The 138,925-nt window shown below is 39.8% G+C and overlaps 2 protein-coding genes across 6 annotated transcripts; both read left to right on the forward strand.

Annotated features, from left to right (window-relative positions):
• The first annotated feature begins 27,944 nt into the window (after positions 1-27,944).
• On the forward strand, positions 27,945-121,393 carry ATP13A3 (ATPase 13A3). Of its 5 annotated transcripts, none has more exons than XM_046001990.1 (34): positions 27,945-28,421; positions 29,189-29,232; positions 54,153-54,251; positions 55,359-55,532; positions 58,331-58,513; positions 58,807-58,877; positions 60,562-60,642; positions 61,783-61,852; positions 63,514-63,648; positions 64,315-64,387; positions 67,040-67,171; positions 68,269-68,448; positions 68,590-68,747; positions 69,467-69,655; positions 71,597-71,658; positions 75,723-75,873; positions 85,718-85,834; positions 86,646-86,663; positions 86,757-86,910; positions 87,007-87,127; positions 91,695-91,819; positions 93,807-93,982; positions 94,941-95,063; positions 95,151-95,230; positions 95,815-95,857; positions 95,946-96,055; positions 96,358-96,454; positions 97,303-97,375; positions 98,884-99,061; positions 100,506-100,693; positions 105,680-105,768; positions 109,412-109,492; positions 111,024-111,113; positions 118,388-121,393. In XM_046001990.1, exons 3-34 carry the CDS (start codon positions 54,201-54,203, stop codon positions 118,583-118,585), a joined length of 3,771 nt encoding a protein of 1,256 aa, XP_045857946.1. In that variant the 5' UTR covers positions 27,945-28,421; positions 29,189-29,232; positions 54,153-54,200; the 3' UTR covers positions 118,586-121,393. The 5 variants fall into 5 exon arrangements, with proteins under 5 accessions (XP_045857946.1, XP_045857947.1, XP_045857951.1 ...); XM_046001991.1 differs by having other exon boundaries at positions 54,156-54,251; XM_046001995.1 differs by lacking the exon at positions 111,024-111,113.
• A 2,975-nt stretch (positions 121,394-124,368) lies between these two features.
• On the forward strand, positions 124,369-128,945 carry GP5 (glycoprotein V platelet). Its single transcript, XM_046003646.1, is given in 7 exon segments — positions 124,369-124,380; positions 125,983-125,997; positions 125,999-126,052; positions 126,054-126,106; positions 126,108-126,705; positions 126,708-127,635; positions 128,878-128,945. Coding segments are annotated over 7 exon segments (1,728 nt in total).
• The last annotated feature ends 9,980 nt before the right edge of the window (positions 128,946-138,925 follow it).

Here is a 138,925-nt window from a genome sequence, read left to right on the forward strand (position 1 = left end):
TAAAAAAAGAAAAAACATTTAAAAAAAAGTTGACTGAAGATTCAAATAGACAATTCACCAAAGAAAATGTATGGCAGGGGCGCCTGGGTGGCTCAGTGGATTAAGCCGCTGCCTTCGGCTCAGGTCATGATCTCAGGGTCCTGGGATCGAGTCCCACATCGGGCTCTCTGCTCCGCAAGGAGCCTGCTTCCTCCTCTCTCTCTGCCTGCCTCTCTGCCTACTTGTGATCTCTCTGTCAAATGAATAAATAAAATCTTAAAAAAAAAAAAAAAAAAAAAAGAAAATGTATGGCAGTAAAAAGCACATGAGAAGATGCTCAACCTTATCAGTCATTAGGGAGATGCAAATTAAAGACACACTGAGATACCACTATGCACCCACCCACTTAGATGGCTGAGTTTTAAAAGATTAGCCATGACAAGTGTTGGCAAGGATATGGGGCAACTGGAACTTTTGTACTTGGCTGCTAGGAATGAGAAAGGGTACAGTCACTTTGGAAAGCAATTCAGGAGTTTAAAAATGTTAAGGGGCACCTGGGTGGCTCAGTGGTTTAAGCCGCTGCCTTCGGCTCAGGTCAGGATCTCAGGGTCCTGGGATCGAGTCCCACATTGGGCTCTCTGCTCTGCAGGGAGCCTGCTTCCCTCTCACTCTCTCTGCCTGCCTCTCTGCCTACTTGTGATCTCTCTCTGTCAAATAAATAAACAAAATCTTAAAAAAAAAATAATGTTAAATGTACATTTACCATATGATCCAGTAATTTTACTCTGAGGTTTCTATCCAAGATAAATAGAAATATATGTCCACATTTTAAAAATCTATACATAAGCTATGAATGGAAAAACAGATACATTGGACCTCCTCAAAATTAAAACAATTTGTTCTATGAAAGACGCTGTTAAGGGGATGAAAATACAAACTAACGAGTGGGAGACTATTTACAAGACTATTACAAGACTATTTACCCAGGCGCCCCAGCAGTTTCTTTTAAAACTAAACAAACACGTGGGGCAACTGGTGCTTGGTAGGTTCAGTGTCCCACTCTTGGTTTCAGCTTGGGTGATGATTCTGAAGTTTTGGGATCAAGCCCTGTATCAGGCACCATGCTCAGTGCAATGTCTGCTTCAGATTTTCTCTCCCGGGGTGCCTGGGTGGCTCAGTCGGTTAAGTGTCTGCCCTCAGCTCAGGTCATGATCCCAGTCCTGGGATTGAGCCCCGCATTGGGGTCTCTGCTCTCCCGGAAGCCTACTTCTCCCTCTCCCACTCTCCCTGCTTGTGCTCTCTTTCTCTCTCTCATTCTGTCAAATAAATAACACCTTAAAAAAAAAAAGATGTTACTTATTTGAGAGAGAAAGCACAAGTGGATGGGAGGTACAGATGGGGAGGGACAAGCAGCCCCCAGCTGAGCAGGGAGCCCGATGTAGGGCTCGATCCCAGTACCATGAGATCATGACCTGAGCCGAAGGCAGCTGTTTAACTGACTGAGCCACCCAGGTGCCCCAATAAATAAAATATTAAAAAAAAAAAAAAGATTCTCCCTCTCTCTATCTCTCCCTCCATAGTCACGCTCTCTCTCAAATAAATAAATAAATAAATAGTCTCTAAAAGAAAAACTAAACAAACATACAAAAACAAACAAAAACCTGAACACACGACTATCCTACAGCTCAGCAATTGCTCTCCTGGGCACTTATCCCAGAAAAAGGAAAGCTCATGCTCACGTAAAACCTGTACACAAAGATTCATAGCAACATTGTTTATAGTAACCCCACACTGAAAACAAGCCAGATGCCTCCCCACCGGTGAATGGCTGAACATACCCTGGTGAACACAGCTTGGTACACCCACGTCATGGAACAGTCCTCAGTAAATAAAAAGGAACAAACTATTGATATTTGCAAAGACTTGGATGGTTCTCCAGAGAATTATGCTGTGTGGAAAAAGTCAATCCCCCCACATTACATATTGTATGATTCTACTACATGACAGTATTGAAATGACAAAGTTATGGAAATGGAAAAGAAATTAGTGGTTGCGGGAGTCTGGAGAGTGGCAAAGAGTGGTAAGTGTGGCTCTAACAGGGCAACACAAGCGGCCCCTGCGGGGATGGAGATGCTCTGTATCCTGACTATACCCATGTCAGTATCCTCATGGTGATCCTCTCTCCACACCCACAAAATGGTACCACTGACAGAAATTGTATAAAAGGATCTCTCTGTACAACTTCTTACAACTGCATGTGAATCTATAATTATTTTGAAGTAAAATTTAATTAAGTGAAACTGCACATGAACATTTAGAGTGGATTTTTCATAATCAGCAAGAGCTGGAAACAACCCAAATGTCCATCCATAAATTGTGATACATCCTCACAATGGAACACTACTCAGCAATAAAAAAGAATGAACGATTGGTAGGCAACAACATGAATGAATCTCAACAGCGTTATGCTAAGTGAAAGGAGCCAGACTTGAAACAAATTCTAGAATTTCATATGAAATTCTAGAAAAGTAAAAAACCACAGTAATAAAAAGCAGATGACCAGTGGTGTCCAGGGACCAGAGGATGAGTGTGTAGAATGACTATGACATCTTTCAAAGTAAACTTCTAGGGTGATGGATGTCTTTTATCAACATTATGATTATGGTGGTGTGGTCACACGACAGTATACATTTGTTAAAAGTCATCTAAACGTGAACTCATTTAATGTTGGTGAATTTTATTGTATTACACCTCAACAAAGTTGACCACTTTAATTATGTATTATGGACTTCTAGCTTTAGGGCATACATACAGCTTTACCTTCTTTTCACAACAGCTGCATATTATTTCGTTATATGGATGCCCATAATCTCAGGAGGAATTTAATTAGTTCCCTTTTGATGAGCATTTGGGCTGTTTCCAATTTTTTATTTTACAAATAATGTTAGAATTGTCAATGGTATCGTCTATCTTCACATACTTGAGTAGGTGTTTTATTGAATGGATTCTGAAAAGTGATATTGCTTGGTCAAAGGGTATGCACACTTAAAATTTTAGTTGTAAGAATCAAATCTCCCTGCAAAATAAGGTTGTGTCAACTTGTACTCCCACCAGTGGTGAAGAAGAGTCTGTGGTTGGTCTTTTTAAGCTTATTTATTTGTTCCTTTTCCCACAGCCTTTTCATCCAGTTGATGTTTACATTTTCACAGCCCTCAGAGGATTTCTGCAGCTCTGAGTTTTGATTGTTGAGCTTCTCCAAGGCTGGTAGAATGACCTAGTTACTTGAGGACCATTCAATCAACAAGGAGTTCGTATGGTAGTGGGGAGACCCACATGAAAAGCAATACTGCATAGCATGATAAATGGCATGACCCTTGTATATAAGTAGCATATATACTGATGATAAAATGATAAAAGAGAAGATGATGTTAGTGCTAATAATTGTAATAATAACTAAAAATTATCAAGCACTTACTATATATATAGATATAGATATCGATATCTATATATAATATATTATATATAATATATACTATCTCGATAAGATGTATATATATCTAGATATATAGTATGTGTATATATACTATCTATACTATACTATCTATACTATATCTATATAGTATATATTATATACTATTATATATATAGTGTGTGCGTATATATATATATATATATATATATACACACACACACACACACACACACCAAGAAGTAGTCTTCCCACAACAATCCTCTGAGGTGGAAACTACTACTATCATTCCCACTTCATAGACTCCTAGGCTGGGCATTGAAGGATGAATAGGAGTTAACTAGGTGAAGAAAGATAGTGGCAGATTCAGTGGAATCCAGGCAGAATGAAAAGTGCGCACAGAGACACTGAAGCAAAAGAAAGACCCCCTCACAGGGGTCCTGTGAGTAATTTCAAAAGGCTGCCCCCTAAAACGTTCTAGGGGAAAAGAGGAAGGTGGAGAGAGCCCATGAATGGTTGGATGTGCGTATTTCTCATTTCCTCTTGCCAAACACACACACGCTATGCTGCATTTGGCTGCCCCCACCTTATTGACCTGTGGTTTTGCTGGAATTTAGGAAGCAATGCCTGGGTTCAGACCCAAAGGTTGGGTAAGAGTCACCCAGACACAAAAGAGGAACTGAATATTTAGGCAGAGGAAGTGGCATGAGATGTCTTGGCTGGTGTGCTTAAGGAGCTAATGGACACTGGGGGTGGCTAGCTATAAAGTATTAAGGGAAAGGAGACTTGAATGAGGCCGAAGAAGGTTAACACATATGGGGCCTGTCGGCCACATTAAGGAGTTCAGACCTCACGGTGATTACAAAATCAGTCCATAGAAAAGAAGTCATCAAGTACGCACTCCAGGGAGGCCCTGTAGGTAGGGACATAGAGAGATAAATGATGTGCGTGCACAGCTTCTGCAGAACTCACAGAGTCGCTGAGAAAGTAAAACCTGAGCGAATGTAAGGGAGCCAATCAAGGGTAAAAGGCCACATAGAGCAAGAATACATGCTTGGCACTGGAGTTTACAGGAGGGAAAGACAATTGGCTGGTGAGGCAGGGATAGTCGGAGTGGGGAAAGGAATGAGGCTTTGAAGGTTGAGTACCATCTGGGAATGAGACAGGGAGATAGCTCTCTGGATACGATAGCCCAAGTATGAATAAACGGATCTGTCAGACCCTTTGGGTCAAGACTGAGTAAGCCCTCCTAGCCAATGGGTGGGTCTGTACAGGAAATAGGAAAGAACCTCAGAAAGGATGCATAAGGTCAAATCTTGCAGGGCCCCGCGTGCAAGGCTAAGGAATTCAGATTGCTGCCTTTTGTCAGTGAGGAGCCACGGCGCTAAGGTGATCTTGTTTGGTGATTAATCTGGAATAAAAGAAAGAGCCAAATCAGGGCAACAGGGGAGTGCTTATGTCCAAGTTCTGAACAAGGCTGGTGGAAATAAAGATGAAATGAGAGGTTAGAGGGAAGAAAGTGTGGCCTGCTAGTTTCACCTTTATGCAGGAAACTTTGGTCCTCATCATACAACTGGCTCTTGCTGGATACATTTTCAAGGCAGTAAACATTTTTTGAGGGAATACAATGTGACTGACACGGAGCTAGGCACCTGGGAGAAAAAAGAAAGGTCATGAAGATTGCCTTGTTGGAAGTTTGTAGCCTTAAAGAGAGGAGGAAGGAGGAGAAACATGCATATAGTGTTTTTTTTTTTTTTTTAATCACACTCATGGAGGGGCGCCTGGGTGGCAGAGGCTTTCGGCTCGGGTCATGATCCCAGGGTTCTGGGATCGAGCCCCACGTCAGGCTCTCTGCTCGGCAAGGAGCCTGCTTCCCTTCCTCTCTCTCTGCCTACCTCTCTGCCTTCTTGTGATCTCTGTCTGTCAAATAAATGAATAGAATCTTAAAAAAAAAAAAAAATCACACTCATGGGGCACCTGGGTGGCTCAGTGGGTTAAAGCCTCTGCCTTAGGCTCGGGTCATGATCTCAGGGTCCTGGGATCGAGTCCTGCATCAGGCTCCTTGCTCAGGGGGAAGCCTGCTTCTCCTGCTGCCTGCTGCTTTCCCTGCTTGTGCTCTCTTCCTCTCGCTCTCTCTGACAAATACATAAATAAAATCTTAAAAAAAAAAAAAAAGGCTTTATGTTGTCATGTGGTACACTCAAACACACACACACACATAGCAGACACTTAATACTTGTGCAGTGAACTGGGTATTTACCCCCAAAATACAATAACACTAATAACTCAAAGGGGTACATTCACCCTTATGTTTACTGCAGCATTATTTACAATAGTCAAATTATGGAAGCAGCCCAAATGTCCACTGATAGATGAATGGATAAAGAAGATGTGGTGCATGCACGTGCACACACACACACACACACACACACACACACACTCTGGAATATTACTCAGCTATAAAGGAAGAACGAGGGGCACCTGGGTGGCTCAGTTGTCAGATGTCTACCCTCAGCTCAGGTCATGATCCCAGGGTCCTGTGATTAAGCCCCACATCAGGCTCCCTGCTCGGCGGGAAGCCTGTTTCTCCCTCTCCCACTCCCCCTGCTTGTGTTCCCTCTCTCGCTGTGTCTCTCTCTGTCAAATAAATATATAGAATCTTTAAAAAAATTTTAAAAAAGAATGAAATCTTGTCTTTACAACATGGTTGGGGCTAAAGAGTATAGTGCTAGGCCAGATAAGTCAGAGAAAGACAAATACCATATGATCTCACTTATGTGGAATTTAAGAAATAAAACAGATGGGCAAAGGGGAAAAAAAAGAGAGAGAGAGAAAGAAAGAGACAAACCAAGAAACACTCTTAGCTGCAGAGAACAAACTGATGGCCCCCACAGGAGAGGTGGTGAGGGGATAGGTGAAATAGGTAAGGGGGTTTATTTATTTTTTTTTTAAAGATTTTATTTGTTTATTTGACAGATAGAGATCACAAGTAGGGAGAGAGGCAGGCATAGAGAGAGAGAGAGAGGAGGAAGCAGGCTCCCCGCCAAGCAGAGAGCCCAATGCAGGGCTCAATCCCAGGACGCTGGGATCATGATCTGAGCGAAAGGCAGAGGCTTAACCCACTGAGCCACCCAGGCAAGGGGTGTTTAAAAGAGGGTTTAAAAGAGAATACTTATCCTGGAAGCCTTTTGTAAAGTCTCATGCCAGATAGAATTTCTGATCTTATTAGATAGGCACTTGATAAATGTTTAACAAGGAAGTCAACAGAGGATGGTGAGGAGAAGGAGGATGTGGAGGAAGTAAGTGTTTCAGAACTTCAGATCACAGTGGGGGAGGGCTGCTGAAGAAGGGCCACCAGGATGGGCATATGGGAATGGGGACAACTTCTAGCCTGGGAGCATTACACCAGCACTCAGTTCAGCAACAAGCACTGTTCATCTGCAGCAACATCCTGGTCAGAGGGGCCCATGAAGAAGTTGTGAGAAAGAGGGTCCCAAATAACTCAGTGACAGTGAACACTGATCAAGCCTCACGTTGTGCTAGGTACCCAGGTAAGTGCTTTTTGCCTGGGTGACCTTGTTCAGTCCTCCCCACAGCCCCGTGATATGGTTACTATTATGATCATCCTCAACCAATAGAGCAGGTAATTGAGACCCAGAGAAATTAATTAAGCTCCATGAAGGCTACAGAGAGCCAAAATAATCAGTGCTTTGAATGCCAGATTTGGACTCCGAATTCTCTGCAGTGGCACAGGGGAGCCGCTGAAGGTTCTTGAGCAGAGGTGTGACACGGTGCCTCAGAAGAAGGCAATAAGGCGGTAGGAATTTGGACTTTGGCACCAACCTGTTTTTTTGTTTTTTGTGTTTTGTTTTTTTAATCCCAGTATTGCCAGTTGGTAACTGTACAATCTTAGACATATTATCTGACTGCCCTGTACTTCAGTTTCCTTATCTGTAAAAGGGGGTAATAAAAGCATCCAGGTGTTAGCGTTTTATGACAGTATATGAGATAGTAAAAGTAGAGCTCTTAGAGCAGTGATAACACTTATAGGGGCGCCTGCGTGGCTCAGTGGGCTAAGCCTCTGCCTTCGGCTCAGGTCATGATCTCAGGGTCCTGGGACCAAGCCCCGCATTGGGCTCTCTGCTCAGTGGGGAGCCTGCTTCCTCCCCCCTCTCTCTGCCTGCCTGCCTGCATACTTGTGATCTCTCTCTCTGTCCAATAAATAAGTAAAATCTTTTAAAAAATGATAACACGTAGGTGTGTGACAACTGTCAGCTACTGTCAATGTGTTACCTGCCTACTGGACCAGTTAAAGATAGGTCAGAGGCAGAGAGGCCAGCAGGACACAGGACTGAAGCATTGCTGCCAAAGGTGATGGCCACTGGAAGAAAGAACAAGATATTTTAAAGTAAGATCCAGTAGGATTCATTCACTGGAAATGTGGGATGAAGTAGAATAGGTAGGGGTACCTGGGTGGCTCAGTCAGTTGGGCATCTGCCTTCAGCTCTGGTCATGACCTCAGGGTACTGGGATAGAACCCCAAATTGGGCTCCTGGCTCAGTGGGAAGTCTGCCTCTCCCTCTCCATCTGCCTCTCCCCACTGCTCATGAGTTCTCTCTCTCAAATAAGTAAATAAAATCTTAAAAAAAAAAAAAAAGAAGAATAGTTAACAGGACTCTCAGATTCCCACTGTCATTAACAGGGAGAAAAAGGACTTCTGTGAGCAATAGAAAAACTAGGAGGGGAACTATTACTTGGAGGGCAAGAAACAATTTGGAAAGCATGGGAGTGATGTAGAGGGGACCCCAGGTTCCATTACCAGCTCTGCCACCAGCTGGCTATCACCCTGGCAAAAGCCTCTTTCCTCCTCCAGACCTCAGTTTTCCTATCAGTAAAATGAAACTTTTGCACTTAAAGTCTCAAAAATCTCTCCCAACTCAGGTATTTTCCAACCTCACCTGGGAGTGCTCTAATGGGAGAGTGATACTGATGGCCTGGCTCTTAGGCTTTTTGAGGTTCGGGGTAGGTGCTGGGAGGAAGGCAGTAACATAAGAGGACCCCCCCTTTCCTTCATACCCTCTTCGATGTTGTACCTCAGGCTCTGGGACGGCCCCCTCCTCCGCGCTCTCCAAAACAGCCTGTCCCATAGATCCTTGCACCCGTCAAGAGGTTCCAGGCACTGGGATCGGAGAAAATGAAGTTCAGTGTTCATTTGATTTAGCCACACTCTCCTCCACTTGATTGGTTCCTGGCTTGAGCATTGTTTATCTACCAGATTAGAGAAGAAAGGGGAGGTTGTTTTTAAAAAGTTCACCGTCCTTAGCATTGGCCTCAGACTCACAGCCACAGGGAAACCGGACCCTTGGTGGTGTTGCCAGACCAGGAGAGCTGCTTCTATTTACAAGAGTTTGCACCTGAGGGGGCGGAGCACCACCTGTCCCATGCGTGCCTCCTGCTGGTCTCAGGCAGGTGCTGAGGAGCAACTTCCATTCAGGATGGCTACAGCAGAATGCACGACACTCTTTTGAGAAAAGCCACATTTTGAAGTAAGAGTTTCACATAAAATAGAATGACAAGGGGCGCCTGGGTGGCTCAGTGGTTTAAGCCTCTACCTTCGGCTCAGGTCATGATCTCAGGGTCCTGGGATCGAGCCCCGCATCGGGCTCTCTGCTCGGTGGGGAGCCTGTTTCTCCCTCTCTCTCTGCCTGCCTCTCTGCCTACTTGTGACCTCTCTCTGTCAAATAAATAAATAAAATATTAAAAAAAAAAAGACAAAATCAAAGCTGAGTAATGTTGAATTTGAAATGCTGAATGCATGTCAATCCACTTAGATAGAAACAAACACGGTGTGGGGGGGGGATTTTTCTTTCCCAATAAAGTACCATTTAACCCAACATCGGTGCCCCTCCCCCCCTTTTTAGCTGGCAACTGTGCCTAGATCTTTTTTCCTCAGGTTGTGACAATATTTAGGAATTAAACTTGGACTTTTTTTTTTTTAATGATTTTATTTATTTATTTATTTTTAAAGATTTTATTTATTTATTTGACAGAGAGAGATCACAAGTAGGCAGAGAGGCAGGCAGAGAGAGGGGAAGGAAGCAGGCTCCTTGCTGAGCAGAGAGCCGGATATGGGGCTCGATCCCAGGACCCTGGGATCATGACCTGAGCCGAAGGCAGAGGCTTTAGCCCACTGAGCCACCCAGGCGCCCCAGTGATTTTATTTATTTATCTGACAAAGAGACATAGCGAGAGAGGGAACACAAGCAGGGAGAGTGGAGGAGGGAGAAGCAGGCTTCTCTCCACCACTTGCCCTGGTCCTACTCTAATACTTAAATGCTTCCCTGAAACAAGCTGCAGCTTCTCTCTTGTTGATAGGCCTTAGTATATATATGCTGCGTCCTTCTATCTCCTTCATTTTCCATTCTTCACCATCCTTCTAGAGTCAGCTATGTGTCACCTCCTTCATGAAGCATTTTCTGTCACTAAATGTTTTGGGCTGAATTGAATTTACGTGATTTGAATTATGTGTGGAGGCCCTGATCCCAGGCCTCAGAACGTCACTGTGCGTGGAGATCAGGCCTTTATTCTTTATTTTATTTTTTTAAATTATGTGTTTGTTTAAGTAATCTTTACACCCAACGTGAGGCTCGAACTCATGACCCCAAGACCAAGAGTCACATGCTCTCTGGACTGAGCCAGCCAGGCACCCCCGGGGGAACTTGGGCCTTTAAAGTGATGATGTAGGGTGAGTTAAGATGAGATGGTTAAGGTGAGTCCTAATCCATTCTGGGGGTGGTGTCCTTGTAAGAAGACGGCATTTGGACGCACAGACACTAGGGATGTGAGCACAAAGAAAAGGGATTGTCCGAGGACACAGCCAGAAAGTGACCATCTGCGAGTCAGGGAAGAGATCTCAGAAGAAACAGACCTGCCGACACCTTTGTCTTCCAGACTCCAGAACTATGAGAAAATACACATCTGTTCTTTCTCGCGCACTCTCTCTCTCTCTCTTTCTCTATTTTTAAGGGAGGGAGGGGCAGAGGGATAGGGAGAATCTTACGCAGTCTCCACACTCAGCATGGAGTTGGATGTAGGACTCAATCTCCAACCCTGAGATCATGACCTGAGAGGAAATCAGGAGTCTGATGTTTAACCGACTGAGACCCCCAGGTGCCCTACACATCTGTTCTTTGATGGTCTGTGATGCTTTGTAAGCCCTTTCCTCCTTAGACTACTGAAACCCCTTGTGCCTCCTTTTGTCATCTTATACTAATTGTAGATGTTTTGCTTCCATCTTTGGAGCTCCTCGAGGCCCAGATATACTTATTTCTGTATCATCAAACCCAGTGCCTGATTCTTGGAAGGTAAGAGTTCAATAAATGCAGAATCAGTAAATATGAATGAAAACAGCGTTTAATGTAAACGATGAACAATGGTGGGCTGGATAAGGAGATGACAGCATATTGATATGGCTAAAATAATGCGCAAAACCAATTTTTACTAATGGGGGAAATGTTCATATCTTTTTTTTTTTTAAAGATTTTATTTATTTATTTGACAGACAGAGATCACCAGTAGGCAGAGAGGCAGGCAGAGAGAGAGAGAGAGGGAAGCAGGCGCCCCGCTGAGCAGAAAGCCCGATGCGGGACTCGATCCCAGGACCCTGAGATCATGACCTGAGCTGAAGGCAGCGGCTTAACCCACAGAGCCACCCAGGCGCCCCAATGTTCATATCTTTTTAAAAGGATTTTATTTGTTTATTTGAGAAAGTGGAGAGCAAGAGAGAGAGAGAGAGCACAGGAAGAGGGAGGGATAGAGGCAGAGGGAGCGGTAGGCTCCCCACTAAGCAGGGACCCCCCCCCCAACATTGAACTCGATCCCAGGACCCTGCAATCATGATCTGAGTTGGAGGCAGACGCTTAAACCCACTGAGCCACCCGGGTGCACTGAAATGTTCATATTCTTGTATTAAATGGGAAAAAGTCAGATGAAAGATTCTACCTTCAGGATAAGCACAACCATACGAAAATGAGTGAAAGTGACAGAAAGCGCACGTTGTGTACAGTGCCTCCCCCGGGTTGTGCCATTATGGATGTTTGTCTTCATTCTCGCTTCCTATTTCAGAGATTTGTACCATGCTGTTTCTTATCGAAAGTGTCCCTTACGTAACCAGGAAGTTTCCACAACCATCTGTACTTACTCCTTTGCTGCATCTCCCTTTCTGTGTTTCAATTTCCTGGTTTCTTATTTCTCTGATTTACCATCTTAGACTATCAACCCCTAGAAACAGGAGCAGTTTCGTACTGTTGTTTCTCCAGTGCTTGGCACACTCTAAAACACATGGCAGTCATTCACAAAATAATTCTTCAATGGGTGATGGCAACAACCACCACAAACAGAAGGTTTTTTTTTTTTTTTTTTAAAGAAAGTTCTCATTAAACCTATTTTCCCTACATCTCATAATCCAGAAATAAGTGAGCAGAGGTGATGGATTCCACTGTGAATGGAGGCCAATAATGATTTGGGTAATCTTGCATGAAAAAAAAAGGGATGAGGGGCTACTGGGTGACTCAGTAGGTTAAGCATCTGCCCTTGGCTCAGGTAATGATCTCAGGGTCCTGGGATTGAGCCCCATGTCGGGATCTCAGTGGAAACTCCACTTCTTCCTCCCCCTCTGCCTCTGTACTCATTCACTTGCTCTCTCTCAAACAAACAAACAAACAAATAAATAAATAAATAAATAAATGTTGAAAGAAAAGGACGAGATGAATCCATAGGGAAGAGAAGGATTTTGTGATTTGGGAAAACGGAGAGGCCCGGGTGCACAATATGCTGAGAGTGGGGAAAGAAAACCTGCCCACATTTTGTCAGAGCTTTTCGTAATCCCTTCCCAATCCATCCATTTGCTCATCTGTAACTTGAGGTCTTGGTCAGATAACACATGCATGTTTGCAATGAAAAGTTACTAGCAAAACATATGGCGTGTTTAGGTGCTATAAGCAAGCACTTTTTCCTTTGACGCTGAGCCTCAGTTTTTGGTGAAATTTCACAATGAACACCTACATCCATCTGCACTTGCTAATGAGAGGGAAGCTGTCTCCATAAATGTTAGCTCAGGGTCTCCTCCCAACGCTTGAAAAGTCCTGTGACTGTGGAACCCACCACGGAGTCCCACCATGAGAGCAGCCCTCGGGGTTCATCTGGGTTTTGCTCACTCAGAAGAAGGTGTAGCCCAGGGGGCCGAAGCAAAGGTGAGGATCTTAGAAAAACACAGCTGCAAGTCTGAGCTTGTGTGTCAATGTTTCCCTGCATCATACACTGTCGTTGTCTGATTTGCTTGGCTCTGAAAGCTAAGCTTTTGGGCTTTAAATTTAATCCCAACAGACCTGAATTGATGCCTCTTAATTATGCCTATGATGTAGTAAATCAACACCCTATTAGGAAGTCATTCAAGTATTAAATATTTAGGAACTTATTACAAGAGAATTGCAACATGTAAGCCCTCAGGCGGGAAGAAATGCTGCTAATCTCTTTCGAGTACAGAGCAGCACTAGCTGACATTGTGCAAGACATGGGGAGCTATAGCTCCAATGCCCGATTGTATATTTCATCAACCCCAAAGCCCACAGCCCATCTTTTAAACAATGAAAACATTCAGTATAACCTCTGTCCTCCATCTTTCCTGCCTTTTCTTCCCCCCTTGCCTCTTTGTGGTCCCTTTTCAGTGGAAATTAAATCCTGATTTGCAGAGAGAGAATGTTCATTCAACCAATGTTTCCAGTATTGAGTGGCTTCTCTGTTCTGCGCCCTGCTCTAAGCATTTGGGATTTTATCTGCAGATAAAATGAAGACGTCTGTTCTTGGGGAGCTTATTTTCTAACAGGGAAAACTGACCATAAACAAAAAAGCATGATAAATAAAATTGAATAGGAGTTAGGAAACCAGTTCTATGGAAAAAATAAGAGGTTGATCCCAGTATTATTGGGGGATGGTGGTGGGGGAGCTGCAGAATTAAACAGGAGATTCGCCACATGCAGCCATCTGAGCATAGGTGGGGAAGGTGAGGCTGTTAGGCAATCACATGTTTGGAGGACAGAGCTGCAAGAAGGAGCAGCCAAAGCAACGCCCAAAGACTGTGTGTGCCTCTTGCTTGGGAAGAACGCCAAGGAGACCACGTGGCAGGGAGGAGGGAGCCAGGGTAGGCTAGCAGAGAAGGAGGGTTCTAAGATCCTATGCCTTTAGGCAGCCATTTCCAATATGTGGCTTAAGCCACCAGAAAATGTCTCCAAGACCAAGAATCTCATGCATCTGCAGCCCCAGACCTAAAATCCCCAGACAAGCCTCAAGGCCTTTCTGGGTCCCCTTTGAAAAATATTAGGAGCTATAGAACATCTCCCCAGAGGAAGGTAGAGTCCCATCTGTACAAAGAATGTTGTTCACAGCTATGGGGGCTCATGGGGTCCTCGAAGCCTCCCCACGTACACTCGACCCAAAGTGACATGTGGGTTACTCCAAAAACAGTGTATCAAGGAGGGTTGTTAGTGTCCCTTTGACTTTTTTTTTTTTTTTTTTAAGATTTCATTTATTTATTTGACACAGAGAGAGAGTGAGAGAGGAATACAAGCCGGGGGAATGGTAGAGGGAGAAGCAGGCTTCCTGTGGGCCTTGATCCCGGGACCCTGGGTTCATGACCTGAGCCGAAGGCAGACACTTAACCAACGGAGCCACCCAGGTACCCTTCCCTTCCACTTTCTATTATGAAAGTATTTCATACATTCAGAGAAATGGAAAGAATAGTACAACAAACTCCTTCATAGCTTCCATTTACATTTTAAAAAATATTAATATTTTACTGTATTTACTTTATCCATCTATCATCTATCTTGTTTTGATGTCATCAAGCCATTTGAGAATTGCAGATATCATGGCATTTATCCTGAAATTCTTTCCACAGGTATCTCTTAAGAATAAGAACAACACCATTATCACATCTAAGAAAACTAAAACTGATTCCACAATCTTATATCTAGTCCAAACTCAAAATTCTCTTCATTCTGAGAATACCTTTTATATATTACCAGGATACCAATCAAGGTTCACAAATTGCATTGAATTATTATGTTTTGTTGGTCTATTTTATTCTAAAACAGTCCCTCTATGGTTTTGTTTTTTTGATTGTTTTTTTTCAAGATACTGGCTTTTTGGAAAAGTTCAGACCAGTTGTCTTATAAAATGTTCCCACTTCTGCATTTGATTGATTGTTCCCTACCAGTGTCTAACTCATTCCTCCATCCCCTGAGTTCTCCATAAATAGAAAGCTAGAACTAGTGGAAATGTGTGCGTTTTAATTAAAGTATGATGTCCTCTGGGAAGGGGTAATCTGTTTTCTCGGTTTTGACTGGGTGAAACACTGTTTTAGATGGTTGGTTCTTCGTAAGACCATCTTTAGCCTTATAGAACTCCATCTCTAATGTTTGCCCACCTAGGGCAAGATAGCTGTGATATTTGGGCAGAAAGGGAGAAAGGGCACTTTCCCCAGCAGTGAGGGAGCAGCACTGAATTTGGAGTTTGGCCCAGAAGTTGATCATTTTCACTCTTCAGTTTCCTCCTCAAAAAATTGGAATAATAATAAATTCCTTTTTAGTGGATCATAGGGCTCAAATGACATAATAGATCAGAAAATGATTTCCTTGTAATATGAGAAGATCTACATGGAAGCAGATCTGCTTTAGGAATTGGCCCCAAGTGAAGAGATGTCCTGGTTTTATCACAAGTAAGCCAGCAAAGTATGAGTCTATGTATGTATCTGTGTATGTATCTATGTATCGATCTATGTATCTGTCTATTTATCACCTATCCATCTAGAGTGATGCATTTCAGATACTTTTCAAGAGTTATTGGGAAGCATGGTGAGGTCAGTTTTTTCCAATGATGGTTTAATGGCAATGGTTCTCAGTTGACCGTAATTTTGCCCCCCAGAGGACATTTGGCAATGTATCGATACATTTTGGTTGTTAAACTGGGGAGCTGCTGCTGATATTTAGTGGGTGGAGGCCAAAGATGCTCTTGCATATCCTACAATGTACAGAGCAACCGCCCACCCAACCCCCCACTTCCCAATTATCTAGCTCAAAATGTCAAAAGTGCCAGTATAGAAAAACCTTGATTTAGGGGCGCCGGGAAGCCTGCTTCTCCCTCTCCCACTCCCTCTGCTTGTGTTCCCTCTTTCACTATGTCTCTCTCTGTCAAATAAATAAACAAAATCTTTTAAAAAAAGAAAAGAAAAGAAAGGGAAAGAAAAATCTTGATTTAACGTGAGGCATGATTAAATATTGAACTTTAGTCTAAAATCCTGGACCAATCCTCCAGGGGCACCTGGTTCGCTCAATGGATTAAAGCCTCTGCCTTTGGCTCCAGTCATGATCCCAGGGTCCTGGGATCGAGCCCCACATCGAGCCCCACATCGAGCTCCACATCGAGCTCCACATCGGGCTCACTGCTCAGGAGGGAGCCTGCTTCCCTCTCTCTCTCTCTGCCTGCCTCTCTGCCTATTTGTGATCTCTGTCTGTCAAATAAATAAATAAAATCTTAAAAAAAAATCCTGGACCAATCCTTCAAATAAATTTTGGGATTTGAGGTGACTTACACCAAAATTCCATGCAATCAAATAGCAAGTTAAGAACAGAAGAAGAAAAACAGAACGAAAAAAATGGAGATAAAAATGTTAATTATTTCAATCAATGTAATTGCTATGGTTCAACTGAGTTTCCTCCCAGGCTAAAAAGAAATTAAAATCAGTTGTATAGTTTTGATTATCAGAAAGGATAATTCCTAAGGGATATTGCTTTTCCTAAAATAAGCTATAACATCAAATTTTCATGAAATATTCTATAACAAAAGGAATAATAGTGGTGTAATGATGGGATGGGCAATGTCTTCATTATTTGTGCAAAAATGTACAGAAGTAAGCTCCATGTGGCTGTTATAAACTGTGGGTAAAATATTCAGATGAAGCTTTGTGAGTGTGATTGTGTGCACCAAATTAATATGATACCATTTGGAGCCTTCTGATGGTCTAATTCAAAGAAAGAATTGAATTGTGCTACTCAGAGAAATAGAAGCTTTACATAAAGCACTACTGAACCATGGCCTGTGGCCCTTATTATGTTATATAAAACCCTTTGTAAATATACTATTTCTTTGGCCATAACACCTTTATTAAAATATTACTCACATACCATAAAAATTACCCTTTTAAAGTATACAGACCAGTTGTTTATAGCGTATTCACAGAGTGGTAAAACCATCACCACTGTATGACCATGGAATATTTTTATGATCCCCAGAAGAAACCTTATAGGCATCAGCAGTCACTCCTTATTCACTCCTTCCCCCAGTCCTGGCAACCCACCATTGGTCTACTTTTTATCTCTATGGACTTGCCTGCTCTGGATATATCATAGACAAGAAATCAGGGGTGTCTGGATGGCTCAGTCTGTTAAGTGACTGACCTTTGGTGTTGGCTCTGGTAGTGATCTCAAGGTTGTGACCCTGGGTAGGGCTCTGAGCTCTGGGTTGTGTGCTAATTTCAGAGCCTGCTGGAGACTATTTCCCTCTCCTGCCTCCTCTGCTGCTCCCCACCCTCACCCAACCCAGAAGCACTCTCTCTTTCTTAAATAAATAAAATGTTAAAAAAAAAAGGGAGGGGGAAGGAATCATATAATATGTGACCTTTTGTGGCTGACTTCTTTTACTTAGCATAATGTTTTCAAGGTTTATCCATGTTGTAACATGTAGCCATGTTTCATTTTTATAAATTGCTAAATAGTATTTCATTGTATGGATATACTATATTTGGTTTATTCATTTATCAGTTGATGAACATTTGGAGAGGTTTTTAAATTCCATAATCCATTGACTTTAAGTAAAGGAGATTATCCTAAAGAATATGAGTGGGCCTAATTCAACCATTTGTTTGTTTGTTATTATATATATATATATATATATATATATATATATATATATATATATTTTATTTATTTATTTGTCAGAGAGCGAGTGTGCATACACAAGCAGGGGGAGCGGCAGGCAGAGGGAAAAGCAGGTTCCTCGCTGAGCAAGGAGCCCGATGCCAGGACTTGATTCCAGGACCCTGGGACCATGACCCGAGGTGCCGTCAAATGCTTAACCAACTGAGCCACCCAGGCATCCCTAATGCAACCATTTGAAATACTTAAGAGTAGAGCTGAGGCTTCCCTGTAGAAGAAATTCCATCCAAGAGTGCTAGGGACCAGTCTTGCAGATTTCAGCCTTGCCAGCCAGCCTCCACAATCATGTCAGCCAAATGCTTGCAAAAAATCTTTCATTATTTGTCAATATGCATCTTCTATTGACTCTAATTCTCTGATTCCTTACAGGGAGGACTGAATTTACTGAAAAATGTTATTGCAAATTCTAAACCTTCTCCTTCTCCTGCATTTAAGGGTATAGGCTAATTTATTCAATATTTATTGAGTGGTACTACCTGTTGATCTAGTTTTCTAGTTTCTGGGGCTATCAGAATGAACAGAATAGAAAGTTCCTATCTTCAAGAAGGTTGCATGTCAACAAGAGCAATTACTGAGCACCCTCTACTCTGGCCACATGTTGTGAGTGATAAAAAGGTGGATATGCCTCTGCCTTCTGTCTTGGAGCTTGTAAAGTAGTCTGTGAATATTTAGATATGTATATATGTATATTTAAAAATGAAATTAAGTTTATAAATTCATAAATATACCTTAAAAAATCAGACAGCTTACAAAATTGCGAAGGGAATTTTTAGTAAAGCTCCAAGAGCTTTTGCTTTGCTTGTCTTTACCAGTAATAATGAGCGACTTAAATGTATTTAAGGAGCGTAGCGCCAAAGAACAGTGTGGAAATCGTGACACGCTTCTGATGTTCTCTACCTTGAGGTCTTCCTCTCTCTTCATTTTGTGCAGCTGTGTGGAATTTGCAGCACCTCTAGCTGTTTGGACTGTGCTTCCTAGGCCGGATTAGATTACAGGTAACCTCCTGGGGGAAGCATGTTTTGGATCAACTCACTTTTGAATGTTTATGAAAGAAATTCCTTGGCAATGGGACTTTCACACAGGAGCTCAACCAGTGTCTCCTTAATTTACCCAGTCCAGTGAGGCATCTCTGCTTTGAGGGGGGGAAAAACCAATTTAACAAGAAGAGCACATGGGTTCTTTTCCCTTACGATTATAAGGAAGCAACTGTTTCCAGCAAACATAAGGTGACCAACAGCCTTCTGGTGCTCTTGAGGTACTGATCCATGGTTTACAGCGAAATGAAAATCTCCTGACCTGAGTGGGGCAATTAGGCGCCCATCTGACCTGCAGTCCTTTCACTGAACAATTCTTTTTTTGGTGCCAGGAGCCCAAAGGAAACAGTTGACCAAATGTAGCTGGGCTTGTTCCTCATTTATCCTGGTAGCCAGAACTGTCAGCCCAAAATAGGTCACAAGTCACTAGCAGTCCCTGAGAGACTCACAGGAAGTAGCTGCAAAGGCCAGGGGAAGTTTTTAATGACTGTCCCGGAGGTCGGTGTGATAGGCTTTGAGGAGTTTCTCTGCTTGGCATTTGAAACCGCCATGTGGTGGAGCTCCTTGGAGACAGAACAGGTGTGGAGATGTGAGCCTGAGACAGGGGTCGGTAAAAGAGATGCCTTTGCTTTGCTGTGCAAGAACCCCATGATGGGGCACCTGGGTGGCTCAGACAGATACGCGTCTGCCTTTGGCTTGGGTCATGATCTCAGGGTCCTGGGATCGAGCCCTGCATCGGGTTCTCCACGCAGCTGGGAGTCTGCTTCTCCCTCTCCCTCTACTGTTCCACTCCCCTGCTCTCTCGCTCTGTCAAATAAATAAATGAAATCTTAAAAAAACAAAACAAAACAAGGGGCACCTGGGTGGCTCAGTGGGTTAAAGCCTCTGCCTTCGACTCAGGTCATGATCTCAGGGTCCTGGGATCAAGTCCCGCATTAGGCTCCCTGCTCAGCGGGCAGCCTGCTTCCTTCTGTCTCTCTCTCTGCCTGCCTCTCTGCCTACTTGTAATCTGTCTGTCAAGCAAATAAATAAAATAAAAAAACAAACAAACAAACCAAAAAACCCCAAAAGCCAATGTCTATAGAGGGGAATCATCTTGCAGGACTCAAGGGATAATCACGAGGGATTTCCAGCATTAACTTTGGAAACCTGAAACAATATCTCCAAGTGAAGAGTTGGGGTTGGAATGAACAATCTGTGAAATAATTCCACCCCTGAGATGTTGGGATCTCATGAATTCAGATACATGTTTCTATTAATACACATTTCCATGGATTATTTGTTACCGAAGCTTACATTTTAATGCGACTTCACTGATACAATTGTTATAGTGAAACCTTTGGGTGCAGTTACAGTCTTGACATGATTTTCTACTTGTCTTATTGGCCCAGAACACAATTTCAGAACAAGCGTGACCCTGGGGACTATAGTCTCAAACAGGCAGGATATCATAGAGCAGGGGTCAGACAACTTCAGACAACGTTTGTGTGTGTGTGTGTGAAGGGCCAGATAATAAATATTTTGGGCTTTGCAGGTCATATGGGCTTTGTGAGGACTCTCCTGTTGTATCACAAAAGTAACCACGGATAATATGTAAGTGAATGAGTGTGGCTATGTTCCAATAAAACTGCTTATAAAAACAGGCTGGCTTTGATTTGGGATTCTAGAAGGTAAAAGCGTAGACTCTGGAGCAGATTCCAATTCCACCTCTATTACTTGCTAGCTGTGTGACCTTAGAGAACTTAATTAAATTCTCTGTATTTTGGTCTTTTCAGCTCTAAATTCATCATAGTATTTACCCCGCAGTATTATTTTTTTAAAGTTAGTTTTTGTTTTTGACAGAGAACGCAAGTAGGCAGAGAGGCAGACAGAGAGAGAGGGGGAAGCAGGCTCCCTGCCGAGCAGAGAGCCCGATGTGGGGCTTGATCCCAGGACCCTGAGATCATGACCAAAGCCGAAGGCAGAGGCTTTAAACCATTGAGCCATGCAGGTGCCTCACCCCACAGTGTTGTTATAAAGATTAAATGAGTATGTTTAAAGTACTAAACAGTGTCTAGGGGATAGTAAATGCTGTGTAAATGTTCGTTAGATAATCAACCATCCTGTGAGGTGGGTAATATCAGTCCATTAACATTGAAATTCCAAGAAATAAACACATTACTTCTAAGAAAGCTGAGACTTGAGCATAGTTTTCCCATCTCCAGTACAATTGCTCTTTTGTCATCAGAGATGAAATCTTCACATCTAAACACAGGGAAATTCCCTGTAACAGCAGATGGGGCAGGTCTTGTCCCAAAAGAGCTGTTTGTATTTTTCCTCTCTCCCCATCACATGAGAAGTTCCTCTAAGCAGCAATGTGCTAGAGCTGGTTAGTGTTGGCTCATTAAAGCAGGTTGCTAAATTTTCAGGAATTTTGTGAGCAGCTTAAACTGTTGGTAGCCTGACATTGGCTGTAGTGGGAGTATTTACACCAGGAAATTGGTAGGTGCTACAAATCCGGGCTTTTTTCCTCTTGGAGGACTGGTTTGCTAGCACATGACTGGTTATATGCCATCAGTGAGCACTCTCCAGCAAGGGCCCTATGACCCAAACAGCAAATTAGTAAATAATATTTAGTGTCATGTGACCACTAGATCCTAGTGCACCACGGCCAGAGAAGAATGTGGGGCCCCTGGCATTTGCTTTGTGGCAGAGACAAAAAAGAATATATATACTTTGATTTGCAACAGAAACAAGTCAGTAGAGGTATCTGGGTGGCTTAGTGGGTTAAGCATCTGCCTTTGGCTCAGGTCATGATCCCAGGGGCCTGGGATGGAGTCCCACCCACATTGGGCTCCCTGCTTAGCAGGGGACCTGCTTCTCTCTCTACCTGCCACTCCCCCAGATTGTGCCCCCCACCCTGACAAATAAATAAATAAAACCTTAAAAAAAAAGAAAAAGAAAAACAAGTCAGTGACAGCCCCTGGACTCTGATTTCTAGACAACGGACTCAAAGCTCTGTTCCCTGATCCTGTTCCAACACACACACATAGAGGCCTGCATGGTTCCAGCTAAATGGGGACAGAATAGCTTAGGTAGAGCTAAAGGAAAGAAAGCTTGTTAGGCAAACATCATAATCAAATAACCTTTTTTTTTTCTTTTTAAGTGGGCACCATGCCCAGCATGGAGCCCAATCCCAAGTCCTGAACGCAGGACCCTAAGATTAAGACCTGAGCTAAGATCAAGAGTTAGATGCTCAGTTGACTGGGCCACTCAGTGCCCACTGAAGAACTTTTAATTGCCACTTTCTCTAGGAAAAGGCAATGAGTGCTGTAGTATTTTTTTTTTCTTTTTCAGTTTTTCTGAGGGTAAAGTCTTCCTAATCTAAGTATGTGTCCTCTAACCTTTTAGGGAAGCATCAGAGGAGATACAAAAGAGAGCTGGAGTCAGTCAGAAAGACAATTAGAGGGCACCTGGGTGGCTCAGTGGGTTAAATCCTCTGCCTTTGGCTCATGTCATGGTCCCAGGGTTCTGGGATTAGGCCCCGCATCGGGGTCTCTGCTTGGCTGGGAGCCTGCTCTCCCGCTCCCCTCTGCCAGCCTCTCTGCCTACTCATGATCTCTGTCAAATAAATAAAATCTTAAAAAAAAAAAAAAAAAGAAAAACAATTAGACAAGTCACTTCCCCCTTGTGAAGTTGAATTTTCATATCTACCAAATGGGAATCATAACCATTCCCCTGCTAGTCTGACAGAGAGCTGTGAAAGTCAAGGATTCTTTGTGATCCATAACCCGGAATATTTGTTACTGAATGCCATCGGGTGCTGGGTCCTTGGCTAAGGGCTGAAGATCTGGAGGTGGGTTAGTTAGGTTCTTGCTTAGAAAGAAGTCAGAGTCTGGGTTCTTAATCAGATAATCAAAAGTGTTTGGATCCTAGAGGAGGAATCCCCATGGCTTCATTTGATCATATCGGTGAAGAGTTTGGCTCATATCGGGAGCCAAGTTCTCCTGGTGGAATCCTGGCTATGCTGTTGTTTCCTAGCTCTGTGAACCCAAGTGAGTTATTTCACACCTTTTCCTATTCTGTAAAATGGGATTTTAAGCTTTCCTCAATTTCACTTGTAACCATACAGATGATAATAGTACCTACTTCCTGGGATTGCTCTAAAGATTAAATGAGATAATCCACGTAAAATTTCCCCAGTTCCTTCACCTATAAAAAAATACAGATAATGGGGATGCCTGGGTGGCTCAGTGGGTTAAGTCTCTGCCTTCAGCTCAGGTCATGGTCTCAGGGTCCTGTGATTGAACCCCGCATCAGGCTCTCTGCTCAGCAGGGAGCCTGCTTCCTCCCCCCACCCCCCAACCTGCCTCTCTGCCTACTTGTGATCCCTGTCTGTCAAATGAATAGATAAAATCTTTAAAAAGAAAGAAAATACAGATAATGGTAACTATGACTTTCAGTATTGACAATGTTGTTATGATCAAATAACACAAGAAAATATTAGAAGTATAAAAACAAAAATATGAATATATAACATCAACAAATAGAAGATAGAAACACTGAACAGATACTTATTTAAGGTTGTAAATGTGATTAAAAAAAAAAAAAGATGCACAGAAGAGGAATTCTTAGCCTGGGATTCAGGGAAGGCATTTCAGAGAGATGATTTTTGAGATTATGAATTCATCTACTCATTCATTCACTCATTCATTCACCTGACTATAAAATTTGACTGTCTACTATATGCCAGGCTTTATCTACTGTGGAGTATATACTGATAAATGAAATCAACTCAGTCTCTGCCAGGAGAAGCACCAAGGGATGTCTTGGGAGGGGTATTTTATGTGCCTCTTTCCCATAATTCCCAATGTCCTCTCCCCCTTTTACAAAAATGGACAACTAACACTTTGTCGCTCTTAATTAAGTGCCAATCAAACAGTCTTGGGACAAACCCTCATTTCCTCTTCCAAAAAGACTGCCACTTTAAAGCTCCTTTTAGAAAAATTCTGGAGCTACAGCTGGTCCTCATCTTCACAGAGCTTGAAGTCTGGTGAGAGAGACAGGTGTTAAATACGTACATAAACTCACATGTAATTACATTGTGTAATTAACACAATTAGTTAACATTGCAATAATGGTTGTAAAGAAAATAAATGGAGGTCATCAAAATATAAAGAATGAGTGGCCACAGAAGGGCTTTTCCAGAATTGATGTATACTCATCTAAGCTGAGAGCTGAACTGGTAAGAAGCTAGCCAGGTGAGGGAAAAAGGGAAGAGACAGAAAGCACAGGTTTTGCAAAGGTCCTGAGGCAGGAAGGAGTTTGGTATGTTTGGGGAACTAAAAGAAGGCATATTTAGATATGGATGAGATAAGGTGGGGAAATAGATGTGGGGTAAGAAGAGGGTGATGGTGGAGGAGTGCCAGCAAAGGGGGAGTAATGGGCAGGCCCAACACTGGACCTTGTAGGTCAAGGAAATTCACATTTTATTTTCCGTGAAATGGGAAGCAATTGGAAGCCTTCATTAAGAGCTGTGCTCTGAGTCATACACAGTAATAAACTCTGGCTGCTGTGTGAGAAAGGACTGGAAAGGCGTGAAGGTTGAAAGCAAGGAAATTCTTTGGGGGCTAAGGCAGTATCCCAGGTGAGAGAAGGAGGTGGCTTGGGTATTTCTAAGAGCAGTAGCAATGGAGAAATGTGAAAGGATTTGAAATGGACTACATATTTGATTGGAAAGAATGACTCCTAGGTTTCTGGTTTCTGGTTTGAGCACTGGGTGGGTCACTATCTTTTTTTTTTTTTTTTTTAAGATTTTATTTATTTATTTGATGTTAGCTACAGCCATGATGGACAGGTCACGAGGGGAGGTTGCATGTGGCTCAGTGTTCTTTTCCTTTTTTGGGATCCCAGAGACCTTGAAGAAGCTGATGAAAGCCATACTTCTTCCTTTAAAAGTTTTTGCATTGCAGCTTCAGAAATTTATGGACCCCTTGAAGCCCATCCACAACTCCTGTGAAGTTGATAGATGACAAATTAAACAAAGAGATGATAAAACTTGTGTAGAGAGAGACATGTACTCGGACTGAGCCCTGGGGACCAGCACCATTTAGAAGTAGGCTAGAGGAAGCACCCACTCACTAAGAGGTTGAGAGGGGTAATGAAAAGGGAGGGGCGATTCCAGAAAGAAGTTATGGAAACTAAGAGAAAAGTGTTTCAAGGATAGGAGGTAAATCCTGAAGATAAGGTCTGAAAAGCATCAGCTAGAATTGGCAACAGTGTGATCTTGGGAAGGCCCAGGATCATAGCTGTGAAGGGTGAGCTTTCTTGGAAGCAGGCACTGACCCTCTGCTGACTAGCGTGAAGGACAGCCACTGGGTGCAGTTAATGTGTGGGTGTTTCTTCTTGGTGGGGTCTGAATGGCTAGGTAATGGTGAATAGGTGAGGCAAACACAATTGGGGTCTTGAGGGTGGAGGAGATGCCACTTGGTCCTTGTGAAAGGTGAAGTCAAAGCTTATGGGGGAGGACTGTTGTCTATTTGGTGCTGTGATCCTGGGCTGAGTCTTAAGAGAGAGCAGGATCAGAGGAGGGAGGGGCAGGCCCTGTGTGAGCAGCTGCAGGGCCCAGAATCATCATGGGTGTAGAGTCAGCAAGCCTCCCAGAACTTCTCAGGACTTGCTCCACTCTTTTTCTACCCTTCTTGGCTTTCTCCTCCTTTCCCTGAGCCTAGAAACAAGCTCAGGCCTTTCCTAGTGACTCAGCATCTCCTCCTGTCAGTGTCCAAATTCTCTTCTTTTGTCCCCAGGACATCTGTAGCAGAGAATTTCTTGAAATGTTCAATTGCTTTTTTTCTTCCTACAGTTTTCCCTTGGCCGGCTGGGTGTTGCCTTGCCCTGGGGATTTTGGCTGCTTCTTGAAGCCTGGGGCTCTTCTGGGGCTTTGAAAAGCCTCAATGCATTGACAGGTTCATGCTGGATGCCTTGGAGGGCATCTAGGCAGCCAGAGAAACCAGGGGGAACTTGTGCAGCATTTTCAATGAGAGTACTTTTCAGGTAGTTCACTCTGGAGGCTGAGTGGAGGGTGAGTTTGCCTGAAGGCCACTGTCAGGCGGCTGCTACCAAGGATGGTGAGAACCTCCAGTGGGAATGGAGGTAGGGATTTGAGGCTTATTAAGGAGGTGAAATAGATAGGACTGGGTTACTTGATAAGGCAAAGGGCTGAATCAAGGTTTCCAGCTTTCTCGTTCTGAGGACAGTAGGTGCTGGTGGGGACCACTGAGAGAGAGCCCACATGGAGCTAGTGGATGGGTTCAGTCTCTCCAACATGCTGAGTTTAGGGGGGCCCGTGTGATGTATCCAGATAGAGCTGCCAGGCAGGAAGGCAGGCAGGCAGTCGGAGAGTTGGGTCTAAGTTTTGTGAAAGAGGTCCAGGCTGGAGAGGGCTGACCCAGTAGTTGAAACCATGAGGATGGAGGCAATGCCAGGAGAATGGAGTGAGAGGAGCTGTGGGGCTTACAGGGAATCTGGCACATAAGGTGCAGACTCATAGCTGGTGTCACTTAAGGATGTCACTTGGATCTTGGTGCCAGAGGAGGCAGGGACCTTATTTACTGAGACATGAGAATTGGGAGTGGGCACTCCTTTGGAATCCAAGATAGTATTGAGATTCCAGAAGGTGAGAGCGATCTGGAGGTGTCAAAAGGAGCAGAGTGATCCAGAGAGATAGGCCTGAGAAGTAACTAACGGCCCACTTTGGGAAAATGAAGGTCAGAGTTACTTGTGCCCTAGCAGGGTTAGGGAAGGGGGAGTGGGTGGGGAGAAGAAGCCAGACGGCCAAGTGTTGAGAACTGAGGACATGGGGGTGGGGCAGGAGACGACAGGGCAGAAGGGAGCACACACCCACCGTTTAAGAGGCCGCCAGCCTGTGTGAGAGGGAGAAAAGCACTTGGAAGCTAACTGAGAGGGCAGTTGGAGTGGAGGGCTGGCACCAGAGTTTGGTTTTTAGACGTGAGACCTGAACTTGTTAAAAGGCTGAGGGGAAACAGCCTGGAGCCAAAAAGCCAGGAGAGGTGGGGGAGGAGGCTTTGAGAGCTCAATCTCACCAGTTAGCTTCTTAGAATTTGCCAACGCTTCCACAACCCCTATCTTCTGTCATCATTTGAACACTGTGAGGCTTCAAACAAAGGTGAGACTGTGCCCAGGGGCTGTGAAGAGAGATGCGCACCTACTAGGTGCAGTGTGCTGTCTCCGCCACGTGAGGAAATGTGCATGGAAACTGTCCAGCTCCACACAGCTTAGGGGGGGCCAGAAAGCGGCGTGTTCCTGGCTCCCTGCGCCATGGCCTCGGGGCAGTTGCTATCCCAGATGAGGTGTCAGCATATGTCACGGAGCCCGGGTAGTAACCCCAGAGAAGTGTCACCATGTGCTCCCAACCAGAGCCTGAGTGTTTCTCTGCTTCCTGCGAGGTGCCTCTTACGTGTGGTGGACCAGGGGTCGGGCAGGCGCGCTACCTTCCCTTTCTCACGTTCAAGCAGCTAAGAGTTCTGTTAGCCGCAAGGTATAATAATAATAATAATAATAATAATAATAATAATAATAATAATAACAACAACAACAACAACAACAACAGCGATGGCGGAGCTTCAGGGGAGCTGGCGCGGCAGGCTTGGGCCAGAAGACTGCCAGAGCACGAGGCTGCAGGTGGCGGGGCGCGCCCCCTGTGCGCGTCGCCGAAGGGGCGCCGCGAAAACCAAAGGCGCGATTTGTATATCCGGCCGGGGCCCTGTGCCGAGATAAAGCTCCTGCGGAGGGAAGTATTTAATTTGCCTCCCGCGCCATCGGAAGAAACTCCTTTACGCCGGAGGCAGTGGGGTGGGCGCGTGGGAGCTTTCTCCTGCGTAGGCTTCCCAGTCCTCCGCCGGAGGCCGTGTGCGCTGAGCTGGTTGTCGAAGGCGAATTACAGTTTTTTGTTTTTGGATGGGGGGTGGTGGCGCTCTTAAGGAGTGAAGGAGACCTGGATTAGAACCAGGGTCTGGTTTTCTCTCCACTGTAGCACAAGTTTCCACCTTGACCTTGACTCTGGGCAAGTCTATTCTAGGTCCCTCACTGGTCCTCAGTTTCCCTGTTCATTAAATGGGGATCTGTACTATGATCTTGTTTTTGCACGGCCAGGGTGGCAAATTCCACCTCCTCCAGGCCAAAAAAACCCGTCCTCTGCTGGTAACCTCGCCTCCCCAGGACGCAGCTCTTTTGAAAAGTCCTCTTCGCCCCTTTCTTCCCTTCGCGGGTCTAAGGGGGCTAAAGGCGAGGTGGGCAGGGCCTACCCAATGGCCCCGCCCATCTCATCTGGCCCCGCCCCACTACGTCCCCTCTGCGCCCCTCCGCGCTCGGCGCTGAGATGAGGCAACCACGTGACCTCACATCCGGGCGCGGGAGTCCCGAGCTTGCCGCGAGCTTCCCCGCCCGCCGGCTCTCCCCGCAGCGTGATCTGGGCGCCACCGCGGAGGGGAGGGGGGTTCGCTTCGTCGCTGGCGGCGGGAGGCCGTTTCGGAGTGCAGACCGCCCCCCTCCCCTGCCCGCCTACCCCCGTCACAGTCCCTTGTTCTCGCTCTGTCCGGCTGCAAGCCGCCGCCGCCGCGGGCGCCGAGGAGGAGAGCGCGGACACCCCTGTGCCCGGCTCAGCCAGGGCCTGGCCGCGGCGCCTCCCTCCCCTCACCCCAAGCTGCAGCGCGCGGCGGCGGCGGCGGCGCCTCGAATCCGAGCGACCCGCGGCCGCCGGCGCCCGCCGAGGGCGATGGGGCTGGGCTGAGGCGAGGCGGCGGCGGCGACAGCAGCGGGCCCGGGCCCCGGCCCCCCGCGGTCCCTCGGCTGCTCCGGCCCAGAGGCGTCGAGGAGACCGCGCAGCGGCGGCGGGTGAGTGGTCGGGCTTTCCCGGGACGCCGGGGGCAGGGTGAGCTGGGCGCGGAGTAGGTGGGTGGTGGTGGTGATGGCGGGGGGTTGAAGGAGAATAAGGGTGTTGTCGGATACCAGGTGAGCTTCTGCTGGGCTCCTTGGCCCAGAATCCCGCATCACTTCCCGGGGGAGATGAGTGGGATGGAGAGGGGAGCGCTGAGACCGCGGAATGTCTGCCTGGGACAGGTGAGGCGAGAAAAAGGGATACACGTTGTGGGTGTGAAGGCCTGGTTTGGACATGCTGCTTGCGTTGAGACTGGGGAGTAAGGATGGTGGTCCAGCCCTTTTAGAAAGTCTGGCAGATGGGGGGTCGAAGGGCAGGACGATTGATGTGTTCTGCGGGTGCTGCCTAAAGGCATCTTGAGTTCGTCCTTAACGTCGGAGTAGTAACAGCTTCTTGCCATCACCGCATTTTATGGATGACTAAGTGAGGCCAGAGAGGAAAAGTGACTTCTTAATTGGTTAAGGCCTCTCACTTTGACTCTATAAGTGAAGACTAGAAAAACCCTGGGGTTCACTCCATTACTTGCGTGGCCACTCTCTTTATGGCCTTTAATTCTCGCCATTGCCTTCACAGAGGTTTGGCGAATGTCTCTTTAGCGGGGTTATGGCTGGGGGAATGGATTGGAATGGTTATTGTCAATAACCGAGTTGACAATAACTCGGTTCGGGGCTTCCCAATTTGGAAAGATTTTGTGACAGGTGTTTATCATTTCCTCTTCCCATAGATCTGACAGAAACATCCTTGGATCTTGGTGTCTGGATATAGGAGGTATGAATCACACACGTAATTCACTCCTTTTAATTGTCAATGTCTTAGAGCTATATTTAGTGGTTATATTAGTGCAAAATGAATGGGTATGGAGTCGTAAACCTAGAAACAGAAACCCATGTTTCCTACTTACGATTCTGAACTGTACAAGTAGAACATTTATGTATGTAATGACTATTTTAGATTTATGAGTCAGGAAGTTAGAATTTTTTTAAAATCCAAGAAATGCAGGAACGTTAAAGATTATTGCAAAGCGAATACTGTGTTCTAAAGGCTTTGTCATTAAAGTGAAGGTGTTTTGATTTCCTTATCTTTTAAGGGGTGATTTCATAGTTAAAAGTGCTCTGCCTTTTGTTAGATCTCAGCGTCCTTACCAAGGTACATATATTTTATGGCATTCTTTTCTCCGGAGGGTTGTTGCTTTGCCAAATAGGCTACAGATGCCAAAATAAATCTGTTCAGGTATCCCATTCTGGTTTAGCAACCCTTTTTAAAATGCAGATCAGTTCCTGGAAGTTCTAAATAGTAAGCCTATTATTAATTGTGATGCAACTTTACTTTTGCTACTATCCTTTTGCATTATCCCCTACTAGATCAGGGGAGCTTGAGACTGTTCAGTGAGATTTTTGTACTTTGTTAGAACAACAAAGCTTGTCTTTGCTCAATGGGCATTGGGTAGGAAAAGTGATGACACTGGTTGTCTCAATTTATAAGCAGTATAGTTATAAACGAGAAAATGAAGTTGCAGGTTATTTTCAAAATACAGTCGACAGGCTTCAATTTGATGCAGTGTTCAAATTATGTAGTGAGAGGGCTGATTTCTTTGTCTAGGTCAACCAGAATACTTTACTTGGGGTATGCTTGGTTATTAAAATTTTAGTTTGGTTTGATTTGAGATAAATATCATAAATTCTGGGTGTCTGGGTGGCTCAGTTGTTTAAATAAAGCCTCTGCCTTCGGCTCAGGTCATGATCCTAGGGTCCTGGGATGGAGCCCCGCATCCCGCTCTCTGCTCTGCAGGGAGCTGCCTCTCCTCTCTCTGTGCCTGCCTCTCTGCCTACTTGTGATTTCTGTCTGTCAAATAAATAACTAAAATCTTAAAAAAAAAGTAAATTCCTACATTGGTAGGGAAATAGTTTTATAGTATTTAGAGCAAAGCTTTGTTAAGCCTGAATGTCTGAACATTATCTTCTGATGAGTTCTGTGTGGTTTTGCTTATTAGTTATTAGAGCTAAAATATTTCCTTTGGTTTAGTTAGCCCTTAATGGTTGTCTCCTTTAGGTACATCAGTTTTCCACCTGTGCCATATTCCAAATATGGATTCTTATGTGGATAATAGTTGTGTGTAGCTACAACACAAGTAATATAGAAAAAGCATGGACTTGGGAAATCAGACTGGAGTTTGATTTTTGACTTTTCATAACTAGCTGTTTGACTGGGCTTTGAATTAAACACTTAACGTGGATTATCTCATTTAAACTGTATTTTACAGATGAGGAAACTTGAGGTTCAGAAATGTTAAGTTACCCAGAGTCACAGACAGCTAACATGGTAAACCTAGAAATAGAAACAGCTTGTCACATACAATAACAGAGCTAGATTCGTGCTGTCTTCAGAGGCCCTTACATTGTAAGTTGCTTAACTTCCCTGATTATCATCATCTTCTAATTCTTTTTAAAAATTTTTTTTTATTTTTTATTAACATATAATGTATTATTAGCCTCAGGGGTACAGGTCTGTGAATCGCCAGGTTTCTAATTCATTTTTATTGAAAACAAATATTAATCTTACCTCAGAGAATTTTGAGCATTAGCTGAGAACATATGTTCTCCCTTTCCCCCTTTCATTCTCTATACTAAATTAAGCTCTGCTTATATAACGTGGTCTTGTAACCACTGTGAATATGAGGTTTTAAAAATGTGAGTACACTTCATTCCTAAGATTAATAGCAGTCCTAGGAGATGGGCCGTGATCAGTGATATGGGGGCATCCTCTGAAACTTTGTCTTTTTTTTTTTTTTAAAGATTTTATTTATTTATTTGACAGAGAGAGAGATCACAAGTAGGCAGAGAGGCAGGCAGAGAGAGAGGAGGAAGCAGGCTCCCTGAGGAGCAGAGAGCCCGATGCGGGGCTCGATCCCAGGACCCCGAGATCATGACCTGAGCCGAAGGAAGCGGCTTAACCCACTGAGCCACCCAGGCGCCCCTGAAACTTTGTCTTTATTCTGTATTTTTTTTCCCCCAATGGTCCAGGTAATGGTGGAAATAAGAATTTTATAGTTGAATGACAGCATAATGGTTGTAATTACTAAAAATCTGGGAAGACAGAAATAGAATTTTAAAATGATCTTGATTACTTGGTTTGTCTAACGCTGGATTCTGTCCACTGGTATATTTGGTAACCTAAATTAACTATATATGTAGTAAGTGGAAGACATTGTGAATGGAACATAAGTTGAATAGGAGTTAGCAGCTTATTACTTACTAAAGATAAGACTCTTAAACCAGTTCATAATGGTATGCTAAAAGAAGATAGTCTGGTGCTTGACATCTAACATCAGCAGAAGGTTTGTTCCAGTGATGAAATGCATTCTGAATGTGCTGTATAGCTCATCTAGTTAAATCTGCACCCCAGAGATAGCTGATGGGATTTAATCTTTGGTTTTGGGAGATAGTTTGTATGAAATGAAGCTAACTGGATTATGGAGAGAATGAATTCGTGGTCACTAAAACCATGTTCTAATTATTAACCCATCTAACTAGTCCAGGAAACATGAGAGAGGCAAGGAAATAATTGTTAGAGAGCTTTACTTGAATTTTGTTGACTTCATTTTTTGAGATAGAGAAAGAAAAGAGCATTGGATTAAAGCACATCTTTTAAGATTTATGTAAAAAAGTAAAAGTTCTGGGTTTATTTAATTGGGGAAAAGTAGGTGGTATCTGTGGGGTAGAATGTCCTAGACTTAATGGTAACTAGTGATTATATAAGCCATGAGTTAAAAACGTTTGTTGCTGGTGGGGTTATGGACATTGGGGAGGGTATGTGATATGGTGAGTGCTGTGAAGTGTGTAAACCTGGCGACTCATAGGCTGTACCCCTGGGGCTAATAATACGTTATATATTTATTTAAAAAAAAAAAAAAACATTTGTTATTAGTGGGGTGCCTGGGTGGCTCAGTTGGTTAGGTGTCCAACTCTTGATTTTAGCTCAGGTTGTGATCTCAGGGTCATGAGATTGAGCCCTGTGTTGGGCCCTCTCTCTAATTAAAAAACAAACAACCCACCAAAGATTTATATTAGTAAGATTAAAAATAGAGATGATGAAAAAAAATAGAGATGATGTGAAATGTCATGAATGAATGGTAATAAAAAATTACCACTTTTGTAATCATTAGATAAAACACACATTAGTCTGGAGGAGGAAGAATGGAATGAAGGAAGGGAAAGTTGATCAGATAGTCAAATGTCTGAGAAGGAGGAAAGTTGAGGGTGTGGATTGCTGAAGAGTTTCCGTGGGACAGTTCTCTCTAGAGTTCTCTCTGGAGAACTGTCCCAACAGAGGATCTGGTAACACCTTAGACTGAAAGGCTCATAATGGGGCCTTTGTTAGGTCTGACTAGTAAAACATTAACTCAAATAGCAAACTATAAGACTGCCAAATTTTAAAAAAGAAGTGTACCACAGGGCACCTCCCCAGTGAAAGAGGCCATAGAGATCTTTGGAAACAGAGCTCCACAGAGACCTGTTTCTTTGAGGGTATAGATGAAGGTACATGTTTTACTTCTTCTGTCACCCAAGACCACTAATACTAGTATGAATTGAGAATCCAATAAGAAGTACTCCCTATTTGTGTATGTGTATGAATTAAGTGAGTTGTAATCAGTCTCTTAATTGAAATTCCTCTCTTTGCTGACCCTCATGCTTTTAAATGATCTATTGATACTCAGGTAAGAAAATGAATTTCTGAGAAAAGTGAGTTAACTATGTAGAATTTACTGATTACATGATGTGGAACTTGTTGATGTATGTAGATTTTCTCAGAAGCTTTAAATAAAAATATTAGAGGATGCCTGTGTGGCTCAGTTGGTGGTGCATGCAACTTTTGATCTTGGGGTTGTAAGTTTGAGCTCCATGTTGGGTGTAGAGATTACTTAAAATCTTGGAAAAAAATAAAAATATTTGTATCTGTTTTGAGGTGAGTGGTATGAAAGTTCTGCCTCTGATAGCAAGCTAGATTAATTGACTACTCTATTTTATTTGGTTTTTACCTGTTTTCTTCACAAGGAATTTGTGAGTTGGATATTGAAATAATGAAGTGTGAGATTGGAAAACAATATGGTGAATCGTCGCAGATAGGTGATAGACTAGTCTCTTCTTTTTACAGAAAAGGAAACGTGTGGAGAATAAGCGATAGTATGCCAGTAAAGGACCTGGAGTTAGTGTTTGTCGGTAGGTTATTCTTTCCACTCTTGGCTTGGTTTTGTACTCTGGTAATGGCTCACCTCACTACTCCCTGTTTTTTTGTTTTTTTTTTTTCCCCTACTGAGAACCAGTGTTAAGGATTGCTTTTGATTACATGGCAGCTTTTTTTTTTTTTTTTTTTTAAGATTTTATTTATTAGAGAGCACGAACAGGGGAAGGGACAGAGGGAGAGGGAGAAGCAGCAGGGCTCCTGATTGGGAGCTCTGTGCCAGGACCCAGAAATCATGACCTGAGCCAAAGGCAGATACTTAACGGACTAAGCCACCCGGGTGCCCCACATGACAGACTTTTACTACATTTTTATTTTATTTTAAAATAAATCATGGAATAGTTCCCACATGTATCTAGTTTGCCTTCTTCTTTTTAAAAAGATTTTATTTATTAATTTGAGAGAGAGTTATTGGGACAGAGAGCATGAATGCAGGGGTGGGGAGAGGGAGAGAGAGAAGCAGAAGCAGACTCCTTGCCAAGCAGGGAGCCCGATGTGAGGCTCGATCCTCAGACTATGGAACCATGACTAGAGCCAAAGGCATATGCTTAATCGACTGAGCCACCCAGGCGCCCCAAGCATGCCTTCTAACAGTGTCCCTGTTGCTCTGCTTTTTCCCATTTGTGAAATAGGATGAATAATGCATTAGTTATTAACTTACTTTGATATATAAGACACATGTTTGAGTTCTTAATTCTTTGTAATTTAAAGAGCTGGGTAAAGTGAAATGAAATCATACCTTATATGTGGGGGCTTCGGGCCTAAATTCTCATTTAAGGTAGAAATCCTGTATAGGCAAAATTACTGCTGAAAAGGTCCTTTAGGAAGATTAGTTAGAAAACTGGTTCTTAACTGACATACTGTTTTTCAATTCCAACAGCCCGTTTTTCCTCCAGTTTTTAAAATAGGTTACTTTTTTGGTGAGGGGGATCATAATTAGCTATGCAGGATACCTTTTGACAAGTGAATGGGACTTAGACTGGCTGAGGAACAGCAAATTTATAGTCTTCATTGCATGTTTACTCTGGGACAAGGATGTAAAGGCAGGCATCCTGCCATCATTTAAAGTATTCTCGTTTTTCTTTTTTCAGTAGCACATATGATTGAATGGGAGTAGTTAAATGCATATATGATAAGAGTCCACAATGTGAATAATGGAGAAAGAAATTAGATATCCATGAAAATCTATTATCTCCCCAGGGTTATACTGGGTATTTTACACCATACAAAGAACCTAGCATGATTAAAAGGCTAGGTAATAAATTGGGGAGTATTGGAGGACCATTTGTACTTCATGTAATTCTGGACTGATACTCAGCTATATTCAGGGTTAATATCTTCCTTACTGCTAGTAAAATCTGCATTCTTTTAAAAGAAGTATGGGAGCACTTGGCTGGCTCAGTTGCTAGAGCATGAGACTTGATGTTGGGGTTGTGAGTTTGAGCCCCACCTTGGGTGCAGAGTTTACTTGAAAGTAAATGATAGAGAGATAGAACTATATAAGTTGTTGATGTTTTTTATGAAATTTAAAGTATCTGAATCTTAACATTATTTTTGGAAAAGCAATGTAAAAAACACCAGTTAAAAAAAAAATGTAGGGGCGCCTGGGTGGCTCAGTGGGTTAAGCCTCTGCCTTCAGCTCGGGTCATGATCTCAGAGTCCTGAGATCTAGCCCCACATCGGGCTCTCTGCTCAGCAAGGAGCCTGCTTCCCTCCCTCTCTCTGCTTACTTGTGATCTCTTTCTGTGTGTCAATTAAAAAAATAAAGATCTTTAAAAAATAATAAAAATTAAAATAAAAAAATGTAATGGTGGCTAAAGATGTCTGTGGAATTGGCATGGTATAGTGGTTAAATGTGGGCTTCAGAGCCATACACAAGTGACTTGAGTTCCAGCTTCATCACTAGTTCTGTAGTGGGGTTCAAGTCACTTAACCTTTTTTAGTTTCTTCATTTGACAAATGGAGAGAATAAAAGCTACCTTAGAGAATTGTGAGGATAAGAGGGTCAGTAAATGGTAATGTACTATTATTGGTTTAATAACATTTAACGTATTCAGAACAAGTATTGGGGGTGTGTGTGTGTGTGTGTGTGTGTGAGAGAGAGAGAGAGAGAGAGAGATGAGAATGTGTGGGGGTGGGATTGAGAATTGCTGCCTGTTTTATTTTAACTAAAGCAGCAGGCAGTAATGACATAGTGTTGTACTCAGGCTTTTCATGGAAAGATACCATGATTTTGCATCTTTGGGAACGGCATCCTAAAAGGCTCAAGCTGTTAACCTCATGTATCTCTAATGTACATTTTATGTGTGTTTTTGTCTTTCCTTTTCTGTCTCTGGATGTATCATTTCCCCTCATTCTCTGTGTTACTGTTACTGATTCTGTCTCTTCCTGGTCACATTATAAAATGTAAAAATATGTTAAATTATTTAATAGACTTTCATGTGCCTTATTTAAAAATAATGGTTAATAAAAATAAAAATAAAACAATAGAAAATACTGGTTAGTGGAATGTGTCTACATCTTTTCTTTAAAAGGAAGATTTGAAATTTTATTTTACTTCTCTGGCCTTTGGATTGATTGCTTTAAATGTGGGTCACTGGTTCTTCAGAGACTAAAGATGTTTCATCCAGCTTTAGATTATGCCTTAACTTTTTTTTTTTTTAAGATTTTATTTACTTGAGAGAGAGAGAGCGTGCGTGCTTATGCATGAGTGAGTGTGCATACAAAGGGAGAAGGAGAAGCAGACTCCTTGCTGAGCAGAGAGCCTGACTGGACTGATGGTGGGCTCCATCCTATAACTCTGGGATCATGACCTGGGCCTGAGGCAGAGACTTAGCTTAACTGAGCCCACGTACTCCAGTGCCTTAACTTCTTAAGCCATCAGTTTTCTAAGCTCATTTGTAATTTAGTTTTGGCTTTGATTTCCTCAGGTTTCTCTTAAATTTTTTTGCCTTACTGTTTCACCAAGCACAAGAGGTGGAATCCTTATTTAATGCCAGTTGTAATAATGTGATTCAGTTTGCTAAGTTAAATGTAAGGTACTGCAGGCAAGTAGCCTAATTTTATCTGGAGCACTTAGATATTTGAAAGAATAGGGGTACCTGGGTGGCTCAGTCAGTTAAGCATCTGCCTTCAGCTCAGGTCATGTTCCCAGGGTCCTGGGATTGAACCCTGTATCGGACTCGCTGCTCATTGAGGATTCTGCTTCTCCCTCTACCCTACCTGCACTGTCCCCTCACCCAGCTCGTGCGCACGCAAAAGTAAATAAAATCTTTTAACCCAACAAATTCTGTTAAAATGGATTTTTATTTCATGGATCTTTTAGTTATGAAAATAGGCTTTTTATAGTTACTACCACTGCTTTGGAGTTCATTGATGAATAAGTTTTAACTAACCCACAGTTGTTTTCTGTTCAGTTTTTGGTGAGAAGAACAGAACAAAGTGCTTAATTTAGTTAGGTTCAGAAGCATCTTAATGTGTTCCACCCCCACACCCTAAATCCTTTCTTACCTCCGATGCAGCCCATGGTGAATGGCCTTTCTTCATGTTCCCTTGAAACTTGTGGCAATTATCAATTATTGTGGTACATAAGAATTGTGATTTTTATAGGCAGGCAGGCAGGAAGGAAGCAAGCTTGGTTAGGGCCTCTTGGTTATGCCTTCAGGATTGCGTTGGCAAATTTAATATTCAGTATTTTTTTTAGTTCCTGTATGTGCCAAGCACAGGGCTAGATGTTGGTTATACGTTGATGAATGAGTTCTGCCATCTTGAAGGTAAACAGTCTAGCAGGTGAACGCAGTGCTGCTGCACTGTACAAGTCCCGAAGACACCATTCGTACTGTATTTGGAATATGGCCCTATGGTATGGGTTTTGGACTTTTTCAGTTGAAAAAAATTCAGAATCTCCATCACATGCAAGTTAATCCATATCTTTATCATATCAGGCAATCTGATCCTGACCCATGTTTTTAGCTCCATTTCTAGCTGTTTCCTAGAGACTACCCTGTGCTCTAGCGGGTTTAACTTGCATTCATGATGTTTTCTAGGATTTCTCACCTTAGTACTTCTTTTTTTTTTTTTTTTTAAGTTTTTATTTTAATTCCAATTAAGGAGTACTTGGGTGGCTCAGTGGGTTGAGGCTCTGCCTTAGGCTCAGGTCATGATCTCAGGGTCTTGGGATCGATCAAGCGCCGCATCAGGCTCCCTGCTCCCCTCTCTCTCTGTGTGCCTTTCTGCCTACTTGTGATCTCTCTGTCAAATGAAAAAAAATTCAGGTGTACAGTACAGGGATTCAACAGTTCCATTTATCATTTGGTGTTCCTCATGGCAGGTATACTCTTTCATGCCCATCAGCTGTTAAACCCATCCCCCCAACCCCCACCCCTCACCTCAGTACTTCTACCTGTGGTAATTCCTCTGCTTGGATTCCATGCCTCTGTTATTTCCCCTCTTTTTACTGCCCCTTTGTCTGATGAATTTCCCACCTTTCAGGTCTTAGGTCAAGGGGTATAGGTCAAGGGATATAATCTCCAGCATTTAGCATGGTATTTGGCACATGTAGATAGTTTTTTTTTTTTTTTAAAGGTTTTATTTATTTAAAGAGAGAGAGAGTGTGGGCATATGTGCACACACACAGGGGGAGGGGTAGATGGAGAGGGAGGAGCAGGCTCCCCGCTGAGCAGGGAACCCAACATGGGGCTCAGTCTCAGGACCCTGAAATCATGACCTGAGCCAAAGGCAGGTGCTTAACAGACTGAGCCACCCAGGCTCCCCAGAGAGTGACTTCCTACAACATGACTTTCTATGAAATCAGAAACAGTGATAAGCCATAATAATTTTTGCTAAATGCTAGCTTAGTATTTACAGATTTATTCTGAATTGTTAGGACACTTGGGCACCATTGGATTTTTTCAGCTAATTTGCCTTTTCCTGAATCAAGTAATGGTGTAGGGTATATTTCAGTATACTGCCTGGCTAGGATAAAGGCACTGTTTTAAGTTCATTGGAGAACATGTTAGTGAGACTTCTCTGTCCAAATAATGAGAAGTTGGTCATATATGGTCTCTCAGATGAACAGAGCTTTTCATTCCAAGAATGGGTGACCCAGAGGATGGCAGTAGCACTCGTTCTAGCTCTGTTTCTGCCTGTAGTGCCCATCGCTGCTGCTGTGCAGGAATGGCTGTAGTGGAGAGTGAGAACACTGAGGGAGGCCCAGTCAGGAATACTCTGAGACTTTTATATGGGGGGATGGTAGAACTACGATGCCCGCTCTCCACATCTCCTCTGTAGTTTTTTTGTTTTGTTATTTGGAGATTTATCTTTTGTTTCTCAGCTTTGAGAAGTTATAACTTGTTTATGTATTAATAACTGAACAGAATGACTGTTGAAGAAGTAGTTGATACAGAACATAGCGTTGTAGATGGAGATTTTGTGCCTGGTTACATGAAGTCACCAAGGGACCTAGGAAAGGGTATAGGGAGAGTTGGAAAGGGGCATTGGGATGAGTGTGGAGCCTGCCAAAGACAAAATGTACTTGTTGTGAAATTTAACCCAGAAAATTTAACCCAGAAAGCCAGGAAGGATTATATCCTTTCCTTACACCCCTTGTCTTGCTCTGTTTCTTCGTTCATTATCCATTGCTTGGTGCTGGCCTGGTTTTCAGCCTTTAAGGTTTTTAGTCTGTAAGTCCAACATTGTGAGACAGATGTTCTGATTCTTACAAGGAGAGACAAAGATGGGAGCTATCCTCTGTTGGAAGGTAGAAAGGACAGTCAAAACATGGTGGAGAACAAACTTGACCAGGGTCTGGAAGGACTTGTAAGAGCTCTGCAGCCACACTGTTAGGGAAGGGCATTCTTGGCAGAAGGAAGAATGTATGTAAAGGAATGGAGTCAGGAAACAGTAGCCCTTAGAGGAATTACAAATGTGTTGTATATAGATGGAATGTAAGGTTTGTAAGAGGCGAATGATAAACATTGGTGAAAGGCAGGTGGTGGTGAAAGCTAGGCAGGGCCACATTCTGGAGAGTATTACATGTCCATTTAGTTGTAACTTTGTCCTTGGAGCCCAGTTGGGCCTCTCTCCTACTTTACTTCTCTGTGGTAGGGAAGCACATAGTATTGTGCATTGTCAGAGTTTTCAGTGTTTTTCTTTTTCTTTTTTTTTTTTTAAGATTTTATTTATTTATTTGAGGTGGGGAGGGAGAAAGAGCATGAGCCGGGCAGAGAAGTGGAGGGAGAGGGCGAAACAGACTCCCTACTGAGCTGAAAGTCCCCACTGGAACTCAATCCTAGGACCTAGAAATCACGACCTGAGCTGAAGTCAGATGCTCAACTGACCGAGCCATGCAGGTGCCCTAGACTTTTAAGTGTCTTGCTAGTAAGAGGATTGTTCAGGTTTGCTTAATCCAGTATATTTCTTCAATTTTTATGAGCAGAGGATGCTTTTTCAAATTTTTATTTTGGAGGGACTCTTGCCAGTTTGGGAAATGCTGCTGCAGACAATGGGAAGCTATTGAAATTTCAAGGAGAGAAAGGATCATGTCTGGATTATATGTTGACATGAATGAGGGAGACTAGAAAGGGCATCAGGACCTGAGTTGAGGGCAGTGCCAGTGGAGCTAGGCATGGGTGGGGGGTGGGTGTGAGAAAGGTAGAAATGATGACCAAGTACCTCCTTGTGGGGTAGGAAGGAGTCTGGGATGACTTCCAAAATCCTGGCATGGAATTTTAGCAAATCATATTCATTTAAGGAGTAGAGGGAATGGTTTGTGGTGGGGGGGTGGGTTTGGAAGAAAGATAAAATGAATCTGTTGAATTTTAGTTGTATGTAAACATGTTTGGTTGATGTTTAAATCTGTGGGTCTGGAGCTCGGGAGATTAGTGCTGAAAACACTGATTGTCAGCTCTTGGCAGTTTTCACCATAGATGGGTCAATGGAGCCCCTCTTGGCCCTTTGTGTTGTTATAGAGAGAGAAGGCCAGAGAATATTAATAATTAAGTACTGGGCAGAGGATGTGGAAGCTTGGGGAATATTAATAATAAAGAAGTGGGCAGAGGAAGTAAAAACTTGGTTACCTGGCTGCCTGCCTTATGATCCAGGCTATTATAGTATGAAGTATAATTTAGGAGAATTGTGGGAGGTGAAAGGTCATTTGTGGGCCATCTTAGGAACCTAGTTAGTATTTCAACTACGTTTGACTATCAAATGAATTTTTGAAAAATAGACCCTTTAAAGATGGTGCTGTCTGCATGTTAATTCCTTAATTTGTTGGTGAGGCATTTTGATATAAAGTCACCTCATGCTTGACTTTGTGGGAAAGTCAAAAATGCTCATTTTGATTAAATGAAGATTATTTTTTTCCTGTTTTTAAAAGAGGATATTGATTGAAAACTGGTAAGTAAAGTAGAAAAGCCCTGTAAAAGTGTTTTGTAAACTCGGGGCACCTGGGTGGCTCAGTGGGTTAAGCTGCTGCCTTCGGCTCAGGTCATGATCTCAGGGTCCTGGGATTGAGTCCCACATCGGGCTCTCTGCTCAGCAGGGAGCCTGCTTCCCTCTCTCTCTCTCTCTGCCTGCCTCTCTATCTACTTGTGATCTCTCTCTGTCAAATAAAAAAAAAAAAAGTGTTTCGTAAACTAAAAACCCGTCTACAAATGTCAGTTACTTTTGTTATGTTTGGTATAGTACCCAAATGCATTGATTTTTTTTTTTTTTTAATCCTGGATGGTAGATTACAGAATGACCATAGGAAATGAGAAAGTTCAGATTTCTGTGATGATTGTACCGTGAGTAAGGCCATTATCCTCTTCAACAGCGATTTAAAGTGTGTTTTTGAAATATTTGTTGAATGCAAAGGTTAAGGGCTTTGCACTGCCTTTATATGCTGAGTCAGCGTGGGGAGGTTTCAACTGGGGAAAAGGAATAAAGTGGAAAAAGATAAATTCACATAATTTTAAAAAGGTGTTCGAAATGCCTGTCAATTGTAAATTACCAGGATTGTACTTTTTATATAGAATAGCTTCCTAGTGATTTCGTGCTTCCTTTGTGGTCAGGTTCAGGCCTTCATAATGTCTGGAAAAATAAAATGTGAACCACAGTGTAGTACAGATGACAAGTAAAACTAATTTTGCTTTCTTTCCAACATAATACAGTAGTCCTGAAGTGAATCTTGCTGAGTTAATGAAGAAAAAATATTTTGGGTTTTGCTGTTAATAAGAAAAATGAAAATCTCTGGATTCTGTGTGTACCTTCTTAACATACTACTTAAGACTTAGAATATAATTTTCTACAGTGTTTTCTTCCTGCCTTTTTGCCCCCCCCCCCCCCTTTTGACTCTTCCCTACCCACTCCTACCCCTTCTCCTCCAAGCCCTTCCTCTGCACCTTGCTGCTCTGATTGGGTACCTATCTGTGTACACTATTATTTTTGTTTCAGAATGCAGCTGCAGTGTAATTTTTTCGTACCTTTAATCAACAATTTCAACTCAGCACTGTACTACCAACAGTGTGCTTTGCTCAGCTGAAATGACACAGTAGTGTGAAAAGTTGAGACTAACTTGAAGCAGTGCATGCAGTGACCACTGCATAATGATGGTCATCTGCCAGTAGCAAGTATAAGATTTTGTATAAACTATATCCTGGCTTCTGTGCAAACATGTGGATAATATGAGTCTTAGAATTGATGAATGTTGAAATTTTATTTATTATTATTTTTTAAAGTGAGCTCTACCACCCAGTGTGGGGCTTGAACATAAGACTCCAAGATCAAGAGCCATATACTCTAGGCATGCTCTATCGACTGAGCCAGCCAGGTACCTTCCCCTGAATGTTTAAATTTAAATTTTACTATTATTCTTTTTTTTTTAAATTTAAATTCATTTTAGCCAATACATCATTAGTTTTGGTATAGTGTTTAGTGATTCATTGGTTGGGTATAACACCCAGTGCTCATCACATTATGTGCCCTCCTTAATGCCCATCAACCAGTTATCCCATCCCCCCCAAATTTTAATTTTAAATTGCCGATTGAAATCCCCAACAAGTTATTAGGGATTTGGATTAACAGTATTACATTTTAGGGACGCCTGGGATTACATTTTAGGGACGCCTGGGTGGCTCAGTTGGTTGGGCCTCTGCCTTTGGCTCAGGTCGTGATCCCAGAGTCCTGGGATCGAGTCCCACATCAGGCTCCTTACTCAACAGGGAGCCTGCTTCCCTCTCCACCTCTGCCTGGCTGCCACTCTGCCTGCTTGTGCTCTCTCTTGCTCGCTTGCTCTCTCTGACAAATAAATAAATAAATAAAATCTTCAAAAAAAGTAAAAAAAAAACCAGTATTACATTTAGAAGAAATAATCACTAATTGGCATTAAAATGAAAGAAACATTAACTAATACATTGCTTAACAGAAATGCTTATCTTTTTTTAATTTCTATTTTTAAAAATTTCTATTTATTTATTTTTAAAGATTTTTATTTATTTGACAGACAGAGCTCACAAGTAGGCAGAGAGGCAGGCAGAGACAGAGAGAGAGAGGAGGAAGCAGGCTCCCCGCAGAGCAGAGAGCCTGATGTGGGGCTCGATCCCAGGAACCTGGGATCATGACCTGAGCCGAAGGCAGAGGCTTAACCCACTGAGCCACCCAGGCGCCCCAAGAAATGCTTATCTTCTAAATTTAAAAGTGTAGCTTTTATTTGGGCAGTTAAGCTCACTTAACCAATTTGGGTTTTTTATACAGGCTATTATTAGAACTCTAGATTTGTCAATTCCTTACTGTATTAAATGCCAAACACTTTCTTTAGTGCTTGCTTTAAAACTTGTTTCAGTTAGGTGTTTCTGCTTGTAAGTACCCCTCTTACCCTCAAAGCACAAAACTCATGTACTCTATTTTATGAGTTTGAAGAAACAGTTAATAAATGGTAACATGTTTATATGTGTACATGTGACATGGATTTTTAATTGGGATTGTTGGATCAAAGTGTTGGAGTATTAAATTCTAATATACTGTCGGTTTTCCAAAAATGTGTACAGATTCACTTGTTTTTTTCCCTTTCCTTTTCTTATGGAGGGAGCAGTGGGGGAGAGGGAGAGAATTTTAATGAGCAGGTTCCACACCCAGCACAGAGTCTGACATAGGGTTCAGTCTCACGACTCTGAGATCATAACTTGAGCCAAAATCAAGAGTTGGACACTTAACCAACTAAACCACCCATATGCCCCCAGATTCACTCGTAACAGTGTATAAGGGTGCTCCTCCCCACCCCCAGTTTAATGGGCAAGTAGTAATTTTACCACATAATTTTATACTTCACCTCATCTTGTTCTCAGATAGGTTCAGGTGCTCTTTAATTGTTACTGTTCTCCCTCCCTTGCTTCACAACATTATAAAATCCCTAAATTCTAGTTTTAGACAACTGTGAACTTGGGAGTAATCTTTATAAAGGCAATAATAACATACCTGCCTTCTCTCCTCTCCACCACCATTATCGTTTGTTTTGTGTTTGTGTCTTATTTTTCCATTGAGACACATGAAACAGAGGCTATATTATTTAGCCAACCCCTGCTTTCCCAGATTAGTACCTCCAGTCATACTAAACAACAACAACAAAATCTTGCAACTTCTCATAATCACTTTTGATCCACAGCTTTTCTGTTAAGGCTACTGAAAACTGTCAATACATTTCCATACCAATGTCGGAACATCACCTAGTGGTGAAAGAGTGTAACAGCAAGATGCACACAGAACCAATACTTACGCAGGTCAAAACTTTCATAGTTGGAATGAATCATACAGCCTATTACAACTGCCTCATTTCAATGGAGAAGAACTTGAAACCATGACAGGTGAAGGAACTTGCAAAATAGTTCACGTTGAATTGTCTTAAAAACAAGTTAAACCTGACTCTTGAGTTGAGTGCTTTCTTTCTCTCTCTCTTTTTTTTTGTATTTTTGGGTAAAATTGTTTATCTCCTACAGTTCCTAATATAATAATGAACATGGCATATATACTTACTTAACACTTGTAGATGGATTAATTTTTTAGATGGATTAATTTGATTAAATAATTTAGGGTTTGCTGCTATTTTATGGTGTGTGAGTGGCTGCTACTTTTCCTTAGTGAAGCCAAAATTTGGAGGGGTTGTACAAAAATAAATATAATCACACTGTCATTTACTAGAAATGTACTTGTAAAGGGGGACTTCAAAATCACCACTTTATCTTGCCTGGGGTAAAGAGACCTAATTAAGAGAGACCCAAAGAATCTGGAGAATGGTTTGATAGAGCACCAAGAAGTGTTTTGCAGGTTCCTACAATTTTCACACCCAAGGTTGGCCAAGCACAGCAGAATTAGAAGTTATATATATGCTCAGCCTACTTCTTTAACTGTTTTAAAATATTAATATGTGTAGATGGTAAAAACATTCAAAAAGCACTAACGGCTCTTCCTTATTCTCACTCTGCAGTACACTGTCACCACTACTGGCCACTGTTTCCAATTTTTTTTGGTCTTTGATTATCTAGGGGGTCAGAAGCCAATTTTCTTTCTTAGGCCTTTTTGATTCTCCCTGTTTCGAATATTCAGTCTGTAGGACTGGTCTTATTACAGTGATGTTATCTACTATTTCCTAATGCCTGGTACAGCACTTTTCGTAATAGATGGTAAGATTTTGAAATCAGTTTAACAGTTATATCAGTCCTTGAATATGAAGTTTTGAAAAGTTACATACATGAGGAGGATTTAAGAGGAAATTTAGAAGTTTTAAGATCACACTAGCTTCAATAAATGAGAATCTCTCATTCATGTAGGTAGACATTTTAAAAATGCAAACAGTTATGTCGTATATAAAAGAATTTTTACACATTTCCATTTTTACAAAGCAGAAGTTAAAACATAGATATTAGTTGTTAGTCCAAAGCTACTTTTTCCCATATTTACTAATTAAATACTTTGCAGTTGACTAATACTCAAAGCCACTGTTTTACCTAAGATGACACTCTCACCACATGGAGTTTTCTGTGAATAAAAGGGTTGATTTGTTAAATAGTGTATTTAATAAAAGTGATAAAGATGTATATAAGTATGTTGTAGTGTGGGCTAAGTTGTAACTCTTAATGTTTCTCATATTGATCCTAAGGCAGATAATTACATTATTTTTCCTAGTTATAACTTATTTTGTTTTAGCTATGGCATTGTTTTGTAACATACAAAAAAGCATAATTATACAAAGACTGCACTTTACAAATGTAAATAGTCTTGGTTTGGTGTATATTTGGTACAATGGTCTTCCTTAAGCCTAAACACAGAAACAAAAGCATGTATTATAAGAGAAAGTTCAAGATGGGAAGTGATAAAATGGGTATTCACTAGAGCTTTGTTAAAATTTAGCTGGTATCCTTGTAAAATTTCCATGTATTCATTAAATTATATTATGTCATTCTTATTGTTAGGAGCTGACTTGAAGTGTTAAGTTTTGCCCTCATAAAGAGTTGTGACAATTTGATTTCTGTAGTTAGGGGATTGAGTTTTTTAAACAATTATTTTATACAAATATTTGTATAGCTTTTTAAAATTGAGGTGGTTCAGTGAGTAGATTAAGGATATTATATGCATTAGGGTACTTTTTATTTCAAAGGAAGAACTGCTTTTGAATTACAGAAGGTTATCTTAGTTGCTGTGGATGCTATGGATTTGACAGTGAAATAATATTCAGAGTGCTGGCTGAATTGTTTATACTTCAGGATCTTTAAAAGATCTTTTGCTGAATGGTCCTTAAAGATGGGTTTGTCAAATTTCTATTTAACACGGGTAGGCATGTTTAAGTCTCAGGAAAAAAAATCTAGAACTACAGAGCCAAGTAGGATGTTCATTCTGTCTTTCAACAATGCAGGGTGGCCCAAAAAGTCCTTTTTTTTTTTTTGAAGATTATTTATTTCAGAGAGAGAAGAAAGTGCACACATGTGTGAGTGAGCAGAGGAGAAGAGAGGGGCGGAGGGTAGAAGGTCTTAGCAGACTCTGTTGAGTGAACTGGACATGGGGCTCAATCCCATGACCTTGAGATCAGGACCTGAGCTGAAACCAAGAGTCAGACACTTAACTGACAGTGGCACCCGTGCACCACAAAGTGTCCCCCAAATCTTAATGTAGTTTTAATTTCTAAAACTGCAGAGTATATGTTACAAACTATAAAAAAGATTATTTAAGAATTTTTCAGAATAACTTAGTTTTGTGAATTTTGAGTAATACATTTTTAATTTTAGTTTTTTACTTCTCTCTCTCTGAACTGGGCAAATACTCAAGTAAAAAACTAATAATCTGTTATTCAAAATAACTACTTGACGTTTTACTTGAGTTATAGATCACACTCTAAATCACCTTGTGAAATTACCAGCTTCGTAATTCTGAGTATGTACATGGAATATCCTGTAAGAAAACCTTTCGCATGCAGACTACTATGAAACTGTTGTTCCAGCTAATAAGAAACTCAGGTTTGATGCAAAGATGGCTTAGAGTTTTGGAGCTTTCTGTGCCTGTTGAGGCCAACTCCTCTTGTTTTAGGAAAGGAGATATGACTAACTCTTATCCTAGAACACTACAGATGGTTCTTAGTAATTATATAATGTGAAAAAAGCAAGTAAACGTCCAAGAATTCACATTTGATTTAGTGAGATGTATTCCTGATAGCTTCACTTTGTCCTCTGCTGCTGTTTTTACTCACACAAAAAAATCATGTTCATTGTAAAAGCAAGGAAGGGTTTGGTTAAGCACAATAGCCTATGAGCTCCTTGCTATTTAGATAAGATCAAGGCTGAGGCATGCACTGTGGAATTGGGACTTCAGTGCGCTGGCTAGATGGGACTTATTCAATAGTAGCTCTACCAGTGGCACAGGGTATATCTTCTGAAAGCCCATTTAAAGTTAGTGAATTTAAAAATCCTAAATTTTAATATCTTAATCATTTTGAAAGCAGTTCACAAAGAATCAAACAATATTTAGCAGAAAATTCTCATCTGAATGGATTTTTATGCTTAGTTTTATTTTTATTATTAATAGCCAGCTTTTGAAAGTGCTGCTGATACAGCAGTTGGGAAGAATGACGATATAGTGCTTTTGGTAAGAAAAATTTCTTTGTTTCCTATGATCTAGAAATTGACTTGATTAAAAAATACACTCCTGCAAGCTATAATAGTTTCATTCTGAAAGTTAAATGGATTTCAGAAGTTTGATATTAATGCTTCAAATGTTCTAAATAGATACATGATAGAATACCTTAATATGTATTTTTTTATCTTAATAGGAAATACCATTTAAAATATATAGATTTTTATCTTTAGTCAGAAATATTAGAGGCTTTCTGTTATGTACACGTTTTTTAGAATTTAAATATATATTTATATGTTAAACATAAGCTGTTGCAATTATTGTTTTACTGGATTTTTCTTAAAAGTTTATGTGAAAGTCTTGGTGAAGTCTTGATAATTTTCTATGTGGTATAGTGTGCTTAAAGAAAATAATAACCGGTAGTTTTTAGAGCAACTTTATTTATAATGCCTCCAGTTTGGTAAAATTTGGTAAGACTTAGTTTTGCCTTAAAAAGTAAGCTAAATTTTAGAGCAGTAACACTTATAAAAAGAGTGATGAGATGAAATGGTCAAGAATTGAATTTAGAAGAGCATTACAAATAGATTGTTTAAAAAATTTTGTTAAATTTTAAATTTAAATTTAAATTTAAATTAAATTAAAAATTTAAATTTAAATTTAAATTTTGTTAAATTGTTAAAAAAATTACTGCAGTATTTTTTTGTTGTGGTCACTTTTTAACTCTGGAGGATGAGTTGATAATATAGCTGTGTTAGACTGAGGTGAGCTCTGTCGAGATGTGTTTGGCGAAAAGGTTTTAAATAGTTATAAGTACATGAAGTTAATTAACACATTGCATATTAATGGTAATTCTTTTTTTAAAATTATAAACACATGCTTATTCATCTAATACATTCTTCATTGAAAAATAAGGATTTACAAAAGTGCAGAAGTACATCTCTATTTCTAGGTAGTGGATAAAAGACAAAAGTGAAGAAGAATGAGCCAAAACTCAGCAGTAAGAGACTGTGGATCATGCCTGGTATATGATCAGTTAGGTCAGTGGATTTGAGATTTATAGAGTCAGAGTTCTTAAGATTTATGGCCTTTGGTGTCAGAAATGAATATCTTCTGAAAATGTTTTTCTGTCTAAAAGTTTCAGATGGGTGACTTTTATTTATTTAAAAACACTTTGTATTATAATTTCTGCATGTTAAAAAACAAGAAGATTAAAAAAAGATTCTAGTATAATGAACTCTCATATACATGTTACATTCAGCTTTTTTTTTTTTTTAAGATTTCATTTTTTCACTTAACGGACAGAGATCACAAGCAGGCAGAGAGGCAGGCAGAGAGAGAGGGGGAAGCAGGCTCCCTGCTGAGCAGAGAGCCCAATGCAGGGCTCGATCCCAGGACCCTGGGATCATGACCTGAGCCAAAAGCAGAGGCCTTAACCCACTGAGCCACCCAGGCGCCCCTTACATTCAGCTTTTAACTCAGCTGTAGCAATTACTAATTTGTGGCCATCCCGTGACAGATAGAGAGGTTTTTAAATTTTTAAATTTTAAATTTTAAAATTAAAAAAATTTTTTAATTGGAAGTAGGTTCAGACCTGCAGAAAAGTTGATGTATTGGTGTAAAGTGTTCATTACGTTCCTTGATTATACTTCTGACATCTGCAGAATCTGTAGTAATGTCTTCTCTTGTCTTCCTGATATTGGTAATTTGTGCTGCCTTCCTCCCCTTTTTGAGTCTTACTAGAAAAGATCACTTTTGTCGATCTCAAAAAAAATAGCCTTTGGTTTCATTGATTTTACTCCATTTTACTGTTTTTTATTTCATTGATTTCTACTGTGAATTTTATCAATTTCTCTTTGGTGCTTGCTGTGGGTGTAATTTGCTGTTCTTTTTCTACTTCCTTAGGGCCAATGCTGAGGTCAGGATTTTAGGCATTTCTTCTTTCAGATTTTGGAATTTAGTGCTATAAATAATTTCTAAATACTGTTTCAGCTGCATCCCACAAATTTTGATATGTCCTTAGTGTTACTCAGTTCCGAATACTTTGTAATTTCCCTATTGATTTCTGACACATGGATTTTTTACAAGTGTATTTTGTTTCTAGGTATTAAGGCTTTTCTACCTATCTTTTTGTTACTGGTTTCTAACTTAATTCCATTGTTTTTAGAACTTTGTATGACCTGAATCTGTTTTATGTCCTGAAATGTGGTCTTTCTTGGTAAATGTTCTGTGCATACGTAAAAAGAATGTATATTTTGCTGCAGTTGAGTAGAGTGTTCTGTAAATATCAGTTGGGACCAATTTGACTGATAATGTTGTTCAGAACTTCTGTGTCCTTTGTGTATTTCGAAGATCTGTTAAATGTATACATGTTTAGGATTATGGTTTTATGTCCATCAGTTAACCCCTTTGTCATTATGAAATGACTACATCCCTGGTAATATATTTTTTTTTAATCTCTGATAAGATTCTTTGCTTTGAACTCTCCTTTGATGTTAATATAGTTATTGAAGCTTTAATTTGAATAGTACTTACACAGTATATTTTGTTTTAACTTTTAACCTACTGTGCCTTTATTTTTGGTTGCATTTCTTATAGGCAACATATATGTGTAGCCTTGCTTTTTTTTTTTTTTAAGATTTTATTTATTTTAGAGAGAAAGCAGAGGGAGGGGCAGAGGGAGAGTGAGAGAGAGAGAGAATCTCAAGCAGACTCCCTGCTGAGCATGGAGCCCAAAGCAGGTGGATCTCATAACCCTGAGATCATGACCTGAGCTGAAATCAAGACTCAGACACTTAACCAACTGAGCCACCCAGGTGCCTCTGCAGCCTTGCTTTTGAAAAATAAAACCACAATCTCTGCCTTTTAATTACTGTTCATATTTAATGTGATTATTGATATTGTTAGGTTTAAATCAGCCATCTGGCTATTTGTTTTCTATTTGTCTCATCTCTAGTTTCCATCCCCCCCTTTTTTTTTGCCTAATAGATCAGATTAGTATTTTTTATGGTTCCATTTAATCACCTTTGTTGATTTTTTTAGTCGTGACTCTCTTTTATTTGGAATAGTTAATTTAGAGTTCACAGTGTACATCTCTAACTTACTTAAAATTTATCTCCAAGTAATACTACATTCATTCACATATACTATAAGACCTTACAAGAGTATACTTCCATTTCTTTGTGCTGTTTGTTCTATTGTTATGTATATTTATTTATGTATGTACCATGTCTGATGCTTTTCCTTCTTCCGTGGAGATCCATGTTTCCATTTCCATTTTTCTACCTGAGGACTTCCTCTAACACTTTTTTTTGATGATGTAGATTTGCTCATGATGATTTTTTTCAGGTTTTGTGTCTAAAAACATATTTCATCTTTGATTTTTGGAGGATATTTTTGCTGAGTATAGAATTCTGTTTCTCGTTGCTTCAAAGATGTTGCTCAGCTGTTCTCACCTGCATTATTTTTAGCAAGAAATCTGATGTTATTCTTAACCTATCTTCCTTTGTATATGTAACAGTCTTTTTCATCTGGCTCCTTTTAAGATATTTTTCATCATTGCTTTTGAGGAGTTGGATAATGATGTGCCTTGGTGTAATTTTTCATTGTTTATTTGCTTAGTAGGACTTTTTGGATCTGTAGGCTTATAGTTTTTCACCTAATTTGGAAAAGTTTTGGCCATTATATCATCACATATTTTTCGTCCCTCCTATCTTACACGTATATTAGGGTGCTTGAAGTTATCTGATGGTTTATTGATGTTATAGGCTTTTCTCCCCCTTTTGTTTCTGCTCGTTTTTCATTTTGGATATTTCTATTATTTTGTCTTCAGGTTCATTGATTTTTCTTCTGCCATATTTAATATGCTGTTAATTTCATCTAGTAATTTTTTTGTCTCAGATATTGTACTTTATATCTTATATTCAAGTTGGTTCTTTTTTATATCTTTCATGTCTGTAGTTAATGTGTTTAGTCTTTCTTCTTGCTTTTTGAACATATGGACTACAGTAAACAACAGCTGTTTTAATGTCCTTCTTATCAGTTCTATTATTTGTGTCAGTTCTTGGTCTTTTTCTACTAATTGATTTTTCTCATTATGGGTTTTCTTTGCATACCTGTTAAGTTTTTTGTTTTTTTTTAAAAGATTTTATTTATTTATTTGACAGACAGAGATCACAAGTAGGCAGAGAGGCAGGCAGAGAGAAAAGAGAGAGGAGGAAGCAGGCTCCCTGAGATCCTGACCTGAGTCGAGGGCAGAGGCTTTAACCCATTGAGCCACCCAGGTGCCCCATACCTGTTAAGTTTTAATTGGACATCAGATATTGTTACTTAATTGGGACTAGATATTTTGTGTTCCTATAAATTCCTTGACTCAGTGCCATCTTGGAAATGAAGTCTTAGAGATATTTGGTCCAGCATTTCCAAAATAAGCCACATTATTCTATAAAACCCTGTGAACAATTTAGTAAAAATTGCTTCTCAGTCTAGGGTGGTATTACAGCTATGAAGCATATTATTGGAGTCGTTCTACCATGGTAAGCCTGATTCACCAAATCAGTCTGGCTTGAAGAGGCAGTTGTTCTCAAGGGCCATAACCTACTGCTGTAGAGTACTGGGAGAATGAGCAAGCCCAACCTCTTCCCCGGCACGAAGATCAGCTATTGTTGACTGAATGTGAAAGGCATAGCCCAATCCTACAGGGAACCCAGAGGGAGCCCAGGAGTCTCCTTGATTTGGGGAGATAAAGCTAAGAGTCTTGGGAGACATCAGAGTAGGCAGGTTTTCAGGGCAGATTATTAGTAAAGGGATCCTTACAAAGAAAAAACACTGAAAATATCCAAAATAGTTCCCCTTAAGTCTTCAGCTGAGTACCGATCAGCGCATATGTGAGGAAACTCTTGAAGATCAGGGAAAGCACCAACCAAGGATTAAGAGAAAAACTCATCAGGGCTTACACAGAGCTGAGAAGAATGCCTGTTCCTACCAACCCACGGTGGAGAACCTCACTGGGCACAAGGATTCAGGAAGAGTGTTTCAGAAGGGTGTTGCTTCAGTAGCGGGGTCAGATTAGCCCTCAACTAAAAGCTACTCTGGTCCTACCTAACAAAACTTTTTTTTTTTTTTTTTTTTTTAGGATTTTATTTATTTATTTGATAGAGATCACAAGTAGGCAGAGAGGCAGGCAGAGAGAGAGGAGGAAGCAGGATCCCTGCTCAGCAGAGAGCCCGATGTAGGGCTCAATCCCAGGGTCCTGGGATCATGACCTGAGCTAAAGGCAGAGGCTTTAAACCACTGAGCCACCCAGGCGCTCCTAACAAAACTCTTTAAGACGAAGTAATAGGGGTGCCTGGGTGGCTCAGTTGGTTAAGCAGCTGCCTTTGGCTCAGGTCATGATCCCAGTGTCCTGGAATCTAGCCTGATGTCGGCCTCCCTGCTCCATGGGGGGGGGGGGTCTGCCTCTTCTCCTTTTGCCCTTCCCCTGAATGTGTGCTCTCTCTCAGAAATAAATCTTTTTATTTATTTTTAACATTTTATTCATTTGCCAGGGGTAGGGGAGAAGCACAGCGGGGGGAGTGGGAGGCAGAGGGAGAAGCAGACTCCCTGCTGAGCTGGGAGCCTGATGCCAGGCTCCGTCCCAGGACTCTGGGATCATGACCTGAGATGAAAGCAAAAGCTTAACCAACTGAGCCGCTTAGGCGCTCTTCCAGTATCCTTTTTTAATACAGGAAAAAAATTTGTCAGTGAGTTCAGTGAATTTTCTCCTAGACAAGCATCATGGGTAGTCAAACAATCAGAAGATTGCTTAGTGCACTTGGAATCAGAATGGGGGTGTGATCTCCAATAGCAGTACACCTGCTTTAGGAATTGACTCTTGGCCAAGCATTACCATTCATGTAAAAGGTGCTCAGTAAATATTTGTTAGATGATTAATTTAATAATCATGGAGAGGTTTGGGGGTTGCTTTCACTACTGGTGCTTTACCTTTATACTTCAAGCAATAAATTGAGTTGTGTGAAGCATTTTTAGCTCAAGATGGTTAAACTGGATTTGTTCTCTGAGTTGGGAAATGAGAAGGGAAGATTCTACAGCAGTTTCTCACAGAGCTTAAATTGTTTTGCATCAAGGCTATTGTTAGTATAAGTTAATTGATGAAATATGTCAGATTTTGTGATAGTATGTGTCAGAAGAACTAGCACACTATTGAAAATGTCATTAAAACCAGCCAGCACTTTATTGAGTACTTAAATATCAGTTAAACTTTGATACATAATTACAACAAAGTCTTAACAGTATATATAGTTATATAGTCTACTAAGATATAGCAGAATTCCCTAATACTTGTTGTTCTTTCCCATCAGTAGTCTTCAACTATTCTGAAGCACAGGACCTATCAGACCACTGTAGATATGGACAAAGAAGAAAGGAAGACTATCAACCAGGGTCAAGAAGATGAAATGGTAACTGGTTTTTATAATTTATTTGTCAAGTGTGAAGAATTATCTTTGGAATTTATTATTCCAGGAAAGTAGAAAAGTACATAAAAACAAAAAAAACACTAAATCAATGTGCTTTTCTCATCCCCACTGCCTTTTTGAATTGGGATTATGTAACATCTCTATTTGTTGATTTTAGTATAATTCCTGTTTGACTGTGAGCTCTAATACTTAAAGTATTTAAAAAAATTTTTTATGTATTTTTAATTCTATTTATTTTATTTTATATTTCTTATATTTTTATATTTTATTTATTTGATAATTTAAGAAGTTACATTAGCTAATGTTTTAAGTGTAATCCCAAATGTAAGATTTCTAATTTTGATTTATAAAAAATGTTTGAAATCAGCTTAATAAAAAAAGAGCTTTTCAGCTCTTTGTGTGTAGAAGTGTAGAGATAAGGTTGTCAGGTGTAATATAAGACACTCCATTAAATGTGAATTTCAGATAATCAAGGAATAAATTTTTTATAAGCATGTCCCAAACATAGTGTAGGGTAAACAAAATTAATTTTTAATTGAAATTTATGTTTTAACTAGGCCCTCTACATTTTCATTTGCTAAATTTGGCGACTATTGTTGGGTTATGATGGGGGTGGTAGTAAACTAAAACAATGAAATAATTTGTGTCAAGAGGTCAAATTGATCAGTCATAGTGGTATTGTGACAATTAGCTAATCGTTTGGGAGAAAAATAAAGTTAAAACTTACTTCATTTAAATGCAGTGTGATATTATGGCTTATATCCTGGAACAGAAATAAGACAGTGAAAAAACTAGTGAAATTGTAAGAGAGACTAGGTTTAGTTAATAGTAATGTACTAGTGTCAGTCTCTTCTATTAGACAAATGTACCAAGTTAACAGGGTAAAACAGAGGAAGGCATACAGGACTTCTTAATGTTTTTGTAACTTTTCTGTAAATCTAAAATCATTCCAAAAATGAAAGTTTATTAAAAAAAAAAAAAGTTAGCCTTGTATATGACAAGACTTAATACTTACCGGGAAAACAAAGAACTTTGACGGTTATCTCCTATCATTTGATATTCAATTGTGTGATCACTGTGTCCATGCAGGAGATTTATGGCTATAATTTGTGTCGCTGGAAGCTTGCCATAGTTTCTCTAGGAGTGATTTGCACTGGTGGCTTTCTTCTCCTCCTCCTCTACTGGATGCCTGAATGGCGGGTGAAGGCAACCTGTATTAGAGCTGCGGTTAGAGACTGTGAAGTGGTGCTGCTGAGGACTACTGTAAGTCTGTGTATTTACTGGGAGCTGATTATTCGAAGCATTATATAATGCTTTTGTGTGTACTTGGTTCAAAATAATATATGAGGAGAACATCACTGCTAGGATATAATTGGGAATGCTAATCCTAAAAGCATTTGTGTTCTAAGTGATAGTGATTAGAATAGAAAGGAATCTTAAGATGATTGTATCAGCGCCTTCCTTTTATAATTCTTGATGCAGTGAGAAATTAGATGCTTTTCTGTCAAGGTCACCAGCCAGTTTAAGGACTATATCAGATCTGTTACACACTAGACCAGCTGCCTTTCCACTCTGTGATGCTGCTGCTTCCCTGGTTGTTGTTGTTTTTTTTAAATCTTAATTGGAAGCATTTTATCGGAGGCTTTAATTTCTTTTTTTTTCCTTTTCTTTTAGTTAAAGAAATTGTTTTTATGGAAGTATAATTGGCATAGGACATTATATTAATTTCAGGCATACAGCATAATTATTCAGTATTTGTGTAGATTTTTAAATAATCACAATATCGGCAATTAACATCTGTTACCGTACAGAGTTACAGAAACTTTTTTTCATGTGATGAAAACTTTTAAGGTCTTCTTTTAGCAACTTTCAAATATGCCCTACAGTACTGTTAACTGTAGTCACTGTGCTGGATGTTAGATCCCCAGGAAGTTTTTACCTTTTGACAACTTTTACCCATTTCACCCCCACTCACCCCGTACCTTTGGTAACCACTTAATCTGTTATCTGTGAGTTCGTTTTGTTGTTGTTGTTGTTGTTATATGTATTTTTTAATTCAAATAGAGTTGACATACAATATTAGTTTCAGGTAGACAGTATGACTTGATGTTTATGTACATCATGAAATACCACAGTAAGTGTACTGACCATCTGTCACCATTTAAAGTTATTATATTACTGACTATATTCCCTGTGCTCTACTTTTCATTCCCCAAACCTAATTCTTTTATGCTGAAAGTTTGTACCTTTTTTTCTCTTTCATCTATTTCACCCATTCCTCCTTCCCCTTTCCTTTTGACAATGCCAGTTTGTTTTCTGTATTTTTGAGTCTGTTTCTGTTTGTTTTGTTTTTGGTATTTGTTTTGATTTTTGTTGTAGTATTTGTCTTTTTCTGTTTGATTTATATCATAATAAGCATGGCATAATACCATCTAGGTCCATCCAGTTGTCCCAATGACAAGATTTTATTCTTTTATATGAATGAGTGCTATTTCATTATAAATATATATACCACATCTTCTTCTTTTTTTTTTTTTTGTTAAGATTTTTATTTATTTATTTGACAGACAGAGATCACAAGTAGGCAGAGAGAGAGGAGGAAGCATGCTGTCCGCAGAGCAGAGAGTCCGATGATGCGGGGCTCGATCCCAGAACCCTGGGATCATGACCTGAGCTGAAGGCAGAGGCTTTAACCCACTGAGCCACCCAGGCACCCTTATACCACATCTTCTTAATCCATGTATCACTGGGCACTTAGCTTACTTCCATATCTTGGCTCTTGTAAATAATGTTGCAGTAAACATAAGGGTACATATATCTTTCTGAATTTGTGTTTTTGTTTTCTTTGGGTGAATACCTGCACATGGATTACTGGGTCTCATAGTATTTCTATTTTTAATTTTTTGAGGAGCCTCCATATCGCTTTCCTTAGTGACTGTATGACTTTGCATTCCCACCAACAATGCACCAGGGTTCTCTTTTCTCCACATCTTCACCAACACTAGTTATTTCTTTTTTTTTTTTTTTTAAAGATTTTACTTATTTATTTGACAGACAGAGATCACAAGTAGGCAGAGGCAGGCAGAGAGAGAGAGGTGGAAGCAGGCTCCCCACTGAGCAGAAAGCCCGATACGGGGCTCGATCCCAGGACCCTGGGATCATGACCTGAGCCGAAGACAGAGGCTTTAACCCACTGAGCCACCCAGGCGCCCCAACACTAGTTATTTCTTGTCTTTTTTGATACTAGCCATTCTGACTAATGTGATTATCTCACTATGGTTTTGATTTGCATTTCCCTGATGATTGATGGTATTGAGCATCTTTTGTCACTTGGTCATCTTTATGTCTTCTTTGGAAACAGGTTTATTCTATACTCTGCCCATTTTTTAATTGGGTTTTTGTTGTTCAGTTTTATGAATTCTTTATATGTTCTAGAGATTAGCCCCTTACCAGATATATCTTTTGCATGTATCTTCTCTCATTCAGTAGGTTGCCTTTTCATTTTGTTGATGGTTTCCTCAGAGGCTTTAATTTCTAGCCTCAGTATGTTGATAGTTAAGAAATTACTCATAATCTTGCATGGGATATTGTATTAGTGAAGTATGTCATAAAATGATGAACACTGGAAAGCTTTTATACATCTTCATGTATAGAATTTATATATCTTAGGTGCACCTGGGTGGCTCAGTTGGTTAAACCTCTGCCTTAGCTCAGGTCGTGATCCCAGGGTCTTGGGATTGAGCCCCGCACCAGGCTCCTTGCTCAGTGGGGAGTCTGCTTCTCCCTCTCCTTTTGCCCCTCCTCCTGCTTGTGTGTGCACGTGCATGTGTTCTCTCTCTGTCAGATAAATAGAAAAAATCTTTAAAAAAAAGGTGGAAAAACAAAAATTTTGAGCAGGATTTAAAAAAATTATACAACTTGAAATGGTGTAACATTTAGTGAGTGGGAAGTGATGCTTTCTCAAGGACAAATCAATAATATGTAAAGAATGGTAATTAAAAAATATGTAGGTAGTTATGTAATATACATGATTGACTTTTTATCCCTTTCTCTCTTGTAAGGATGAATTCAGAATGTGGTTTTGTGCAAAAATTCGCTTTCTTTCTCTGGAAACTCACCCATTTTTGAACCCCAAATCTATGACTAATAAAGTTGCAAATGGCCATGCTGTTCATCTAACTGAAAATTTGGCTGAAGGGAATAGGCGTGAGATGAATAAATATTCACAGACTCAACCACAGCAGGTATAGTGATATTAGTGTCAAAGTTTCTTTGAAAACCAGAATTGTTATATTTTATGCTATCATAACCTATAATTTTGTACCTGCATTTATTTTTGTTTGGGATAAATTCATATACATATAAAATATTTATTACTATACATGGCACAGTTTAGGTACTAGTAGAAGAAGTAGATTGCTTTTGTATGTGATCACCTTAATTTTAATAGATAATAGATTTGTATTAGTAAACTTCATCATAAACAAGTGATGGTAATGTAATGCCTTTTGATGTAACATTTATATGTGTTGTGCAGGTCCGTTATTTCACCCACCACAGTGTAAAATACTTCTGGAATGATTCCCTTCACAATTTTGATTTTTTAAAGTAAGTATTCTTCCTTTGTTTGGATTATATTATGAGTATCTTGAAAATGTTCTAGATAAAAAAAGAATTCATTTTAGTATTACATAAAATCGAAGAGGAGTTTATTGCATAACTTTTATTCACTTAATAAAAACTCCCTGGTGTTACTTGAATACTTATTAACCATTTTAGGGTAAAGGGTAAAGCCTACTTGTAACTTTTATCTTGGCAAAATTTACATAAAAGTTTGAAACAGTATGATTCTCCAAATCTACTCTGAGTTGGAGTTCTTTTCTTTTTGTGGGTTCATTTCAGAGTGAATTTTGAGTACACTCTACAGCCTGTCAGAATACCTGAATTCTCATTTCCCAACTTGCTGATAGTTCCATCTATTTATCCTTGAGGGATGGAGTCATAGACCAACAGAAGTTTAACTTTACTATGTGGATAAAGATTCAGACATTGTCAAATGTGTTAAGCCTCAAGTAGGACAAATTGGAGGAATCCCTTAAACTTTATTTATCGTGAAGTCTTCGAATTTTGCAAGTACTAGGATATTTAGGATTCTATTTTTATTTCTGTTGTTAAAGTGATTATTATAAACACTCATTAAGTATTACTACTTGAGTGCTGAAGGAATTTTTAATATTAGTAATATAAAGAGAATCACCTTATGAACATTTAATATTCATGCCTGGATTTTTTTCCTCAGACACTAAAGAATTGGAATACTCTGTAATAGCCCTGGGCATTTCCACATGCTTAGTTCTGAAGACCATTCCTAATTAAGAGCTATTGCCTTATAGAACACTGCCAGTGAGCTGCCATTTTGTTTTTTTAAAAAAAGACTTGGAGGTGATCCTTGCTGCTTTTGAGAAGTTACCAGCTGAAGTGGGAAAAAAATTTCAAAACTATTTGCCATGTGGTGTTTGCCAACTGTAGAAACTTGTAGAATTTAAACTTTTCCCAATGATAGCTGTTAATTATGGAGCTTAGTTTTTCTACCTGAAAAAAAGTAGAAAAGGATTGGAGTTAAGTGATGTACAAAACTCTCCTTAGAGTGCTGTGACCAGTATCTCAGTTAAAATAAGCATAATTAAGACATTTTGGGGGAAAAGTAGATCTGTTGGTTGAATCCAGTTAGAACTGTTAATAGATTTTAGGCAATGCCTGTGATTTATATAAATTTTGTACTTCTCTTCTAGGTTTGTATTAGAACAGGGACAGATTTGGATTGATGCTTTTATTGAAAGAAAAATCAATGAATAGGATTTTTTTAGCATGAAGCTTAAAAAATTGAAGAGGGAAAATTACATAGATAAAAAGTAAAAAAAAGATTTTACTTTGGAATTCTCAAGTTAGTTATACTTTACCTTTAGTTTTATTAGTTTAATTATTAGCTCTTATAGCTTTGGTACAACTTTAAAGGTTAATAATATTATTACATAAAAGAATATTTAGAGCCATTTTACCGTGTGATATATACATTGGATAACTTAGAATTTGGCACGTTTGAGAATTAGAACTTTCATTATTGTTTATCTTAGGAATTTGAGATTTAAAAATTCTCATTATTTCAGTTTTTGTTAAGGGTTTCTATTTGTAAGGAAGTAACACTTTAAAATCAGGAACATAGAAAAATGAGGCATTAAGACATTTGGATATTTTAAACTTTGTTTAAAGTAAAAACTTTGGATTTATTTAGGGGACTGGATGAAGGTGTTTCTTGTACGTCAATTTATGAAAAGCATAGTGCAGGACTGACAAAGGGGATGCATGCCTACAGGTAATTTTTATCCAACTAAAGTTAGACCTGTTATCAAAGTTCCTAAATAAAGTAGTATATGTAGTCCACCCTTTTACCATATAGTTGTACATATTAACAGGTACTTATAGACATAATAGTTGACAGCTTATATTTTATTTGGGTAAGACTGTCTCTTAGTTTAAGAATTATGAAAATGTTGAAGCTGGAATTTTGAAGTTGATATCCCTGAAAATATACCATATTTCATCAATTCTAAGCTGCATATTTTTCCACATTTTAACCTAATCTAAAGGAGGGATGTGTCATATTGGGTGGAGTGTTATCCTTGAGAGCATTTTTGTCTTGATGGCATGTAAAATAATGATTATGTCTTATAATTGATGGCATTTTAGATTTTCTGAATTGTATTGGGAATTGTAAGCATGAACTAAAAATTTGCCACAGTGAATATTTTAAATTGGGATGCATAATCTTTTTAAATCATTTTATTCTTTGCTACAGTATAAAAATATACTAGCATATTGTATATTTTAAGGATAATTATCATTTTCAAATTGAATTGGCAGTTTTTTATATTCCTGTTTTTTTTTCAGTAGGTTAGGATATTAAAAATTTAATTCATTCAGAATTACTCAGAATTACTCACTACTCTTTCGTATGGAAAGTACTACTAGGAGTTTAAGTTGGAAGGATTTTAAAAAGTTTTGAAAACTTTTTTAAGTCAAATGTAGAGTTTTTGAAATAAATATTTTTAGTATAGTATTCTCATTAGAAAAATAGTACAGGACCCCTCATATATTTTAGTCTCTTGCAAAAATTAATTGCAATCAAAATTTTTGATTCCTGCTGTGTTCAAGGATGAAAAAGAAAGCGTTTGCAGACATGGTTATGATAGACTAGTGGGAAAGATACTCATCACACAGAGATAATGAGGCAGAATGAAACAACAGTCTAGTTACCCAGTATTCACTACTTTGTTTTAAATACTGTAGGTAGAGAATAGAATTGTAGAAGATAAGTATGTAGAAACATGAATGTTTAAGTTCCATATTTAAGAGCAATCTGTGGTTTGAAACTTACCTAATGAAATGCCATCCCTAAGTTATACTGTTATTATATAATATAATGTAACACTATTATTATGTTTTCCTGTTATAGAAAATTGCTTTATGGAGTAAATGAAATTACTGTGAAAGTGCCTTCTGTTTTTAAGCTTCTAATTAAGGAGGTAAGACAACATTTGTGATCAGTAGAGTTGTCAATTTGGAAAGAGTCATGATTTTTTTTTTTTTAAGATTTTATTTATTTATTTGACAGAGAGAGATCACAAGTAGGCAGGCAGGCAGAGAGAGAGAAGGGAGGAACAGGCTCCCTGCTGAGCAGAGAGCCCGATGTGGGACTGGATCCCAGGACCTTGAGATCATGACCTGAGCTGAAGGCAGAGGCCTAACCCACTGAGCCATCCAGGCGCCCAAGAGTCATGATTTTTAAGTAATATAATATTCTTGGTTTTCTCTTAGAGTCCCCCTCACTTTTTTTTTTTTTTTTAAACTTGAAATGTAAAAGTAGTAACTGTGGTAGGGAAATAATTTGGGGGCATAAATTACCTTTTTATTACTTACCTTATTTTTTGTTTTGCTTTTTTTGCCTGTATAATTTTTTTTACTCTCAGTATGTTGCACATGTAAATCTTATCTTATAGATGTATGAAGCTGACTTATCATGTTTATTTTTCATGTGGTGTTTTGTAGTGCATTTTTGGGAACTAGGCATTGTGCCATAAGTTTAGAATACAAAACATGACCTGATGATTGACATTGACGAACTTGTACTTTATCCTGGGAGGGAAACAGGTCAATGGTTATTGCAGTGAGAGCTCAGTTACAGGTGCCATTGAAGAGCTGTGAATAAAGTTACATGTGTAAAGGAAGGTGGTATAGGATTTCGCTTGGCAGAGTTAGGCTCTCTAGTCTTCCTTTCGATTTTTGGCTAAAGATCAAGAGTTGGGTGAATACCTTCAGTAGATGTTACAGATTGTTTTCCCTCAGTTTGTGAGAGTGGCCATATAATGTTGTTGTACAACATAGCAGATTGTAGTGGTTAGGAATTAGAAAGTCTGGTTTGTAATATAATCTCATCAGTAACTAGCTTTGATCATCAGAAAACCTTTCTGCTGCTCCTTTATAAAATTGGCCGAAGTCCTTTAAAATTATCTTGTTTAATTTTGAAGTAAAATGGGAGTATATATGTGAAAGTGCTTTGAAAAGCATACAAGCATCAATTTTAAGACATTTGGTGGAAGTTATTAATAAAATTGATAAGATACTGTGAAATTTGGCTAAACAAAGTCCATTGCCAGGATTCCCTTATCTCTTTTTCTCATTTAGGTTTTAATCCTTATTTCCTTAGAGAATGCAAAGCAATGTAACTTTTTATCTCATATTTGTCTTCCTGTAGACTCCAGTGAACCTTTGACTTATAGGAAAATTGGTATTTGGAGTTCATAATAAGTAAACATTTGTTCAATTTAATTAAGAATTTTATATCCTTTAGTAGCCTGGTAATTATTGGAAGCAAATGTACTTTATCGCTGAAGCAGAATGAAGAACAGCTAAATACACACATTTTAGCTATTTCTAACTTACTCTTTATTGGGTTTGGTATGTATCTAAAAGGATACAAATAATTTAAATTAAACTTATTTAGCCAAATCCTAGTAGGTTAGTGCTAAAAAAGTACTTTGCTAACATCTTGCCCTACTCTTTCAGTGTACATATTGCCCTAAGGTACTACAGAGCTTATCCTCTAAATACCTTGTTGTTTATTTCTTAATGAAAAGGTGGAACATCTGTATGGTTATAAGTTTGACTTAAAAATCTTGTTTTTTAGGTTCTCAACCCATTTTACATTTTCCAGCTGTTCAGTGTTATACTGTGGAGCACTGATGAATACTATTATTATGCCCTAGCCATTGTGATTATGTCTATAGTGTCAATTGTAAGCTCTCTGTATTCCATTAGAAAGGTAAGTCCAATTTATTATGGCTTTCACAACTGTGTATTTTATAGTAACATGTAAAGTGTGTAGGATAGTACTTGGTACAAAGTAATACTCAGTATAGTTATTCTTTTAATTATATGAGTATGTACTTCTTCCCCTCTTTTTCTTTTTTCTTTTTTTTAAAGATTTTATTTATTTATTTGACAGACAGAGATCACAAGTAGGCAGAGAGAGACGGAGAAGCAGGTTCTCTGCTCAGCAGAGAACCCAATGTGGGACTCGATCCCAGGACCCCAGGATCACGACCCAAGCTGAAGGCAGAGGCTTTAACCCACTGAGCCACCCAGGCGCCCCTCCCCTCTCTTTCTGAGGTTGGGGGAGGTGGATGCTTTTTAGAGTTAAACTACCACTTGACTGCTTAGAAGCCATAGGGATTTATAGGTACTTACCACAGGCTGGAATACTGGAGGGCTTATTCTGTTGTTTGCAGGACATTCAAGTGCGTCTTTTTTTTGGTCTTGAGCTCATCATTCAATAATCTTTGAATCTTTTAGTCTTGACATTTTTAAGGCAGAGTAATATGTATTTGCCATATTAATTTAGCTTATTTTATGGCACCCTTGCTTTTTAATATATCTTGAAGAGTGGGTTTATGTTAGCTAGTTTTTACATTTTTTTTTCCTATTTCAGCAATATATTATGTTGCATGATATGGTGGCAGCTCACAGTACTGTGAGAGTTTCAGTTTGCAGAGTGAATGAAGGTAAGTACTTAAGGTAACTCTTGGAAAATAAACCAAATAGGATACCCATTAAGCACTAATAACTAAAGCAAGACTAATATATTATACATACACGTTCTTTACTTTTTGTAAGATTTTATTTATTTGAGAGAGAGCGTGTGTGCGTGCGTGTGTGTGCACGAGTGCAGGGAGGGGCTGAAGAAAAGGGAAAGAGACTTGCTGAGTGGGCAGCTCCATGTGGGGCTGGATCCCAGGATCCTGAGATAACGACTTGAGCCAAAGTCAGATACTTAACTGTCTGAGCCACCCAGCACCCCTAAGCCCCTATACATTCATTTTTTAAGAAGTAAAATAAAGTGTTTGGATTTGTATTGCTCTCTGAGGGTGTATCAGATTCATTCCTGTAAAATGGCATTTTTCTTTTTCTTACTGTGTGACAGGTACTGAGATGGAATCACTGGGATGCAGTGATTACAAGATGGACACTGCTGTTGTCATTGAACGTCAGTCTCGTTGAAAAGGCATAGTAACAAAGTGTGACAGATGCCATGGTTAGAGGTCGGGGAATTTAGATATTAGAGCTCACTTACTGTAGGTATCAGAGATGGCTTCTTGGAGAAAGTATCTTTAAGTGGTTGAATTAGTCGGATAAGAGGTAGGTGAGGAGGGGCGGTGAGAGAGGGAGAGAAGAGGGTTTTAGGTCCCCAGTCTTCTGGAAATGAGAGGGAGCTTGGTCACTGTAATAACTGAAAGGAATTCAGTGTGCCAGGTGCAGCAGCTAGATGATGGACAGCCATCTAAGGCATGTTAAGGAATTTGAGCTCATTTCAAAAGGCGGTGGAAAACCAGTGAAGGGTTTTTAAGCAGAGGAGTGATTTGATGTTTTCCTTTTTGCAAAAATCATTCTGTCTGTAGTGTTCAGATGGGTTTAGAGGAGAGTAATGTTGAAGGCATGAAATGGATCAAGGTGAAGGTTGTGGAGATGGAGAAAAATGAGATGGGGCTGAAAGATACTTAAATGTGGGCCTTGAGCTGGATTTAGTAATTCATTGGATGCGAGGTGATAGAGCAGTAGTATCAGGCTTGACGGATGGACATCAGTGTCATTTAATTAAATAACACTGGAGGAGAAGCAGTGTTGTAGGAAAGGATAACGTTTTGGACATGTTAGTTGGTCTGGTGTGGTATTGAAGAAGCGTTAAAGGACATAACGGAGAGATAACACAGCAGCATGGACCTTGGAAGCACTGGCCATTTTGATTGATTGAGAATACCAAATCAGTCTCCATTCTCTTGGCTCAGTACACTACGTCCAAGCACAAACACGGTTTGGCCTGGCAGGTGCTTCCTTCCCTGTGCTTCCTGGTCACTTGCTGCTCTTTTAGTTGGGACTATCTCTCTGTTGGTGCTCGCTCGTCCTCTTACGGCTCTGCTGCTGCTGAAGGCACTGGGGATGCCAGGACTTTGCAATCAACTCGTGTTTTCCATACCTCTCTGTAAAGGCTAACGAGTCATTGGTATTTTGTTTCCTGGTATACCTGAGAGGAGTAGACTTTCACAAGTGGCATTAAAGTTTTGAAAGAGTCATGTTTATTTAAAAATGATAAGTATGATGCTTAGTATGTGCTTTTACTATCATTAGAATTCTTCAGAAGTTGTTTCCTCATAGTTTAGTTGAAGGGAAAGAAAGGCAAAGAGTTTTTGCCCAAAGACTAACATCACAAATAATAGTTTTCTCTTTACATACAAACTAGCAGAACTCTTTCCTGAGGATAGTATTAAGCCTAAGGGAGGGAAAGAATGAGAGAAAGAGTCTAAATGTAAGACAGTCTTAAAGAAAAACCCCCTTTTACTTGGGAAGCTCTTCTTAAAAAGTGTTTGGCTAAATTGAATATGTACACAGATTTCCAAGGAAATGAACTAGATAAAATAATGCAGTGTTATAAATTTATTTAAAATAGACCTAAAATATTAGGACTATTTAGGAATATTGAGAAGGTATTGGAACGTTATGAGTTATAAATAGTGGCAGTGAGAAAAAGGTGTAAAAAAATTGCTGTTAAAAAAATTACACTGGGGTGCCTGGGTGGCTCTGTTGGTTAAGCATCTGCCTTTGGCTCAAATCACGATCTTGGGATCCTGGGATCATTATGTTGGGCTTCCTACTCAATAAGGAGCCTGCTTCTCCCTTTCCTGGTCCCCCTCCCCCCACCACTCATGCTCTCTTTCTCGAAAAAATAAAATTTAAAAAGAAAAAAAAAAAAACCCAAACACTGAAATTGTCAATGCTTTTTGTTGTTTCCAAGGAGTTTTAGAAATCTAAGCTTATTTACCTATTGGGATCTCATGCTTGGGCTCTGTTTTCTAAGACGGCTGTTACTGAGTATTGCTGTCCGGCTGCCTGTTTGGTCAGAAGGGACTTGGCATCACCTGTGTGCAGTTGGCATCCTGTCAGGGGACAAACTGTTTGACATACTTAAACACCATGCTTTGTTACCCTAAGGCATAATAATCTTGTCTTATTTTCGTGTATTGAGATTGTCCTTTTTAACTTCATTATGTTTTTAACTTAGCATTGAGGTCAGTTGACCTTCAGGCAGATCTTTTATTTACTCTGTTTTTATTTCAAGTTAAAGAATATTCACATTTCTCTTTTTCTTTCTTTAAATCCAGAAATAGAAGAGATCTTTTCTACAGACCTTGTGCCAGGAGATGTTATGGTCATTCCATTGAATGGGACAGTCATGCCTTGTGATGCAGTTCTTATTAATGGTACTTGCATTGTAAATGAAAGCATGTTAACAGGTAAACTAAATGAGTAAAAATCAGATCAGTTGTTTATAGTGATATGAAGATTTAAGTAGTTACTGATTAAACTATTTAAAAACTATCTTGTATCTATAAAACTGTATTATTTATATTCACTCATGAATGTGATGGATAATGAATATTTTTTTTATTTTGAAGAGAGCAGATTCTGCATTATACTCAGTTGTGGTACTAAATCATTATGCTGGTGTTCACTACATTTTTGGGCATACTTCTTTTGATATGAGGAAATACTTTATAGTAAGGGAAGAGGAATTAGAAATATGTCCTTTGCCCAAGAGAGTGTCAGCATATTTACTTCCCTATTTGATGTGTAGAAAGTGGGAATAAAAATTTTATATTTTCCTTAAACTGTGGGAAAGTAGACTTTGAAATGACTTCTGTTTGGAAATTCATAATCTGAAGGTAGAATTTGATACCTTTTTATGTTTTCTTTATTTTTTGTCAGAGTCAATCTGGAAAGAAGTGATTGCTATGTTTTAAAATTAAGAGTTTTTCTCTTAAAACAGTCAACAAATATCCCCACATACTTGTCACCTTTGAAACAAGAAATGTGGATGCTACAGAGAATTAAAATTTAATGCTGAAAAGAATTTGGCAAATTGTTGAGAGAACTGCCATACTGCGTATTTTCTCTACTCCCTTTCCTAGATGCCTTTTCTCTTCTGTGTGTGTGTTTGTGGGTGTATAATGGGGGTAGGAGTAGGTCTTCACATCTGGGTGTGTTCGAGGCTGTAACGTGCTTACCAGTTCAGTTTTTGGGGACCAGTGAACAGATGCTGGGGCCGTGGCAGCTGCCTGGTCTTTTTATCTGAAACTTGACAAAATCATTTCCAGATTATTACTTTGACTCACAACTCACTTTCAGGAATTATTGTGAGAGATAAGACTTGATATTTTTGGGTAAGGAAATTGGTTAGACAGAAAGCTAATTGAGTAAGTTTTGTTATCCTCATATGAGAACTCCTAGTAACTGTTGAAACAGTATAATAACATTTAGGTTATTTTACAATTCAAGGTTTGTGCATTTGATACTGATTTCTGTGCTTTATGATTTTTTTTTTTTTTTAAAGGAGAGAGTGTTCCAGTGACAAAGACTAATTTGCCAAATCCTTCAGTGGACATAAAAGGAATGGGAGATGAATTCTATAGTCCAGAAATACATAAACGACACACTTTGTTTTGTGGGACTACTGTAATTCAAACTCGTTTCTACACTGGAGAACTTGTCAAAGCTGTAGTAGTTAGAACAGGTAGAAAACATGACATCTCTTCTTGCATGGTTTAATGTATTTGATGCCTACTGAATGTTTAAAAAGAGATTCTGTTTTGGGAGATAATTCTCATTTTCTTATAAAAATACAGTAATTTTCTTCTTTAAATTTTTTTTAAAGGATTTAGTACTTCCAAAGGACAGCTTGTTCGTTCTATATTATATCCCAAACCAACTGATTTTAAACTCTACAGAGATGCCTACTTGTTTCTACTGTGTCTTGTGGCAGTGGCTGGTATTGGATTTATCTACACTATCATCAATAGCATTTTAAATGAGGTATGTAAATGGTAAACTTTAAATAGGGTTTGATTCTTAATGATTGCATGTGGCTGCTGAGGGTTTGAAATGTGGCTAATGAGAATGAAGAACTATACTTTTTGATTTAATTTAAATTAACCAAATGAAACTAGTAGCTGTTATTTTAGAATGTGCAGATCTAGAACGTTTTCGTCATAGCAGGAAGTTCTTTGGGACAGCTGTGGTTTAGGTGGTCTTTTTCTTGTTCTCTTGTGACTTTAGAGAGGGAGGGTGATCCCATACTCACCGAAGGTTTATTTTCTCTCTCTCTTTGTTTAACTTCTGGGATATACAGCATTAAAGTTATTTGCGATTACTTAATTGAAGGTACTTCTAAGACCTCGTCAAATTTCCCTTTTCCATTCCCTTTAGAGACAGGCATAGTACGGTGCTGTTATTAAGAGTCATTGTCTGATAGATGTGTATTGAACTTCGAAGTGTGTAGTGTGTGACGCATGTAGAGCTCTTAAAATGAAAACTTCCCTTAAAAATAGCTTTCATTCCACAGTCCATTGACGGTTCACTGAGCTTCCTATTTTACAACCTCTAAAGGGAAGAGGAATTGTAAATGGTTGATGAATGTAACTCTATACACCTTTATACGTAAAATTGAAAATGGTTTATGGATTCTTCACATTAGATTAGTAAATATTTGATATGGGGGGAGGTCCTGACATTGATTTTTGTGTTAATTGTAGGTAGAAATTGGGGTAATAATTATCGAGTCTCTGGATATCATTACCATTACTGTGCCACCTGCGCTTCCTGCTGCAATGACAGCTGGTATTGTGTATGCCCAAAGAAGATTGAAAAAAATTGGTATTTTCTGTATCAGTCCCCAAAGGATAAATATCTGTGGACAGCTGAATCTTGTTTGCTTTGACAAGGTTGGTTCAGTTTCGTAATCATTCTCAAAGATTGCTTCCATGGCTTTTAAATACTTAGATTAAGGTTTTCTGCAGGTATTCTCGATCAACCAATTCACACTGATTGTTTAATGTTCTTCTGATAGTCCTCTTTTTTAACTTTCTTGGCACATGAATGATTTTTGTATATTTCTTCTCACTGCCTTTTTTTTTTTCTTTTTCAATTGTAAATACTTTGGATATGCTTATTTGCCCAAATCTGCAATTGTCTGATCATTCATATCCAGAATTATGCCATATAGTAGTAGTCAAAATTACATGATCTTTTGTGTTTTTAACAGAGTAAGCTCCATACAGATATATTTACTGGAATCTTATTGGTGTTATGTATGTCTAAAGTTTGCTCTGTGATTTTTATTGACTGTGTTTCAAAATTATGAAGGTCACTGATCTTATGTGAAAGTGACAAATTACATACCCGTGTGAAATATTCCTTGCCTCTTATAAAGAATTTTTCTTCCTCTGCTGAAATTAGTTTTCTTAAAAGTTTTATTTTGAGAATTAAATATTAACCAATATTTAATATTAAATATTAAAAGTTTTATTTTGAGAATTAAATATTAACCAAGAAACCTCCCATTAAGCTCTTCTTTGTAACTGATACGATAGGTATATGATTTTGTGCATGTTCACTGTTGAAGGAAAAAAATGTGAGACTTTTTTTTTTTTTTTTTTTCAAAATTTATTTATTTGACAGACAGAGATCACAGTAGGTAGAGAGGCAGGCATAGAGAGAGGAAGGGAAGCAGGCTCCCTGCTGAGCAGAGAGCCAGATGCAGGGCTCGATTCCAGGACCCTGAGATCATGACCTGAGCCAAAGTCAGAGGCTTTAACCCACTGAGCCACCCAGGTGCCCCGACATTTTGTTTTTTAAAAAAGTCAAATCCTGGAGCACCTGGTTGGCTAAGTTGGCCGAGTGTGTGACTCTTTGATCTCTGGGTTTGAGTTGGAGCCCCGTGTTGGGCATACAGACTATTGAAAAAAAAAAATCATATCCCATGACTGCATTTCATATTTATCTGTTTAAAAAATTTCACTTATGCCTTTTTGGGAAACATTACTATTAAAATTTTTAAATGGTCAACAGAAGTGGAGAAGATACAAGTATAAAAAGCCTTCATTTACCTATTGCCCACTTTAATGGTTAATCAGCATTTTGTCAGTCTTACTTCGTCTGTCCCCACATTTTGAAGGTGGTACCATCAGACATTCTTTCACCCAGTATAAAACTGAAGTTTTATCTCTAGAAGATGTTGTCCCCCCCCCGAAAATTACTGCAATACCATTATCTTACTCCACTTAACAAAATTAATAATTCTTGGTTTATCTAATATTCACTTCTCATTCAGATTTCCTTGTCTTTCACAAAAAATGCCTCAAATTTTACAATTTGTGTTTTCTATCAGAATCCAAATAATGATTGCATTGATTATAATTAATCTGTAACAGATTGCCCCTTGTTCTGAATCATCTTATTACAGAAACCAGGTCGTTCACATCCTGGATTTAGTCAGTTGCTTCCTCTTGGTGTCATTTAACTTGTTCCTCTTCCCTTTTTGGCTCCCTCTGTCCTAATGTCTCCTTCCTGTGTAGGCCTTTATTGAATGATAGGTTGACTGGTACATTGTTCTGTTTTTTTCATAATACAAGCACATAAACATATGGTTCAACACCTGTGCTCCCCCACCTGTCCAGAGGAACTGTACTGTAAGGAATGTTCTGTACCTTTTCCCTAACTTTAGTTATTTCCTGGAAGTTAATCTTTATAATATACAGAGATCTTACTAGTTTCCTTTGTTGACAGTTGTATTCTATTTTATTATGTATATGTAGCGTAACTTTTTGTGGTTTCTGTTCTTGGAGGAATTACTCATAATTTGTACATGTGTGCTTTTTTTAAAGACTGGAACTCTTACTGAAGATGGTTTAGATCTTTGGGGGATTCAACGAGTGGAAAATACACGGTAAATATTAGCTAGATTTGATCATTTATTAGTTACTTCTTAATAAGTATCTTAAATATGAAATAGTCAAGCAAAGTAATATGACAGCTGTGTACCCAATACCAAGATTAAACAGTTAAGGGTGCCTGGGTAGCTCAGTGGGTTAATAAGCCTCTGCCTTCGGCTCAGGACATGATGTCAGGGTCCTGGGATCGAGTTCTGCATCAGGCTCTCTGCTCAGCACGGAGCCTGCTTCCTATCCACACACCGCCTTCCCCTCCCCCCAGTCAGATAACATTGACAGATCTCTCTCTGTCAAATAAATAAATAAAATCTTAAATCTTAAAAAAAAAGATTAAAAGTTAACATTTTGTCATATTGGTTTCAGATCTCTTTCAAAAAGATATAAAATATTGCAGATGTTGCAAAAGTCTTCATCTATTCCTGCGATCATTCTGAAGTTGTGTTCTCTTACTATCTTTGCATGTTTTTATATTTTCTCTACATACACATCTGTCTCTCAACAAGACCTGTCTGTTAATAAACATTCGTGACTGATATACTGTACATCTTTTCACTTTCTTTGCCTCTTTAATATTGTTTTCAAGATTTTTCCAGGTTGGTATGTGTAGGTATAATTTATTAACCTTAACTATTGTTTAATATTCCATGGTAGGAATGAACCATAGTATCTATTCTATGATGGGGCAGTTTCATTGTTTTCTCCCTTTCCCCTTTCACAGCTAGTGCTGCAATCGCAGTTCTTCTGTACAACTCCTGGTGAGCATGTGGTTGAGTTTCAGTAAACTAGCTTCATAAAGATGTGGGTGCTGGGTGATAGGGCACCTGCATGGCTTCAGGTTTAGTAGACACTGCCTAGTTACTCCCTAAGTGATGCTGCTCACACTCTCTCCCTTTGTATGTGTGAGATCCCATTGCTCCAGTCCTTGGCGAATTTGGTATTGTCAGACTTCTCATTATTGCCACATGGATAGATCCCAAATGGTCTTTCATTGTGGCTCCTTGCAGTTTCCTCAGTACTTAATAAGCCAGTCTTATTTTCACCTTTTTGGAAGGATGGTCATTTAGCATTCTTCCGTGTATTGTCAGTTTGTTTTTTTTTTTTTTTAAAGATTTTATTTATTTATTTGACGGAGAGAGAGATCACAAGCAGGCAGAGAGGCAGGCAGAGAGAGAGGAGGAAGCAGGTTCCCTGTGGAGCAGAGAGCCTGATGCGGGGCTCGATCCCAGGACCCTGAGATCATGACCTGAGCCGAAGGCAGCGGCTTAATCCACTGAGCCACCCAGGCGCCCCTGTATTGTCAGTTTGTATCTTGGCACAATTTTTCTGTTGTGTTCCTAGTCTTATATCTTATTTATTAGAAGTCCTTTGTATTTTTGGGTGGTAATCTTTTTCAGTACTACGCATTGCAAAAATATTCCAACAGTCTGGTCTTTTTACTTCTGTTTTTGTTGTCTTTTGATGGCTTAGTAGTTGTTATATGTCATTTTTTCCCCCTCAGGAGTTTGTGGGATTTAGGTTTATAGTTGAAGAGAATATTGTTTGGTTCATGTAATTTCAGAGTTGTTATATCATCTTGATTAGTAGTGTGTCACACTGTGACATTATGACCTTATTTCTCCCTAATGCGTTCTGCCTTCAATTCCATTTCATCTTAAATTTCTACAGTTACACATCCCGGCCTTCTTTGGTCTAATGTTTGCCCAGTGTGTTGTCTTTTCCATCGCTTTACTTTTTTTAACCTTCTGTGCTGTTGTGTTCCCATTTGTAATTTCAGATATATTGGGACTTATTTCTGTAATTCCTCGCCCCAGTTCACACACACGTTTTCTCAAATTTTTCTTTCATATTTGCGTACATTTTCTCAGAATTTATACATTTTAATCTTTTGCTGCTTGTCCTTAAATTATTAATGGTTGTCTTTAGTGTCTAAAGTTCATGGATGTCTTTATTGGGTTTCTCTACCCGCCAGGAAACCCACGGACTGTAGAGTACTTTTTTGATTATTCCCCTCCCTTATTTATATGTATTTGTTGCCCAGTATTTTATGATTAGGACTTGGGTTTTCTACTCTGCATGCTGAGATTTCCCTCAGTTCAGGACTGTCTTTGCCAACCACTGCTGCTTCGGTCCCACTCCCCTGGACTGCATTGCCCTCTTCTGCAGCTGCATTTGTTAGTGATGCTTCCGTTTTCACTTCTGAAGGATGGCGTAGCTGTGTAGCTTTCCAGGGTGTCAGCGGTTCTCCCAGCGCTTTGATGGTGTGATTCCTTTTCTCCCGACTCCTTTTCTTACTGTTGTTTTAAGAATACTTCTTTATCCTTGATTTTTGCAGTCTCTTTTTATTTGTGTAGGACTCATTTGCTTCTTGATTCCAAAGATTCATGCTTTTCTTAATTCGGGGAAAAATTGCAGCTTTTTTCCCTATTCTATTATGACCTTTCTGCCATTCTTTGTTTTCTCCATCTGGGAATCCTAACTATAGTTTAAACAAGAAACTGCATTTGGTTCTTTGTAAATCTGATTCTCCTTTCCCCCCAACCATGAGGTTCTTTTTCTAAGTCTTTAATTTAAAAGTGCCCCCGCCCTTTTTTTTTGCATTCTTTCAGATTGCCATTCTATTATCTCAAATTTATGGGATTCTAATTCTGTCTTTGTTGTGTCTGTTGAGCCATGGGAATGTTTCCCAGTGCATTTTTTAATTACGGACTTGGGCTTAGCAGAATTTTTCTGTGCGATTTCTTTGTGGCTGTGTTGTGGGAGCTCTTTAGAGAATATTGACTGTGCTTGGCCAAGAGTGGTATCAGTGGTGCCAGATGAGCTTTAATGTTGCTTTCATAACCTGAGGATTTCTGGACCTGCAGTAGCTGTGTTCAAACCCAGATCCTCTCCTGAACAGTGTAGTGGTTCAGAGTTGAGGCCCTAAAGCCAGACCTGTGTTTGAATCCTTGCTCTGCGACTTAACACACTTTGTAACCTTGGAAACTTACTTCGCCTTCTGTTTCAGTTTTTCCATCTGTAAGATGGGGACAATAAAACCTATTCCTCTGGTGTGAGGAGAACATGAATCAGATATGTTTAAAAGAGTTAGAGGGACGCCTGGGTGGCTCAGTTGGTTAAGCAGCTGCCTTTGGCTTGGGTCATGATCCCAGTGTCCTGGGATCAAGTCCCACATTGGGCTCCTTGCTTGCCAGGGAGACTGCTTCTCCCTCTGCCTCTGCCTGCCACTCTGTCTGCCTGTGCTCGCTTGCTCTCTCTCTCTCTCTCTCTCTCTGACAAATAAATAAATAAAATCTTAAAAAAAAAAAAAAGTAGAATGGTGTCTAGCGCATAGTAAATATTATACAGATAATTAACTATTTTCTTGAACTTTGTGGGGGGAAGGAAATAAGCTTATTCTTAGTTATGCCTTTGGTTGTGTAGTCTGAGATGCTCCATTTTTTTAGTTAGTATATCCTTTTTCCAAGGATGCTTTTCAAGAGCACTGACTATTTTTGGTGAAAAAGATCTCTCAGTTTGAACTCCCTACTTTGTACCTGGCCAGGACTTTGTCTTCTGTTTCTGTGTAGGTATTAAAGCCCAGGGCCTTAGGGTACTGAGCTGGCTCCCTTCCCTTCCTCCTTCTCCCTCAGGCAGAACTCAGGTTCATACTCTTCTTTTTTCCTTTCCTTCCATTTTCAGCACTTGAAAATTTCCTTTTCTTGATTATGAGCTTGGTTTCCCATTGAAAAGATCATGTTACACATTCATTTTGTGTTTTTGCGGAAGAGATTTTATGTATTCTGATCTATCATATGCCATAGGCAGGAATTTTAGTTATTTGGTATCTGGTATTTTCTCTCTTGGTTTGTCTGGCATTATTATTTAGAATCTTTGGTAATACGGTATTTTAGTTAAGTATAATTTACATGGAAGAAAATGTTTTTGAATGCAAAAAACTATAATGAAAATACATGCAGAAATGCAAAATTTTATTTCCATATTTTAATTTTATAAAACAGTATGTATAGAATATTTATTGTCTTGGGACTTATGAATCTAATTCAGTACATTTTCTGTTTAGTTTCCTTTTGCCAGAAGAAAATGTTTGCAATGAGATATTGGTAAAGTCTCAGTTTGTTGCTTGTATGGCTACTTGTCATTCACTCACAAAGATTGAAGGAGTGCTTTCTGGTGATCCACTTGATTTGAAAATGTTTGAAGCCATTGGATGGGTAAGTTCAATATTTTAAAGCACCAGTAACTTTAAGAAAAATAATAGTAAAAACTACCTTGCAGAAGGAGATTGTTTCTGCTAGTTGTTTTGATGGTACCATTAAAGGAACTAGGTAATTTCCAAAGATATATCCTTACAAAGAGATTCATAATTCTATAAAAAAAAAAAGTGTCTGTTATAGTTAAATGAACTCACTTAAACACCTTTAACAGAGGACGACCTGCTCAGGTGCCTGTTTTATGTTTATAGCAGAAGCCAGCTCTCACCAACTTGGGGTAGTAGGCTCTAGTTGGTAAGATGATCTTCAGCAGCAACAGTTGTTGACGACAGGTGGAAAGTACGGCCAGCCATGTGTCTTCAGTGTTTTTTTGTCACCATTTTCTATGTTCAGTGTTTAGAGAGAGAGACACACACACACACGTTTATTTGTTTATAGCTTTCTGTTTGTTGTTGGTGATCATTTTAATTTGAGTGCTTGCTGTTTTCTGGTTATCACTTCACAGCATTGAGTTCTTTTACAGATGCAATAATGAGCTTGGTTTTGAAGTTCCCTTCTGACTTCTGAATTAATTACTTTCTCTGGGTCAGTTTTCTTTTCCCCCTCCCTATACTTGGTTTTTTCCTTCATGCTTTTGGTTTTCATTATACATCTAGATGGTACTTCCATGTTTAAGAATGAAGGTTTGATTTGATAATTCTGGGTAGTTAGGATTTTATTCTTGCGTGTAGTGTGTTAGCCTGTTTTCTTGAGATGTGTCTCCCCTGAGGGGGAAGGCTGACCAAGGGGAACTCACTGTGTGCTGAGGTTGAAGGCTCCAGTGGGCATGCCTCAGTCCAGAGGTGCAGGGTTACTTTACTAGCCTTTTAGGTTGCTCTTCTCACCTGCTCCCACAATGCTTGCCTGGGTGGAGCTGTGTTCTGGAGTCCTGACGCTCCCATTAGCAGCCCTTCTTCCTCCCAGGTAGGTAGTTCATATCTTTAGGTGGTGACCCTGGTTTTCGTTCTTTTTTGGCTTAGCTCCACTCTGGCTGTTCAGAAATGTACCTTTCCTATATGTCCACTTGTATTTATTCTGGGCTACTACTGTTTCTTTCATTGGTATATCCATCAGTATGTTTCAGTTTGCCTTTTATATTTATATTTGAAATCCTTTTCCTTTTTTAACTTTCTTTTTACTTCTGTAGGCTTATTTATTTGGTTATTTATTTATTGGTATTTTGGTTAATGTTTTGGCAGGGAGGGAGACGAATGGCTGGCCATCTTCTGATAGCCCAAAATAAATGCTTACCAAATTTAATTCCCAAAAGGCTTACAGAGAAAAATTTAAGAGTAAGGCAGAATAAGACTGATCAACTTTGATGTTCTCTAAAACTTCTCTCCAGCTGAACAGATTTTCAGTAGATTTAGTGTTCTGTTTGTAGGTCTTAAAAAACAACTGGTTTTATAATTAAGTTTGTACAATAGTATGTTTTGTTTACTCCGAGATGCCTCGATGTTTGAGCTTACCACAAAGTATCAATGGAATGTTTTCACATAACCAGACACTGGTGTTATGTGATGTGATCAATGCCATATAAAATATATTTCAATTTCAGAGATGTTAAAACATGTCTTGGTATCCATTTGGTTAATTAGACACAGTTCCCTTCCCAGTCATTTTCCTATTGATTGATTTCTTCATTTTTAAGTCAAATTAGTTTATTGTTTCTTGTATATGTGTATTTAATACACGTTTTGTTGGAATTATTTCACCAAAAATAAGTGTTTTTAAATTAAATTTCAGGCAGTTAGGGTAGTAGTATCTTAACCAGAAATGTTCAGTCTGAAACACTAAACTCCAGTCTTTGTACCTCAATATGTGCTTGATCCAGTGTTTCCGCTAACCATATCTGAGTTCCATATACTTTAATTTTTTTAATTTAAATCCAATTTAGTTAACATATATTATAGTATATTCTTAGTTCCAGGGGTAGAATTTAGTGATTCATCAGTTGTGTATAACACTCAGTGCTGACTCATTTCCATCCATGTCTTTGCAAATAGCAAGGTTTCATTCTTTTTGATGGCTGAGTAATATTCGGGGTGTGTGTGTGTGTGTACCATACGTACCACATTTTATTGATACATTCATCTGTCGATGGACAGCTGGGCTCTTTCCATATTTTGGTCATTGTGGACATTGCTGCTATAAACATTGGGGTGCATGTGCCCCTTGACTCACTGTTGTTTTATCCTTTGAATAAATACCTAGTAGTGCAATTGCTAGGTTGTAGGGTAGCTGTATTTTTAATTTTTGAGGAACCTCCATCCTGTTTTCCAGAGTGGCTGCACCAGCTTGCATTCCCACCAACAGTGTAGGAGGGCTCCCCTTCCTCAGCATCCTTGCTAACATCTGTTTCCAGAGTTGTTACTTTATGCATTCTGACTGGTGTGAGGTGGCATCTCATTGTGGTTTTGATTTGTATTTCCCTATGCCCAGTGATGTCAAGCTTTTTTTCATGTGTCTGTTAGCCGTTTGTATGTCTTTGGAGAAATGTCTATTCATGTCTTCTGCCCATTTCTTGATTGGAATTTTTGTTTTTTTAAGGTGAGTTTCGTGAGTTCTTTATAGATTTTAGGTACTAGCCCTTTATCTGATAAAACCTTTGTGAGTATCTTCTCCTGTGCAAAAGCTTTTTATCTTGATGAAGTCCCAATAGTTAATTTTTGCTTGCCTCTGGAGACATGTCTAGCAAGAAGTTGCTGCAACTGAGGTCAGAGAGGTTGCTGCCTGTGTTCTGTAGGATTTTGATGGATTCCTCTTACATTTAGGTCTTTATCCGTTTTGAATTTATTTTTGTGTATGGTGTAAAAGTGGTCTAGTTTCATTTTTCTGCACATGACTGTCCAATTTTCCCACTGCCATTTGTTGAAGAGACTGTCTTTTTTCCACTAGATTTTCTTTCCTGCTTTGTTGAGGATTAGTTGACCATAGAGCTGAGTTTCTCTATTCTGTTTCTCTATTCTGTTCCATTGATTTGTGTGTCTGTGGTGTTTTCTGGTTCCATAGAAATTCTAAGATTGTTTGTTCCAGCTCTGTGAAAAATGCTCGTGGCGTTTTGATAGAGATTGCAGTGGATGTGTGGATTGCTTTGGGTAGTATAGGCATTTTAACAATATTTGTTCTTCCAATCCATGAATATGGAATGTTTTTCCATTTCTTTGTGTCTTCCTCAATTTCTTTTATAAGTGTTCTTTAGTTTTCAGAGAAAAAATCTTTTAACTCTTCGGTTAGGTTTATTCCTAGGTATCTTACAGTTTTTGGTGCAGTTGTTTGTTGAGTGGGATCAGTTACTTGATTTCTCTTTCTGTATAGAAATGCACCAGACTTCTGTGCATTGATTTTATATCTTGCCACTTTGCTGAATTCATGTATCAGTTCTAGCATCAACTCTTTGCTGGAGTCTTGAGTTTTCCACATAGAGTATCGTGTTGTCTGTGAAGAGTGGAAGTTTGACTTCTTTACTGATTTTGGATGCCTTTTCTTTCTTTTTGTTGTCTGATGGCTGAGGCTAGGTCTGCCAGTACTCTGTTGAATAATAGTGGTGAGAGTGGACATCCCTGTTATTTCCTGACCTTAGGGGAAATGCTCTCAGTTTTTCCCTGTAGAGGGCGATATTTGGGTCTTTCATATATGGCTTTTATGATGTTGAGGTATGTCCGTTTATCCCTGCATTGTGGAGGGTTTTATCAAGAAAGGATGCTGTACTTTGTCAAATGCTTTTTCTTCAGCTATTAAGAGGATCTCATATGGTTCTGATCTTTTCTTTGATGTGGTGTATCACGTTGATTAATTTGCAGATGTTGAACCATCCCTGCCCAGGAATAAATCCCACTTGATTGTGACGAATAATCCTTCCTTTTTTTTTTTTTAAGATTTTATTTATTTATTTGAGAGAGAGAGAGAGAAAGCACAAGAAGTAGAGAGTCAGAGGGAGAAGCAGACCTCCTGCTGAGCAGGGAGCCTGATGCAGGATGCGATCCCGGGACTCTAGGATCATGACCCAAGCTGAAGGCAGTTACTTAACCAGCTGAGCCACCCAGGCACCTGTGAATAATCCTTTTAATGTATGGTTGGATCCTGTTGGCTAGGATCTTGGTAAGAATTTTTGTATCCGTGTTCATCAGGGATTTTGGTCCATAATTCTCTTTAGATGGGGTCTTTTTCTGGTTTTGGGGTCAAGGTGCTGGCTTCATAGAATGAGTTTGGGTTTTCCTTCCATTTCTGTTTTTTGAAACAGATTCAGAAGAGTAGGTATTAATTCTTCTTTAAATGTTTGGTAGAATTCCCCTAGGAAGCCATCTGGCCCTGGAGTCCTTTTGGTTGGGAGATTGTTGATTAGTGATCCGATTTCCTTGCTGGTTATGGTTCTGTTCAGGTTTTCTGTTTCTCCCTGTTTCAGTTTTGGTGGTTTCTTTGTTTCTAGGAATTTACCCATTTCTTCCACATTGCCTAATTTGTTGGTGTATAATTGCTCATAATATTCTCTTGTAATTATTTGTATTTCTTTGGTGGTGGTTGTGCTCTCCTTTTTCATTCATGATTTTTGAAATTAATTAATTAATTATTTTTATTTATTTGTTAAAGGTTTTATTTATTTATTTGACAGAGATCACAAGTAGGTGGGGGGGGGGAGCAGGCTCCCCACTGAGCAGAGAGCCTGACATGGGCCTCGATCCCAGGACCCTGAGATCATGACCCAAGCCGAAGGCATAGGCTAAACCACTGAGCCACCCAGGCACCCTCATGATTTTATTTATTTTGTTCCTTTCTCTTTTCTTTGTGACACATTTGGGCAAGGGCTTATCAGTCTTGTTAATCCTTTTAGAGAACCAGCTTCTAGTTTTGTTGATCTGTTGTTTTATTGATTTCTTGTCTAATCTTTATTATTTCTCTTCTGCTGTGTTTAGCTGGGTTTATTTGCTGCTCTTTTAGGTGTGAGGTTAGTTTGTGTATCTGAGACCTTCCGTATTTCTTGAGGAAGGCCTGTATTGCTGTATACTTCCCTTGTAAGCCCGCCTTTGCTGCATCCCAAAGGTTTTGAATTGTGTTTTCATTTTCATTTGCTTCCATGTATTTTAAAAATTTTTTAATTTCCCGGTTGACCCATTAATTCTTTAGTAGGATATTCTTTAACCTCCATGTATTTATGGTCCTTCCAGATGTTTTCTTGTGGTTGACTTCAAGTTTCACAACATCGTGGTCTGAAAATACGTGTAGTATGATCTCACCCTTTTTGTACCAGTTGAGTCCAGATTTGTGACCCAGTATGTGATCTATTTTCAAGAACGTTCCATGTGCACTCGAAAAGAATGTGTATTCTTCTGCTTTAGCATAAGTGCTCTGTATATATCTTTCAAGTCCATCAAGTCCAGTGTATCATTCAAAGCCCTTGTTTCCTTCTTGATCTTCTGCTTAGATGATCTGTCCATTGCTGTGAGTGGTGTGTTAAAGTCCCCTACTGTTATTGTATTATTATCAGTTGATTTAATTTTGTTATTAATTGATTTATATATTTGGTTGCTTCCAAGTTAGAGGCATACATGTTTGCAGTTATTAGATCTTATTGGATAGAGTCCTTTATTATGGTATAGTGTCCTTCATCTCTTACTATAGTCTTTGGTTTAAAATCTAGCTTGTCTAATAAAAGGATGGCTACTCCAGCTTTCTTTTGATGTCCATTGACATGATAAATGCTCACTTTGAACCTGGAGGTGTCTTTGGGTCTAAAATGAGTCTCTTGTAAGCAGCTTATTAACAGGTCTGGTTTTTTTCATCCATTCTGATACCCTGTGTCTTGATTAGGGCATTTAGTCCATTTACATTCAGAATAATTATTGAAAGATACAAATTTATATGTATCAAAAATGGATCTAAAAGCACTCTGCATTGGTTATCAGATGTGGCTGGGCCTATAGTTTTCCATGACAGCATTTGACCACTAAAATCCCAGACCACCATAGGGAATGACTGCATTGGGCCAAGAACTTTTGCCATATCCATCACACTCATCTGACCTATTTTCCAAACAGATTACCACCTCTTTTATCATTTGGAACTCTAAGAACCAGAGCATTCTCTAATAGAGAAAAGTAATTGAAGGATTTGAGTAAATTTTAACATGCTGAATTTTATAAATATATGATATTTGGAGAAATTTGTCACTGGGGGGAAAGCACTTAATGCTGACTTTTCGTTGAATAAAACTTTTCTTTTTCTGGAAAAAAAAGATACTAATTTAGTGCTTTTGTATTACGTGTAAAGTCTCTGTTCCTGTAGATTGTGTCTGTTCTTTTCTAGTCTTTATTACTTTTTGTCTCTCTTCCTAAAGCATCCCCTTTAATATTTCTTGCTGGACTGGTTTAGGTACATGAATTCCTTTAGTTTTTGTTTGTCTTGGAAATTCTTTATCTTTCCTTCTATTCTGAATGAAGACTTCCTGGATAAAGTATTCTTGGCTGCATATTTTATCCATTCAGCTCGTTGACTACATCATGCCAGTCCTTTCTGGTCTGATAGGTCTCTGTAGACAGGTCTGCTATCAGCTTTATGTGTCCTCTTGTCTTGAGCTGCTTTCAGGATTTTCTCTTTATGGTTTTGTAATTTGCAAGTTCACTATAATAATCTGCTGTGGTGTTGACCAGTTTTCGCTGATTTTGAGAGGAGTTCTCTGTGCCTCTTGGACTCGAATGCCTGTTTCCTTCCCCAGATTCGGGAAGTTCTCAACTATAATTTGTTGAAGTAAACCTTCTATCCCTTTCTCTTGCTCTTCTTCTGGGACCCCTGTGATACGGATATTATTTTGCTTTATGGAATCACTGAGTTCCGTAAGTCTACCTTCGTGATCTAATAGTCTTTCCCTCATCTCTTCAGCTTCATTATTTTCCATAATTTTACCCTCTGTATCACAGCTTTGTTCATCCTCATTTTTATGACCTCCACTTGGGACTGCATCTTGATTATAGCATTTTTAATCTTGGCCTGACTGGATTTTAATTCTTTCATCTGTATAGTAAGGGATTCTCTCATGTCTTCATTGCTTTTTTCAAGCCCAGCTAGTATCTTTATAATTGTTGTCTTAAATTCTAGTTCAGACATCTTAGTTATGGCCATATTGATTAAATCCCTGGCTATGAGTATTACCTCTTTTTCTTTATTTTGGGGGAAATTTCTCCATCCTGTCATTTTGTCAAGAAAAGAAAAATAGAAAAAGGAAAAAAAAAACCAAAACCCAATAACAACAAGAAGGGACGGCTGGGTGACTCAGTGAAGCAGCTGCCTTCAACTTAGATCATGATCTTAGGCTCCTGGGATTTAGCCCGGCTGGTTCCCTGTTCAGCAGGGAGTCTGCTTCTCCCTTTCTCTGCTCCTACCCCTGCTTGTACTCTGTCTCTCAAATAAATAAGATCTTAAAAAAAAAAATAACAAAAACTTCAGGAAGTGTTTCTGGTGTATGCTGTGTGCACTCTGCTGTTGTGTTTTGGCTTCTCTATCCTGCTGGTCTGTCCTCTACAGAGTCCTTCTGTGCTTGTTAGCGGGGAGTGTTTGGATCTTTAACTTGGTGTGCTTTGATTTGTCTGTTAATTTGGAAAGAAAGAAAAAAAAAAAGCCTGATCCAAGACAGGAGAAAAGGAACAAAAATGCAGACAAAAAACTGTAAACGCCTGATGCCAAAGAATAAGAAAGAACAAAGGAAAAAAAGAGTGAGGAAAGAAGAAAAGAAGAAAAAATACATAAGCCCGTTCTAAAAAAATAAGAGTAGGAAACAAACCAACAAATGAACAAAAAAATTGTAAGTCTGATACCCCCCAAAAAAAGATAAAGAGAAAAGAGAAAGAAAAAATATAAAGTAAAAGATAAAAAATAAGAAATGGAAAAATAAAAAATATTTAAAAATTAAGGAAGAAAAGAGAAAGCAAGTCTGGTCCTCTTTCCACCAGAAGCTGACATTTGGGAGCACTCTTTAATCAATAGACTTGGTACATGTGGAGGCCTGTGTTGGTCTTCTGAGGGAGAGGACTGCTGTGCTGGTTTATAGGCTGACTTGCCCTTGTAAAGATGCCCCTGCCAGTCCAGGGGGCAGGGTTTAGTATAGGGGACTGCAGCCTCCAGGGAGGCATTGTGTTTCTCTCAGAAGTTGCACGGAGCTGGTGTAGGGCAGGATGGTGGTGGAAGAGGAAGGATATGGCATCATTCTACCCTCTTGTCCTTGGGGAGGGAGCTCCTGGCCACCGTTCTGCAGGAGGCCCTCTCAGAAAAGCCCATAATCTCTTGTGTCCCAGGCCTTTGTCATTTCCCTGTTCTTCACTTGTCTGGTTCCTGGGCTGTCGGTACCCTTAGTGCCACAGATCTTCTGTATTTTTATCTCTGGCCTGTGGCTGGGATTCAAAACTCCCAAGTTTTAAGGGGCCTGGCAAGGTGCATACCCACTCCCCTCCCTGTCCCAGAGGAGAACCTTGTGGTGCACCAGCACCGTCCTGTCCGGGAAGAATAGTCATACAGCTCGCACACACAGGCTAAAGTTCATGTGACTCACAGCAGAAAGCCGCAGCTCAGTCCCCAACTCTGTCTCAGAAAAGTAGTTGCACAGAGGCTGAATGGATTGTGGTAGACAGCGAAAAGCAGAAGCCAGGTTATCTGCACTCACTGGTTTAGGTCTGTTGTGGCTCATAGTGAAAAGCTGCTGGGAGGTTATCTGCCCTCTGTGCACACCTCTGTCCCTGCTGAGCTCAGTGGCTCACAGCTGGCCTTTTGTCCTTGGAGAGGCAAAATACGCTCTTCCAAATGTATGATGGGAAAGGAGCACTCTCTCCCACATGCGACCCAAGGGGTCGCCTCGTTTTGGCTTACAGTGTGCTCCCCACCTGCTGGGGTCTCTCCTGCTCCCTCCCTCTTTCTCACTTTGCTCCTTGAAAAGGGTTCCTGCTCCTTCGGGGCTCCTTGGCTTTCCTTCCCTCCCAGTTCATGGCTCCAAACCCTGCATCTGCCACATTCTCTCCAGCTGTGCAGATTGTTTTCTTAATACTTAGATTGTATTCCTGCTTGCTCAGAATGGTTGGATGTTGATCTGGCTGTGTTTGAGGGACAAAGCGAGCTCAGCGTCCCCCTACTATGCTATTTTATTTTTTATTTATTTATTTATTTTTTTTTTTAAAGATTTTATTTTATTTATTTGACAGAGAGAGATCACAAGTAGGCAGAGAAGTAGGCAGAGAGAGAGGAGGAAGCAGGCTCCCTGCGGAGCAGAGGGCCTGACGCGGGGCTCGATCCCAGGACCCTGAGATCATGACCTGAGCCGAAGGCAGCGGCCTAATCCACTGAGCCACCCAGGCGCCCCTACTATGCTATTTTAAATCCTCCCCTGTGCTCTGTATACTTTCGCCTCCTTTCTGGTAGCAGAAGATAATCCCTGGATGATAGACTGAACATTTGTGGTACTTCAGGAATCTTCTGGGGTTTTGTTTTGTTTTTTTTTTTTTTTTTTGCAGAGAGAATCTAACTCAGCAGGTTGTAAGAGCAAAATGAGAAGTTTTTCTCTGTTTCTCTGGTTCTTTATTTCACTTCTAACCTCTGCTTCTCATCATCCATGGGTTGTCAGAACTTTAACTGATTTCGCTTGTATTTTACTCTACTCACCTTAGTGATCTAGTAGTGTTTGTTTATTCCTTGGGCACTGCCTTTTTTTTTTTTTTTTTTAATTACTGAAGGTAACCATAATGTTTTTTATTGTTTTGTTTTGTTTTTAAAGTAGAACCAGTGAATTGAATTTTATGGAGTAATGTGTTGGATATTTTCCTTTCAGATTCTGGAAGAAGCAACTGAAGAGGAAACAGCACTTCATAATCGAATTATGCCCACTGTCGTTCGTCCAGCGAAACAGCTGCTTCCTGAATCCACACCTGCAGGAAACCAAGAAATGGTGTGAAATCACGTTAAGTTGGATAATAAACTGTTGATGCTCATGTTTAATCCTCATTTTGAAATGTTGCTAGAAGATGAAATCACATGTCCTTTAACTTATGCAGATAAGAGTATTTTAACTGCATTTTATCCAAAGCTACACACCTGATGTGTTTCAAGCACTATTTGTGTAAAACATTAAGATTTAATTCTCTTTACCATTACTTTTCCCTCCTGTTTATTGAGCAACTTAGTGTCTTGTGATTGAGATAACATGGTGATTTATCTTTTTAAATTGCAACTGTAAGGGCACCTGGGTGGCTCAGTTGGTTAAGCAACTGCCTTTGGCTCAGGTCATGGTTCTGGAGTCCTGGGATCGAGTCCCGCATCAGGCTCCCACCTCCATGGGGAGTTTGCTTCTCCTTCTGACCTTCTCTGCTCTTATGCTCTCTCTCTCTCTCAAATAAATAAATAAAATCTTAAAAAAGAAAAGAAAAATAAATTGCAACTGTATTCTTAGGATTCAGTAAAAGATATGTGGAAGGCTTTATTTTTAGGTGAATTTTAAATTATGTTCCCCCTTAGTTTCTTTTAGTACTTAGTATGTTAATATTTTAGGATAGCAAAATTACTTGAAAATACTGAAGGATTTATTTTTATTAAATGAGAGGTAGTAGAGAAGCAGTCTTGAAAACTGAGTTTGAAATAATCAAAGCTCCTTGCTATTTTTTAAGTAATGTTTTGTGGATGTATCAAGTTTTTTTTTAAACTTGAGTACGTTAATGAACCTAATTGGGGTTTTCTTTTTTTTTTTTTCGCTTTATTTTTAGGAGCTGTTTGAACTTCCAGTAAGTAAAGAATGTTTACTTGTTACTTAAGTATACTTGCTTTAATTCTGAAAAAATAGTAAATGCTTTATGCATCTTTTTGAAATCACATAGGCTATTTATGAGATAGGAATTGTTCGCCAGTTCCCATTTTCTTCTGCTTTGCAACGTATGAGTGTGGTTGCAAGGGTGCTGGGGGATAAGAAGATGGATGCCTACATGAAAGGAGCACCTGAGGTCATTGCCAGTCTTTGTAAACCTGAAACAGGTAAGGAAGCAACTAGGCTTTGAGTGAAATTCTGGTATTTGGGTGAGCTTGTATTTGCAATTTTAACAATAACATTTATTTTTTCCTTTTTAAAAGTTCCTATTGATTTTGAAAAAGTTTTAGAGGATTACACTAAACAGGGCTTCCGTGTGATTGCTCTTGCGCACAGAAAATTAGAGTCAAAACTCACATGGCATAAAGTACAGAATATCAGCAGGTAAGGTTGATGAACGGTTTTTCTACAGTTTATCCAATAATGTTTGTTTATATGAGTCATGGCATTACATGAGTATGGCAATTTGTATGTTGTATTTATTAAGTATTTATTAAATATTTGTTGAATGTATGCAACTGCACCTAATGCAGTGTTTTGTTTTAGGTGATTGAGATAGAAGTACAGCTCTTCAGAACTCTTACCAGTTCGTTTGTTAAATATTTATCTAGTGCCTGCTATGTGTCAGGCGTGTTTTAGGAAAACAGTTTTAAAATGTAAGCAGAATTCTCTTGTATTTTGTTCTTCCCAAAGAATCTACTTGGTTTTGCCCAGTGGTTGGAACCAAGTATTATTTTGGTCAGAGTTTCATGAATCACAATAACCAATTATACCAGTACTCTTTCCCAACTCCTAAAGGTCGAATGACATTGCCATCATCACATTTACTTTTCTCTAGTCTTCCTCTCTCCAATTTGTGTTCCACAGTGCCTCCAGAGCTTTTTAACATTCAGTTCTAATACCAGTCTCCTACCTGGAATTCTAGTAAATGACCTCCATCATCTACTGGAAGAGTTCACCATCAGGAATATGCATCAGGAAAGAAACAAAACACATAACACTTAATTTGAAAAAGGGAAAGTGATAGAAGCAGATAAAAAAATCAGAAAAAGGCATACAGGGGCGCCTGGGGGCTCAGTTAGTTGTCTGCCTTTGACTTAGGTCATGATCCCAGGACCCCTCATAAGGCTCACTGCTCAGTAGGGAGTCTGCTTCTCCTTCTCCCTTTGCTCCTCCCCACTGCTCGTGCTGACTTGCTTGCTATCAAATAAATAAATAAAATCTTAAAAAAAAAAGAAAAGGGTATACAAATGGCCAATGAACAAATGAAAATTGTAGTATATTATTTAGTTCTTTGGGGAACTACAAAATAAAACCACAGTGAGACGTCACTTCTTTCCTGAGGTTCGTGAAATTAAAAAGATTGATAATATCAAGTGTTAGTGAAAGCTTGAGAAAATTTTAATGAACATGTGTAGTACCTGTCAAAATTTAAATTGCTTATACAGTTTGACCCCGCAAGTGCCGTTCTAGGAATCCAGCTTAAAGAGCTATTTCTACGTATGTTATGTACAAGTTATGCACAGGTTCAGGTTTTTTTTTTTTTTTAATTTTTTAATAAACATGTAATGTATTATTAGCCCCAGGGGTACAGGTCTGTGAATCGCCAGGTTTACACACTTCACAGTATTCACCATAGCACATACCCTCCCCAATGCCCATAACCCCACCACCCTCTTCCGACCCCCCCTCCCCGACCAGGTTCAGGTTTAAATAGTGTCAGTAGCACAACAATAGGGCAGTGACTAAATTACAGACTATTAACACTTCTTTTAATTACACCTTTTCCCACTGTGCAAAAGTAGAGTGTTCCTGTGAAGCTGTTCATAAGCCAGAATAGCTTAAAGTGAGGAAACTGTTACCATTAATTTATGTGGAAAAAAATTCTGAGTTTTTCCAGACCCCCAAAATTATCTCTCTTAAACTCTCATAACTTAGGACACATCTTGCTAATGCAGGCACAATAAATCAAGATAGAGCAAGATACTCACAGGCACAGAGGTGCTGATTGTAATACCCAGGAAAGGAGCTTGGGAGGGCCACTCCCAGCTGCTTGGGAGTGCACTGCTTCTGAATTGGCTCACTGCAAAACAAATGCTGAATGCTGTTTTTGCCTTTCCCCTTTTTTTCTTGAAAGTGAAAAATCTTCAGATTTCTTTGGGATTTTGAAAACAAGTACTGATGTAGGTCTTTCGTAAAAGTGGCCTAATGCAAGCTTTTGAAAAGCAGGTGATTCCTAAGCCTAAAGAGTTAGGGCAGTGTTTATAGTAGAATCCTGGTTTTCTGAATGAGAACTAAAGGAGTGGAGTGGATAGCCCAATAGCTAAAAGGAAAAGCTGTGTTAGGAATTCTGCCTGTTCACACAGAATGTTTGAGGGATGTGGTTTAAGCATGAACATTTAAAAAAAAAAAAGCAGTAGCCAGCTGATGGGACCGATATGCATGGTTGGGAGGTGCAGTAAAATACTGTGTTCGAATTCCTGTGAAGGGCACATGAGGCTCTGCTTTCTCTACAGCTCCACCTTTTGCCATTTTTTCCCCTTAAAGACTAACTACTGATTTGTCTGTAGTTCTTGAGCGTGTCCTAATTAGACATCCTTCCATGCCCTTGAATAAGCTATTCCTTCTGCCCAGAATATCCTATCCCTGTCAACTTTTCTCTCTTTCTCTACTGCTTTCTCTCTTCTCTCCTTCTTTGGCATCTGTAAACCAAGACCTTCTCTGTCTTTCCATTCTATCTTACAGGGGCAGGTTTTGGCATTTCTCTTACTGCTTGAACCTTTACATCTTGAGTTGCATATTGTATTGTTCATTCATTAGAGGACAAAATTTCCATGACCTGTGTCATATATTGTTAGGAAAAAGTTAGGAAACCAGTAGTAGCCAGAAACTAGCAGGTTATGAGAAAATGGCTACAGTGCTTGGACCCCAGCGTTTGGTACAGCTTTGTTCCTTGAAGTGCATTTTCAGACTTAAAGGCTCATTTCTCCTATCACCACCAGCAGTGTCATTTTATCTTGTTTCCTGACTGTTCTTTAATACCTTTACCACCCATAGTTATAATTATATTTCAAAAGATTGTTTAGGGTTTAGAGCTTAAAGTGCCTTTATTGAATTTTGTGTCACAAAACCACTTGTTACTGGAAGTCTGAAATTTTGGTTCCTAGCTTCTAGTCTTCTTTCTTCATCACGGGGTGTGGGGGGTGGGGTAGAGATATTTCTGGGGCACCTGGGTGGCTCAGTTGGTTGAGTGTCCAACTCGTGATCTCAGTTTGAGGTCTTGATGTCTGGGTCGTGAGTTCAAGCCTTGCATTGGGCTCCTTGCCGGGTATGGAGTCTACTTTTAAAAAAAAAGAAAAAAATAATTCTGTGATGGAATTTTAGTAGCTTTGAGATTTTTTTTTCCCCAAAGATTTTGTTTTTATTTATTGACAGAGAGAGAGAGGTCACAAGTAGGCAGAGAGGCAGGCAGAGAGAGTAGGGGAAGCAGGCTCCCCACTGAGAAGAGAGCCCGATGTGGGGCTCGATCCCAGGACCCTGAGATCATGACCTGAGCCAAAGGCACATGGGCCACCCAGGCGCCCCAGTAGCTTGAGATTTCTTAAGAATGCAGCCATCTCCATGATGATGCTGAAGCACATGTTATTTTTGCATACACATCTTTTTAAAAGATTTTACTTATTTATTTATTTGAGAGGGAGGGAGGAGGGGCAGACTGAGGAGATTCTATACCAAGTGTGGGACTTGATCTCATAGCCTCAGATATGACTTGAGCCAAAGTAGAGTTGGATGCTCAACCAACTGAGCTACTTGAGTGCCCCTGCATATTATCTCTTTGCCAGCATGTCTGTTTTCCCACAAAAGCTCCTTGAGGTTAGGGATCATACCTTTTCATCTTTGACCTTCCAGGGAGTAGTAGTACTACTTGGTGCAGAGTGGGTACTTAACTTTTGAAGGAATAGCATCTTGATAGCTATTGAATATTAATAAATATTTTTTAAAGGAAGTTTTCTTTAAAGGTTCTATTTATGTATTTGACAGAGAGAGCGAGTGAGCGCAAGTAGGAGGGGCAGCAGGCAGAGGGAGGGGGAGAAGCAGGCTTCTTTCTGAGTGGGGACTCTGAAGCAGGGCTCGATCCCAGGACTCTGGAATCATGACCTGAACTGAAGACAGATGTTTAATGTTTGAGCTACCCAGATGCCCTGAATATTAATAAATACTGTAAGAGCCCCATCTGTGTGTATCACACTTCCAGGATCAAGAATTTGATCAAGAGTCTGGGGCGTCTGGGTGGCTCAGTTGGTTAAGTGTCTGCTTTAGGCTCAGGTCATGATCCTGGAGTCCCAGGATCGAGCCCCATATTGGGCTCCCCGCTTAGTGGAGAGTCTGCTTCTCCTTCTGACCCTCGTCCTTCTTGTGCTCTCTCATTCTCTTTCTATCTCAAATAAATAAAATCTGAAAAAAAGAATTTGATCACTTCTAGAATCATCAAAGGCTTGATAATAATGAATGCAGTATAACTGTGTTGAATGTGCTTATGGCCAGGTTTTTTCCTTTTCTCTTAACATTTATGTTAGGCTGTGTTATATTTGGGGGCCAGTAAAGCAAAGATTTATTTCTGCTCATTCATTTTGTGGGTGGAACACAAGATGTACATTTTCAGTACTTCAGGTGTTCAGTGTCTTAAAAGATAACGTTTTCACATTATCCTTATTTCTCACATTTCAAAGGGTAATGTTTTATTTCAAAATATGCCTCTTGGGAATTATTTCTCCAGATATGAATTTTTTGAGATATTAGGCTTGAACACACATATATATGGCTTATGCAGCATATAAAATGTTTCAATTTATAATTTATGGGAATTTTAATTTGTTTTATTAATAAAAAGAGAAAAGTATCTGTTCTCTGGACTAAACAATTTTGTGTTAAAATTTCTTTTTTTCTGCAGAGATGTCATTGAAAACAACATGGATTTTATGGGATTAATTGTAATGCAGAACAAATTAAAGCAAGAAACCCCTGCAGTACTTGAAGATTTGCATAAAGCCAACATTCGCACTGTCATGGTCACAGGTTAGAGTTTATAAAAGGACACAGGAAAGACTGAATGCGACTCTTAAGTGTTCAGGTTATAGGATATTGTGGAATGATTAGTTATAAAAGCATATAGTGGCTCCATCCTACCTTGCCCCATTTCAACTCAGAGTGTTTTTTAAAGGTATAAGATAACTTTGCAGAACTCTCCTGAGGCTTAGCAAATTCTTTTATAGAAATAGTAAAACAGTGAAGGGCATATTGTAAAAATTTAGATTTTGCTCTTTTTTGTCGCCCCTCTAATCATGTATTTTTTATAGCAGTTATTTTGTAAGATTTTTTTTTTTCTTATTTGACAGACAGAGATCACAAGTAGGCAGAGAGGCAGGAAGAGAGAGAGAGGAGGAAGCAGGCTCCCTGCTGAGCAGAGAGCCCGATGCGGGGCTTGATCCCAGGACTCTGGGATCATGACCCTAGCCGAAGGCAGAGCTTTTTAACAAACCACTGAGCCACCCAGGCGCCCCTATAGCAGTTATTTTATCTTGTGTAAGCTGTTTGTAGATTTCTGTACTAGAGCATAAGATTCTAGAGAGTTAAGAGAATGTTTTGTTCGTTTTGGGGTCTTGTGCAGTTTTTAGAACCATGCCAGATGCATGGAAAATGACTAATAGATAATTTGTTAGAATTACACTTTTATGTGTAAGAGTATGTTTATTTTCATTGCCTGAATGTGTACTAGTGAAAATAGCCATTGTTTGATTGGTTTTTGATTTCTGACAACTATATCCAAATGATTTTCTGGTGTTATTATGTTGTTGTTAATAGATAATTCCCATTCCTTAGTTGTGTGAAATTGTGGCAATTCTTAAGATTTTTCCTTAGTAAATAATAAGAATTAAGATAATCAATTCTGTGGTTCGTCTATGTGTTCACTAAGACTTATGGGGAAAAGGCAATTGACATTTTTTTGTTTCAGACTCTGAGATCCATCTAATAGCAAACTTACCACTATGTAGCTCAAGTAAAGAGATTTATTAGCATCCCAGCAATTCCTTGGTTCTAAGGATTGCTCCTTCAAAGCACTTTCCATCTCTGTCTCTTTCCTTTCTTTCCCTGCCATGACGGACTGTGACCTTTGTCCCACGCGGGGGTCTGTCTGGTCATAAGAGGCCACCGTTGGAAATACTGTGTGGGAATTCGGGGAAGAAATCCTGTTGCCCTTCAGTTCTGGCAGCAGTGGGCTTTGTAGGCCTTTGCCTGCCTCTCACATGTGTGCATATTTTCTTGATCCTGTCCTTACAGGGCCTCTTTTCATTTCTTTCCTCCTGACTGAGAGGATGTCTGTCTTCTCTTCCTATCTTGTGAAGATTGTATTCTTGTTTACCTGGCTCATCGTTTTGCTTTTGGAACCCGTTCCTTTTTTCCTGTGATACTAGGTATTCTTGTACAGACCCGGTTATTAAGTTATTCCAACAGATATTTTTTGAGCACCTGCTCTGTGCATATGCAGCACTGCGCCAGGTGTCGCTCGGTACTACTAGTGCCTGACCGAAAGAGATCACAATGTATCTGGCTTTAAAAATTGTAGGTGAGGGGCGCCTGGGTGGCTCAGTGGGTTAAACCTCTGCCTTCCGCTCAGGTCATGATTTCAGGGTCCTGGGATCGAGTCCCCATCGGGCTTTCTGCTTGGCAGAGAGCCTGCTTCCTCCTCTCTCTCTCTCTGCCTGCCTCTCTGCCTACTTGTGATCTCTCTCTGTCAAATAAATAAATAAAATCTTTAAAAAAAAAATTGTAGGTGAGAATGATGTGACTGTTCAGCATATGTGTGCTTGAATTATTTGAGGCTTCCTTTGTAAAGTATATTTTGATTTTTGTTGTCTTTAAGATTCAAGAGTAATACTGTACATTATCTTCATTTTGCCAAGCATAGTCATGGGGTAGTAGGTATTCTTGATAAATATTCATTGTTGAATACATTTATGTTTCCATTTTAATTGTAATGTATTTTCAATATTTCGAAAATTAGGTGACAATATGTTGACTGCTGTTTCTGTGGCCAGAGACTGTGGAATGATACTACCTCAGGATAAAGTTATTATTGCTGAAGCATTACCTCCGAAGGATGGGAAAGTTGCCAAGATAAACTGGCATTATGCAGACACCCTAACACAGTTCAGTAATTCATCAGCAATTGACTCAGAGGTAATGTCAAGAATTTTCCCTTTTGAAGCTTGCTTGTTTGAATTTAGTCTGAGAAAATAAAAGGTGATACATTAAAACACAACACAACAGAAAAGAAATGAAAACAGACACCTGGGCCACATCCTCAGAGATTGATTCTTTAGGGCTGGATGAGACCCAGCTACCTCAAATTGTGATATTTAGCCTGAACTTGAGAAGCACCGTTTTAAAGTATGAAAATTCCAGATATTTATCCTATTTTAACTGTTTAAGAAGATTTATTTGAGAGAGGAGAGAGTGTGTTAGAATGGGGGAGGAGGCAGAGGGAGAGAATCCCCAAAGAGACTCCCTGCTGAGCTAGAAACCAGACACAGGGCTTGATCCCACCACCCATGAGATCACCCATGAGATCATGACATGAGCCGAAACCAAGAGTGGTCACTTAACAGACTGAGCTGCCTAGGCAGCTATTTTAAAAGTAATGATAAATGATGCAGGTCGTCTACAATATTTAGTCCATGCATTATTTCAAACCGAAGCTGATTTTTAGCCTTGGTTGGTTGGTTGGTTATTTTTTAAATAACAACTATAGGTAGATTACCTTAAAACTGAATTTCCTCTTACTTTTAATAAACATTAAACTTTCATTGTTTTATGTAAATTATCAAATAAAAGAATTTCATTTTAGATCAAATATATATGTGGATTTTTTTAAAAAATAAAGATTTTATTTATTTGACACAGAGAGAGGACAAGCAGGGGGAAGAGCAGGCAGAGGCAGAGGGAGAAGCAGGCTCCCTTGCGGAGCAGGGAACCCCGATGCTGGGCTTGATTCCAGGACTCTTGGGATTATGACCTGAGCCAAAGGCAGTGCTTAACAACTAGGCCACCCAGGCATCCCTAGATCAAATCTATTTAAAATAGGATTGTTTCACTTGGTCTGGCTGCCTAAATATTGTTTTAAATGTCTCATACACAGGCTATTCCAATTAAACTGGTCCATGATACCTTAGAGGATCTTCAGGTGACTCGTTACCATTTTGCAATGAATGGAAAATCATTTTCAGTGATATTAGAACATTTCCAAGACCTTGCTCCTAAGGTTAGTGACGTGGGTTTATGTATGTATGTATGTGTTCACATGAATAAATTGTCAACAGTATTTTAAAGAAATTTATATTTTTTCCAGTTGATGTTGCATGGCACTGTATTTGCTCGTATGGCACCTGATCAGAAGACACAATTAATAGAAGCATTGCAAAATGTAGAGTAAGTTGTTTTTTTTTTTTATTTTTATGGATTTTAATGTCATTTTCAAAACCAGAAAAGTAACTAATATTTCATGTATATGGTATTGTCACCTATCAGATAGGTGACAGCTCTGAAGTACCTTTTTAAAAGAGGTTCATGTGCTAATTTATTTAGCTAAAGTGCAATATCTACAATTCCCTTTCCAGGTAATATGTGTAAGATAGAGTTCATTTACTCAGCTTGTAGAAGTGACTTCATAGTTTGTGTAAATAATTATGTTTAAGTTTTAGTGTAAAAGTAGGTTACTAAAGACTGTATAGACCCAAGACCTTTGCTCTAAATATAAGGAAATTGAGATGCCAGATGATAAACTGATTTGCCCAGCTTGTGACAGAAATGGGACAATAACCCAGGTCATTTGACTTGCAAGCTGATGCCATTTGCAAAAGCAACATGCCTGTAGTCCTTGCGATAAAAAGATTCTTTAGTTCCAGTGGGGAGGTCTCGGTCTATTAGCTCTTCATAATAACACTGGAGGAATCTTAAGTTAAATGTTTGTTTTAAAAAAGTAATCAAAATCTTAATGTGATTTTTGTTTCTAGTTACTTTGTTGGGATGTGCGGTGATGGTGCAAATGATTGTGGTGTAAGTATGGTTTTTGTGATTTATAGTTCTTTCTTTAGCCTAAGTCACATTTATAAAACTTAACCTCTTTTCTTCTTCAAACCATTAGGCTTTGAAGAGGGCGCATGGAGGCATTTCGTTATCAGAGCTCGAGGCTTCAGTGGCATCTCCCTTTACCTCCAAAACTCCTAGTATTTCCTGTGTGCCAAACCTTATCAGGTAGCACAAATTCAACATGTTCCCATTATCTCTTTATGGTGTGCTCTGTTAACGTAGAAAAAAAATCATCATAGAAATTAATATGAATTTGTTGTGATGATGTGTTAGTATATTCGATCTCTAACTTCATTAGCAGCAGGTTGCTACTCTTCATCTCTTTCAGGTTCTGCTTTAGTTTTGATCTTTTGGTAGAAAAGTGCTTTGTCATAGCTGTTGAATGTTGATGTTCATCAGTCAGGATATTACTGTGATTTGGAAGCGTTCAAATGCTTTTATTGACATGCCAACATTTGTTTTCCCAGGGAAGGCCGTGCTGCTTTAATGACTTCTTTCTGTGTGTTTAAATTTATGGCTTTGTACAGCATTATACAGTACTTCAGTGTTACTCTGCTATATTCCGTGAGTACTGACATTGCTTACAGAGATGCTGCTTTTGTTAAGGCATTTAAACCAAAAAAATGGAGTATGTATGCATCCACTAATTAGGGAACTTACATAACTAGCATCTCTAAATTTTCCCTTAGTTTATTATATTTTGAGTAGCAGATTGAAAATCTCATTAATCTGGAATAGCATTTTCTTTAAGGCTGACAGTTGTGGCTAAAGCTTTGTGAGTAAAAGATGATTGTATTCTTTTTTTTTTCCCCGCTTTTAGCACAGATTGGGCATCTTTCTTCTAAATGTTAAGCTGTGACATATTTCACATTTGTAGTTAACTCTGCTGAACATTTACAGAAAAAGGCCAGAGTGAGAAAGATGTTTCAGTAGTAGTTTGTAGGACTTTATGCATTGGGAGAAAAGTGTAAACGGTGATGTCCGTGGGTACTCCCATCAGATTTTATAATTGAAGTGATCTCACTTTAGAATTTTCTCAAAGCAAACAGTAGTGGCATCCCAGGGAGTTTTTGTGAAGTTATCCCTTTCTACCATTTGTACAAAGGATCAGGAGGGATGGTGTTAGATGGATATTAGGAAGCTTTGAGATACTAATTTCCAAGGGTGTTGGATATAATAAGTAAGAGCTTGTATTTTCTTTTTGTCAAAAAGCTTAAAAGATTTTACTATCAAAGGCAAATGTATTTTAATTTTTAATTAGGTCCAAATATTACTTTAAAGGTGTTCTTGATGGCGGTGGGGGGTGGGTAGAGTGGGGGAACTAAAATCCAAGAAGAAAAATCTAAAGCCGGGGAAAGTGGTATAAAAATAGTTTCTGAAAACTAATTATGTTTTTAAAATTACTTTTGTAGATCTTAAGTAACCTAGGAGACTTCCAGTTTCTTTTCATTGATCTGGCAATCATTTTGGTAGTAGTATTTACAAGTGAGTAATTTGCTTTAGTATTGATTTAAAAGCATATGAAATTCTGATTAACTCCTTAAACTTTGGTAAATTTATAACAATAATTATAACATAGGGCATACTTCTTCCCTATAAATTCATTTTTTTTTTTACTACTAGTTATTTTTATTTGCCCTAGTTGTTTTACTCTTCTTTCTCCATCTTTTTCTTCCACTGAGCAAAGCGCCTAGTGCAGGGCTCCATCCCAGGACCCTAGGATCATGACCTGAGCTGAAGACAGGTGCCTAACTAACTGAGACACCCAGGCATCCCACTTAAGTCTTTTTAAATCCAGAATATTACATCAGCCTTTCTTGGGTGACATCTTGGTGTTGACATTTATTAAAGAAGAGAAACCAGTTACATGGATTTGTCTGGTCTGAAGTAGTCTCATTAGACTCAGGCTGTGAATTCTTGGGAGGAGTATGGCAGAAGTGATGCCATGTCCCTAGGTAGAGCATATGAGGAGACAGAAGATACTGGTTTATTTTGGTCTTTGTGTTTATGTCAGAATAAATAATGATGTAATGGGATATTACTGTTTAATCAAATAAAAGTTCACAAGTCCATGTTAGAAATAAGTAAGTAGGTAGAGAAGAGAAAGCTCTTCCTTAGAGTAAAATGCAAACTAATAACTATAGAAGGAATGATGGACTTCAGCCATGGAAATACACTGATCTCAGTGACCTTTTAGGCCATATGCTTCTTTTCTGTGCGTTAGAGGATGCTTACGAGCATCTTTGGTCTCTACCTGCTGCTACATGCCAGTAACACTCCCCTGGTTTTGACAACCACAGGTATCTCCAGACATTGACAGATGTTCTCTACAGGGCAAAATCATGTTGGTTGAGAACCATTGAGTTAGACAATCTTTAGGGAATACTAAAACTATCGAGTCACAGTTTAATGAAGAACTGGATATTTATGTATCTTTTTACAGATTAATTACAAAAAGAAAAGCAGAAATGTTACAGTAGAGAAACTTGGTGGACATCACCTTAATAAGTTATCAAAACCTTTTTTGGTTACTGTTCATATAGCTTTCAACCTTTGTTAATGTCTTCTTTTTGTGTGTGTGTTAATGTCTTAAGAGGAAGAAAATATGTCTTTTTACTATAGCTTTTCAATTAAATATTCAGAAATAAATTCTTAAACATATAGTTAGTTAACATATAAACTTAGTTAACATATAAACATGGTAATGTTATAGTTTATATGTTTATGTTTAACATTCTTTTTACTTGTACTAGTATTTCTCTGAAATTCAGTAGGCTAATGTAAAAGTACTTGTGAGGTACTTTAGAAAAAGCCTAAATTGTTTACTTTTACAGATGACTTAAATATGTATGACATTTGGCTTGGATTTTGGACATTTTTCATATTAAAGATTTGTTAGACAGAAATGAATTTAAGTTCCTAAATGAATCTGATTATGTATTATATAACAACTATATAGATAAAAACTTCTTCCCTTTTCCTCCTCATTATAGTGAGTTTAAATCCTGCCTGGAAGGAACTTGTGGCGCAAAGACCACCCTCTGGTCTTATATCTGGGGCCCTTCTCTTCTCCGTTTTGTCTCAGATCATCATCTGCATTGGATTTCAATCTTTGGGGTTTTTTTGGGTCAAGCAGCAACCTTGGTATGAAGTATGGCAGCCACAGTCGGAGTAAGTAGGTCAATCCGTTTAAAAAATCTGTGGAATGTGTGTAACATATATGCGTAGTAGAAATAAGTTTTAGAATTTATATAAATTTTGCAGGCAGCTTAATTAAACAACTAACTTATTTGGCCTATATTTGACGTTATATCATTGTAACTCCTTTTATTTTTAGAAAGATGGTCAGGCAGGTTCTTCATAATCATTACCAAGAAGGGGATATCGGACCAGTTTCTTAATTAGCTACTGAGCTTATCTGTAAAATGAGAGCATTGAAATTAATCAGTGTTCTCTTCTCTAAACCCAGAATGTTTGTGCCTCTAACTTTTCTACCCCAGACCTAGGAAGTGACATTTTATAATCTGAAAAAACTTGTAAAAAAAAAAAAAACACCAAGTGTTTCTCTTATTTATGGGTAGAGTGTTCTATCAGTCACAGATTATAACATTAGTTTAATTAGTTAAATGTATAAGCTGGGGTGCCTAGGTGGCTTGGTTAGTTAAGCATCTGATTCTTGATCTTAGCTTAGGTCTTGATATCAGGGTTGCAAAAAACAAAACAACATGTAAGCTATACCCTGAGGTAATTTTGTAGAATTACATTTTTAGATACAAACATTATAGCTTGCTTGATGAAGGGACTAAAAGTTGTCTTTAAAAGTTTTAGGAAACTGAAAAATTTAACATTAACGTTTGCCTATATGTACATATAAATGCTGCACATGCAAAGGAATAGATGGAATTGTTCTGGAGAAACTTTGCAGAATTCATTTGTAGCAGATTAACATTTTGTTACTACTTGCCTGTGCTTATGTAACTAATGTTTTAGTAATGGGTGTGATACATGTTTGACAGTCCTGCCCACTGGAAGTAGAGCTGAGAGAGCACCACAGCCACAGAATACTGACAGTGCTCAGTGCTTTGCTGGACATCTACACGAGTTATCTTACTCCCCATAGAAACCCTGTGATAGTGCAGGTGATACCCACCCTTACAGGCCAGGAACCGGAGGCTTAAAAATTTAATAATTCTTCGGTTAAACTAAAAAGTGGTAGGGCTAAGGTCAGCTTAGAGGGCTAAGGTCAAACCTAACGTCTGTGAACCTTTACCAAGTTAAAATGACTCCCAAAATTTAGTTGTATTTCTTTTTTTAAAATTTTAATTTCAGTATAGTCAATGTACAGTGTGATATTAGTTTCATTTCCAAGTTAGAAAGTAAGAGGAACTTGTTAAATATGATTGGAATTAACTGATTGGAATATGACTAAGGAGAAGAGACCCTTAACACTCTGTTGCCTGCCTGTTCTATATATTTTACCTTGATATTGTTGGATCTTTTCCTATAAAAGCCTAATTTCTGTTAGTGGGAGTGATTTAAGACAGTTAAGGTGAAGTTGGTTGCTTTTGGGAAATGAGCATTGTATTTAGTAATGTAAAAATGTTTTGTGTTCTAGTGCTTGTAATACAACGAGAAGCCTATATTGGAATTCTTCACATTTGTACAATGAAAGCAATGTTGATACACATAATATTCAAAATTACGAAAATACCACAGTATTTTTTATCTCCAGTTTTCAGTACCTCATAGTGGCAATTGCCTTTTCAAAAGGAAAACCCTTCAGGCAGCCTTGCTACAAGAATTGTAAGTTTGGCATTTGTGATTTTTATCCTGCTTGCTTTCTTTTAAAAATAATACAAGAAGAGTAGAGTTGAAATCGTTTTTTCAAAGTGAAATGGGTCTTCACATAGAATGAACCTAGTGATTTAGATGTTTACTGTCTTGTTTTGTTCTCATGGTAGCTGCCACTCTAAAGTTGAAAATTAAAGCCACCAGTTCTAAACAGTCCTGGTTTTCACATACTATTGCTTCTGGCTCCAGCTTTTATTTTTACAGCCCATTGCAGACGGAGTTAGAATTAGAAACAGGAACAGAGCTTTTTCAGTTGGAACAGTGAGTGTTATACTTTGCTTCTGGGTGGTCTGCACAGTGCCAGCTCTTTGTCATCATTCTTGATACTGGCACAGACATTATTCACCTGGAATTCTTCATCGGTGTCACCTTTGCATCCACTGCTGAAAGGGTCAATAAAATGGAGTCTTGTGCGTATGTCGACTCATCTAACTATGGCAGTAGGAGCCTCTCGATTGATCAAAACTAGGGTTTATGGGAAAAAATCAGTTACTGTATATAAAGTGCTAATTTTTTTAAAAATTGAGAATATACTATTAGCATGTGGGACAACTTAGTTTTTTTTCCATAACGAACTTTAGATTTTTGCAGTATTTTAGAATAAATAATAGTCATTCTTTTGCTGTAGTTAGAAAGAAATGCTGGTGTTCTGGTTGGCAGACTGTCAGGTCACATAGGTGTAAGTAACATCTGCTAGCATCTTTATCTCATGAGGGTTTACAAAGCATTTTCCCATATGTCTTATTTATTCTTCTACACTATGTGGTTTGTAGGTCACATTTTATTAGTTTCTGTTTTGGACAGGTTAAGACTGTTCGCCTATCAGTAATACTGAAATCTGTTTTTACTTTCTACTTTAAAAAAAAAAAAAACTGATACTGGGCACCTGGGTGGTTCAGTTGGTTGAGCCTCCAACTGACTCTTGGTTTCAGCTTGGGTCGTGATTTCAGGGTCATGGGATTGAGCCCCACGTCAGTCTGCGTGGAGTTCGGAGTCTGCTTGGGATTCTCTCTTTTCCTCTCCCTCTGCTCCCCCCTCCAGATAAATAGATCTTGGAAAAAACAAAACAAAAATCCATTATCTAAAAAGCAGAATCTGTATTACTGAGAGCCATATTGGAAGCATGTTTTGGGACAAAAAGCCTTCCACAGAAGGTCAATCACTTCTTCTAAGAGTACTTCTTAACTAAAGTTAGCTTTAGTTAAAGTGAACTTAATTGAAGTTGACATACATGTTTTGTTTTTAGTTCCATATTTTTATATTTCAAGGAAGTATTTAGCATACCCAAGTGTAGCTAAAACATCTATCAGAGAATAATGCTTTCTTTATATAAGAAAACTGGTGTTCAGACTGTTTGATAAGATGGCGATGTCAGTGAAGTTAATTTTAGAGATCTAAGTAAATCCACCCTATCCATGCTTCTCCAGCTTAAAAAAAAAAGATTATTAATTGCCTGTTTTTAAAATGTATCTTTTGTATCCTTTGGAAAACTTAAAAAAAATTTAAGACTTTGTATTCTCATTTAATTTTGTATTAAGATATTTTGTATTTGCAGTTAGTTTCAACTTGACTTGAATAAGTAGTAAACTCAGTTGTTTTTCACTGGACTATTTTTTTAAAACCTAGTATTAAAAATTATGTTTAGCAAAAATACAGCCACAAAACCTTTGTCCTGAATATAAACAGCTTGTATGTGTTTGTTGGTGGATAAACAGAAGTGCATGCTATCTTAAAACATGCCTCCTAAAAAATAAAATAGAAACACTAAAGACAACATACACGTATTTTGCTAATTTTCACATCTTGTTTCTGTCTCTCATTGGAGCCCCTTAATCTTGGAGTTACTGATGAATAAAGAAAGTGATAGAAATAAAGTCTAACTGTATAAAGTAATGTGTAAAGTATAAATAAGACTGGGAATGAATGGGGAGAGGTTAAGGCTTTGCTAGAGCTGACATTAGTTTTTCATTTTCTCCTTTAGAATTTGACAGCCGTTCTTTGTTAGGACTTGCTGGTTGCTGTTCTTTATATCTAAGCAGTGAAATGTATTAAACCTATTTTGAGATTATTGTTTTTAAAAATTAAATCTCAATCTCAGGCATTTCAGCCATTCTCGTCAGAATGTTTTTGTTCTCTCCTACTGGTTGGATTCTGAATCAAACTGAATTTCAGTCTGCGGTGACCCATTTTCAGCTTTAGCTTAGCCCAGTTCTATTTTCTCCTTTAACCATGCTGTCATTTCAAGGACCATGATGATACGGACTTAATTCTTAGACTGTCATTTAACTAGATGTGATCTCTTGGGATTTGGGTTTGGTTTTTGCTACAGTTTCTTACTTGCCTCCTGTAACTTTCTGCTTGTGACACCGAAGTCCTTTCTCAGTCTGTGAAGATGTTACTGCTGAACTGCCAGTGTCTCCTCTTCAGGGTCTATGCATGTTTTTCCTGTTCCTCTGCCATGTCTGAATTGGGTGGAGCAGATTCCTAGAGGCCCTACAGGATAAGGTGGCCTTTCAAAGACTTGAAACTTGTGGTTATAGGTTAGAATACCCCAGTTCATATTTTTGAGGAAGGAACAGCGAGAGGAGTATATATCAAAATCATGAACAAGTATCGTAGGTTTATTTATTCTGTGTAAGGTTTTGTATTTGAGTCATATACTAAGGGGAATGAACGTAAAGGAAATCCTTTATGGTGCCTGATTTTGATGCCATATTCCATCAAAACCATCTGGTATCATTGACAATTCTGTGATGCCGTAAGTTGGGACATATTTAATAATAATAACTTGAATTTACAAATGCTTTGCATTTTAAGGACCAAGTCTGCTCTTCCCTATGGTATCCTCATCATATCCCCATCTTATTAGTTCAAGTACCTTGACTCCTAAGGACTTGTTCATGTTCACACGCTTTGTGGTAGAATCTGAATTTGTAACGTACAGAACAGTCTTTGCTGATCTTCAGTCACCACCAACACAGGATTTGTTTTGATTGTGTGTTCTGGTGAAGAGTATTACTTGTACTTCAGGAGGAGTGCCAGGACTGTCTAGGAGCAGAGATCACAGTCTGCTAGAAGATGAAACCTGATTTTCCCATTCTTGGTTTCTCTGTTGATCTTTTCATTTCAGCGGTTACATACATCTGTCAGCCATTCATTGTCGCTGTCAGAGTCCTTTGAACAGCGCGCCTCTTTTTCTCCCCTGGCTAAACAAAGGAGAGGTTTAATTACTTATTTTCTGCTTCACATGGAAATCTTGGTGGGTTTTTGGAGGTGTGATCAAAGGGAGTGGCTCTAGGAGAAAGACAGGAAAATTTGAGAAATACTGTTGAGGTGGATGTAAGAAGTTTGTGAGCCTGAGTAAAATAATGTTTTCTGGCAATATATTAGGAACTAGATTACAAATCTATTTTGCTTATAGCTGTAAAAATGCAGTAAGATTTGGAAAATACTCAATATGGGCTATTACTGTTTTGAAGTAACTTTTTCCGTCTCTATGTTTCTCTATTTGTACTCTCTAGCATTTGTATTCTGACCATTTCTTTTTGTCCTTTTTCTGATTTTGTTTTATGTGTGTTTCTGTACTCCCAACTAGCACTTTCTAAACACTTTTTCTTTAACTGTCCATAATAACTATTTGAATTAACTTACATATTGCTTTGGTTGCTACATTTATTGAACAGAATATTATATTTCCCGTTTACAGTTTAGTAATACGTTTTAAAAAAAACAAAAATCAAAGGAAAAAAAAGTTTTTACAAATCTAACATGGGTTCCAAATTCTTTATCCTCTTGGTCAGTGTCTCAAAATAAAAGTTAATAGAACTTCCAGCCTAAGTTGTTAGAACAATAAATATGTATATTAATGTATATATACAAAATAACTCTATAATACACTGTTATTTCTGTGGGACAGTAAATATTGGCCTGTGGTTTTGAACTGACATACTAACAGTGTTTATATTTATAAATGACTCCTACATTTAAAAATAGTATGAGATCTTTTTACAGTCCATAAAATAGGATATTAACTTCTTTACCCAATCTGAAGGCTCTATGATAAAATTTTGGTTTTACGTGGTTTTACTAAATTACAGTAACATTTAAGTTTTAAGATGACCTCAAATAAGAACTTGTAAATAAATATCCAGGCCAAATAAAAAAGGGGGAAATGTTGGGGAATATCAGTATAATGGGGAAATTTCTGATCATAAAGGCTCATTATATAAGAGTATGCTTATAGAAGTACAGATGCATGCGTGTATGTACACAATTAACAGAATGGCCATGAGCAGGGAGTCTTATTTTTGAGTTAGGAAAGTAATGCAGAGTACTGCTTGATTGAATTGATTGCCAGCTACTGCAGCAAGCGGTGAACCCACATTTAAAATAGTAAATCAGCTCAGTTTCTGGATTTTAGCTTACATTTTCTTTGGAAATATTTTTACAGAGGAAGTCATTGTGAAAGTAGGATTCATTTAACAGAAATATGGTCAAATTAGAATGCCTTTATTTAGGATTATAGCTTACCCAATACTGGGAATAAATGTTGTTCAGTACTTTCATAGTCAACAGTAATTAGTGCATACATGTTTTAAATGATAATCTCATTTTGCTCTACATAGTCTAGTCTCCTGTCTTTGAATTATATATGGGTTTGCTTATCTTACAGAGTAGCTATCTATGGGAAAAAGAAAAATAAATGTCCATAAAGGTCTGTCTCTTACTTTTATAAATGCTGTATCACATAAGTGAAATCTTTGAGCCTAAATAATATACTGTACTCTAGAAAATAACATAAAACACAGACTTTATATACTTCACCAACCTAAATAGATATATTCAAAACCCAATTTAAGATTGCCAATATGCCAGTTGTATTATATGCATTTTTATTTTAAGGAACTTCTAATTTAATTGTTTTACTTTCTTTTTCAGATTTTTTTGTTGTGTCTGTGATGATTTTGTATGTTTTCATATTACTCATCATGTTGCATCCAGTTGCCTCTATTGACCAGGTTCTTCAGGTAAGGGTTCAGCACATCAGTTACTACTGGTTGTCTGAGGGCGATAATAAGTAGGATAGCAGCAGTAAGGCAGTAATAGAAAATGACACGTTAGTATTACGTGATGCTTACACAGCCAAATGGGACTTCTGGAGGTTTGCTAGGACTTATGATCTACCCCTCCTTTGCTCTCTTATTACTGGGGACAGAGATTCTTTTCCCCAGGATCTCTTCCTTCTGAATTTTCTAAGATGCAGTTATATTAACCCATATGTGCCCTGAAAAGAATAAAGAACATAATTGAAACAACAGCTTTTATTGAGTCTAGCTGGTATTTTAAGTTTCTTTCCTGTTTCTTCAGTCTTTGCTTCTGGTTCCCTTTCCTTGTCTACAAACAAATGTTCCTTGCTCTTTAAAAATAAAAAACTTAGACTCTGTCACTTGATCTGTCCCTTCTCAACCTACTTCATGAATAGTCTGTACCTACTGCCTCTTCTTCACTGTCCACGGAGTTCATCTTTTCATTAAAAACTTCATGAATGATGAAATATTTGTTCTGTATATTAAATTGTTAAGCACAAGAGTAATAAAAATAACATCCACAAGTTCATTATCCAACCGAAATTGATAACATTACCAACACCAGTAAGGCACTATAGCATACCCTTTTCCAAACACCCTGAGGGAACCACTCTTCTCATTTTTTCTCTCATTATACACTTACAATACTGTATGAAGCCAGAGAGACAGTTTTGCTTGCTTTTGACCTGTATGACAGTGGTATCTTACTGTTTGTATTTTTCTGGAATTGCTTTTTCCCATTAGCATTATTTTTACGATGTGTCCATGGTGGTACGTTTCATTTTCACTACTCTGTAATACGGCATTACAGGAGTATACTTGCAGTCTTTCCCGTGCTCATAGTCGGTTTGCCTCAGGTACGAGCAGCTGTGTTACTGAACTTCGAAGAGGATGACAGTTTATAGTCTGAACCAGCAGTGTGTATATGAGTTTGTTTTCCCATGTGCTTCATTGAGGCATTTAGATAAGCACTTGAAGCAAAAGAAGAAAGCAGAAGAAAATCCATTTTTGTTTCTCTCCTGCCGCATGTGTCTTCAGCTTCACAGCCAGATTATTTCTTGAAAGAGTGCAGCATTTGACTCACCTCTTACACACTCATCAAATAGTTTGGCTTCTACCCCTGCCAGTCTAATGAAATTGCCCTGGTCAAGGGCATTAACAGCTTTCTTCTTAAATCCAGTGGACTTGTCCTTTTAGTTTTTTTCCAGCCTTACTTGACCACTTGTCAGTATTTGACAAGTTAGCCAGGCAGTCATTTTAGAGACTGTAATTCTGTGATGCTGTACTCCCTTCTGATTTTTTTCTACCCCTAGGACTCCTTGTTCTTACTCTCCATGGTGGTTCCAGACTCTCCTCCTATTCCTTTTTTAAATTATTTTTTATTTTTTTATTTTATTTATTTATTTATTATTATTATTATTATTTTTAAAGATTTTATTTATATATTTGGCAGATAGAGATCACAAGTAGGGAGCGAGGCAGGCAGAGAGAGAGAGGAGGAGGAAGCAGGCTCCCTGCCCAGCAGAGAGCCCGATGCGGGGCTCGATCCCAGGACCCTGGGATCATGACCCGAGCGAAAGGCAGAGGCTTTAACCAACTGAGCGCTTTAACCAGGCGCCCCTCTCCTCCTATTCCTTAAATGTTAGTGTTTCACACAGTCCCATTGTTCTTCTTCGTGTTACTCTGTATATATGGATGAACTCATCTGTAGTGCTGGCTTCCCCTCCAGTATCTTCTGTGTTGGCCTGGCTCTCACAACTGAGCTTTAAAACTGAATAGCCACTGACATACTGAATATTATACGCATGGTTCACCTGTCAGTTCTCTCACTCAGCATCTTGATAACCAAGCTTATCATGTTCTTCCTCAACCCTGCTTTTGTCTTTTTTGGTACCACTGTTTATCCAAGTTGGAAGTGTGTATATGTGTCCTTCTCTTCTTTGCATGGTCAGTTGCTAGATTCTCTGTTTTCTTACTCTTGGTCTATTTTAGCTTTGCTCCATCCCATTTGCCACCTAAAGGGAAGCTGTTGTTTCCTCACAATACTTTTAACACCAAATGTGTTAATTCTCCAACTCTGGACACCAAGTATCTTACAATTCACTTCTGATACAGACTACCCGGAATTAGCACAGACCCTACAAGTTAAGGGCTCTGTCCCATAAGAGTGCTCCCCAACTTCAGATACCAGTTGAAAGTCCCAAGTCATCCATCCCCTGTATTTCTGACTAATTAGCTATAAATCAGGGTTCCTAGAACTTCCTTCTCAGGTTTGATAATTTGCTGTAAAACTCAGGTTAACACTTACTGTTTATTGGTTTATAATAAAGGTACAGATCTACGACTAGATGAAGAGGCAGGTAGGCCAAAGTCTGGAAGGGTCTCGGGCATAAGAGCTTCTGTCCCTGTGGAGTCGGAATGTACTACCCTCCCAGCACATGGATGTGTTGACCAAAGCAGAAGCTCTCTAAACCCTGAAGTTTAGGGATTTTTTTTAAAAGGAGGCTTCATCATGTCATGGTCAATTATTAACTCAGTCTCCAGCCCCTCTCCCTTCCGAGGAAGATGGGGCTGAAAGGTCCAAGCTTCTAATCAGGCCTTAGTCTTTCTGATGACCAGGCTCATCCTGAAGTCATCCAGGAGCCCACCAGGAGTAGCCTACTTAGAATAAAAAACATGATCCCCAGGAAATTCCGGGGCATTTAGAAGCTCAGGATAAGACATTCCTGTTGCCACAAGACCAAATATATATTTATTATTTTGTGCCCCCATCACTAGTTTTGACTTCCATCATCTTGTCTTGATCACTGTAGGAGTCTCCACCCCTGAAATCTTTTGCTGGAGTCATAGGTGTTTTTCTGTAACATATTAGATTGTATCACTTCCCCGCACCTAACAGTCTTCTGGGTACTCAGTAAATAATTTATTGACTAAAAGGTGAATGCATGAATGGGATTTTTTTGTTTTATTTTTTAGGTCTTAGGAATTAACCAGATTTTGAAGTGAAAACGTAGGCTGTATTTGTTAAATTGATTTTTACAGTTCCTTCTATAACAGTATATAGAGTTTTGAGTGATACTTCATTATTCGATCAGTATCTGCTTCATTGTTTAAAGACAGGATTTTAGTTTAAAAATAGGGAATTGTTAGAAATTCATGAACTAGTAGAAAGCATGGGCTTTTCAGTCTGTGTAAATAGGATTTGACTCTAAGCTCAGTTGTTGTACCCTATTCTTTTTTTTTTTAAAGATTTTATTTATTTATTTGACAGACAAAGATCACAAGTAGGCAGAGAGATAGGCAGAGAGAGAGGAGGAGGAAGCAGGCTCCCTGACAAGCAGAGAGCCCGACGCGTGTACCCTATTCTTTTAACCCTGAGTTATACTTTCGAGTTTTGTCCTCTGAAAAGTGGATATACCTTGTGGCATTGTTAAGGATTGAGTAGATAATGTATATGAAGGTGCTTGGTATGTAATAGGAATTCAGTGAATTTTGAAATTATGATATAATGCGGTAATATCAACTGCATACTACAATTTTAACTTAAAAATTTTTGTCTTATAAAAAATTTTTTGTCTTACAGATAGTGTGTGTACCATATCAGTGGCGTATAACTATGCTCATGATTGTTCTTGTCAATGCCCTTGTATCTATCATGGTGGAGGTAAGCATTTCAGATAATCAGATGGCTACGTTGCTGCTTTGGGATTCTTGGTGATTATCAGTCCTGGGGGAAGAGGACAGGTAACATTATGGAAGCCCACAAAGAGTTTCAATCTCATTTTAGTTAAATTGATTTAGCTCTCTCTTGTGACCTTTTCCATGGAAAAGAAACACAACTGATAATTGTTAGGTTAAGTGATATGTCACAGCTGCACTTACACAGATCAGAGAAAATAAGCAGTGAGATAGCAAAAATTAGTGATCTATAGAAAGGGGAGAAGATTGGTGCTCAGGTGGCCCTAAACTAGTAAATCAGTGCTATGAAATCAGAGTGGGTGTGTACCACCAGAGACCTGTGATATGTAGTAAAATCTCCCATTTAAGGAAGGAAAAGAGGGAGGGGGCTTTCTTGATGAAATGTAAATTTTAATAACAGTTTACTGAAAGTATAAAATAATGACCACTGTGAACTTACTGGCGCAGCTTACTGGAACTGCCTCCTTGGTATTTACTTCCGAGTTTCCTCTGGAGGTCTTAAGTCCTCTTTGATCCATTGTATATTTTATAGTTACTTTCCTACCAGGATTGCCTTTAAGTTGACTTCTATAAAAGGAGCTAGTAAGTTCTTATTTGCTGCTTATTGATAAAATTCTGTCTGTTCTCAGAACTGTTATGATTCACTCCTACAGTAGCAATATATGAAGTGGAAGAAGGAGATAGAGTTGTGATTTTTAAGTGAAGGGTTTCTTTATAGAGCAAACTTTTGAATTAAAATTAGGTAATTTGTTGGAAAATATGTATACTTTTGTGATGATAGTTCTCAACTTGAAAATTATGCTTAATTTGTTATCTTTCTAAAAGATGACTTGGTATTTAAATTTGGGCAATAGTGGGCAGTGTGGATATTATGCTGCTGATCTTTTTAAGTTGCCCAGTGGGAAGTTTTTTTGCCATTTTATGGACACTAGAAAGCACATCCAAGATAATATATTTTAAAAGCTTTCCTTTTTCTATGGTGTAAGTTCCATCTATTCACGCAAATGTTATTTAAAATAAAATTTAAAGAAAAACAGTTTTTAGGGAATCCTCTCATGATCTCTTAATTTATTATTCTTGCTCACTATCAAAAGAATTATTTGTGTTGGACTCTGATGAAGTCACACCCAGATACAGAATTAATACTTGTTTAGTCAATGAAAGCAATTCATTGTTAAGAAAAAAAGTCTCAAATTACAAGCATTATTTTAATATGGGAAAGATCCAAGGATTCATATAAAAGCCATATTTTGTGGAAATTTTAGAGGCCCCATTTTATCAAGAATTTTATGGTGATTTATATTTGTTACAAGAATTTTCTTCTAAAAAAAAAAGTTCTGTTATACTTTATCCTTTTCAAATATTAACTGAAATTGTCTATATGAAAACCAAGTCATGTTTTTCACTAATGATGCAGCATTGCCTTTTAAAATGTGCACATTAATAAAGAATGACTTAGTCATTTTTAATTCTTAACTCACTGGAATATCTCTCAGAACTTCTTCCTTGACATGGTCCTTTGGAAAGTTGTGTTCAATCGAGACAAACAAGGAGAATATCGCTTCACCAGCACACAGCCACCACAGGTTGGAAATCAGCACTTACTCTCAATTCTTCACGTGTATTTAGGCTCTTTTAGTTGTGTGCCCTGCCTTCTGTAGGATGGGGTTCTGTTGTGTGTTGCCTCAACCTTTTTCCCTTTCCCTGGCATTTCATTCCCTATAAGGAGTCCTAGAAAATTCTTGGCAAACATTTGTTACAGGCTTTTCAGGACTTCAGAAATTTCATAAGTCTCTTTTCCATTCCAATCCTTATCTTCGTTGTGTTATAAAAGTCTTGTTCTCACTGGTGAGAGTTAAGTTTTCCATTTTTCTCTGGTTTTTGTGTTTACAGTTTTTATGAGTCCCATTAGAACCTAAATGGGATTCATGTAAATGACTATAGTTATGAGATGGGAATTGTTCATGAATCAGAGTTCAGAGGCCAGAAGTTTGAGGAGTTATTTCTGATCTCTTGCCAGCAATTAATTGTGCCTTAATTTGGGATGGGTTTTTAGCTTTTCCAGACTTAGGATCTCTCTTTAGAAAAATTCTCAGAGACCATGCATATCTTCATACAAATCATGGCTTAGGACTTTTGATTGTCTGGATCCATTCAGTAGCCTGTTATATGACAGATAGGCAAGCACCATAGTAAAAAGAGAAGAGAAACAAATGAGTAAAACCCATTTCCTGATGTTTGGATGTTGAAGTATCATTATATACTATAACCTACAGTCATACAGAATATAACTAATATATGTTATAGGGTTTGTGTAGAAGCATTTGTATGTATGTACTTATACAACATACAAGGTAACATGTAAGGTCGGTCTTGTTTTTTTTAAACCATTGAATCAGCTCTGATCCAGCCCGTTTAGGTATAGAGAACTTGACAGTACCATGTCTCCCCGCCTTATTATCTGACCCATTGCTGTTTGTTAGAAGGTGGTGTGCTTTTACAAAAACATGTAAGTTCTAAATCTCCTGCTCATCCTGAGGCACAGGGAAAGCTCTCAGACTTCAAGAGGATTCCCTGGCATTTCTGAGTTGGGCCATTCACTTTACTTTTACCTAAGTAGCAACTTGCTGAGCTTTATTTTGCTAGTTCAGCAGGCTTGATGCCGAGAGTAGTATCACAGATTGCTTTCTTTATAAGAGGTCTGTGGAATGCTATTTCCTTTTCTACTGCTTTATGATGAAGAATGAGATTTTGATAGTAATGGGATGAGTCTGGCTTCAGCTTCAGTTCCTTTTTCTCAAAGCAGGGTAGTGATACGGCCACAGCTATTTCAGGGGCTCATGTCTTTAGCTAAATATCCTCTGTGTCCAAGTTTTTCCCTGGGGTTACCTCACTACATGACCTCAAAGGGTAGAATCTGGCTCATATCATCAGTCCCCATATGAAATGTTTGTATCGGCAAAGGCCCCGGCCAAGGAAAACATTTACATTGAGTTTTCAGCAACTCCAAAGAGTTCTCTGTTGATCTAAACAGGAAATGCAAATGCACCGGGCTGGCTCAATCAGTATAGCGTGTGACACTTGATCTTGGGATTGTGGGTTTGACTCCAACGTTAGGTGTAGAGATTACTTAAAAAAAAAAAAATCTTTAAACAGGGAACGCAGATTCTGAGGAGGCATTATACCCCTATTTAGTTAAAAGTGGGTATCATAAGCCTTCTTTAAAATATTTGAGTTGGAAATTTCTCTTTATTCTACAACCAAAATTAAGTGGGAGAAAATTCTGTCATTTGCTAAATTCCTGTTTTCTAGAAATTTGTTAGTATCTGTCCTCCTTATTTTTAAGAGTTTTTGTCTCTCATGTGAAGACCTCCCTCACGTATTCAGAGTAGAGAGTGAAGATAGAGAGTGGTCTAGCATAGGCAGCTCCACCATCCCCTGTGTTTGCCAGTTTGTCCTGAGATTCATGGAGTCGACAGGAATTTTAGTCTTCAGTTCCTGTAGTCATGATAAAGAAAGAATTTTTAAAAATTATTGGTTTTAGAAAAGACTTCTGTGGGGGCACCTGGGTGGCTTAGTTGGTTAGGTACCTGCCTTCGGCTCAGGTCATGTCCTGGGGTCCTAGGATCAAGCCCCGTGTGGGGCTCCCTGCTTCGTGGGTAGCCTGTTTTTCCCTCTCCCTCTGCCATTCCTCCTGCTTGTGTGCTCTCTCTGTCAGATGAATAAATAAAATCTTTAAAAAAAAAAAAAAAAAAACAACGGATGGTGGGTAATAGGGAGGGCACATTTTGCATGGAGCACTGGGTGTTGTGCAGAAACAATGAATACTGTTATGCTGAAAAAATAAATAAATTAAATATAAAAAAACAAGAAAGAAAGAAAAAGTTCTTGTAGTGTTTTAGCACAGAGTGATACAGTTTCATCTTCTGACACATCTATGTGTAATGCGGTTTCACTTTTCATATTTGTGACACTTCAAGAACCAGTCAGCTAGTCCTATTACCATAAGGCTCTGATTCTCAGTCAGAGACAGTTCTGTTTGCCCCTCCCCACCCCAACATTTGCTGGTATCTGGAGGCGTATTTGGTTGTTACAGTTGGAGGGGGAGGGCTCGCTACTGGCATGTAGTGTAGGTAGCAGCCAGGGATGCTACTAAATAAACATCCTAGAGTAGTAAGCAGGACAAACCCCTCACCACAAAGTTTTTTTGTTTTGTGTGTGTGTGTGTGTGTGTGTGTGTGTGTGTGTGTGTGTGTTTAAAGCAAGAGAGTGTACATGAGCAGGACGTGGGGAGGGGCAGAGGGAGAGAGAGAATCCCAAGCAGACTCCATGCTCAGTGTGGAGCCTGACAAGGGACTCCATCCCAGGATTCCTGAGATCATGACCCGAGCTGAAATCAAGATGCATAGCCATGCTGAGCCCTCCAGGAACCTCACCACTAAGAATTTTTAGTCCCAAGATGTCCTGGTGCCAAGGTTGAAGGTGAAAAAGAAAATGAGAGTAACCTGCTACATCAAGGACTTCTGTGGCTGTTGTAATAATTCTCCTCTGCCACAAACTCTCATTCCACATCTGCCTGCTTTGTGCTCTTTACTACTAAGAATCCCATGAGATCTTTTCAGACTGCAGCTCCCAACCAGCTGTATGTATTCTGGGGGAAGAAAAACACTATTTCTTTTTTTTTTTTTCCTTGTTTACCATATGGACCCAAGGGCCACTGAGTTGGGTTGAAAGTTTGAAAGCTGGAGACCCTGGATTAGGCACCAGGTCTAAGACAGTTGGGTTGGGAAGTCAAGAGCCTTAACTGAAAATCTCTAGTAACTTTGTCTAGAATGTCGGTGAGCTACAAGGCACACTGTACAACACCTCCAGCATCCTCCCAATCTTAAGGTATTTCTAACTTCAGTTACTATGGAAAGAAGCAACATTCAGTTGACTTGTCAAGTCATTATGCATCTAATGAACGGTAGAGTAGGGAGTTGAAACCCAGGGTTTCTGATTGCAAGAAGAGTTTTCTATAAAGCTTTACCCCTGTTAAGGAAGATCTGTGCTGCATATTATCTTACTAAGAAGGATTTGTTAGTATCCCATGTCTGGTAAACTGAGGCCACTTAGTGATAGATGTGGACCTAGGATCATGTCATGTAGTTTGATCCTTCCTGAAGATTTGTGCCTGATTATGTTTTCCTTTTGTGGGCAAAAGCAAGTATTAACTGTAATCTTTATTCCACTTAGAATACTATTTGAGCTTATTTAGATAGAATGCTTGTTCTGATTGTCTTTATTTTATATTCAGGATTGGTATGGAAGAAGACTATTATGAAAACCACAGTATCATTACAACATTTTCCCATAGCATGGCTTTGTATCTTACATGCTACCCATGAAAACATGTCCTTAAAGTAAACTGGCATTGGGATTCTAGAATGAACAGCTTGGAATGGTCTAAGAAGCAGGAGAATTTTTGCTGTATATCTTTTTGAAAGTTCTTTGTGGTCTCTTTGCTGGACTGTGGTAGCCTCTTACCCATCTTTGAGGGATACACTTGGCTATTTAACCATCCCTTTCGGGAGCAAATGAGAAGTTCCAGTTGCTATCATTATAGTGTTCTCCTGCTTCGGGGACTTAAGCCGAGATGTTTGGGGAGACCCGAGTGCTCATTCTAGGCCCCGTGATGCTCCACCTCTTTGCCTTCTTGAGGCACAGAACTGGCCTTTCTCTTCTACCATCATCTCTGCCTTGGTTCATTTCTCATTCTCGCATGCCTGTAGCACCTTTTCTTTTTCTCTGCCGATGAATTATATTGTATTTGAGGATGTACGTGGTATGTTTGTGTTTGTAAACTAACAAACCTGCGCTTGCCTGTAGTGTATTTTATGTGTATGAATATTTGGGGAAAGTGTACAGAACAGAATGTTTCTAATTATAGTGGAAGGGGAATGGGGATTCCCTAGTGTTTCTTGTGACTTAATTTATTTTGTCTTAATTACTAGTGTACTTGTTTTTAATAAGGAAAGAAGATTTTTTAAAAATATGCACCTTAATTTTAAAAGATTTCTATTGTGGTTCTGTGTGCAGTGAAATTAGCTTTAATTTTATTGCTTGCCTCACTTCCTCCAGGTAGAAAACTTAGGCATGTCTGTTTCTTAAATTTGAAGACACCAGACTGTGACTTGACTTAAGTCAACCTGCTCTGCATTGTCACATTGCCTTTCAGTCTGGACAGACAAGACCTATATGTTTTTGCTTTTTTTAAAAGTCAGCATTCACCAATAGCCTTTTCCTGTGGTCCTTTAACACTGCTACAAGCTGTAAAAAAAAAAAAAAAAGACAGCTTTCAGATTGATTTAGGAACACTGATCTTTCCCACAATTAACACTGAAGAATTGAAACATTGGGGGAAAGGTGGATCCATGTGGTGTGTCCCCTGTTAGGTTAAATATTAAGGTGTACTGTGTATGTGCCTGTGCCGACACAACATGTGCATGTGGACAGGAATTACCGTTAGCCCTTGAACAACACAGGTGTTAGAGGTGCTAACCGCCCTCTCCTTCTGCAGCCCCAAATCTGTGAATAAACTGGGACTCCTCAAAAACTTAACTACTGCGGCGCCTGAGAGGCTCAGTCAGTTAAGCTGTCCAACTCTTGATTTTTGGCTCAGGTCGTGATCTCAGGGTTATGAGATTGAGCCGCGGGTCAGGCTCCCCTCCCCTGCTTGTTCACACTGTCTCCCCACCCCCACCCCCCCCCCCCCAAGTAAATAAATCTTAAAAAAAAAAAAAAACCAACCCAACAAACTTGTGATAGCCTGCTATTGCCCTTACTGATAATGTAAGCAGTTAACACACATTTTGTGTGTTGTATGTATTATATATTATATTCTTAACATAAGCTAGAGGGAAAAAAATGTTACTAAGAAAATCATGAGGAGGGTGCCTGGGTGGCTCAGTTAAGAGTCTGCCTTCACATCCTGTGCCATTAGCAAGGTCCAGTGCAATATAGCCCAAGTGACCAGGGACAGAAAGATCCCTGGATATTTGGAAAGGGAAGTGAAAACAGGCTGGGCCTCTCCAGGAAAGGAGAAACTGAGATGTGGGGATTCAAGGAAGGACATGGCATCTCCAGGTGAAGACAGAATAAAAGCTAAAAAGGAGAAAAAAAAAAAAGGTCTGCCTTCAGCTCAGGTCATGCTCCCAGGGTCTTGGGATAGAGCCCTAAGTTGGGCTTCTTGGTCAGTGGGGAACCTGCTTCTCCCTCCCCCTCTCCCTCTGCCTGCCACTCCGCCTGCTTGTGCTCTCTCTGTCAAATAAATAAATAAAATCTTAAAAAAAAAAATCATAAGGAAGAGAAAATTTTCAGTACCATAGTGACTATTTATCAAAAAAAAATCTGCATTAACTGGACATGCGTGGTTCAAACCCATTATTGTTCAAGGGTCAGTTGTGTGTGTTACTTGGATCACCTAGTACCTAGTCTCTTTTGTATCCTAATGCCAGATATTTTCTTGTAGACGTCTTTTAAGGGTAGGATAGCGAAGAGGCTGCTAGATAAATGATGCCCCGTGGCTCCCGCCCATCCTCATACAGCTTGTTACTGTCTGTGATCCCTGGCACCAGAGCAGCTTACTGTGTTTTGTTGACACGTGACTAGAAGACCTTTAAAAGTTCTAAAGAGTTTCTAAATTATTTTTGTTCTCTGCTGGCTAATTTAGAAACACATGTTTCAAAACATGTTCTGGCAAATTTGCCTTCCTTGATGATGGAACCGTTTTTGGGTAATGCCATGAGAATGCCTACGTCAGTTACTTCATTTGGTTTGATGAGAGTACTTCAGTTGAGAGAAAACCTAGTTGCAGCTTGAGTTACATGTTGATGGCACAACAAAACAACCTGGAATTTTAAAATTCTGCTTGGAAAGAGCAACAGCCAAAATAATTAGAAACGGACTGTTCTTCAGAGGTGAATAGAACTCAGGTCTTAGTATAGTCATTTTAGTTTTCTTATTTCAGTGTTTTTTTTTTTAAATCTCACATTTCAGTTAAATTCAGTTAAATTTTTGTATAACTAGGGACTGCCTTCTTGTTCTTCAAAGATTAATTTATCTAACATCACATTCATTAAAAACATCAGGACTGATCCAGAAGGATTTCAGTGCCAGCAGAGCTTTTTGTAATGAAATAATACTAAGAAATAGTACTTGATTTTATACCTTTCTGTATACTTCTTTCCAATAGTGGAACACCAGGAGAAACCATAATTATAAAATGAAAAATGTTTTATATTGATGAAAATATGTGGAAAGAAGTGATTGACAGTGAACACGATCTGAGTTCTAATTTTGGCCGAACAATATTTTCATCGTGCTTTATTTTTTGAAAGATGACATTAATAGTAATAATATTTTTATACTGCTTTCTTCCAAAAATGGTCAGCTGGCTAAATTGCTAGGAGCAGTGGTATAACCTGGGATAGAATATGAGGGTTTCCATATTAAATATTAAAAATGTTTCCTTTCTGAATAGTTTAAACTTATTTTAACACATTTGATATTTTGTGTTAAAGAATCCAGATCTGCAAGTTATTTTAAAAATGTATCTGTACGTAAGATAATAGGTACATAAAACTAAGTAAAATGAAGTTGCATTGATAATTTAAAAAGTCTAATCTTAAAAAATATGTTCCTAAATAATTAAAAGCTGACTTTTTAAAACTTGGATATTTTTTCATTTATTTGTTGTACTCATAAGTTCTTTCCTCTTATTTTTCTGTCTTGATGTATTATGCTTAAAAAAAATTTTTTTTGTTAAAAACAAGCAGACCTTAATCTACTAGTGTGTTCTTTTTCCCCTTTACTCTCTTAGGAGTCAGTGGATCGGTGGGGGAAATGCTGCTTGTCCTGGGCCTTGCGCTGTAGAAAGAAGATACCAAAGGCAAAGTACATGTATCTGGCTCAGGAGCTCTTGGTTGATCCAGAATGGCCACCAAAACCTCAAACAACAACAGAAGCTAAAGCTTTAGTTAAGGAGAATGGATCATGTCAAATCATCACCATAACATAGCAGTGCATCACTGTCGGTAGTATGCTAGTAGCAGGAGAATGTAATTTTGGGACATTCTGATCCTCTGTGTCAGAATGGCGCCATTTCAGTTTATGTCCCTTCTAATACAGTAGCTGATAGAGAGCTTTTTTTCTCTTTTTTTAATAAATGGAACAAGACAAAAAGATTGGCCCATCAGTTAAATTAATTATCAGTCTGTAAAGTCCTGTATCTTCATTCAGTAACTACATATTATATATACTTTCAGAATTTTCTTGTTGCCCTCAGTGATACTCTTTATAGAGGGTACAGAAGAAAGTGGTATTTGGTAGGTTTTTAAACGTTAGCTTCTGAGACTTGGTTTATCCATTTAAATTTATTTTCACAACCCCCTTATTAGAAAAAGTCCTTGTTTACATACCGGCCCTAAATTCGTTATTGGTAAATAAAATGGGTTTTTATTAGCCTTCAGTGAAAATAGGTAGAAAGCCCGTTTCATTTGATTCCAAAATTTCTTCCAAAGAATTCTGTATATACATACACCAGTTCCCTTTGATAGCCTAGGAGTTTTATGGTGTTGCTTGTAGAACAACTCAGGTAATTTCCATTTATGGTTTTATATTTTCTGTATAAACTGCCTGGGTTTTATTTTTCTAATCAGCAAGGTGCTTCACTCCCTTCTTCAGATGTCCCTCAAAGCTATCAAATGGATCTTGTTTGCTGTCACTAGTATAATTTACTTCGCTTAAATGTTGTAGAACCATTTTCACTAGGAAAAAAATTTTTTTTTGGCAGTAGGTACAAATCTGCCTCATATCTCTTCACATCTTTCCCCCCACCCTCAGGTTTTATATCATTTTAAATACTTTTATTTTCTTCTATGTTTCTAATTAACAGCATAGGATAATAGTGCATTGGTTTGTTTTGTTTTAGTTTTTGAGTTAGACTTCAACCTCCTAAAATTTTTAAGGGTTGATACATGTCTCTTCTATAAATAATGAGGCTTAAAAATGAGCGAGTAGTTTTGAGTGACAGCTATTTTTTCAAAGCAGTACCAACTTGGTGCGTTTGTTTTGTGCCATTAGGTGGCGCCAGAGGTCAGAGCTTACCTATTTAAGATTGGATGTTTACAAAGGACATTCTTTGGTTGTAAGAATTTCTGGGAGGAAGAAAAATTGAAATAAAGTTAAAGAATAGATATTCATTGAGCCAAAAGAAATGTGAAAAGTATTTTTCACCTTTCTCTTTTGTCTGGTTATGTTTAAATTTTAAACAAAATTAAAGTAACTTTGAAAATGCCTTTCTAGGTAAGATCCAGCAGTTTGGCAAAGCCCACAGTTATGATAAACAAGGAAACTGATATTGCTATAAAACGGATACTGAACTCCTAAAACTATATGATGTTATCCTATGTTCTTCCTTAACTGGTAGCAGGCTTGTGCTTTCCACTTCCAGCTGATCATTATTTTCCTGATAGATATTTACCAGTTTATCAAATGTTAGCCAGAACTATAGAACCACACAGTTCTCTTTTTTTATGCTGCAGAGACCTGAATGATGTTAGGTAACTATAGGAAAAATGTAAGTTACACTCAGGATCACTGTTACTGCTATTGCCACTGATGATTCTTACAAAAATATAATCGAAGTTTTCCATCAAAAAGTAGAATATGATATTAATACACATTAGATAAGAACAATTGTTCCATGAATGATTCTATGAAGCTATGCATCTTAGACCTCTTGAGCTGTGAATTAGCACTGTTTTCTATAGTTACTTACCCTCTTGATCATTTTCTAATTTCCACATTCATTTTCAGTGTGTACAAGCATTATTCTTAAGTGATTTCCCAGAATTGTAAATTTTATTCTTTGATTTAAATACTGAAGCATATAATTAAAGTAATTGCTAAGTAGCCGCTTAAAAATCCAGTTATTGGTTTGTATTTAACATCTTAAAGCGCATGATCGTAAAGAGCTGTATTTTTTACACCCTTCTTTTTTTAACATTTCGGTTTTATAAGGGTTTTGTATCTCATTTGTCCATATTGTTTTCAAAGGAATGAGGTTTTTAGGTAGGTGGAAGAGCATTTGTAGGATGCTGGATTTGAACATAGAGAAGGTGGGGTTTTCAAGTTGCAATTGATGGTTTCCAGAATGTTATTTGAAGAATGTCTGTGAATCCAGGTGGGGGTCCTACTCCGTGCCATAGACAGACTGAGTTCTCTCTCTGTAGGTCACCGTTACATAGTAATTTTGATTCTGAACTTCACATTAAATTATTTGAGTGTATACAGACCGAAATTTTAAAATCTGTACATATCTTATTTTGATGTATTAAAGATTAATAAATATTGCCGATTTAAATTTTATTTATGCACATACTTAAGGACATAAATGTCCGGGAAAGTAATTGTTAAATAATGATATGTAACTTTTTAACTTTTTAAATAAATAACAAGATTTTTAATGTGTGTCTCCCTCAGGGTTGTTTAAAGTTTTTTTTCTCCCTCAAATATAAATAGTGGTAACTATATGTTTTGTATCTTCTAGCACCAACTGCTGTAAAGCAATGCTGCAAATAATGCTTGAATAAAAGCGGCTAAGCCAACAACAAAAGAAATACTTTTTATATTAGTTTTATAATTCTTAACATTCGAGAGCTTTCCAAATTGCACTTGCATTTAAACAGAACTGTTGCAGTCTTAACTGTATGTATTTTGTCTCCGTGTTTGTGAAGATACTGCACAGTGTCAGAGGCATGGCAAATAACATACCAGTGTTTATGTATTCTGTTCCCCAAATGGCTGTAGTACAATATCCAGAAAAGAGCAAAATTCAAGCTTTAGAAAACATTCTAAGATCTCATGCATGCAATTTTGACATATCTGAAAATAGGTTTTTGTATATTTATGGTGGGAGGTGGTTGGGAACTTTTGACTAAATGTGGGATGTTAATTTTTGTACAGTCTGTGGGCATTTACACATTTTTAATGTAATAAAATTTGGTAATTATGTGCACATTAAATTAATAAGATAGTTACTTCCTGTTATGATTTGTGAATTCCCTAAGACTTTGGATTTTTTTTAAGTAACTTTATATCAGAAATGATACTGCATCTTTATATTTTTTAAATTGTATTGCTGCTCAAGAATGGTACCCTGATGTCGAAAAGGCATACATTCATAATTGTACATTCACTGTAAATAACCTTATGAAATCTTTTTTTGGATTGAAGCTATTCAAAATAAAAATTTAAATGAATGAAATAATGTTTTTTTTTCTGTCTCTTTATACATTTGTTTACCTTTTAGCCATACAAATACTGCCCTTTTGGATTTATTTTTTCTACTTCATACTTGTGCATTTCCTTTTTTTAACTTTGTATTTTTGAAGGGAATAAATACCACATCCCACATAGATACCACATTATGTGTGTGTGTGTGACCATCCCGTGGAAACCCATTCATTAGATATAATGTAGAACCAGATGGTAAGTGTAAGGAGGTCTGAGGGAAATTGTAAAATGTTAAGACTACAGGCTTACCTGTTAACAGTTGGGAAGGTCAAACGCAGAGCTAATGTCATGTAACGCATTTTAAGTTTGAAGTGAAGTGGCAGCCATGGGTGCAAAAGGAGCACTCCCAGGGAGGGGAAACTGTGGAACTGTTGGTCCTAGAAATCCCTGAGAAGGCATTGTGCCGGGGTGGGCGGTCTTTCTGGGTCTCAGGTCCTACAGGAGGCCTGCCTCCTGCTGTGGCCTATGTGGCTGGCTGTGGTGTGATTGATTGGGCAGTGTGGAGGTTTAGGGTCCCAGGTTCTTCCCATTCTCTGTGTTTTGTGTAGGGGAAGTGGCAGGGCCGCGGTTCTGCATGTCTCTCTCTTCCCAGGGTGTTACTGCCAGGTGCTGTGTTTCAAGTATGTATTGCAGGGAAGGATGGAGTAGGAGGAGTTTGGATGAGACCGTCACTGTCCAGAGTTGGAGTTGTGATTGCTCTGTAAGTGCACAGAGATCCCTCCAGTGCACAGAGCCTCCCCTCACTGAGGAGAAAAGCAGGTCTCATTCAGGCAGACAGCTCTGCTTTGGAAAGGCCAAACCGCAGAGGCCGAGGTGACTTATACAGAAGTTGCCTCTTAGCATAGCGGATTTCTAACCTGCTACATGAGTCCAAAATTCAAAGGAACCACCAACTTCAGTGTTTGAAATACTTCTCAGTACCTCATCCAATTTTTCAGCAAATGGACTCAATGTTCCTCTACTGACTGCAACTTCATACCCTCCTGGCATTCAGAATGTTCAGCTCTTTTCAAAGAATAAACGTTGCAGATCATTCTGATCGGAGTGCTTTGGGGGAAATGGGCCACAGAAGCTTACAAGAGTCTGACACGAAGTCTTCCTCTGATTTAAAATCTCCACAAATAGAATCTCATGTGTATGCTCTGCTGCCCTTGTTTCACATGGTTCTGTGTATCAGAGATGTCTGCATTTGCAGCTCAGATTCATTCTTTTTTAAAGTCCACAAGCCATCCCAGTGCACAGATGTTTCATAACTTAGATGACTACTTCCCTGTTAGTGGCCACTTAGGTTTTTTCTTTATTTTCCTACTACACACAGCCCTGCAGTGTTTTTGTGCACAGTTACTTTTAAATAGGTTCCACACTTAACGGTTGAATTCCTGACCCTGAGATCAAGAGTCGTGTGCTCTACTGACTGAATCCCCAGGTGCCCCATTTTGTGCACAAATGTTGATGAGCTTAGACATAGGACGTATTTTTAGCAGTGGACCTGCTGGACAAAGGATGTGTATTTTTAATTTGGTTGATGCTGCTAAATATTTCCCCCAAAGTTTTTTCCAATGTATGATCCACCACTGTAGTATGAGAATGTCTGTTTCTTCACACTTAAAATGCTGGATATTTTCAGGCTTTAAACAATAAAAGGTTCTATCAGTATGGTGTGGTGCAGGGATTACCAAATAGCCCAGAAACAGACCCACATGTTCATGAAGTATGGACTCAAGACTATACTGATATTGTAGCTCCGAAGGAAGGGGTTTAATTATATATAAATGGGACTAGGACAGTTGGTTATGTTTTTTTTTTTTTTAAGATTTTATTTATTTACTTGACAGAGATCACAAGTAGGCAGAGAGGCAGGCAGAGAGAGAGAGAGGGAAGCAGGCCCCCTGCTGAGCAGAGAGCCCGATGCGGGACTCGATCCCAGGACCCTGAGATCATGACCTGAGCCGAAGGCAGCGGCTTAACCCACTGAGCCACCCAGGCACCCGACAGTTGGTTATGTTAATGGAAAAAAATAAACTTGGATTCCGCTCAAACGCATCATATGCAAATATCAGTTCAATATGGACTAAGGACCTAAAAAGAAGGACAAAACTATAAAACTCAGTAAGGCATTATAGGAGTACTTTCTTCTCTTTACTTGGGAAGAGAGGAGGGTTTATTTTGATACAAAAAACAAATCATAATAGATTGATAACTTGGTCCATCAAAAGACATCATGAAGAAGATGAAAAAGGCAAACCACAAACTAGCTGAAGATATTCGACAAAAAACTGACAAAAGGATTAGCATCCAGAATATATAGTTTTTTTTAAACACATATTTTGCATATAGAAAAATGGGCAAAAGAACCCAACATCTCTGAGAAAATGAAGCACAAGTGGGCATTAAAAATATGAAAAGATGCTCAAGCTCATGAAATGGGAAAAATATGAAAAAACCACACAGAGACAATGACTTCATATGAGTGGTAAAAATTAAATTGAAAAAAAAATTCCAAGTATGGGCAAAGCTGTGAGGCACAGGAATTGTCATACACTGTAGGTGACATTACATATGGGTACAGCTGGACATTTCCTAAGTTAAACTGAATATACGAACACTCTTCAACACTGTGGTGCCATTTTCAAACACACTGGAGAATGTTTTTCGCCTGACTGTTCCTCAGAGTGGGAGAGGAGAACTGCAATAGAGAATTGGGGCAATGTGGGGGGGGAAGGAAGATGGGACAGAAGTGTGGTCCATCCAGGGGTGTGGTTGCCACAGTGATCCAGCCGTGCCACTAAGCTGTCTTAGCATCACTGTCAGAATGTCCCATTTTATGGAGACACCACTCTCTCTTCTGCTCTTACTCAGCGTTGACAGTAGGATTTAAATTACATATGGTCTCTTTCTCAGTTTGACGCTTTCTGTCATTAAAAACCAGAATCTGCGCTCTGAGATAGGGCCCTTTCCATGACTTTTATTCTGGTAAAGTCTTCACCCTCAGGATGCAAGGATACTTCCCTCTTCCTTTGGAAAGTGCTGCACCACAGGCAAAGCCCTGAGTCCTTCAGTTACTTTCGGGTACAGCACCATTTTAGGTAAGGCCAAATACTTCAAAAATTACTATGGGTAACTGAGGGCTTGGTTATGGGCATAATAAATTGTAAAATTTTGTACAAGAAATTATTTGTGTAAAATTACATTTGGGAAACCTTGTTTTGGCAGAGTAGTAGTATTGTGTATATTTCACATGTAATTCAATGCCACGGGTTCATATTTTTTGTTAAGCATCTTAGAAATGATAGTTCCTTTTTGAGACACAGAAATACTATTCTCAGATTCTAGCTCTGTGACCTGGGTTAAGTTACTTACCCTTTCTGTGCCTTAGTTTCATCATCCTTTAAGCCAGGATAAGAATAGGGTCTACCTCATGGGGTTATTGTGAAGATGGAATGAGTTAACTTAAATAAAAAGCTGAGAATAATGAATGGCATTCATTATTCATCCGCTGTGGCTAACTGAAGGTGTTCGCTATTTGAGGGTGTTACTGTTTTTGTAGAATAGGTGCTGTGCACGTAGCACAACTGTGGTGCAAGGAATTGGTGCAAGGAATCGGGTGGTGGTTGCTATTGTTTTCCCAGACTTTGTGCTGTTACCGTCCTGACTTGGTTATAGCCACCGCTGTGTAAAGGCAGGAAGAGCAGGGCTCTCTTCACCGTGGGGCTGTTCACTGATGTCTGTGAGCCTCGATGTGAGAATGATTGTTTTCATTAGGTCTGTGTTTAAAGCACTGGCTTTTCACTATAGCTGGAAAACGCTTTAATCTCGGGGCTTTCAACCGGGAGTAGAAAATCGGCAGAACCGAAGAATGAGACCTCTCAGGGGGGAGCGAATGTGTTTCCACCACCCAGGAAAACCTGTCCCTCCTGGGAAAAGAGGGCTACTTAGTTGTGTCTGGGTAACATTCAAATTCAGTGACAGTCCTGGCGAAAGACTCCTGCCTCTGCACGGTTCCAAGGCTGGAACCCGAGCGCCAGCCCTTGCGTGTCGCCTGCAGACGTCCGGCTGTTGCCTTTGCAGACAGGCTGAGGAGCGCCTGCTGTGCGGGCGCTGGGGCCCCCCTGCGCCCAGCCGTTCCCCTGCCCCCCACCCGGCCTGCAAGTGCGTGTTCTGGGACGCCGTGCAGTGCTCCGGGGGTCCGCGTGGCCCGCCCCGCCTAGCTTGGCTTGCCCGCCGACTTCACGCACATCCTGCTGACGAATGGGCCCAGGCACCTTGCGGAACGACAGCTTCGGCGGCATGACGGTCCTGCAGCGCGTGATGCTGACCGACAGCCCCATCGCCTCCATCGCCCCCGGCGCCTTCCACGACCTGATCAAACTTAAAATCCTGCGGCTGTCGCGCAACGGCATCACGCACCTGCCGGCCGCGCTGGTGGACAAGGTGGTGCTGCTGGAGCAGCTGTTTCTGGACCGCAACGAGCCGAAGGACATCGACCAGAGCATGTTTGGGAAACTGGTTCACCTGCGGGAGCTCTTCCTGAACCCAAACCAGCTCGCTGTCCTTCCGGCTCGCCTCCTCAGCCGTCTGGGGAACCTGAGACTGCTGGACGTGTCGGCAAACAATCCGCCCCACCTGCCCTGGGGACTGTTCGCGGCGCAGGCCGGGCTGGAGAAGCTCTCGCTCCTCTCGAACCGGCTCGAGGCTCTGGGGACGGGGCTGCTGAGCCCCCTGCCCGCCCCGAAGGAGCTGCCGCTGCACGGGAATCACCTCCGCTCCATCGCCCCCGGAGTCCTCGACCCGCTCCGGAGCCTGAGCTACCTGACGCTTTCCAGAAACCGCCTGGAGTCTCTGCTCCCCCTCCCCCCACCGCGCTCTTCCTTCATTCGCGCGATTTGCCCTTCCTGACCCTGTTCGAGAACCCGCTGGCAGAGCTGCCGGGCTTGCGGGAGCTGTGGCTGAACAGCACGCGGCTGCGCACCCTGCCCGCCGCCGCCCTGCGCCCCCTGAGCGGCCTGCGCGCCTTCGGGCTGACGGTGAGCCCGCGCCTCCGCGCGCTGCCCGGGGACGCCCTCCGGGAGCTGGCGGTGCTGCGGGGGCTTGCGCCGCGCTCCAACCGCCTGGCCGCGCTCCCCGGCGCCCTGCTGCGCGGCCTCGACCGGCTGCATCCCGAGTCGCTGCGCTGCCACCGGCTGCGGGCCCAGCCCCGCGCGTTCTTCTGTCACCTCCGCGGCCTGGAGAGGGTCGAGCTCGAGCACAGCCCGCTGGAGACCCTGCCCGTTGACGCGTTCGCGGATCTGCCCCGGCTGGCGCAAGTCCGGCTGGGCCACCATCCCTGGCGCTGCGACTGCGGCCTGCCCCCGAGGTGCCGCGGCCCCGGACCTCGCGCCGGCCTGCCGCTCCGGGCGCTGCCGGTCAAGGACCCGGAGTGCCCGGACACCCGCCGCCCGCCTCCCTGCCCTGCCCCAGCCGCCACCCTGCCGGCTTTGGCGCCCGCCGGCTCGGAGCCCGAGGTCCGGGCGCAGCTGGGGGCCCGGGGTCCACGCCAAGACCGCAGCCTGTTCTGGGGGCTTTATTTTCTGCCTTTAGCTACCCAGGCCGTCCTAACGGGGATCATCGTGTTTGCTGTGGTTAAACTTTGCCGGCTCTTTCGAAGATTAATCAGAGAATCAGAGAATCGAACTGCTCTTGTTCGAGTCAAAGGGAAAACCTTGCACCTAATTAAAACGGGGCCAGAGGGTCGGCCGAGGTGGCTCTGGGGGAGTATACTGCGGGGCTGCTGCTGTCTTCCTCTCTCTTCTCCCTCCCGTCTCCTTCCCTCCCTCACCCCTTCCCACCTCCTGCTGTCCCTCCTCCTCCCTCCACCCCGCAGAAGGAGTCTTTACACCTCTAAATTGGGTGGTTAGGCTTGGCCTTTGTGTACCCTTACGCGCTGTGCCCCAGGGGCCGCGGATTGTGTGTGTTTGGGCTGCACTTTCCCCGGGGCAGAGAAGGGTCTCCTCCCGGTGGAGGAAGGGTGCAGATGAGCCAGCCAACTCCAGGCCGGGGCCTGTCTCCTGCACGGGATGTCCGGTAAGTGTTTATGAAATAAATGAATAAAATTCTTTTTTTTTTAAAATTTATTTACTTGACAGAGATCACAAGTAGGCAGAGAGGCAGGCAGAGAGAGAGAGAGGAGGAAGCAGGCTCCTCGCTGAGCAGAGAGCCCAATGCGAGGCTCCATCCCAGGACCCTGAAATCATGACCTGAGCCGAAGGCAGAGGCTTTAACCCACTGAGCCACCCAGGCGCCCCTGAAATGAATGAATAAAATGAACTTGCGCGATCCCAGGGACCGTGGCTTTTCCTGGGGGACAGGATGGATCCTTCTCTTTACTCTAGAAAAGCAGAACTCTTCCGGTGCTTTCCCTTGTCCTATCTTTTTCTTGCTCTATGAATCTCTGAACTGTGGGCTACTGGGGAGAGTGCTGGCTCTCCTTCTTGCAGCGCCTGTTTTAAGGAGGCCTACTGAGGTACAGAGCCCAAAGCCTTTCTGCCAGGATCTCAGCACCCAGGGACGGAAGTGGGAGGAGGGGGAGGTCACTGGGAGGCCTAAGCCTCGAGGGGGTTGGACCGGCAGAGTAACTGTGAGCCTGCCAAGGAGAGCTCTGTCTGCACGTGTGTGTGCTCTGTAAGGTTCTCCTAGCTTCCCCTGTGGTGAAGTGTGTCATTGTGACACTGGGTTGGTTTCCATTTCCTGGAACTAAATGCTACCTCCTTTCAAAGCATTTATGGAGCACCTCTCATGGGCCGGGTGTTCATGAATGTGATGATAAGCTTGGTTTCTGGTTTATTATGGTAGCATCACGTTCTCGTTTAGTCTCCCAGCTGAGAGCTATAAAGCCTTTGTTGCTTAATTGTGTGTCTGTGCTTGTGAGCAGCACTGGTTTAAACATGGGCTGGAGAGTGGACAGCCATAGTGTCAAACCCCAGCCCCACCACTTACTAACTGCCCAGGGCTTTGGGCCAGACCCCCAAATTCTCCAAGCTTTGGTGTCCTCATCCCTGGAGAGGGCCAAAGAGGACCTGCCCTCACAGAGCTTTCGTGAGAGTTAAGGGCAATAAATCATGTGCTGACTCCACCTAGTGCCCTGCATACAGTCCAGGCTCAATAAATGTTAGCTCTTATTAAAGAGCAAGCGATTATTCCTGCTGTCATGATTGCAAAAGGAGAGTTCTGAGTTGGCTTTTTCTCTGTGCATGGGAGGTGAGAGCAAACTTTCTCAAATGGGAGATCCCATTAAATCAGCTTGTCTTCACCTGTGGTTGGTCACAGCCCTGTGTGGTTGGGGTCTGTGTGCTCATGGTCCAGAGCAGGGGGTCCTCTGAACGCCAGTCGGATACAGAGCAGGAAGAGCTGGGTTCCTGGCATTTCCACATGGACTTCTTCCAGGCCAAGTGGGTAAAGCCTTCCTTGAGGCCCAGGCAGCCTCAAGTGTTCCCTGCTGTGTACTCCCCTCTCTGGTTTCTAAGCACCTTCCTCGCCGCCAGGTGGTCTGCTCACCCTTCACCCTAGAGCCTGGAGTCTGTGTTGATGTGCCCCTGCACTGTGGGCTCCTGGGCTCTACCTTGTCCTGTTTATTTCCACCTTTCGAGACTTACCTACAGCATAAAACCCAGACTTCTTAAAAAAATTATTATTAACATATAATGTATTTTTATCCCCAGGGGTACAGGTCTGTGAATCACCAGGTTTGCACTTCACAGCACTCACCATAGCACATACCCTCCCCAACGTCCATCACCCCACCACCCTTTCCTGACCCCCGCTCCCCCCGCAACCCTCAGTTTGTTTTGTGAGAAACCCAGACTTTTATTTATTTATTTATTTTTTTAAGATTTGATTTATTTATTTGACACAGAGAGAGAGATCACAAGTAGGCAGAGAGGTAGGCAGAGAGAGGGAAGCAGGCTCCCCGCTGAGCAGAGAGCCCGATGCGGGGCTCGATCCCAGGACACTGGGATCATGACCTGACCCGAAGGCAGAGGCTTAACCCACTGAACCACCAAGGCACCCCGAAACCCAGACTTTTTGATGGAATGTGGACTCTAGTCCTAACCACTGTATTCTTGGGCAAGCTACCTAGCTCTCAAAGCCTGTTTCCTCACCAGGACAGCGAGGAGGATGCTGGTCCATACCGTTGTCTCGAGGATGAAATGAGATAACCCAAGCCAAGTAGTGAAGTCAGTGGCTGAGGGGGAGCAGAGGTGGCTCAGCAGACGTTGGCTGTTAACGTTGATGAGCTCTCAGAACACAGTGTCCTGACGTGCCTCTCTGCCTTTGCATTTGCTCGCGCACTCAGCAGCTCTCTGCGGAGGACCTTCTCTGTACCAGGCCCCGTTCTAAGTGCAGGGACAGAGCAAAGCATAGAGCAAGTACACCCTTCAGTGGGCCTTACCTTTTGGTGCCCCCGCCAACTAAAACATCTCCCCCGAACTCCTGGCCATTCTCTTCAAACACTTGGAAAATTATGGGGTAACAGCTATGGATACCTCAACCCGCTTAATAAAATGCTACTATACTTGCTTCAGTTATTTTTTTAACACGAAATGTGACAAAGTTGAAAGGCCGCACCTGTTTCTTCTCTGTGCATACTCCCCCGCAGGGAGCTACTTAATAAATGTGGCATTCCACATTCCTAGTGGTGCTTTTACACTTCTTTTTTAAAAACTTATTTGTCAGAGAGAGAGAGACAGCACAAGCAGGCAGAGGGAGAGGGAGAAACTGGCTCCCCATTGAGCAGGGAGCCCGATGCAGGACTCGATCCCAAGACCCTGGGATCATGACCTGAGCCAAAGGCAGCTGCTTAACCAACTGGGCCACCCTGCTCTCCCTGCTTTTAGACCCTTAATTACATAGGTCTACCACCCTGAACAGGCTGAAATAATGCTTTGCCAGTTTTCAAATTTTCTATAAATGATGGGACTCTGCATGTAGCATTCTTCAAACTTACCCCCGGGGCTCACATTTTTTTTTTAAAGTTTATTTATCCTCTACATTCAACGTGGGACTCAAACTCACGACTGTGAGATCAAGACCATATGCTCTTCCGACAGCCAGCTGGGCACCCCGCACGTGTTTTTTGAGATCTATCCATCTGAAGCATTTGGCTCTAGTTCGTTTTAATAGCTGCATAATATTCTATTGGATGAATTTTCCACAGCTCATCTGTTCTCTTATCGATGGACATGGAGTCCCACTTTTTTCTTTTTATTCCCCACTATTCCACACCCTCCTCAACTCTTGATGGCATTATAATTTTGAATTTTTGTCAATCTGATAGGTATGAAATCTCATTGTTTAATCTTAACATTTCCCTGGTAACTATTGAAGTTGAATTTATTTTTAAATGTTTGCATGTTTATTACACTTTTTTTAAATGTTTAAACTTATAATTAAATGTTTAGATTCCTTTTTCTGAAAATTATCTGTATACACTGACCCATTTATAATGGAGCATTTTGTCTTCTTTAATTACTATTATCGATTTGTAGGAATTCTTTACATATCCTGGGCACTAATCCTCTGTAAATTGTATGCTTTGGAATGATTCTTTTTCAGTGTGTGGCTTATTTCACTTTATTTATGCTGTCTTGTGTGGAATGGCAGCTTTAATTTTAATCTCGTCAAAATTAGCAATATAATTTTATGGTTTGTGCTTTAAAAAAGAATCTCATTTAAGAAATTCTTCCTATTCGAGGTACCTGTGTGGCTCAGTCGGTTAAGCGTCCCACTCTGGATTTCGACTCAGGTCATGGTCTCAGGGTCGTGAGATCGAGCCCAGGTCAGGCTCCAGGCTCAGTGTGTGGTCTGCTTCAGATTCTAAAAGAAGAATTATAAGCAGGGGGGAAAAAAAAAGTAAAACTCTTTGCAAAATGCAATTAACAGCCATTCATTTTCTGAAGGCCTACTACATACAAAGGAGTGATTTCAGTGGCCCTATAAAGATTATGTTCTAGGGGTGCCTGGGTGGCTCAGTTGTTAAGCATCTGCCCTTGGCTCAGGTCATGATCCTAGGGTCCTAGGATGGAGCCCTGCATGAGGCTCCCCCTGCTTGGAGGAGAACCTGCTTCTCCTTCTCCGACTCCCCCTGCTTGTGTTCCTTCTCTTGCTGTGTCTTTCTCTGTCAAATAAATAAATAAAATTTTAAAAAACAAAACAAAACAGATTCTGTCTCCCTTTACTTCTGTTCCTCTTACGCCCTCACTTGCAGGCATGCTGTCGTCTCTCTCTCAAACTAAATCTGCAAGGGAAAAAAAAATTCTTCCTACTCTCAAGTCATAGAGGATGTCTCCTCTATTTTCTTCGAAAAGTTGTAAAGTTTTATTTTTCACATTTAGGGCTTTAGCCTACATGGAATTTGGTTTTGTTTGTTTGTTTATTTTAGAATTTGTTTTTTATGCAGTGTGATGTAGGGAACCAACTGTATGTTTTACAAACATGCATGCCACTGTCCCAGACTGATCGTCACCTAGCCCAGCCTTTCCGTGCTGGTCTGCAAAGTTCCCTCTGTCACTTGTCAGTTTTCCCTATGTGCATGGGTTGGCTTCTGGGTTCTGTAGCTTAAAACACTGGCCTGTTGCTCGAATCTGAAACTCACTGTCTTCATTATTGTAGCTTTCATAATTTTTGGTGTAGTCACCACTCCACCTCGTTCTTCCTCGGAGAAAATGTCATCCCTTTGCAATTCCATACACACATTAAGGTCAGTGTAGCCAGCGGCACCGAGAAACTTGCTGGAATTCTGACAGGAATTGCAGGGAATTTGTAAACCAATCTTGGGGAGAATTTGCATCCTTTACAATACCTAGTGCAATTATCTGTAAACACGGTAGGCCTTTCTATCCGTTTGGGTCTTCTCTAATCTTTCCATGAGGTTTCAGAACTTTTTGCATAAGAATCTGGCATAGATTTTTTTTTTTAAGATTTTATTTATTTATTTGACAGAGATCGCAAGTAGGCAGAGAGGCAGCAGAGAGAGAGGAAGAAGCAGGATCTCCGCGAAACAGAGACCCCGATGCGGGGCTTGATCCCCGAACCCCGGGATCATGACCTGAGCCCAAGGCAGAAGCTTTAACCCACTGAGCCACCCAGGCATAGATTTTGATAGGTTTTTCCCTAGCTCTCCTTCCCCTTTTGTGAATTGTCGCTGTTGTAGATGTTATCTTTTTTAAAAATTACATTTTCTTATGGTTTATTACCAGTATGTAAAAATGGGATTTATTTTTATGTAATTATCTCCTATCCGACAATAATTCCAATAATTTGCTTCTTCCCACTAAAACCTTACACCTTTTTTTTTTTTTTTTTTTTTAAGATTTTATTTTTATTTATTTGACAGACAGAGATCACAAGTTAGGCAGAGAGAGAGGAGGAAGCAGTCTCCCCGCAGAGCAGAGAGCCCGATGCGGGGCTCGATCCCAGGACCCCGAGATCATGACCCGAGCCGAAGGCAGCGGCTCAATCCACTGAGCCACCCAGGCTAACTTAGTATTTAAAAGAATCTTACTTGCTGTGGCCAGAACCTCCAATACAATGTTGAATAGCAATGGTCGTGGGGAACATCCTTAAAAGCATCCTGATGGCGAACGCCTTGAATGCTTCATCAATAAACGTGACTAGTTCACTGAGTGGTTTTTTTAATTGTGAGTAGGTGTCGAATTTTATTTTTTTCAGCTATTCAGATGATCGTATAGTATTTCTCCTCCAATGTGTTAAAGTGGTGAATAAAATGTATAGATTTTGAAAAATAAATTCATTCTTAAAATCCTATAAAGTAAACCCAAGCCTAATCACACATTTAGAAAACACATGTTGGGGGCACCTGGGTGGCTCAGTGGATTAAAGCCTTTGCCTTCAGCTCAGGTCATGATCTCAGGGTCCTGGGATCGAGCCCCGCATCGGGCTGTCTGCTCAGTGGGAAGCCTGCTTCCCCTTCTCTCTCTGCCTGCTTCTCTGTCTACTTGTGATCTCTCTCTGTCAAATAAATAAATAATATCGTTAAAAAAACAAACAAACAAACACCACATGTTGGATTCAGTTGGCTAATGTTTTGTTTGGAACTTTTATTATCTGTTCATTAATGAGGTTCCCTTGAAAATTTTGACTGATCCTGACAGTATAATTCAAATTATACAGCCTCATGAAGTAGGAGACAATCTCTCTGGGAACAGTTTGTAAAAAATACGATTACATTTTCCTTGAATGTATTCTAGAACTCCTTTCCAACACCATCTTGGCTTGGTTTTATCGTGTGTGTACTAGTTATCTATGGCTGCATTAAAAATATCCCGAATTCTTTTTTTTTTAAAATTTATTTAAATTTTTATTTATTTGACAGAGAGAGAGATCACAAGTGGGCCAAGAGGCAGGCGGGGAAGTGGGGGAGGGAAGCAGGCTCCCTGCTGAGCAGAGAGCCCCATGCGGATGATCCCAGCACCCTGAGATCATGACCTGAGCCCGAAGGCAGAGGCTTGACCCACTGAGCCACCCAGGCACCCCAATATCCCAAATTCTAGATGCTTCAATTTATTGCTCACATTTCTGAGGGTCAGAAACCTGGGAGCAGCTTCATTGGGTGGCTGTGGTTCTGGATCTCTCAAGGGTTATTTCTAAAGCTTGGCTGGAGCTACAGTGGTCTTGACGGGAGCTGAAGGATCTGCTTCTCATGTTGCTGGCAGTCTTCGCTGGCCGATGGCAGGATCCTTGCCACATGGCCTTCATTGGGCTGCCGGCGTGTCTGGCGACCTGGCAGCTGGTATCCCCCAGGGCATCCGTCATCCTTCCAGTGAGAGCTATCAGGACAGAAGTCACAATGTCTTTCACAGTTTAGCTTGGGAAGTCACAGTTCCTCCTTTGCACAGCACCCTCCTGGTTTAAGGAGGTCTGCCCTGCTTGGAACGGGAGACACCCGTCTGAGGAGCGGGAGTCCTGGGCGCAAGGACTGCTTGGGGGCGGCTTTGGAACCCGGCTCCTATCGCACGTGTGCCTTTGTGTGGCTTATTTTTAACCACTGAGTTCATGGCTTCGGGTGGTTGGCAATCTCTTCAGTCTTCTATTTCCCACTCTTGTTACATTATATATATTTTAGGAAATTGTTCCTGTTGTCTCTAAGTTTTCAAAATTGTTATCCCCACATTTTCCACATATTTTTATTTCTGTGTTGCTTTAAAATCTCTCTTGTATCTGTAGTTGTCCTTTTCCCGTCCTCACTGTTGTTCAGACCCATCTTCCTCTTTCTTGATCCGTCTTGCGCTGTTTTTTCTATTTAATTAGCTTTTACTAAGAGCAAACTGGGCTTCGGGACAACCCTCTATGGTATGATTGTTTTCTGTCACAGTCGCTGGCAGCTTTCTTCTTTACTCTCTTCTGTTTCCTCTGAGTCTTTGTAGTTTTTTCTTCCCTGTGATTTCGTAGGTGGGATTGTTAGCCCAGTAGTTTTCTACCATTCTCTTCTTCAGGATGGCCATCTGCCCAAGGTACCGCTCTGCCAGCCGCTCCTGTTTTAAGCTGGGGTATTGCTGTTCCTGTTTGGTCTCTGTTATCGGCCCCTTCTGCATTTTCTCATTCCCATTATGAGCTTGCCTTTGAACTCAGTTATTTAGAAGTGTGCCTTTCATTCTGATGTTTTCATTCCGATTTTTAGGAAACTTTCCTGCATTGACTTCTAACTCAGTCATGGAATACTTTGTCTCAATTTTTTTGTTTTTGTTTTTTAAAGATTTTATTTTTAAGTAATCTTTACACCCAGCGTGGAGCTCAAACTCATGACCTGAGATCATGAGTCACATGGTCTACTGACTGAGCCTCCCCTGTGTGATTCCAATTCTTTGAACGTTTTTGAGACTTGTTTTATGGCCTAGTACGTAGGCAATGTTTGTAAATGGCTCTATGTGCTTGAGAAAAAAATTCTCTTTTAAATCAGGCTCACGGGTCACCCTGTTGGCTGAGTCGGGGGAGCGTGCCACTCTTGATCTCAGGGTTCTGAGTTCAAGCCCCACACTGGGTATACATATTAACATAAAAAATAAATAAACTGGTTCAGGTTGTTATACACACATTAAATAAAGCTTGTTGGGGCAGTGGGGTGGCTCAGTTGGTTAAGTGTCTCCCTTTACCTCAGGTCATAATCTCATGGTCCTGAGATGGAGCCCCACATCAAGCTCCCTGCTCAGCGGGGAGTCTGCTTCTCCCTCTCCCTCTGCCCTTCCCGCTGCTCATGCTCTCTCTCTCTCAAATAACTAACTAAATAAAATCTTTTAAAAAATAAATAAAGCTTGGTAATTGTGTTGTTAAAGACTTCTGTATCCTTACTAGGTTTTAGTTGACCCCGGGATCATGACCTGAGCCAAAGGCAGATGCTTAATGGACTGAGCCACCCAGGTGCCCCATCTTTTCTCTTTCCAAACATGTTGTGGATTTTACTGTCTTCACTCCCCAGGGAACACACAACCGTCTTCAGTATCTTGTTATTTAACTTTGGGTTTGACTGTTTCAAATTTGGTTACGGATTTTTTTTTTTTTTTTGGTAATTGAACTTAATCTTCTGATATACTGTACATTTCTGCTCATATGGGTTAGGGTGAACCAAATGAAATTTCTGATATCCAACCATTTTTAACATAAAAACCAATAATCATGGGATTCAACTTTAAAGTCCCAGAACCACTTGCAGTTTTTCTAAAAGTTACGTTTGTACTTAAATTCCACCGTAGGGGCACCTCATTGTATAACTTCTTATAAAGGGGATACAGAGAATATCCTCTTTTCTCAGTCCTTGCCTAAAAATTTCTTTATTCTTCATTCACACTTGATTGCTAGTTTAGCTAGGTATAGAATTCTGAATTCAAATTGTCTTCTTGCCCAGAGGTTGTCAGTGAGAATTTGTTATTACTTAGAATTGACTCATTGTTTCTTTTAGAAGACTTATGGCCCTCTTTGTGTGTCCTTTATGTTCTGGTTTCAATATGTTGCACCAATCTGTTGCTCTTTATTTCAATTTCATTCACACTGCTGGAAACATCCAGAGTTCTCCAGAGAGGGGTATCCTTAAGTTTTGTGAAGTTCTTTTCTATTACTTTCCTAATTTTTTGTCCTCTCTTTAAATCTTTCTTATCTTCTCCTTTTTTCTTCTCTTTTCAATCTCTCTCTTGTACTTCCTGGAGACTTCTCAAGTCTGTCTTCTAACACTTGAATTAAAATTTTAATTCTTGCAGTTGTATTTTTTCATTTCTGTGATTCTTGTTCTTTAATTTTTCCTTTTTCTAGACTCTTATTCTTTTTTTATGGATATAGTCTCTTTTGGATTTTTCTTTGGACACTAGAGTTTAAATTTTGCAGCCTTTCAAGTTCCCTTTTATTTCTGAACTATCTCTTTTCTCTGGGATTTGTGGTTGTTGTTGTTGTTTGTTGCTTCCTTCCCTTAAATTCTTGTTTGTCAGTTCATATTTTAAAAGTGAGGCAACAGGGGTAGCCGACTTTGAGAACTTTGTACATGTGGACAAGAGTCGTGGGCTGGCAAGCTTCATTTTAGGGCTCTGGGTAGCAAGCTGAGTATTATACTAGGAATCTCTACAAGCAAGAATGTTTGTAGAGGGTTGTTTTCTCCAGGACCTTGTAATTTCTTTAAATGACTTTTTTGTTTGTTTTCCTAGAGATAGATATAGAGACAACTGTCCCATGTACTGGCTTTCAATTAACTTCCTGGTTTTTACTTCCATAGCTCATCTCATCTGTCCTGCCCTGTACCTGGTATAATCAATCTTTAGGTCTCCATATGGCTCTGTGAGGAAAAAGGGCTCTCTTTTCTCATGCTGGTCATTACTTCCTCCTTCTCCTTACCTACCTTCAACTGTTCTGTTCCATAAACTTGCCGAGGTCTCCAATCCATTGATACGCCTCTCCCATTTCCTATGATGCTGTGGGTTTATACCATTTCAATACCTTTCCTGCCATCTAAGTGAGATCCAAGGAGGGAGAGAAGACAACTGGGTGTGACTAATTTGCCTGTTTAACTGAAAGTCCCATCTATTTCTAGTTTACAAGTTTCTAGCTCTGGAGTTTCTTTGATTGGGCAAAATTGAGTCTCCCTTGTTCTGGATCCTGGGTTCCTCCTGTACTTTGGGATCCCCCCTATTTTCCTCATCCTCCACCCCTTCCCCCACCCACTGAGAGTTGTAATTGGCTTCTCTTCCTGGAACCACTGGAGGTTGGGCTCTGAATCCCTACTGACACTGGGACTGAGCAAGTCTGTTTGGGGAGAAGTCACTCTGGGCTTCCCAGCTTTTAAAAATCACCATTACTCCCAGGGCGTGCCGAAGGCAGGGAGATTCCAGGACTCTCTGTCCAGTAGCTACACACACCCTCATTAGGCATTTGGAATGTTACAAGATGATTTCATCAACATCATAAAGAGACAAGCATTAATTGCACTCAGTGTCTGGGTCCAGAGTACCGGGAACCTGAGATGCCTAGGGGAAAAAACGATGAGGAGCCTCTGCCCCGTGACTCCCTTCCTCCATCCCTTTCTACTTCTCTCTTGGTGCTTCCTGGCTCTTACTATCCCAACACAGATATTGATATTTCCAAGTCCAGCCCTCAGGTGGCTTCTGTACTCCAGCTGCTGCCACAGTCAACCAACCTCGATTAAACATTGAATACATGTGCAGCACCGTGAAATCAATTCTCCTAGCCCTTACAGCTGCCTTGGGAGGTGGGTGTTATTTCCTACTTTACCGATGAGGAAACTGAGGTCCAGGGTGGGGCAGTAACATATCTAAGGTTATGACTGACAGGTCTGTCATGTGAGGTCCTCTCCGGGCTTTTGGCCTAGAGATTTCCCAGATCCCACCCCCAATGCTGCTTCTGGTACGGATGGCTCAATCACCCAAGCTGGAACCTGCTGACTGGGGGACACAGGAACCAGGAGGGCACTCATGTTCATGGTTGTAGGCATTCTAATTCAGGGGTTCTAGTCCCTCTAGCCTAGCAGGAGCCCCTGAGAGCTGAGCATCATTTGTGGGGCTCTTGGCTGGGG

This window comes from Meles meles, chromosome 4 (assembly GCF_922984935.1).
Source record: "Meles meles chromosome 4, mMelMel3.1 paternal haplotype, whole genome shotgun sequence".
Lineage (NCBI taxonomy): Eukaryota > Metazoa > Chordata > Mammalia > Carnivora > Mustelidae > Meles > Meles meles.

Excerpts from the sequence above, each read along its gene's own strand:
- ATP13A3 (XM_046001990.1), top strand. The coding sequence starts at position 54,201 with ATGGACAAAGAAGAAAGGAAGACTATCAACCAGGGTCAAGAAGATGAA. Across the intron at positions 58,514-58,806 it reads CACAGACTCAACCACAGCAG|GTCCGTTATTTCACCCACCA; the intron begins GTATAGTGATAT and ends TGTGTTGTGCAG. Across the intron at positions 105,769-109,411 it reads CTATTGACCAGGTTCTTCAG|ATAGTGTGTGTACCATATCA; the intron begins GTAAGGGTTCAG and ends TTTGTCTTACAG.